General features: G+C 47.6%; 2 protein-coding genes, 1 long non-coding RNA gene and 2 other non-coding genes across 8 annotated transcripts; 3 read left to right on the top strand and 2 right to left on the bottom strand.

Moving 5' to 3' along the window:
• The first annotated feature begins 11,159 nt into the window (after positions 1-11,159).
• TRAF5 (TNF receptor associated factor 5) lies at positions 11,160-55,417 on the top strand. 2 transcript variants are annotated; one of them, XM_061383577.1, is made up of 11 exons: positions 11,160-11,260; positions 38,350-38,568; positions 39,299-39,356; positions 41,115-41,216; positions 43,803-43,967; positions 44,586-44,663; positions 44,993-45,067; positions 47,622-47,714; positions 51,589-51,729; positions 53,106-53,274; positions 53,933-55,417. In XM_061383577.1, the coding sequence occupies exons 2-11, from the start codon at positions 38,351-38,353 to the stop codon at positions 54,508-54,510; spliced, it is 1,677 nt and encodes a 558-aa protein (XP_061239561.1). In that variant the 5' UTR covers positions 11,160-11,260; position 38,350; the 3' UTR covers positions 54,511-55,417. The 2 variants fall into 2 exon arrangements, with proteins under 2 accessions (XP_061239561.1, XP_061239562.1); XM_061383578.1 differs by lacking the exon at positions 41,115-41,216.
• Positions 25,656-25,728, bottom strand: TRNAG-CCC (transfer RNA glycine (anticodon CCC)). Its single transcript has one exon. It is a non-coding gene; the product is annotated as a tRNA-Gly (tRNA).
• A 23,194-nt stretch (positions 55,418-78,611) lies between the features above and the next one.
• RD3 (RD3 regulator of GUCY2D) lies at positions 78,612-95,607 on the bottom strand. Its single transcript, XM_061383576.1, has 3 exons — positions 94,854-95,607; positions 83,187-83,668; positions 78,612-81,565 (listed from the first exon to the last, which is right to left on the bottom strand). Exons 2-3 carry the CDS (start codon positions 83,480-83,482, stop codon positions 81,274-81,276), a joined length of 588 nt encoding a protein of 195 aa, XP_061239560.1. The 5' UTR covers positions 83,483-83,668; positions 94,854-95,607; the 3' UTR covers positions 78,612-81,273.
• LOC133228147 (uncharacterized) lies at positions 88,421-119,113 on the top strand. 3 transcript variants are annotated; one of them, XR_009730092.1, is made up of 4 exons: positions 88,427-91,236; positions 105,812-105,968; positions 110,056-117,377; positions 118,478-119,113. It is a non-coding gene; the product is annotated as an uncharacterized LOC133228147 (long non-coding RNA). The 3 variants fall into 3 exon arrangements; XR_009730093.1 differs by having other exon boundaries at positions 88,428-91,236; positions 110,395-117,377; XR_009730091.1 differs by having other exon boundaries at positions 88,421-91,236; positions 105,812-117,377.
• Positions 91,602-91,674, top strand: TRNAF-GAA (transfer RNA phenylalanine (anticodon GAA)). The gene has a single exon. It is a non-coding gene; the product is annotated as a tRNA-Phe (tRNA).
• Positions 119,114-132,423: the final 13,310 nt, after the last annotated feature.

Genomic DNA, 132,423 nt, shown 5'->3' with positions numbered 1-132,423 from the left:
CTCCAGCGTTGGCAGGCAGGTTTTTTACCACTAGCACCCCTGGGAAGCCACCAGAATGTCTCCAGCCATTACCAAATATCTCTGGGAGCAAACCCCTCAGTTGAGAATCATTGTAATAAATTATAATAATAAAGGGAAAAGGCAAATGATCATAACAATGGACACAGAAAAGACATTTGACAAATCCAACACCCATTCATGATAAAAAAAAAAAAACTCCCAAAGAACTAGAAATACAAGAGAACTTCTCAACCTGATTTAAAAAAGAAAAAAGAAAAATCCACAAGAAGCCTGTAAGTAATAGCACACTTAACTGAATGCTTTACCCTAGGATTGGAATCCGCTAAGGATGACTGCTCTCATCATTTCTAATAAACATTTTACTGTTAAGCCAATTCAATAAGGCAAGAAAAATAAAGGCTTACAGATTGGAAAGGCAGAACAAAAATTGTCTTTATTTGTAGATGACATGATAACATGTAGATGCTGCTGCTGCTGCTGCTAAGTCGCTTCAGTCGTGTCCGACTCTGCGACCCCATAGACAGCAGCCTACCAGGCTCTGCCATCCTTGGGATTCCCCAGGCAAGAACACTGGAGTGGGTTGCCATTTCTTTCTCTAATGCATGAAGTGAAAAGTGAAAATGAAGTTGCTCAGTCGTGTCCAACTCTTCGTGACCCCATGGACTGCAGCCTACCAGGCTCCTCCGTCCATGGGATTCTCCAGGCATGAGTACTGGAGTGGGTTGCCATTGCCTTCTCCGACATGTAGATGACATACTAATAAACCTCTAAAGCACTTAAAGAATAACGAATTCAAGAAGGTCACAAGATACAAGATTAACATAAAATCAGTTATGTTTTTATGTACTAGCAATGAATGATCTGAAAATAGAATTAAGAAAACAATTTTATTTACAATAGTATTAAAAACAGGGAGACCTGGCATGCTGCAGTCCATGGGGTCACAAAGAGTCACACACGACTGAGCAACTGAACTGAACTGATTAAAAAGAATAAAATATCTAAGAATATATTTTACCACAAATGGGAACAACCTGTTCACTAAAGTACATTAAGTAGTCCTGAGTCAAATTAGTGAGGATCTAAATAAATGGGAGGGGGAACCACATACCATATTCATGAATTGGAAGACTTAATATTGTTAAGGTGGCCGTTCTTCTCAAATTGACTTATATCTTCAACCCAATCCCTATCAAAATTGTAGTAGACTTGTGTACAAATTAATAAGCTAATTCCAAAATTTATATAGTAACACAAGGAGCTAAGCCAGGAGCCAGGAGACTTTTTCTCTAAATGGCCAGACAGTAAATAGGCTTTTCACTCCACACTATCCTTGTTGCAACTATTCACCTTTACCAATCTAGTTCAAAAACAGTCATAGAAAATTCACAATGGACAGGTATTGCCATATGTCAATAAAACTTTATTTACAAGACGAAGTGGCAACCTGGAACTTAGACTAGCCAAAAAATTTTTGAAAAAGAAGGAAAAAACGGAGTGACTTAACCCTAAGTGATTTCCATACTTGTTATAAAGTTATAGTAACGAAGACAATGTGAAATTGGTATAATGATGGAAACATAGATCAATGGAACAGAATAGAGTCCAGAAATCACTCACAAATGTTTGATCAGTTGATTTTCAGTGAAAGTGCCAGGGTAATTCAATGGCAGAAAGGGTAGAATATCTGTATGGAAAGAAAAAAAAAGTTGTGCATAAAAATTAACTTGAAACTGATTATATGCCAGAGTGTATAGCCTAAAACTATAAACTTTTAGGAGAAAATATATAACCAAAAGCATGATCTATAATAGAAAAAAAACTGACAAACTGGATTCTTCAAGATTTTAAAAGATCTTTTCAAAGGATGCAACTAAGAAATTAAAAAGGGAAGTCATTTGACCACGAGAAAATACTTACAAAACATAAAGTTTAAAAGATTTGTACCTAGAATACATATGAACTCGGAACTAAACAATAATAACTCTTACAAGTCAATAATAAGAGAACAAAAAATAGAGGCAGAAGATTTGAATAGACATTTGCCAAAGAAGATACGCAAATGGCAAATGAACACCTGCAAAGATGTTGTTCGTCACAAGGGAAATGCAAAGTAAAGCCACCAGGTACGAATAACACCCACGGGAATGGCTCATTAAAAAGACATGATACCAACTGTTGTTACGGATGTGGAGAAACTGGAACCCCTCACATAGCTGGTAGAAATGTAATATGCTGCAGTGATAAGCCACTTTGCAAAACTGTTTGGCAATTTCCCACAGATTAAATGTTCAAGTACAATGCAACCCAGTAATTTTATTCCTAGGTCTGCCTAAAGAGAAAGAAAATTTATGTCCACCCAAAAACTAGTATTCAAATATTCACGGTGGCATTCTTTTTTTCTTCTTTTATTCGTAGCAGCATTATAGCTGAAAATAATCCAAATATCAATCAGTTGGTGAATGGATAAACAAAATGCAGTGTATCTCTACAACGGCATACTATGCAGCAATTAAAATGAAGAAACTACTGATAAATGCAACAAAATGATGAACCTCAGAAACACGATGCCAGCTGGCACAAAGTGCAATCTGTTTATTTGCAGAAAATTTCCGGAAAATACAAACCTATAGAAACAGGAAGCAGATTTCTCTTGCCTTAGTCCAGGGCTGGGAGCAGGGACTGACGGATTTGTTCTAAAATTTCATGATGGTTATGATTGCATAACTGTATACATCTAATGAAATTCATTGACTGGGTGAATGGTATTGAAAATATAACAGTAAAGTTGTTTAAAACTGGGAAAAGTACAAAACAAAAATATGTGCAGGAATCCCAGTGCTTCCATAGTGAGAGGCCCCATCGGGCCCACAGAAGATCGCATGGGATTTCTCAGGACACAGGGGCAGGTCGCAGAATACTGAGGTGTGGCTGGAATCAAAGATATTTGAACTTTGTCAAATTTTCCCAGGATAACCCCCTTCCTCAGCTTCTGCCTTTCCTTATTAATTCTTCTGTCCTATTTTCTATAAAACAGAGGATATGGTCAACAAAGTTTGCACGAGTGTTGTTTAAAATCTCTTCACATAGAGTAGCCACAATTCTCAGAAAGAAGAAATATTTTTTAAAAAAGTCTTCCTTGTTACTAACTTATTACAAAGTCTAACAAAACCAAATCATGCCAATCAAACCCCTGATCTTACTTCATACTTCCTAATTGTTATATAATAACCTTAAAACCTATAGTTTAATGTCTTACAGGGATTAGGCAGAATTAATACATTAAAATGTCTTTCTAAGCACTGATGGGAATTTGTATGTATGAATCTTATTAAAGGAACTGTCAAAATGGACAGAATCCACATTTAGCCAAGCATATGATGAAGACTGGAGAAGGGAATGGCAACCTGCTCCAGTATTCTTGCCTGGGAAATCCCACGGACAGAGAAGCCTGGCGAACTGCAGTCCTGGCGTTGCAAAGAGTCAGACACGACTGAGCAACTAACCAGCAAACAACAACGATGAAGACAGCAGGCCTAATTTTAAAATAATAAAAATCTCATTTCTTCTACAGAACAGAGAGGGGAGTGGGTCAGTGTGTGTACTGAGTGGAGACCCCCTGGAACAAAGACAGAACATACAGGTACAGTATAAGTCTGTTTTCCTTCAGTTGGTAGTGAACCTAGATGAGAACTGAGTGAAGCAAGTAGAACAAAAGAAGTATGGGCCTTTCTTGAGCTACTATGCTAAAAGAGCAGCTGCTGGATACATGTATTTAGGAGATGTGTGTTCATACCAAACCTGCACGTGAATTATTATAGCAGCTTTTATTCATAATTGCCCAAACCTGGGAGCAACCATCAGGACTGGGAAATCAAATCATTTCTGGGGGGATCTTCCCAATCCAGGGATCGAACCCAGGTCTCCTGCATGGTGGGCGGATTCTTTACCAGCTGAGCCAAAAGAAAAGCCCAAGAATACTGTTGTGGGTAGCCTGTCTTCTGCTGTCTTCTCCAGCAGATCTTCCTGACCCAGGAATTGAATTGGGGTCTCCTGCATTGCAGGCAGATACTTTACCAACTGAGATATCAGGGAGCAACCAAGATGTTCTTTCAGTAAGTGAATGAATAAACAAACTGTGATACATCCAGACAACGGATGTACATTTGGGAAAGGAGTTTTTTAAAACAATTACGCTGGTCCTGGTTGAAGCCCCCACCCCCAGCACTCCCTCCCTCTCTCCCTGTGGTGCTCAGCACACTGACAAGCAGAGTCAGTGGTTAAAGGTTATTTGATGAAAGCAACTGCTGCTGCTAGGTCTCTTCAGTCGTGTCCAACTCTGTGCGACCCCAGAGATGGCAGCCCACCAGGCTCCCATGTCCCTGGGATTCTCCAGGCAAGAACACTGGAGTGGGTTGCCATTTCCTTCTCCAATTCATGAAAGTGAAAAAATAAAGTGAAGTCGCTCAGTCGTGTCTGACTCCTAGTGACCCCATGGACTGCAGCCCACCAGGCCGCTCCATCCATGGGATTTTCCAGGCAAGAGTACTGGAGTGGGTTGCCATTGCCTTCTCCAGATGAAAGCAAAGGGACCACGTATCACTGGATCAAGAAATTAAACACAGAAAATCCACAGGCATGCATTCACTTATTGTCTCAAGGCAGGACTTGTTTAAAGAGCAGGGAAGCATTCTATGTGCTTAGGACCCTGCGGTTTTGCTTTTTGCCTGGGAGGTGTTTTGCTGCTGTATCACGCTTTCCACATGTGGTTCAGTTGTGGGTAAGAACTTTCCATTGTAACTTGCAAATGATGTCAGATGTGCAATCTATGGCCCAAGGAGAGGATTTTTCCTCCTTATCTTATCTTACCGATCTCTCCATGATAGAAGATAGGACATTTTACCCTACTCTAACTAACCCAACCCCACGTCCAAGGAGCTGTGGCTGCGCAGGCACCACAGAGGAGGAGCTATCCCACATTGAAGGTCAGGAAGGGCAGCTGTGAGGAGACACCCCTCGTCCAAGGTAAGGAGCAGCGGCTGCGCTTTGCTGGAGCAGCCATGAAGAGATACCCCACACCCAAGGTAAGAGAAATCCAAGTAAGACGGTAGGTGTTGCAAGAGGGCATCAGAGGGCAGACACACTGAAACCATACTCACAGAAAACTAGTCAATCTAATCACACTAGGACCACAGCCTTGTCTAACTCAATGAAACTAAGCCATGCCCGTGGGGCAACCCAAGGTGGGCGGGTCATGGTGGAGAGATTTGACAGAATGTGGTCCACTGGAGAAGGGAATGGCAAACCACTTCAGTATTCTTGCCTTGAGAACCCCATGAACAGTATGAAAAGGCAAAATGATAGGATACTGAAAGAGGAACTCCCCAGGTCAGTAGGTGCCCAATATGCTACTGGAGATCAGTGGAGAAATAACTCCAGAAAGAATGAAGTGATGGAGCCAAAGCAAAAAGAATACCCAGCTGTGGATGTGACTGGTGATAGAAGCAAGGTCCGATGCTGTAAGGAGCAATATTGCATAGGAACCTGGAATGTCAGGTCCATGAATCAAGGCAAATTGGAAGTGGTCAAACAAGAGATGGCAAGAGTGAATGTCAACATTCTAGGAATCAGCGAACTCAAATGGACTGGAATGGGTGAATTTAACTCAGATGACCATTATATCTACTACTGAGGGCAGGAATCCCTCAGAAGAAAAGGAGTAGCCATCATGGTCAACAAGAGAGTCCAAAATGCAATACTTGGATGCAATCTCAAAAACGACAGAATGATCTCTGTTCGTTTCCAAGGCAAACCATTCAATATCACAGCAATCCAAGTCTATGCCCCAACCAGTAATGCTGAAGAAGCTGAAGTTGAATGGTTCTATGAAGACCTACAAGACCTTTTAGAACTAACACCCAAAAAAGATGTCCTTTTCATTATAGGGGACTGGAATGCAAAAGTAGGAAGTCAAGAAACACCTGGAGTAACAGGCAAATTTGGCCTTGGAATACAGAATGAAGCAGGGCAAAGACTAATAGAGTTTTGCCAAGAAAATGCACTGGCCATAACAAACACCCTCTTCCAACAACACAAGAGAAGACTCTATACATGGACATAACCAGATGGTCAACACCGAAATCAGATTGATTATATTCTTTGCAGCCAAAGATGGAGAAGCTCTATACAGTCAGCAAAAAAAGACCAGGAGCTGACTGTGGCTCAGACCATGAACTCCTTATTGCCAAATTCAGACTTAAATTGAAGAAAGTAGGGAAAACCACTAGACTATTCAGGTATGACCTAAATCAAATCCCTTATGATTATACAGTGGAAGTAAGAAATAGATTTAAGGGCCTAGATCTGATAGAGTGCCTGATGAGCTATGGAATGAGGTTCATGACATTGTACAGGAGACAGGGATCAAGACCATCCCTATGGAAAAGAAATGCAAAAAAGCAAAATGGTTGTCTGGGGAGGCCTTACAAATAGCTGTGAAAAGAAGAGAAGCGAAAAGCAAAGGAGAAAAAGCAAGATATAAGCATCTGAATGCAGAGTTCCAAAGAATAGCAAGAAGAGATAAGAAAGCCTTCCTCAGCGATCAATGCAAAGAAATAGAGGAAAACAACAGAATGGGAAAGACTAGAGATCTCTTCAAGAAAATTAGAGATACCAAGGGAACATTTCATGCAAAGATGGGCTCGATAAAGGACAGAAATGGTATGGACCTAACAGAAGCAGAAGATATTAAGAAGAGATGGCAAGAATACACAGAAGAACTGTACAAAAAAGATCTTCATGACCCAGATAATCACGATGGTGTGATCACTCACCTAGAGACAGACATCCTGGAATGTGAAGTCAAGTGGGCCTTAGAAAGCATCACTACGAACAAAGCTAGTGGAGGTCATGAAATTCCAGTTGAGCTATTTCAAATCCTGAAAGATGATGCTGTGAAAGTGCTACACTCAATATGCCAGCAAATTTGGAAAACTCAGCAGTGGCCACAGGACTGGAAAAGGTCAGTTTTCATTCCAATCCCAAAGAAAGGCAATGCCAAAGAATGCTCAAACTACTGCACAATTGCACTCATCTCACACGCTAGTAAATAATGCTCAAAATTCTCCAAGCCAGGCTTCAGCAGTATGTGAACCGTGAACTTCCTGATGTTCAAGCTGGTTTTAGAAAAGGCAGAAGAACCAGAGATCAAATTGCCAACATCCGCTGGATCATCGAAAAAGCAAGAGAGTTCCAGAAAAACATCTATTTCTGCTTTATTGACTAGGCCAAAGCCTTTGACTGTGTGGATCACAATAAACTGTGGAAAATTCTGAAAGAGATGGGAATACCAGACCACCTGATCTGCCTCTTGAGAAATTTGTATGCAGGTCAGGAAGCAACAGTTAGAACTGGACATGGAACAACAGACTGGTTCCAAATAGGAAAAGGAGTACGTCAAGGCTGTATATTGTCACCCTGCTTATTTAACTTCTAGGCAGAGTACATCATGAGAAACGCTGGACTGGAAGAAACACAAGCTGGAATCAAGATTGCCGGGAGAAATATCAATAACCTCAGATATGCAGATGACACCACCCTTATGGCAGAAAGTGGAGAGGAACTAAAAAGCCTCTTGATGAAAGTGAAAGAGGAGAGTGAAAAAGTTGGCTTAAAGCTCAACATTCAGAAAACGAAGATCATGGCATCCGGTCCCATCACTTCATGGAAAATAAATGGGGTAACAGTGGAAACAGTGTCCGACTTTATTTTTGGGGGCTCCAAAATCACTGCAGATGGTGATCAGCCATGAAATTAAAAGACGCTTACTCCTTGGAAGGAAAGTTATGACCAACCTAGATAGCATATTCAGAAGCAGAGACATTACTTTGCCAACAAAGGTTTGTCTAGTCAAGGCTATGGTTTTTCCTGTGGTCATGTATGGATGTGAGAGTTGGACTGTGAAGAAGGCTGAGCGCTGAAGAATTGATGCTTTTGAGCTGTGGTGTTGGAGAAGACTCCTGAGAGTCCCTTGGACTGCAAGGAGATCCAACCAGTCCATTCTGAAGGAGATCAGCCCTGGGATTTCTTTGGAAGGAATGATGCTAAAGCTGAAACTCCAGTACTTTGGCCACCTCATGCGAAGAGTTGACTCATTGGAAAAGACTCTGATGCTGGGAGGGATTGGGGGCAGGAGGAGAAGGGGACGACAGAGGATGAGATGGCTGGATGGCATCACTGACTCGATGGACGTGGGTCTCAGTGAACTCCGGAAGTTGGTGATGGACAGGGAGGCCTGGCGTGCTGCGATTCATGGGGTCGCAAAGAGTCGGACATGACTGAGCGACTGAAATGAACTGAACTAACCCACAATATTGATCCCTCTGCAGAAAGGGGCAGCCTGAGGAAAATAATGCATCCATCCATCATTCCAGCAGGTGGCGCCCTCTCCCCTCCATCCTCATTCCGCTGACAGCCAAGGCTGCCATCCCATATCCTTACCAATTTACCCGGCAAATTAAACAGTTGAAGGCCTGGTCTGAAGTCGGGAAGTAATCTTAGGGTGTTTAGAACCGACCCAGACTAAAAGTTTATCCCTTCTGTGCAAAAATTTAGTGTATAGTCCAATCCTGCCCTTATTTTGGTAGATGAATTTAGCTTGAAAACTGGATTGTGTTTAGAATACTGCAAATATTTTGAGAACACTAAAACCGCTAAAATTCATCTCCTCAGCTGTTTTGTCTGATGTCACATCAACCATTTTTTTGAGGGGCAATGTGGTGTAGTGACTGAAGTGAAGTGAAAGTCACTCAGTCATGTCCGAGGGCAACCCTACCAGGCTTCTCTGTCCATGGAGTTCTCCAGGCCAGAATACTGGAATGGGTAGCCGTTCTCTTTGCCAGGGGATCTTCCCAACCCAGGGATTGAACCCAGGTCTCCTGCATTGCAGACGGATTCTTTACCATCTGTGCCAAAAGCCCACAAGAACCAGACTCCCCATATTCAAATCCCACCTCCCCCAAAACTAAGAATTTTACAATTTGGGGCAAAGTGTTCAAGAGATGAGCTTTTCAAACTGTAAAATAGGGCTGATGATTAAATGGGTAAATATAGATAAAATACTCAGCACAGTACCTGGTGTATAATAAAACTTAATATGAGCTATCATCTTCTAATGTTTAATGTGTGTTTCTACTGTTTAATGTGTATTTATGTCCTCTTCTTCCCATCCATCTTCAAGGTCCTTGAGGAGAGAGATAATGTCTCCTTCATCAGCTATGTCCCAGGATTGGTTTTCTCTCTTCTCCCAGACACCTTGCCCAGGGCTATGTGATCAACAAGGGGAACTGGGAACATGTCCTTGAGTTTTGACTACTACCTATGTGAAATTCCTCTATCTTCACACTGAGACTCCCAGCCCTGGAGTTATGTGGCCTCCCCTTCCCACCACTAAAAGATTCACTTTCTATCCCAGAATCTGATCTCATCATATTTAAAGCTTGGATATCATTCTTGAGACAAATAGGCTGCTTTATTCGATTGATGGGCAAGAGGGATGGAGAGAGACGATTGAATCATATTTAGTAACAGTACCAGGGCCCTGAGCATACCTGCATATATACATTCAAGACATAGTGATTTTAGCCAGTGAAAGGAGATATAAGCTTACAAAAGCATATTGATTTGTAAGCATCCTGGGGAGTGTGGGGGTGAAGGGTGGACCATGAGAAAGGAGGTGAGTGCAGGCAAGCATAAGTGAAGGTGACCACAGGCCCTATCTCTCCATGAAATCGTTAATCTGACTTGCCAACCAAAAGGTTTGAATCTGGATTTCTGGCTCTTGTTGAAAAAGAAGCAATCAGATAAGGACAGGCTGGCGGGGAGCCTGGCTGCTCCTCTGGACTCCACACATGGTCTTCAGTGCAGCGGCGTCCCTCCCCTTCCCCGTGACTGCAACTTTCACCTCTCCTGTGTGTTTCCTGCCTGGCTCCTGTGCATATCTGAATGGTGCACGTTATTATTAACCCTCTTTGATGAGTAATTGAAGCCCAGGCAGTTGAGTAAATTTCCCAAGGTTGCCTAACTGAAAGTGAAGGAACTAGAATTGGAATTTTGGCCCATTATATTCTAAAATCCATGATCTTCATGCTCCATCAACCTTCACAGAGGAGATTTATGTGGCATACAAATATCAGTTAGAACATATACTCATGGACAGAAGTGGTGTAAGAAAGAGTCTGATATTTGGGAGTAGGGAGACCTGGACTCAAGAGGAAGCTCTGGCACTTGCTGGGTGTTACACCTTGGGCACATCATTTCATGTCACCTCTCTGGGCATCAGATGGCTCATATGTAAAATGGGCATGCCCAGGTCTACTTCCCAAGGTTTTTAGGATCACAGGAGATGTCTGGAGAGTCCTAGGTACAATGGCAAGCCCTACAACTCTAAGGGATTGCTAGGCCAGCAAGGAGGGGGCTGGCAAATTGATCCTGCTGTAAAGGAAAGTCAGGAGGGCTTGATTTGAACCAGACTTCTGGTGGCTGAGATGTTAAAGAATCAGCCTGCAATGCAGGAGACCCGGGTTTGATCCCTAGGCTGGGAAGATTCCCTTGCAGAAGGGAATGGCAACCCACACCAATATTCTTGCCTAGAAAATCCCACGGACAGAGGAGCCTGGCAGGCTAAAGTTTGTGGGGTCTCAAAGAGTGGGACACGACTAAGCGACTAACACGCTTTCAGGAAAGGAAAGGAAAGAGAAGTCACTCAGTCGTGTCCGACTCTTTGCGACCCCATGGGCTACAGCCTACAGGGCTCCTCCCTCCATGGAATTTTCCAGGCAAGAGTACTGGAGTGGGTTGCCATTGCGTCAAAATATGAAAGGGCTGGCTGAGCCTAGGTGTCCCTGATTGAAGGGTAAGAAGGGTACAGTTCAAATGCACCCAGGGAAATCAGCGATGATACTCGAGATTCGAGGGAGGGTCGGTTCGGTCTCCAACAGCCCGGTTTTCTACCTGTCTCTCAGCATCCCGCCCAGCACCTGCCGGGGCGTCCGCCCTCTCTGAGGGCCCGGCGCCCCTCCCCGCGCTCGCTCCCTGGCCCCCCAGGCCCCGCCTCTCCGGGGCCGGGCCCGCCCCCCTCCCTCGGCGGGCGGGGCCCCGCGGCTGAGAGCTGAGCCCCTGCTTCGCAGACGCTGCCTCGGAGCAGCCAGGCGCCCTGCGAGCGCCAGCGCGCCGAGCCCAGGTGAGTCCGGGTGGGTCGCCGCGTGGGGCCGGAGGGAGCGCACCGAGCACCGCTTCTCAGCGCGTCGCGTTGACTTTGAAACCGAAAACACGTCGGCAGCAGGAGCCCCGCAGCTGCCTCCCCGCAGCCCGGCCCGGCCGCCTGTCCCCCGCTCGCGGCCGGCGAGTCCCCGACGGCCGGGGGTGGGAGGGTGGGGTGCACGCGAGGAGGCCCCGGGGCCCGGACCCCGGGTCGGGAGAAGCCGGCGGGGCAGGTGTCCCCGGATGCGGGCGAGTGGGTGCGGTGTGTATGGGCGGGGGGCGGTTGGGTTCCGGGCCCCGGAGCGAGTTTTCTGAGCAGAGAAGGGGTACTCCGAGAATGGAGACTGGGGGTCCCGAGCTGGGGAGCGCCTCCAGGGCGAGGGTGTCCACTCCGCGGACCAGAGGCAGGTCGGGGTGTGCGGGCCGGGGAAGGACTTTAGGCGCGTCTGGCACGCGCGCCTGCAAACCCCTGTCTTCCCCCATCGCGCCGTGAGGCATCCCCTCTTTCCACTTTTGCAGGACTTTCCAGCCAGAATATTCTAGAATAAAGCTTAAATACTGGCATGCATGGAACCTCAGGGAAGCCGTTCGATTGGGCGTCCTCATTTAGAACCTCCCTCACCCCCAGCCAAGGAGAGCTCAAAGGGGTCTTGCAGGAACCCAAGACTCAAGTAGGAACGAGCTGCCCAGAGAACACCCAGAGAATTGGTGGAAACTGGGTTCTCCACAGCAGATGGCCTCGCCCTTGTTACTGCTCTGCAGGGTTTTGGCAGTTCTGAGAATTCTCAGTGAATTCTGGGGCCACTGCTCTTGCTACTAACCCCCGGGCGTCTCCTCTGACTTTCTGGGCTGTTTCTGCCCCCTCCTGCAGAGTTTCCATATTTGGCTATTTCAGATTTACTTTCATCAGAAGTCGGTTACCTCGCAGTGACAGGCAGGGCTGCTATGCGCTCGCGGTGGGGTTGGTGAAAGGAGGCGTGGCTCCCGGCGGGGACTGTCCCCTGCGCACCCCACCCTCCACAGCCCCGGGCTCTGACCCGTGTCCCTTCCGGACAGGCCTCTAGTAACCAACTGAATTCAGTAAATATTTATTGGGCACCAGTGCTGGGTGAGAAATGGGGACGGGCCAGTGGAATACTTTCCTTCTTTCAGAGATACTTGCATTTTAAAAGGAGACATAAAATGAAAATTGGTTTAAGTGCTTCTGGGTATAGAACAGTTCTGGCGGAGGTGGGTGAGATAATTTTAGGCAGGGAAAGCCTGGGCTAGAACCTCTCAAATGGAGCATGCAGCTGCCTGCCTTGCCTTCCCCACAGACAGCTGAAGACAGGGGTGTTAGCGCGATTGATGGTTTGGGTGAAAACCTTATCATCTGAACACTCTCACCTCCAACTTCAATTTAAACAAGAGAGACAGACGTTGCTGCAGAAGAGATGAAGGTGCGTTGGAGGCAGAAAATGTCCAACCTTTATTTATCAAGGTTGTTGTTGTTGCTGTTTTGGTTCTTGTTTTGGACTCAGTGGAATGGGCTGACCCTCAGATGCTGGAATCTCTCTCTCCCTGGGTTCTGGACACTGGGAGAAGAAAGCCTTCTGTCTGAGCCAAACTGTGGAAGCCCCGCCAGAGGGGTGGTGGTGGAGTGGGAGACTTTCTCGGGTCCTCTGGGCTGAGGTCTGAGGACAAGCAGGGTTTCCATTGATCCACAAGCATCATCCACCTGCCCTGGGTGGCAGAGTAGTGGAAAAACTATGGAAAGGCGATGGGGTCCCATCCACTGGAAGTACTTGCTGTCGCCACTGGAATAATTGCAGAGAGAGGGGGCTGGATGTCTCTGAGTCAGTCCCATCAGGCTAGCCTGGGAAACAGACCGCCTGTGATTATCTCAGCTTTACTGGAGAGGACCCTGAAGAAGAAAATATTAAAGCCTTGTTCATAAAGCCCTTCCCCTTTCAAAGCATTTTTCCCATTACTCTGGACATTTTGTTCTCATTTTGTCCTCCACGATACCCTTGAGAGTCAGGCCAAAGCAGGATTATTGTCCACATGGCCCAGATGGGGAGGGGGAAGCACTGAGAGTGAAATAACCCTTTGGACACCACTGCTGGGCCAGGCCTGGGTCTCCAAGGACTGTGGTTCCTCTGCCCCAGGCCCCTCACCTTGGTTTCTCAGAGCTACATCCACCCACCTCAAGCTCAGCGAGGGGTGACGAGGGGAGGTGCCTGCATGCCTGCCATGCTTGGTTGCCTCCGACTCTTTGCAATTATAGCCTATGGACTGTAGCCCGCCAGGCTCCTCTGTCCATGGGATTCTCCAGGCAAGAATACTGGAGTGAGTAGCCATTTCCTCCTCCAGAGGATCTTCCCAACCCAGGGATCAAACCCACATCTACCCAAGTCTCCTGCATTGTAGGTGGATTCTTTACTGCTGGGCCACCAGGGCTTTCCTGTTGGCTCAGATGGCAAAGAATCTGCCTGCAGTGTAGGAGGTTCAGGTTCAATCTCTGGTTTCGGAAGATATTCTGGAGAAGGGAATGGCAACCCACTCCAGTATTCTTGCCTGGAGAATCCCAGGGACAGAGGAGCCTGGCAGGCAAGGAGTCAGACATGACCGAGCAACTAACAAGCGGACTCAGACTCTGATCATGCCTGGATGATCTGTTCCCAGTAACACAGAGCAAGTTCTCCTGGATACTCTGGCCACAGCATGAACAGACACCTCCTGTGATAGTTCCACCTCCACTAGCAAACTCAGGGTGAGAATCAGGGTATCTGGTCTTGTTTGTAGCCTGGTGTCTGGCACGGAGGAGGACTAAACAGATGCTGGTGTTGAATTCGCTGGAAGTGTGTCTCCCTTGGGCTTCGAGCTGCCGGGGCCCGATGGTTGGGAAACGCATCCTGGGTGGGGCTCTGGAGACACTGTGCTGCCAGCAGGACTCATCTGCACCCCAAAGTCAGCATAGCACCGTTCAGTTGACAAACAGCTGTCTCATCTGCTGAACGTCTCACCGCCTCCCTGAGAGCCGGGAGAGGCAGCTGCTGTTCTTGCACGTTAGTGGGCTGCAAGCTGGGCCTCAGACATGACTTCAAATATCTCACAGCGCGTGGGGAGTGGCCAGGACCTCAGCGCATGTCTTCTGACTCGAGTTCATGAGCTCTGATAGTTTTGTGGCTAGAGGAAACCAGGATTCTGGGCAGGAGGGTGGGGGGACCCGAAGGGCGTTCATCAAAGGTTGCCTGACACCTCTGTCACCCATCCGGGTTCTTTAATGAGAGTCAGGAGACCAGGGAGAGGAGGGCAGCGGCTGAGGCCTCCTCTGAATAGCGATGCCTGTTCAGATGGTGACTTTTCCCGACATTCCTCTGGGGCAGGAGCTGTCACCCCAGTAGTGTTGTAGGTAGGGTGTGTGTGTGTGTGTGTGAGGGAACAAGCTGCAGGGCAGAAGTCACCCCCAGGGCTGCTGAGGATAGAGCCAGGCTACAGAGTTTGCTGCTTTGCTCAGAGCGAAACTGCATTTGGAGGGCCAGACAGCAGCCGTTCCCCTTGGGTCCCCAGCAGGCCCTGTCTTGTGAGGAAGTGGGCTGGAGGGGCAGGGGGAAAATAAAAGTGAAAACACTCAGCGGTCCTCATAGAAAAATTCAAAGTCCCTTTGCGGTGGCAGTGATAAGTCCTTTCTGCCCATTGGCACCTGGAGGCAGGCAGTGGTACCTACAGGCGGGGACGGGGCTGTAGAGAGAGCAGATGCAGCCAAGTGTTGGCGCAAGTCCTGTGGCCCCGGGGTGACTGAGGGAGCCCGAGGAGCGCCCCGCCCCAGGGTTCGTGTTTGCAGGAAGGAGTTCCCAGCTCACTTCCTTCCAGGAGAGCCTCACACCTTTTTCCTTGACCCGCGCTTCATCATCACCTCTCCTCCAAGCCAGAGCATCCCCGAGGTTTCCTCTGCAGCTTTTCTCTCTCTCGAGGAAAAGGAGCTCTCTTGACCAGCGGGAGAGCACCTTCTCCATCTACACCCCCGATCCCGCCCTCTCCTCTCTTGGAGACAGACCCATTCCCTTCATAATTCCCTGGCCACTGACTCCTTCCCCTCCGCCACATGCTCCGTCTCTGTTAAACAAGACCCCAGCTTCCTCGCCCTTTCACCGACCAGATTCTGGAAAGAGCAGCTGGCACTCGCCCTTGCCCTTGGCGTTCTCTTCCTCGTCGGCTCCATGCACCTGCCCCTCTGCCCGTGTTGCCCTTTGCAGGCTTCCAGGGCTGCTAATCCTCAGTCGCCAGCCTGCTCTGCAGCTGCTGCTCGGCTCCTGGAAGGGGGCCACACCGTCCCCACTGATGTTTCCTTCCTTGACCTGGAGCTCCTCGTCCTCTTCCCGCCCTGAGCGGGGCTAGGGCTGTGTCTTCAGGCTCCCCTGGAGCCCTGCGGTGCAGCCAAGGTTAACCAGCACTCCTAGGCAAAGGCTGATCAAGTCTCTGCCTCTCAACCAGCTCTCTTCTTGGCCAGTTCGATTTGTGATGTTTCAGGAGCCCCTTGGGCTTCCCTTGTGGCTCAGCTGGTAAAGAATCTGCCCGCAATGTGGGAGATCTGGGTTCGATCCCTGGGTTGGGAAGATCCCCTGGAGAAGGGAAAGGCTCCCCACTCCAGTATTCTGGCCTGGAGAATTCCACGGACCGTGTAGTCCATAGGGTCACAAAGAGTCGGACACGACTGAGCCCCTTAGACACTCACCCAAGCCCCCTTCCCCCGAGTTCTCCCTGAGCCTGACAGACATCCCTGCTGCGCCCTCATCTTCTCTGCCCCGTCTCCAGCTGGTCCTGACCTGCTGTCTTTCCCCGGGGCTGCTGCCTGAGTTCCCCCGTCCAGCCCCCTCCTTCCTGTACTCCCTGAGCTGTCTGTTCACTCACTTCCCTGCTCGTCTGTCTTCTCTCCACACTGCTGCAGGGGGGACCTCCTTACTGCAGAGTCTAATCAAGACCTACTCCTTCCACTCATGGCGTGGTAGAAATAGTGTGGACTTCAGATCTGTTATTTATGACTTTCCAGTTGTTGTTGTATGGTTGGGGCAAGTTGCCCAACTTCCATGAGTTTCTGTATTCCCACAGGTAAACAGAGATAGTAATGTCACCCACTTGGGGTTGCTGGAAGGATTAAACGAGCCAATTATATACACAGAGCCTAGTGTCTGGCAAGTATTCAACAAAGCTGGCTTTCTTCTTTTATGTTTTTGACAGCATAGGGATTTGTGGGGTCTCTGGGGAGGTGGAAAATGTTTGTCTAGCCTGAAAGCATTCAAATTTAAATTAAAAACAGACAAGCACAAGACCTGCCACATACCAGGGTAGACCATCATTTAAACTAGCCTATTGCTTCCACTCTGCAATCTCTAGACCAGGCCAACCTCAAGGGCCAGAGTAGGTGAACTGGCACAGTGCAGGGCATGGTGCGGATAAGTTGTGCTGAGCCCACAGCAGGCAGAGGGCAGAGAGGGGGGCTACCAATCCCAGATAAAAGGAGGCCCAGCTCCAGGGGTGGGTGTCAAAGGGAGATTTCCAGTCCTTGAGAAAGACTCGTGGGCAGAGCAGTGCAACCTTGGAGGAATAGTGGTGCTGGGCAGTGAGGCAGCACGGGGACCCAGCAGAAGAGAAAATGGACTTGGGAAGCCAAATACAGGCACTGGCTTGGTCACCAGAAACAGAGCCGTCACTTCGGTGGAATCAACTGTGAGGTCACAGCAGAATGAGGAGTGAGTCGACTTGGGGCCAAACTGCCAGCCAGAGCCCTCTCTGTGCTCCCTTCCTAAGCGGATGGCTCGGGACAGCCCCACCTGTGCCCTGAGCCTCCATTAGAGGAGCCCTTGATGCTGGCGGATGGAGGTGGGGGTGGGCATGGAGTTAAGCTGAACCAGTCATGAAAGTCTGTCTTTTGCCTTCAGGATGTGGGGACTCTGAGGAAGAGACTGGGCAGGTATCCCTGATACAACCTAAGATAACGTCCCATGCTTCCCTGGGTTAAAGGCAAAAAAGTGAAGGCTTGAATGCTAAGTAGATGCAGAGTAAAAGAAATGACCAAGCTGGTGGGATCATTCCAGAAAGCCCCTCCTGAGGAATGGGAGGACGGAGAGTTGGGAGGAGGCTGGGGAATACTGGGCTGTGGGCAAAGGCGTCTCTGCAGGACATAGGAAGGAAGGAATGTGTGTGTGCTCAGTGGGTCTGACTCTTTGCGACCCCATGAACTGTAGCCCTCCAGGCTCCTCTCTCCATGGGATTTCTCAGGCAAGAATACTCGAGTCAGTTGCCATTTCCTCCTCCTGAGGATCTTCCCAACCCAGGGATCAAACCCTTGTCTCCATTTCCTACATCTGCTGCATTGGCAGGCAGATTCTTTACCACCAAGCCACCTGGGGAGCCAGGTGAATAGTTGTTCTTAATGGATGGAAGTAGATTATTCTAGAATGAATTGATATTGAGCTAGTTGTTATAGAAAAACACCCAGTAATTTGGGCTTTGCTTCAACCTCTCCATAGCATTCCCACAGACCTTCCTCTGAAGTGTCCAGTGCCATGTCTTTGCTTTGGATGGGCAGATGGTACATTCTTTCAATTTTTCCTCGATGCTGACAAAAATTCCATATATGTGAGTTCAGTGGTTCACTGACTGACACTGGATCTGTCTAACAAGTGTGACTTCTATAGCCCCTATCTCGTCCACCTTGTGACTATATTGCTGGGTTACATCAACTCTGGTTATGCTGGGTTGAACAGCTGCAAGGCCTTGTCGACTAAAAAAAAGATGCAAAAGCTGAGAGTTGTGACTTCCCTTTTATTTGGGGCAAATTGAGGACTGCAGCCTGGGAGACAGCACCTCAGATAGTTCTGAGAGACTGCTGCAAAGAGGTAGTGGGGGAAGGTCAATATATAAGATTTTGGTGAAGGGGAAGTTCGATGCAATCAAATGTTTGCTTTACAAGAGGCTTTCTGCTAGTCACAAGGAGTTGTCATCATGAAGGGATTTAGTGCTTTTCTAGATATGAAAAGAGGCAAGGATTTGGGATTATGAAATCAGTTCCTGAAAATATCTAACTATCTAAAGACCTGTTCCCAAAACCATCCCAAAGAAAAAGAAATGCAAGAAGGCAAAGTGGTTGTCTGAGGAGGCTTTACAAATAGCTGAGAAAAGAAGAGAAGCAAAAAGCAAGGGAGAAAGGGAAAGATATACCCAACTGAATGCAGAGTTCCAGACAATAGGAAGAAGAGATAAGAAAGCCTTCACAAATGAACAATACAAAGAAATAGAGGAAAACAATAGAATGGGAAAGACTCGAGATGTCTTCAAGAAAATTGGAGATATCAAGGGAACATTTCATGTAAGAACGGGCACAATAAAGGACAGAGATGATAAGAACCTAACATAAGCAGAAGAGATTAAGAAGAGGTGGCAAGAATACACAGAAAAACTATATGAAAAAGGTCTTAATGACCAGAAAAACCACAATGGTGTGATCACTCACTTAGAGCCAGATGTCCTGGAGTGTGAAGTCAAGTGGGCTTTAGGAAGCATTACTACAAACAAAGCTAGTGGAGGTGATGGAATTCCAGCTGAGCTATTTAAACTCCTAAAAGATGAGTCTGTTGAAATACTGCACTCAATATGCCAGCAAATTTGGAATAGTCAGCAGTGGCCACAAGACTGGAAAAGGTCGGTTTTCATCCCAATTCCAAAGAAGGGCAATGCCAAAGAACGTTCAAAGTATCATACAGTTGCTCTCATTTTGCATGCTAGTAAGGTTATGCTCAAAATCCTTCAAGCTAGGTTTCAACAGTATGTGAACAGAGAACTTCTAGATATACAAGCTGGGTTTAGAAAAGGCAGAGGAACCAGAGATCAAATTGCAAACATTTGTTGAATTGTAGATAGCAAGGGATTCCCAGAAAAATATGTACTTCTGCTTCATTGACTACACTAAAGCCTTTGACTGTGTGGATCACAACAAACTGTGGAAAATTCTTAAAGTGATGGGAATACCAAACCACCTTACTTGCCTCCTGAACGTAGGTCAAGAAGCAACAGTTAGATCCGGACATGGGACAAACGGACTGGTTCCAAATTGGGAAAGGAGTACGTCAAGGCTGTATATTGTCACCCTGTTTATTTAATTTATATGCAGAGTACATCACGCGAAATGCCGGGCTGGATGAATCACAAGCTGGCAAGCTGAAGATTGCCAGGAGAGATATCAATAACCTCAGATATGCAGATGATACCACTCTAATGGTAGAAAGAGAACAGGAACTTTAGTTCCTCTTGATGAAGGTGAGAAAGGAGGGTGAAAAAACTGGCTTAAAACTCAATAAAAAAAAAAACTAAGATCATGACATCTGGTCCCATCACTTCATGGCAAATAGAAGGGAAAACAGTGCAAACAGGGACAGACTTTATTTTCGGGCTCCAAAATCACTGCAGACAGAGGCTGCAGCCACAAAATTAAAAGACAGTTGCTCCTTGGAAGGAAAGCTATGACAAACGTAGATAATGTATTAAAAACCAAAGTCATCACTTTGCCAACAAAGGTCCATCTAGTCAAAGGTATGGTTTTTCCAGTTATCATGTACAGATGTGAGAGTTGGACCATAAAGAAGGCTGAGCACCAAAGAATTGATGCTTTCAAATTGTGGTGCTGGTGAAGACACTTGAGAGTCCCTTGGACAACAAAGAGATCAAATCAGTCAATCCTAAAGAAAATCAACCCTGAATATTCATTGGAATGATTGATATTGAAGCTGAAACTCCAATACTGTGGCCACCTGATGTGAAGAACTGACTCATTGGAAAAGACCCTGATGCTGGGAAAGATTGAGTGCAAGAGGAGGGGGTGGCAGAAGATGAGATGGTTAGATAGCATCACCGACTCAAAAGATACAAATTTGAGCCAACTCTGGGAGATAGTGAAGGACAGGGAACCCTGGCATGCGACAGTCCACGGGGTCACAAAGAGTTAGATGGGACTTAGAGACTGAACAGTAACCAAAGATCTGTTCCACCAGTTTCCCTGGAGCACAGAGCGCTTCACTCTCCACCCTGATCTGCCTTCAGGGTGTGGTGAAGGTCAACAGCTGCAGCAGCACAAGGTTCAGACTCCGCAGTAGTAGATGGCAAATGCCCTTGGCAAGCACCTGTTTGTAGTTGATAGCCTTCTATACTTGACTTATCTGTTCCTAACTTTCTTCATATCATTTCTCCTGCCTGGAATGCCTCCTGTTTTAATCTACTATTTCATGCCTCTTTCACTCTTTTCAAAGAAAACTCAAAATTAGTTTCTCATTAGAAAGGCTGGCCCCAAGACCATGCCCAGGTTCAATAATATAATAGGAGGACTCACAGGATTCAGTGAATAGTCATACAGCTAAGGCTTTTCACATTGAAAGGATACAAAACAAAATCAGCAGAGGGAAAAGGCACCTGGGACAAAGTCTGGAGGAGACTAGGTGCGTGCTTCCAAGTGTCCTCCCCCGGTGAAGTCACACAGGACGTGCTTGATTCATCCTGGACTGTGAATTGTGGTAACACCTGTGAAATGTCATCTATTGGGAAAGCTCATTGGAGACTCAGCATCGAGGGTTTTTACTGGAGACTGGTCATATAGGCACCTTCTGCATAGCATACACTGAAAATCCCAGACTTCCAGGAAAAAAAAAACAAAACAAAAAACACAGCAACAAAAACAGCAGATGTTCAACCCAAACCATATTGTTTGCACAGTTTAGGTACCATGAGCAACTCAGGATGGGGACAGCCCACCCCAAATCCACCTTCCCAGACATCATGCAAGGGCTCTCTAGGGGTGGCAGTTGCAGCCCTACTATCTTAACCCTTTCCTGCCCAGCTTCCCTGCATAATCCTACCTCAGTCAGTTCAGTCGCTCAGTTTTGTCCATCTCTTTGTGATACCATGGACTGTAGCATGCCAGGCTTCCCTGTCCATCACCAACTCCCGAAGCTTACTCAAATTCATGTGCATTGAGTAGGTGATGCCATCTGACCATCTCATCCTCCGTTGTCCACTTCTCCTCCTGCCTTCCCAGCATCAGGGTCTCTTCCAAGGAGTCAGGTCTTTGCTTTAGGTGGCCAAAGTTCTGGAGTTTCAGCTTCAGCATCGGTCCCTAACTAATCCCACCTCAGTGCCTAACTATGATTATGCTACAGAGAGAATCCCCCTACGTGAGGGGCCAGAAGACCTGGGTTCGAGCCCAACATGGCCACCTACTGCTAGGTGACCCTTTGGATCCCGCAAACTTCATTTTCCTATTTGGAAAAGGAGAGTCGTAGTTCTTGTTTATAGATTTCCAGGGTGACTGTGAGGATCAAGTGTGATGACTTAGTAGGTATCCACCCTGCTTGGTTGAGCGCCTGCTATGTCCAGGGCTGTGAGTGACCACGGAGGGCATGGAGGGAAGCGTGGTGCAATGGCTTTGATAGGAGACAAGCCTGAGGTCGAGTCCTGGCCCGGCAGTCGGCAGCTGTGTCACCTGATCATGCTCTTCGAGCTCCCTGAGCTTCAAGACCTGATCTGTAAAAGGTGAGCATGAGTCATGAAAGTAGTGCCTATCCTTCACCGGGCTGCTGTGCAGAGTACGTGCAACTAGGAAGCAGCTAGCCACAGTATCTAGCACATTGCAGGCACCCAAAGGGGCAGCTGTTCATTTACTCAGATATTCGAGTGCTTGCTCGAGACACAGTCCCAGCCCTGCTTTCCATGTATGGATACAGACTGATATTGAACAGATAATCACCTTAAAAATGAGTGTACTCAGAAGTGCGATGAAGGAGAAGTACAGTGTGATGATGGGTTTGTGCTGAGGAAGAAGGGGGCCAAGCTGGCTGAAGGGGCCTTTGAGGCTTCGCTGCATAGCGAGGCTTAAGCTGGGCTCGGATGATTTGAGTTCAGTGAGAGGTGGGGGTCGGGGAAGGGATGTTTCCAGAGCAGAGGCAAGAGCGTGAACGAAGGGAGACCAGTCTTAGGATGAGGGCTGGGGGAAAGAAGGGTCTCCACTCCTGTGAGGAATGGCAAAAAAAAAAGCCAGAAAAGCTAGAGAATAAGGGGTGGGGAGGGAGATGCCCTGGAGAAGTGGGCGGGGCCGTGGTTAGCTCCATGAAGGGTTTGGAACCTGAGAGTGATGGGAGTCGGTGGAAAGTCTGTGGGAGTAAGAACACCTTGACTTTTTCAAAGGCCCGTCAGGCTGCTGTGTGGGGGATGCCTGGGGTGGGGGGGGCGGGGAGCAATGAGTGGGGTAGACCCGCTTTACGAGGGGAGGCCCATAGCAGGAGACCGGTGCAGATGGGAGGGTGGTGTGAACTGGGTGTTGGAGGAGGAGAGAAGGCGCTGCCAGGGATGATTCCAGTTGTCTGGCCACTACAGCAGGATAAAAAGTGGCCCTTCATGGAGACGGAGCCCTGCAGAGAGGAGACATCAGTACCGTTTTAGGTGTGTTGGCACTGGGGTGCCTGTGAAACACTGAAAAGGAGACGCCAGGTGGGCAGTAGCCCATGTGGGTCCAGATGCAGTGGGGACACTGGGGAGCGGTTAGTTTGTTTGTGATCTTTGATGGCAGGACACTGTGGTTTCGGGGACGCTAAAGGGAAAGAGTGTTTTAAAGTGTGCATTTGGGGTGAGGGTGGGGGTTGGGGTCACTAATATCTGATGTAGCTGGGAAGCCAGCTGAGATAAAGATGGGAAATTGACTACTGGCTTAAGTGACCCGGAAGTCCCTGGGCTCTGGGTGAGAGCAGCATGGGGTGCTTGGTGGGGGTGTAAGCCAGGCCCGAGTGGGCTGAGGATTGGATGGATCGGTTTGACCAGAGGCCGGTGGGGATGGTCACTCCACTGCATGAGGTGGGTGGGTGGGGGCGGTGTCAGGAGGTTTGGCTGGGAGGAGAAGGCAAGCTCGAGCTTCTTAGGCAAATGTGAGAGTGGGAATTTGGAAGGTGGCTTGCCTCTGAGAAGAGACCTGTGCTTGTGTGAGCGCCAAGGAAGGAGGCAGCTGAACAAGAGAGGCTGAAGGGAGGAGGCTGAAGTCTCGGGCATGAGGAGAGCCTGGTGCAGACGCTGCCTCTGCGAGGGTGTGTGGGCTGTGGAGCAGCCCCCCTCCACCCACACAGGGGGACAGAGTGTGCAGGCTCTGCTCAGTGGCAGGAAGTGGAGGTAGCTTTGGTCGGAAGACGTCTGTTTTCTGTGCAGTAGGAAGAGAAGTTTCCTGGTGAGATGGAGGGAGATGTGATCAAGGTCTGTGGAGAGAAGAGAGGTTTGCAACAGATGTTGGAAACAAGAGAGTGAACTGAAAGGCAAGCTGGCCCAGAGCCCTGTGACCTGTTCTCCTGAAAGAAGTCTCTGGTGAAGGACTTGAGCCAACGTGATTTTGAATCTCTAGAACCTTGTGAGATGCCTCGGTGAGGACCCCATACCTATTTTTTGAATAAACAAAAACAAGAACGTCCTTCTCAGCATTTTCCCTCCTTCCCACGTACCTGTCTGCCCACCCAGGGGCTGCTTCATGCTGGTGGGACCAAGGAGCACCGTTGAGGCTCTAATCTTCCACCCACCTCCTCATGCCCACTACCCCACTGCCCACCAAGTGCCCATCATCGGCCAGCTTTGCCTTCTCCAGCTGTGACCGGTAGACTGCCAGGACTCAGAACGGAGTGTCAGGCCCTGGGAAGCACGCTCAGTGGGAGAGAGCCTGTCCTGCCTCCTCCAGAAACTCTTGAGGCTGTTGTTCAGTCTTCCCGTGAGTTCTTACTGATCACCCAGCATGTGCCCTGTTCTAAGTATTGCTTACCTTCAGAAGCAGAAGAAACATTCCCGGAGGCAGAAGAAACATTCCCGCCCTCACAGAGCTTATATTCTGGCAGGAAGGTAGTAAAGGAGCAAGCGCCTGGCATGCTGCATGGTAATAAGTGCTTTGGGGAGGAATGCAGCAGGCTAGGGGGCTGCTGGGATGTTATGATTCCAGGTGGGTTGCGAAGTCCTCTCCTGTGAGCTCATGTTTGAGCAGGGAAGTGAGGAATGCGCTATTCAGGGGTCGGGGGTGCAAGTGTTCCAGCAGGGGGATAGCACGCAGGAGGCGCATCTGCCACTCAAGAGAGAGCCAGGCTCGTGCGACTGGAGTGTGTCCTGGCAAATGGAGACCAGGTCACAGAACTCTGAGGACACCGGCTCACACCCTGAGTAAGATGGGGTCCTTGGGGCAGAGGAGGGACACATATCTGACTCTGACTGCTGGGTTGTGAACACACTGTGAAGGGACAGAGGCAGAGGAAGAGACCAGCCAGGGGACAAGGGCTGTATCCAGTGAGGATGACGGTGACTTAGACCGGGATGGTTATGCTGACAGTAATGAGACATGGGTAGGTATGTTTGGAGGAACAGCCAATAGGATTTGGTGTTGTGGGATGGAGAGTGGGAGGAGCCAAGGATGACTTCACAGCTCTTGGTCCAAGCTTCAGGGGGATTGGTGGTGCCCGTTTACTGAGCTGGGGGAAGGTAGTGGGAGGAGCCAGCTGGATGGGGACGGAGGAAGGCCAGATGTCTCACGTTTGAGATGCTTAATGAATAAATGTGGAGCTCTGGACTAGGCATTCGGGATGACTCATATTCAGGATGGGGACCCAGCCTGCAGATAGGAACCAGGAAATTGTCGGCCTTAGATGACATCTGAGCCCCGATGAGCTCACAAGAGCACCAGTGTAGATGGAAGGGGGACAGCACCAGGCCAGGTGCCCGAGAGGTGGGGCAGTGAGGCATGGCCAGCGAGGAGAAGGTGATCTGGAAGCCGGCACATGTCACACTGTAATGGGCTAGAATCGAGCCCGGGAACTTGTCAAAAAGGTAGACTTCTGGGTACTACGGAGGGATCCTGATTCTAAAACATGTTAATTAGGGCACTCTAAACTATTGTGGATTTCCTTAGGTGGCGCTAGTGGTAAAGAACCTGCCTGCCGATGCAGGAGACATAAGAGATGATGGTTCAATCCCTGGATTTCCCCTTGGAGAATCCCACTTCAGTATTCTTGGGCTTCCCTGGCTGCTCAGACAGTAAAGAATCTGCCTGCAATGCGGGAGACCTGGGCTTGATCCCTGGGTTGGGAAGATTCCTTGGAGGAGGGCATGGCAACCCTATTCTTGCCTGGAGAATCCCCGTAGACAGGGGAGCCTGGTGGGCTACAGTCCGTGGTATTGCAAAGAGTTGGACATGACTGAGCGATTAAACACAGAACAAATTATTGTAACAAATGGGACCCCAAAACAAAGGTCTGTTTCTGTCAAAGCCAGTATTTTTTTTTAATATTTTATTTATTTGGTTGTGCTGGGTCTTAGTTGTAGCATGTGGGATCTAGTTCCCTGACTGGGGATCGAACCCAGGCCTTCTGCATTGGGAGCACGGAGTCTTAGCCACTGGACCACCAGGGAATTCCCCAAGCCAACATTTTGATCATGCCTCAGGGCACATTCTTAGCAGAGCATCCAGGGACCGAGCCACTCTGGAAACTGTTGCTGTGCTTGGCACCTAGGTATGCTCCCCACTGAATTGAAAACCCCTTGGAAATAGGAACTTGGGGTCCTGTCCCACTGCACCCTTTCCCACAATAGAATGAGAGTCAGACCTCTGCATGCAGCAGGCACTGAATAAATGCTGGCCAGGAGTGAAGAATGGACAGACATGGATATGAAGTGTTTATTTTTGTGCCAGACACTGTGTGCTGGTAATTTATGTGGATCAACACATCTAATCCTAACTCAGGATTAGAGTTAGCCTTAAAGGCAGGTGCCTTTCGTGTCCTATCTTCTGAATGAAGAAAAGGTGACACAGGAAAGTGAATGGCAGAAGAGGTTGGACCCCAGTGGTCTGGTTCCAGAGCTGGTCTCTAACCATCAGGCTGCACTGCCTGTCATTCCACACCTCCTTTTTGGTACCAGTTGGGATGTGATACCTTTTCTTCCAGCCATGACATGAAGTAAACAGCACTGGATTTGGAGGCAGAAAGCCTAGATTCAGATTCTCACTGCATCACATGTTGGCTGTGTAATTTGGGGGCATAGGTACTTCACAACTTGGGGCCTCAAGTACTTCATCAGAAACATGACTGTGATTTCCCCCATGGGGTTCGTATGAGGACTGGGTGTGATCTTGTTTGTGAAAGTACAAACTGCAAAGTCCTTTTGCAGGTAAGGTATTATTAACTTGAAAAAAAGATCAAACTGTGGAACCCCTACGACTGATTACCGTAAGAGCTGCCAGAGGGGTGTAGACTGTAGGAAACCCAACAAGCCTTGTTTAACCAGACCAGTTCCTCTATACCATCCTTTATGTATTGATGTTTCTTCCTGACATTTGGTTTGACAGGTTCGCTGTTTCTGAAAAACTGTGACACTTTTGTTCATCTGATAACCCTTAAGTACCCTCCACAGCTGACTGGCTCAGTTGTGGGAAGCCACTCTTCAGATTCTGTCTTCTTCTCTTGGGTCCCCTTTCCGGGCTCCCCACCCACTTCCCCTCTCTGTCGTCCTGATCAAGCCCATAGGTCCCAATAGCCTGACATCAAGCATTGAACTGAGTGGACTCTAGGCTGCCTGCCCATGTGTGGGCTGGGAACCTGGGGTGGTGGGCCTCGGGAAGCTTCTCTCCCTGGAGCTGGGCCGAGAGGACCACATTTGGTCCCATCTGCTTCCTCCCCAGGCCGCTGGTCAGGGGATTGCCTGTCTGCCTCTCCCAGGCCATTGACTCATGCCCCAGCCACAGACTCTCCCAGAGCTCTGGGCGCTTTTGGCAGATGACAGAATGTCACTGGTCTGTGGTCAGCTTTGGAGATACGAACTGAATACAATGGCAGATGTGCATGAGCTTTGTGGGAAGCTGAGGCCCAGCTCAAATGAGGTTGGCTTTTGGTAGCTAAAAGTCACTGAAAGGTCAGGTCAGGGTTTCTGGATCCTTCTTGGCATGTCTGTTCTGTAGCCTGATGAGCCGTGGTCCCAGTCTCTCCTCTTTCCTTAGAGAACCCTTAGGCCATGGAGGGTAGGACCTGTCCCAGTCCTCACTTCAACATGCTTTGAAGTCCCGCGCTAAAATCTGAACTGCTATTCTTTGGCTTTGTTCCCAAGCTCCCGTGTCACTTCACTTGTGGGGCCGCTGGAAGTCTCCATCACTTTCTGAGAGCGTGTGCTCTGCCTGCCTGTCTTTAGGAGAAAAAGGACCATCAGGAAGGGAGAGAGAGAGCTAAGTCTGAGATGGTAGCCCAGTGACTCGCTGAAGCAGGGACCCTCACCCACACTCGGAAGTACAGTCTGGCTGAGGATGGGGGAGCCTTTCAAATGAGGAGAGGTGGGAGTTGTGGCAGGAACTAAGGGCAGAGGGTGAGCCCTGCAGGGAGCCACCCGGAGGTGTGGTCTGGGGTGGGAGGGGAAGCAAAAATACAGTGTCCCCAGGGGAGTTCTGAGAAGGAAGTGCCAAATGCCACATAAAGGGCAAGAGGGCTCCAGGTTGGGAGAGGCCAGGTGGCAGGTCTGATTCTGTGGTTATGGTTCAGAGTTTAGATCACCAACTGAACACAACGTGCTTTTCCAAACCGCTTACGTAGTAGGGCCCGACACCCGGGTGATTTGGGCCCCCAGCTTGTTCAAGAGCAGAGGGAGGGCAGTGGGTGGATGAGGTCTGAGGAGGGACACAGGTCTGAAGGGATGGCTCTGGAGTTGGGAGGGGAAGGGAGGGGAGAAGGTGGCTGGTGCTGGTGTTGCTGGGCTGGTTGCTGAGTAGCCTGGAGACCGCTCCCTGCCATGAGGTGGTGGTGCTGGTGTGAGGATTCCTCCCCGCCCCATGCTACATTTCTTTTTCCCCATCAGTGTCTGCATGTAGTGGTTTCTCAGCAAAAGCATGATTTACAAGTGACTGATTGACCGTGTTTAGTGGGAGATCTTTCAGTGTAACCAGGAATTCAAAAGGGTGCATTGGGTGAAGCGAGGAGGAAAATGTGTTTGGAGGATGAAATGGAGACATGAGAAAATTGCAACAGAAAGGGTAGAGGAGAAGCAGTGAGCTTAGTCAAGGGTCCCAGGGGAGAAGGGGCAGCACCTTGTGGGGTGGGAGGGGGGGTGTGGTCTCTGGAAAACCCACCTTGGTGCATGCATGGGAAGGTGAGTCAGCAATGAGCTGTGCCCACCCACAAGATTATCAAGGTCTTAGTAAGAGGGCTGACTGAAGCGGGGTGTGGGGGGAGAGTAGAGGACATGGGAGGAGAGGTGGGCTCACAGGACTCTGTCATCAGACTTATACTCATCACTTTCACTTCTGGGTGAGCGCATGGGGGTAGTAATGTGGGTACTTGTGGTGGAATTGCTAAATTGTGTCTGACTCTTGCAAACCCATGAACTGTAGCCTGCCAGGCTCCTCTGTCCATGGGATTCTCCAGGCAAGAATGCTGGAGTGGGTTGCCTTTCCTTCTCCAGGAGATCATCTCGACCCAGGGATCGAACCTGGGTCTCCTGCATTGCAGGCAGACTCTTTACCGACTTGAGCTACAAGGGAAAAAGCCAAGTCCATTCACAGCAAACAGGTGAGTGAGGAAACGTGAGAAGAGGAGAAGAACATAGGAAGGTTTTGGGAATATTTAGGCAAGTCTCCATGGGCTGAGGTAGTTGTCTTCTCACCTGAAGGAAGGAGTGCCTTCAGAAAAGGAACCATTGATGGAGGGCTCTGTGCGCTCTCTTGGCTGACTCTGGGGCCTGGAGACTAATGAGGACAGCCCCCTCTCCCAGCAGCTCATCAAGCGAACCCCAGACCTAGAAGTGGGGACAGCAATGGACATGGAGCTGAAGCTGAGGATCCCTGAGTCAAAGTTTCTTCTAAAGGAAGCTCTTGTGGGAAGATCAGCGGTCCTTTCTCCTCTTGTTCTAACTTCTGAGCAAGCACATCCCAAAGGTCTCCTGCAGCATCACGTGGAGCAGGTAGACTCTGGATGGTTCTGAGCAGGAGAGAGAATTCCCTTCAAGGCTTCCCTGAGAGAGACTTGATATGAAAGCAGCAGCTGCCTTAGAACCAGGAGCCGGGTGGGAGTGCCCTTCAGCCCCTGACCACTGGCTTCTCTCCACCAGCGGTGCTCTGCTGCTCTGCCAGGAAAATAAGGAACCAGAGGTTTCCTGACAACTTGGAGAGAAATCACACTTCTCTTCAAAGGAATTAAAACCATGCCCACATCATCCTTCATCCTGCATCCAAGAAAAGCCTCTTCTGCAAAAGTATAAGGAAAAGAAAAGACACTCTCCTTCTGCCTCTGTGACATCAGAGCTGGCCATCCTGTGGGTGGACGGCTCGGGTTGAGGGCCAGTTGTCATGTGTCATCAGGCAGGAGTCACCTGCTTCCTATGTGGTCTCCTGTGTGGTTTCCCATCCTGTTAGACCTGATGGAAAAAGACCTCGCTTTGCCTGCATTTCTCCAAGGACGTTCTTCTGGGTCTAACCTTCATGGTTCAAGGTTAATAAAAATAAACCCAGTCTGGGCTTCCCTGGTGGTCCAGTGGTTAAGAGTCTTCCTGCCAATGCAGGGAACATGGCTTCCATCCCTGGTCCAGGAAGATCCCCATATGCCTGGGGAGCAACTAAGCTTGTACGTGAGCCACAACTATTGAGCCTGTGCTCTAGAGCCCGGAAGCTACAACTACTGAAGCCCTCAAGCCCTAGAACCTGAGTTCCACAAGAGAAGCCACCACAATAGAAGCCCACACACCACGGCTAGAGAGTAGCCCCCACCCACCGCAACTAGAGAAAAGCTCGCACATAACATTGAAGATGCAGCACACCCATAAATAGATGAATAGATAAATCTTTAAAAACAAAGAAACCCAGTCTGTCCCAGAGGTCACGCGGTGGTGGTGCAGTTGTGTTAGGTTGTGGGAACAGCGGAGAGGCAGAGAAGGTGGCGGGCTGGAGCAGAGACCTGGCGGTAGTCTTGAGGGCTTTTGCCTTCAGAGGAAGCAGATTTCTGGGCCATTGCAGACAGAGGCTTTGGGGACAGCTTGGGGCCCATCTCGGTTCTCTCCCTGTGGAGGCAGCATGCTCCATAAGGGCTTTTCTTTTTCCTCTTTTGCCGCCTCCTCCTCCCTCCTCCTCTTCCTCTTCTTTTTTGTTTGGTTTTTAGTTATTGTTGTTGTTTTAATTTTCCTGCTTGTCACCCTTCTTCCTGGAAGAGCAGTATCTCAGAATTCAAGGGTCAGATGTGACGTTGAGAAAGCGGACCACCTGTCCTCCCACGGGTGGGTGTCTGGCTGTCCCTGCTGTGGCTATATTCTATTAGATCACTGCCAAGGGCACAAGTTCTGGCATGTCCCTGAGTCACCCCATCTTGGGAGTCCACATTTTAACTTTTCCTCAGTACTAACCGCCATCTCCCCTCCCTTAACTTAAGCCCAGGACCCGTCGCTGGGTCTCGGGTGGGTTTGGGGAAATAAGGTATTTGCACCTGCCCCCTGTTGCCAAATGTGCCCCTCAGGGTCTTGGCTTCTCATGGTCACGGGGAGGCCTGAGCAGAGCTGAGAAATGGGCAGTTTGCCGTCCAGCAGCCCATCCTGTGACTGGCAGCTTCATGGGCCAGTGTGGTGCTACCCATCTGCTGCCCACGGTTCAGGGACCACCTGGCACCTGGCCAGCCTTTGTGCCCCCATCTCGTCACCCTGGCCTGCAGGTCTCACCTCCCACAGGAAGCAGTGTCTCAACTCTCAGAACCCTGTCTTACAAAGAGGCCTCAGGAGGGGCTGCAGGCCTCTCCCACCTTCCCCAGACCACCCTGCTTCCCCAGGCACCGAGGTACATTTAACAACCATCCCTGGCCCCTGGGAACTGTTGTCAAATCCAGTCATTGGTTCTAGGGATCTCACAGAGGGGTGGGGGGGGGTCATACCAGCTGAATGGGGGTTACCTTGGGGGGAAGCAGCACCTATTAAATCTCAAACAGGGGGCTTCCCTGCTGGCTCAATGGTGAAGAATCCGCCTGCCAATGCCGGAGACATAGGTTCCATCTTCCATCTGGGAAGATCCCACATGGCGCAAAGCAACTAAGCCCGTGCACCCCAACTACTGAGCCTGTGTTCGAGGGCCCGGGAGCCACAAGGACAGAAGCCTTCATGCCTAGAGCCTATGCTCCGCAACAAGAGGAGCCCTGGCAATGAGAAGCCCGCACATCACAACTGAAGAGTAGCCCCACTTGCTGGCCCTTGTGTTCTGAGATGCTGCTCTTCCAGGAAGAAGAGTGACTAGCAGGGAAATTAAACAAGAACTAAAAACCAAACGAAAAAGAAGAGGAAGAGGAGGAGGAAGGAGGAGGCGGCAAAAGAGGAAGAAGAAGAAAAGCCCTTTATGGAGCAGTTGCCTCCATGGGCAGAGAGACCTCCATGCAGCGACAAAGACCCAGCACAGCCAAGAATAATAAATAAACGGTCCCAAGTAGGGAGCAGGGGCTGTGCTGGGGCAGGACCAGACCGCAGACTCCCGCACTAGCTTCCTGGAGCTCCCCCGCAGCTATTGCTCTGGAATGTCTTATCTCTCCAGATCCTGTGTTCCTGACATAGTTATAAACCTGTTATGTCAAATGTCATCACTAAAATGACAGCCAAGGTAAAAAAAAAAAAAAGGATATATATATATATATATATATATCCTTGTGCAATTATAAAACAATTATCCTTAGCCCAAAGAAAATGTCGCCATTCCTCGGAACCATGTAGTTTATGGTGGAAAGCGGTCGGCTGGTCTGAGTCATCCCCGTTGCCCTGAGGCTGGCCCTGGCTCTGCCTCTCCCCACATTCTCCACTTGCTCTGCTCCCGTCCGGCCTCCTGTCTCATTGCTGCCCTCGTCACTTAGTCCTCCGCACTGGAACCCGCGGGTCCTCCTCCGTGTCCTCTCCCACAGCCCTTCCATCAGACCCATTTCGGAATCTAGCATTTTCTCTCAGAAACGCTTCACGAACATGGCTCCTCTCCGCTCCTGCCTTAGATCAGGCCATCGTCATCCTCCTTTGGCCCGTTGTGGTGCTTCTTCCCCTCAGCTCCCCGCCTGGGCCTGTCTTCTGTGTCTGTCATCCCCCCAAAGTTGAAAACCATGGAGTGAAAACCCGGACTCCTTACCGGCACCCCCTCAGCCTTCACGGCGTGCCCTGCCCCCTCACCACACGCCTCTCACAGGCGCCTCGCGAGGCGCTCCCGGAAGGGGATTCGGTTACACAGGAAACGGCTCCACCACGGGGGACGGCGAATCTGGGAAGCCACACGGAGCCTGGAGTGAGGCCCCTCTAAGAGGACTCACGGCGGGAAGCTGCCCACCCGCTCTAGAACGGACGGGACGAAGAGAGGAGATGGTGTTTCCAGAGCTTAGGAGCTGGGGACCTGCCTGCTGGAGCTCGTCCACAGAGAGGGCGGCCATTGGTGGGGATGAAAGCCGAGGAGGAGCCCAGTCACTGTTGAGATGCTGCCTAGCACCGAGGGATGAGGGGACAACCGTCTACGTCTCCGTTCCTCCCACCCTGCAGTCTCCTGCCAGTGTCTCGCCTTGGCTGAACCGAGCCAGAAGCCAGGGAACCCTGCAAACAGTGTTTTGGGGGGCCAGCTCTCTTCACAGTGCAGACCAGGGCAGAGGGTGGATCTGAGAGCCAACAGGCAGGTGAATGGTGTGTTCCCCTAATTCCAAGTTCAGCTACAGTTAATCATTAAACTGCTCCAGAACTTTGTGATACCCTCTGGGAAATGGTTCTATCTACTTCATTTTAGAAAATGCCTCCTCCTCCTGCAAGACCAGTGGGGATGTTTTCTTCTCTCTGGAATCATCACACACCTCAGAAAGTGGTGTGTGATGCTACACCACTCACATGGGCTACCCCTTACCTGGGCTCCAGCAGCTTGTTTAAATCTCTCTTGATGGGACTTGCCTCCAAAGTGTTGTCATGTATCATTCCCGGGTCTGATTTCCGCTGCTCCTCTTAGAGACCCTCAAGGGCAGACGTGTTGTCACAGGTCTACGTGTTCTCAGGACCTGGCCTGGGGCACGTAGGTGCTGAGTCCATGCAGGCATGTACAAACAAGGAAGCCCTGGGATGTCTCCCCGCGTGTCACAGCAAGTGAGTGGCGGAGCAGGGCTTGAGCCCAGGTCTCTGGTCCAGTGCCCTTTTCACTCTGGGATTTGATCTTGAATTTTCAATGATCAGAAATTGAAAACCCTGAAGACAGTTCCTGGGCTTATGTATTATGAAGTAAAACATGATATATAGAAGCATTCCTCAGTTTTCCAAACCTTCATTAATCTATATGATATGCTGGGAGACTGTGGAGGTAGTGTGGACAGACAGACACAGACCTTCCTATTTTTTTGTTACACCCGAGACTGAATTCTGCTAGACTTGTGCCCTTTTGATTCTAACTAAAAGCCAAATGCTGTTTCAGAATGTTAGTTTATTTATTATGTGTTCCCCAAAAATGAATAAGAAGAAATATCTAAGTGAAGAAGAACAGTGGGGTCAAGTTGAGGCCCGGGATCTACCAGATATTAAAGCGCATGACAAAGTGTCTTAAGAAAGGAAGAAAGAAGGGAAGGGAGGAAGGGGAAGAGGGAGGAAATAATTTAAATAGCGACATCACAGACTTTCTTTGAAATTTCTAGAAAATTCTCAGCTAAAAGATGCATCAGTTTATGAAGCTTAAAAATAACATTTAAAAGGAACTCAATATGAGTTCTTAGGGAGCAGATGGGGTGTCATTTTCTCTTGTCTTTTTTGGTTTGAGTTAATAACTCTAGTAGGAGGACCATTATAATTCCATTGATGGCAGGAATAAGGCACTGTTTACTGCAGTAAGGAGATATACAAGCTCTAAAAGTAATTTTGATGATTTTTTTTTCTTATTTATGAGAACTGAAATCTTTGGCTGTTCCTGTTACATAAGCTATTATACCCTGAGGGGAAAGATTTTAATAAAATGGAGCTCTTACTCATTTCCACTAAATAACCTCCTAGGAATGACAGAGTACCAGCTGGAAATGTTGAAGTGGTTAAAGAAATGTATTTGTTAGACAAAGAAACATCAGCCTTTATAGTTCTATTATTGGGGCTCTCTAACGTCAGCAAGCACAGTGCATCGGTTCCATTTTTGGAGCTGAGTCACAGGCCTGATGGAGCTTCAAAGGAAGGAGACAGACCCTGCTCTGGGAAAATTTACTGCTTGGTTCTGCTTGGCTAAGAACATTGCCCTGAAACATCGCAAGTCCTTATTGTATAGCAGAACACAAGTGCTTATTTTTTTGGGTGTTTAATGAGATGAAAATTTGATTGCTTAAGGACATATATTGGACAAGACAACATCTTGGAGAGTGAACAAGGTCACTGGATGACCTAGGCATACTGACCAGGGCCGGGCCAGACACGCAGTGGTAGGGTGAGTGTGGTCCTCTGTGGGCCATTCAGCAGGTGGAAGGAGACTATCTGTGAGGGTCACATGCTGGGCCTGTCGGAATAAAGACTGACAAGGGGCAGGCCAATGGGCAGCCTGATAGAGCAGTGGTCCCCAAAGTGGACTTGAGGGGCCCTGAGGGTACTGGAGCGGCTGTTCCTAGGATGTGGGCTTCCTACAGCCAGTGGGCTCATATGTCATTCAGGTATGTTTTGGCATAGAATTGACAACTTTCACTTGCAACTTTTCCCCACGGAGAGCAGATGTTTGGCATTTACACCATTGCCTGGAGCTCCCTGAGACCCTTTCAGGTGATCTGCATGGGCAAATTGTCTGCATAATAATACTAAGATGTCATTTTCCATTTTTACTCTCCTTTTATGAGTGTGCAGAAGCTACGTGACATGTGATAATGCAACACTGAATGCAGAGTAGATATGAATATCCAGCTATCTTCTCTTAAGCCCAAACAGAGATGTGCAAAAATATATTTTTTTAAATGCCACTCTTACTAATTTTTTTCTTTTGGAAAATGATTATTTTTCATAAAAATATGATTTATGTTAACATGTAACTGGCTCATTATTATCTTGTGTGCTTGGGTGCTAAGTCACTTCAGTTGTGTCCAACTCTTTGTGACCCTGTGGACTGTAGCCCACCAGGTCTCTCTGTCCATGGGATTCTCAAGGCAAGAATACTGGAGTGGGTTGCCATGCCCTCCTCCAGGGGATCTTCCCAACCCAGGGATCAAACCCACATCTCTTATGTCTCCTGCATTAGCAGGCAAGTTCTTTACCACTGAGCCACCAGGGAAGCCATTCTCTTCTCCAGGGGATTTTCCCGACCCAGGGATTGAACCCAGGTCTCCTGCATTGCAGGCGGATTCTTTACCATCTGAGCCAACAGGGAAATCCCATTGTTATCTTAAAGTGAATTAATTAATAAAGAGTTTTTTTTAGTTTCTCAATTTTAAGCTCAAATATGGTAAATATTAATACATATAACCCACATAAGCAAAATCTCTTTGGTGTCCTCAAATTTCTTAAGGGATTTTATTTTGTGGAGTGGCTTTGGGTTCCTAACAAAATTGAGTGGAAAATAGAGAAAGATGGACAAACACACAGATGAGTGCATTAGATTCTTGTGCTAAGAAAGAGGAGAGAATGTGATGGAGGGGAACCCTAACTGCGTTTTGTACATCCTCCTGCCTTGTTCTGGAGTTAAACAGGCTTGCTGCTCTAGGGTATCTCTGTGAGGGCCCAAATTTAGATGCTTTGTACTCAGACATGAGTCTGGTCTCAAGAGAGTGTCCTCCAAGGGCAGAGAATGCGAGCTGTCCTCCTGCTTGGGACTAGATGACACAGGGCAGGTCAGGGCAGTTGGGATAGGTTCTCCAGTCTTGGTGATCAGGTCATGTGTGTAGATCAAGGTCTGTGCCTCTTTATCTTCATAACTAAAATTTTGTTAAATCTCAAGAGTAAACCACGTTAAAAGGGGAACAACCACATCTTGGTCTGCTCACCTGCCACCCTTGAAGTTCTGTAGGAAACACAGAGAGGAGAAAGGTGGAACTTTGGTCTTAAACCCCAGGGTAAGTGGGGGAAAAAAAAATCCCCTCTGCCAAGCTTGTCCAGAGAGAAAGCTTGATTTGCTGAAAGAGGTCAGTTGCTTTCTCTGCTCCATTCGCCCGGGCCACAGCCCAGCTTCAGACCACGGCAGCAGTGGGACAGGCCCGCAGCTGACCTGGGCAGAGCTGAAGGTTGAGTAGGGCTGCTCCTCTCCCACCGATGTGGTCAGGCCACACACAGCTGCTCCCAGGCCCAGCTGACCTCATCCGCTACAGGAGACTCATGAGGGATCCCGAGAACAGGCCAAAGCAAGCAAGCCTGAAGGCCAGGGCTTCCTGTACCACAACCGCACAGGAGGACGTCACTTCTGTCCTTTCACCAAGGACCACCCGTACTCTCACCGTTTGCGGACACAGAGAGCGTCACTCCTGGCACTGGGCCAAGGGGAGCAGCATGCCGGGCATGCAGAGCTCTTGTCAACCTGGGGGCCACAAGTGGGGGTCCCCAGGGTCCTTAAAGGTCCAGGTGTGAGGTGTCTGTGCTGTTTCATAGGTAGAAGGGTCTAGAGTTTTCATCAGATTTTCAAAGGTGGGGGGAGTCCTTGCTCAGAAAAGGTTAAGAATCACTGTGATATGACTCATTTATTTTTGTAACTGGAAGTTTGTACTTCTTAATTTCCCTCCTCTATTACTCCCCCACCCCACCAAAAAAAAGAATCACTGTGTTAGAGGCCAACACTGCTTATAGCTGCCCTGTTGAGGGTTTTGAAAAAAATTCTATCCAATAATATTAACTCAGCAAATAGCTGAGTTGTTCTCCACGCCTGGCTTGGTGCTATGGGCTGGAAATGCAACAGTGAGCAAGACCAGATGCTATCTGTTTGTCACAGAGGACCACAGATATAAATAAAATAACCACATAAATGCATATCCAGTCTCAAATCAAGCATTGCTCTGAAGGGAAAGAACCTAGTTCTATGATAGATACAACAGTGGGTGAATAGCGTTTTGGTTTTGTATATTTTTAAATTTTTGGATAGGTAATACATTCATGTTCAAAAATTCAGTAGGATTATATAGCAAAAATTCCACCCCTCACAAATACCCTTACTCATACCTCCAGCTACTCCATGGAAGCTTTAAGTGTTTTACAGACTAGTGAATTGGCCTCCTAACAGATTAGGGGAAGAAGAGAAAGCTTACCTGAGAATATGAAACTTGAAATTTGAAACACAAATGTGAGTTAACTAAGTGAAGAGGAATGGAAGGGGATAGGGGGAAGCACAGAGGCAACAGCTTGTGCAAAGGCCCTGGGGCTAGAGACAGCATGATATATTAGAAAGAAAGCCTGTGTGGCTGGAGTCATGAAGCAAGGGGAGGGGACACCCAGGAAGCTACTGAGTGAGGAGTATGCTTTGCATTGTCGGCTTTAACGTAGAAGCCCTGGGAAGCTACGGAATGATGAAGAGAGATAACCTTCCCTCATAGTGTTTTTGGGAAACTATCACCCTGGCTATAGTATGGAGAATAGATTGGAAGGAAAAGCAGTTAATGGGCTTTTATTCAGCTCAGGTGAGAAACGGTATGGCTTGGTGGTGGTGATATATCTATATATTTTGCAAGAAATATATTGGCATGCAAGATTCTTGCTTGTTAACACAACATTTGTTTCAGTTTTCTCAACTGAGTGGAAGCAAAATCCATAATGAGTTTACTCAGAATGTAGTTAACACTTGGCTGTATTTTGTCCAAGCATGTAGCCCCACTGAAGGATAATTTAGCTCTTTGATGGACAAAGAGCTGAAGTCTCATACAACCCTGCTCAAAGTCATCTGGTTTAGACTCTCACCCGAGCACCCCAAAGCCATCTGGCTCCCTTCTGCGGGAGCCCTCCAGTGGCAGGAGGTTGTCACTGTTCCACAGTCACGACAGAAGGACCCTGTGGGTGATGTTTACCAATTAGGGAAAAAATAATTAAAACACCCGATGGCTCTGGCGGTTTTGATGCTCGTACACTGAGTTTTCCTTCTCTTCTGACCCCCAGGATGGCCTATTTTGAGGAGCAAGGAGGAGTGCCCTGTGGTTTCACCCGCCAGAATTCTGGCAACTCCATCTCCTTGGACTTCGAGCCCGACGCGGAGTACCAGTTTGTGGAGCGGTTGGAAGAGCGCTACAAGTGTGCCTTCTGCCACTCAGTGCTTCACAACCCCCACCAGACGGGCTGTGGGCACCGCTTCTGCCACCAGTGCATCCTGGCCCTGAGGTGAGCCGGCGGGGCCTCCGCTCCCGCCAGAAGCGGCCAGCGTGTTCCCGGGAGCAGCCGTCTGTGGCCGCTCAACTAAGATCAGGGTTTCGGGAATTGCTGTGGTTGCCCACAGAACCACAAATTTGGGGACGGGCTTTCCCAGGGCCCTTCTCTGAGAGCCTGAGGAGTATAACCTTCATTTTCTTCCCACTATCCTATTGATCGTCACCTTTTCAGACCACACCTGTTTTGCACGCGAGGGCCAACCTCTGTGCACAGTCTACACGGGGAAGGACCTGTCTCCCAAGAGGGTCTTTCTTGTAGGCGCCCTGACCTTCCCCTGCCTTGAGGCAGGGCACAGAGGTGAAGAGTTAGAGGTTAAGTGTGAAACAGGACCCTCTAGAATCTTCTGTTCTAGTGGAGGAGACAGGTGGTGGTACAGTGTGATAGCATAGGACCGCCAAGGGGAACGTTGGCAGAGAACATTTGACTCTGTCTGCGGGACTCCTTCTTGGACTCACATCCTGGAGGATGAATGGGACTTTCAGGACTTTCACTGAGGAGGTGCTGAAATTGGGGTGCCAGAGGGCCCCTTCTGGAAAGAGGGAACAGCATGAGTAAAGATGGGGCCTGGCCTGCTCAGGGGGGACTTCAAGGGGTCAAGTGTGGCTGGAGTGCTGGGGCTGCTCTTAGAAAGGTTGTTGAGGTCAACCCTTAACTCTGGCTTCATTTTGACTTTTCTTTACAGAGAATTGGACACAGTCCCACTCTGCCCTGTAGATAAGGAGGTGATCAAATCTCAGGAGGTAAGACGATCCCTGGTTTGGGATGGAGCAGCCAGTGTCCTGGGTTGAACTGGACAGAGGAGTTGGAGCAAGAGAGCAGGAGGGGGACCCTTCCTTGGAGTCCAGATTCCTCTGCTGTGTGGTCAGGTTGGACCCCACTCCCACCCCTGTTCGAGAGAGGAGTTTTGGGTCCTTACTGAATCCCCAGGTCTTTTTACCCACATCCTCTTTACCCTCTTTCTATCCGAGCTCCAGTTACTGTGAGTTGCTTGCAGAAATGAAACATCCTATTTCCTGCAATTCACTTTCTCATCTGTTTAGTCTCTCAAACTTTCTTTTATTAAGTGTAATAATAGCTTTATTGAGATACAATGCATATGCCGTAAAATTTCCTTTAAAGTGTGCATGTTTCTGGGGTGTGTGCCTAGGAGTGGAATGACTGGGTCACGTGATAACTCTATGTTTAACATTCTGAGGAACCAGCTAGGTTGTTTTCCAAAGCAGTATTCTTTCCAGCAAGGTGTGAGAGTTCCTAATTTCTCTAAATCCCTGACAAAATTTGTTGTGATCCATCTTTTTTATTATAGCCTTCCTAGTGGTTATAAGGAGAAGGAAATGGCAGCCCACTCCAGTGTTCTTGCCTGGAGAATCCCAGGGACGGGGAAGCCTGGTGAGCTGCCGTAGATGGGGTCGCACAGAGTCGGACACAACTGAAGCGACTTAGCAGCAGCAGCAGCAGTGGTTATGAAGAGATACCTCATGGTTTTGAGGCTCTAGTGTTTGATGACATGGAGCATTATTTCATGTGCTTGGCTGATTGGATATCTTCTTTGTAGAGATTTCTATTCAAATCCTTTGCCCATTTTTTTAAGTGGGTTATTTGTCTTTTTAGTAAAGGTATGTGTGCCTTCTCTTTGCTCTTATAATGCATTTTCCATAAGCCTAGCTGTACTTGTGTCTGCCTCACCCACTAGCCAGGGGTTGGCATACTACAACGTGGGATTTGTTGGGACTGATCCAGCCTGCCACCTGTTTTTGTATGGCCTGTGAGCTAAGAATGGCTTTTATATTTTTAAATCATTGAAAAAAATCAAAAGAAGGGTACACAGGAACTCTGTACTGTTTTTTGCAACTTCTTGTGAGTCTATTTCAAAGTAAAAATTTATAAATCAAAGGAACAATGTTCTGTAACATGTGAAAATCATATGAAATTCACGTTTGTGCCCGTAAATAACATCTTATCGGAACACAGGCATGCCCATTCACTTAAGTATTGTGTATAGCAGGCTGAATAGTGTCAACAGAGGACATTGCAATGTGGCTGACAAAGCTGAAAATAATTTACTCTCTCACCCTTTATGGAGAAAGTTTGCCAGCCCCTGGCTTGTGCTGAAACATAAGTCAGCAGAGCTTCAGTGATACCACCTGATGACTAATACAACGTTTACCCTGGGACAGGAAGTGGAAAGCATCGCCCCCATCCACAGCCCCACCTCCTGACCTTTGAGCATGTGGGGTCAAGTTCACCACCAGATTTCCCCCAGCTTCAGCCTACTGCAGTAAGCATTGAATTAACCTGGCTTGTATGTCTGGTGGCCTGTCAGATGTATCTGAGACGGTCTTTTCTTATATGGTGGCGAATCTGGTATTTCCATTCCAACCACTGACTGGAAGTTTCCACCCAACTTTTGAGATGAACTGAAGACCAAATTAATAATAGATTCCTTCATGTTGCTCTAAAGCTTTGGAGTGTGTGAATCTATTATGTTTATCTTTTAGGTGTTTAAAGACAATTGCTGCAAAAGGGAAGTCCTCAATTTGTATGTGTTTTGCAAAAATGCTCCCAGATGTAATGCCAAGATTATTCTGGGACGATACCAGGTTGGTATTATTCATGAACAGTGTCTGCCATTTTCCAGTGTCATGTACTAAACACATTTTTATGTGTAAGTTCCTGGGCTAAGCATGGTACATGGTTTTGGTGGGTGGCCCTCAGAAAATTTTTGTCTAGCAATACAGTTGGCTACAGTGTAGCATGCCAAGGGCTAAGGTATGAAATGAATCTCACAAGAAGAGATTCATTTTGTATGGAACACATGGAGAACATAACAATGTGTGCTAGACCTTGAATTACAGGTCCGGGTTCATTGATTCAAAAGAGAATGGCACATGCTGGGCAAAAGAAATGGTCGAGCCAAGGACACGTCATTTTGGAAAACTGTGAAGGACTTGGGATTCCAGGGCATGACTGCAGAAAGACATAGTTGTAAGGGGTCCCCTGCCTGGAAGCATTGCAGGTGCTGGGGTGGGTGTTTCCTGGCTGCTATGGGCCCTGCTCTCTTAGAAGTTATGATCTAAAGGAAGATGACGCAGACCAGAACAGAGCTGGGATGCAGTGTGAAGGTGAAACGTGGGTAAGAGATGCGGACAAGCAAGGTATAGGGGAGGTGACGGGTTGTCAGGTTCCTTTCAGATGAAACTGCCCTCCGTTACTCTCCCATCCATCAGCAGAAAGCCGTTAAGCAGGAAGCAGGAAACACGGCTTTGCCAGAGCAGGCCCAGGTCAGGTTCCATCACGCCATGAATGAATGTGAGGCAGACGTCTCTAGCTTCCAGGGAACTGCTTGGAGACTGCTGCAAGTTTCCCCTCTCACCCTCCCGTACCACGCTGTGGAATGTATTTCTAGTGATTCAGTCCTTTTCCCAGCATTCCTCCAAACCCCCAGGCACTGAGCTCAGAAATGCGTAGATGATTTCCCTGTTAACCCAAGAATTTCTTTGGAAGTTCACGAAAGGTTTTTGTGTTTTCCTGAGACAGTCCCTCACCACTTGTTTTGATAGTCAGGTCCTATAGTAGAGTCCTTTGACCAACTTGGTTGTCATTAAGCCTGAGAAGGAAATGAGGCTCAAATGGCCATTGGTCAGCTCTCATGACCAGATCATCACCTTCTGGAGAATAGTGGATGGTTTCTCTTCACCTGTTTCTTTCGTATTAATATTTCCTCTTACTCCCTGTTCTCCGTCACCTGTGTGGTAAGCTGTAGGATTTCACAGGGTGAGAGTCTTGATGAATGTTGACTGTTTTGGTGACAGCTGAGGGGTAGCATCCATGAATTTTGGAGATGTAGATTTCAGCTGTCACTGTCACTACTAGAAGCAAAGGAGAATAGCTATAATGTTTATTTACCTCCTGTAGAAAAACTATGTGCCCTTTTTTTTTTTTTTTCCTTCAGAAGAGGGGTCAGCAAACTATTTCTCTCAGGAGCCAAATAGAAAATATTTTAAACTTTGCCAGCCAGTGTCTGTCCCAGCTGCCTGACTCTGCCATCTCGGAGGGAAAGCAGCCATAGCCAACACAGGAAGAAATACTTGTTGGTGTTCTCAGTTACACCTTATTTACAGAAACAAGTGGTGGGCCAGGTTTGGCCCAAGGGCTGTAGCTTGTCAGCCCTGTTTTAAAGGATCTTGTGGTAGGGAACAAGCCCACTAGGATTTTGACACCTTGTCAGCATCACAGGAACTTGCAGTGTTATCCCCAGGTCTTGTTAAGACTGGCCTGCTTGTAAAAGTCTGTAACATGAACAACACTGGACCGAACGTTGTCTGTGTCATCATTTTCTAAAGTGCTGGTTAAGAATGTCTCCCGACTTGACAGGGCTGACCCAAGCTTCTCCTGGGCCTGGGATTCTGATTCCTGAATTCCTCTCACTGCTCTGCTTTACTGCTTCTGGGACAGCTCCCTCTCCCTCGCTTTCCTTCCTCCAGTCCTTCCCCTTCCTTCACTTACTTAGGAGCTGGCCTTCTCTTCTTCCCTCTCAGCCCTCTGTTTCAGCTTTTACCACCCAGCGCTTCCCTGGTGGCTCAGCAGTAAAGAAAACACCTGCCAATGCTTGGGATGCAGGTTTGATTCCTGGGTAGGGAAGATCCCCTGGAGAAGGGCATGGCAACCCACTCCAGTGTTCTTGCCTAGAGAATCCCCATGGGCAGAGGAGCTTGGTGGGCTACAGGCCACAGGGTCGCAAAGAGTTGGACACAACTGAGTGACTAAACAACAACAGAGTGCAGAGATTTGGACTTGGTGCTGAGGGTGGGCATGGAGGGCGAAAAAAGAAATGACCTTGAGGAGCTGGTAAATTAATTGGCAGCGCTAAGGAGGATGTTCAAGGACTAACCTGAGAACGTGAGCAGGTTAGTAGATGACCTAAGATAAACTCAGCATGCTTCCTTCATCACCCATCTTCGAAGCCCTGTCCTCCAGACCAGGCTGGCTTTCGCAGCCTCCATGCAGACAGCCCTCTCCATGCCCTGTCCTCAGCAGAGGCAGCAGGTGGTTCCCCCACCAGCCCTCCCAGCTGTCCTCCTGCTGGCCCAAGGTCCTCCCCACCTCCGCCCTCCCCAGGCCTTGCAGCCGCTCCCCTTCCCAGTGCCCTGCTCAGTGCCCCACTGGCCTGTGGTTGCCTGTTGCAGGACCACCTTCAGCACTGCCTGTTCCAGCCTGTGCAGTGTTCTAATGAAAACTGTCGGGAGCCAGTCCTTCGCAAAGATCTGAAAGAGCATCTGAGCGCATACTGCCAGTTTCGAGAGGAAAAATGCCTTTATTGCAAAAAGGATGTGGTAGTCATCAATCTACAGGTAAAAAAAAAAAAGGCATCTTTATGGGACTGAATTCTGCCTGAGTGGTCACAGTGAATCAGATGGGGTACCAGAAGCACTTTTCTGAATTTATTTTTGTGCAGAAAGAGGCCTAAAGAATAACTTATCTGAGGGTTCTATAAAAAGCTGAAAGCCTTCTTGGTAGGTCTCTTTTCATGTATCATTGGCAAAAATGCTGTTTGATTACCTGCTGAGTGTGAGTGGGCCAAGTGCACACTAGTAGCTGAGTCACAAGGAGGGGACCACACTCTTTGTCCTCAGGATGCTCTGACAATTGGCGAGGCAGGATGCAGGCGTAAGAAGAAAGTGTGGGTACCTTTTACATGTGCCAAAGAAGCCATGCCAGTGACGTGCATCATCTGTCCTCTGCCAGCCCCATGAACTCTGACCTTCTTTGGAATAATTGGAAAACTGAATTCATTTATACTGAGAAAACAACCATCAGGAACCTTTTTGCTGCTAGGCTGTACCTTCTTGTAGAGGATGAGCCACACTGCATAGGTCTCCAAGGGGTTATATGTGCACACACTCTGAGGGCATACAGGGAGCCTTTGGAAGCCAGGTTGGCTTTATTTCAGCACCCTTTCATTGCTTCAGAATCACGAGGAAAACCTGTGTCCTGACTACCCAGTATCTTGTCCCAACAAGTGTTTGCAGACCATTCCAAGAACTGAGGTAAGTGTAAATAATTCTCTCAGTGATTTTACGTAAGATAAAGTTCAGTAATCATTACAGTGTGTGTTTGATAAAATCCCATAGGCGGGGGCCCGAGGCTTACCTTATCCTCATGATGGCCATGGTTTTGTCTTCCCTCACCTTCTCCCTGAGGATTCTTCTCCCTGAGAATTCTCTGTTTCCATGTTAGGCAGCCTCAGCTTGGCTTTTTTGCCTTCTGTTTCCTGTTTTCTCCTCAAGCTACCCTTGGCTCCCTGCTGACTGCAGTTATACCAGGTAGCTGGAGAGTCAGGATGCATTTCTATAGCCTGAGGCTGTCTGTTTCACAGGTGGATGAACACCTGGCCGTGTGTCCTGAAGCTGAACAAGACTGTCCTTTTAAGAACTATGGCTGTGCTGTAAAGGTATGGAGTGACTGTGTCTGTCTGCCTTCTGCTGTATCATTCATTTTACTCTGATTCCATTCAGGATGCAGGACATTCAGTGTCTGTGAAACTGTAAGACTGGCAATAACTAGTGGTTACCAGTAGGGAGAGGGAAGATGGGAGTAGGGAATTAAGAAATACTATGTATAAAATTAATAAGCTACAAGTATATATATAATGCACACAAGGAATATAGCCCATGTTTTATAATAACTATATATGGAATAGAAAAAAAAGACTGGCAATTGTATTAGGGTTCTCCAGAGAAACACAACAATTAGTTTATATATACATAAAGTTCATAATACCTACTTTTTGAGGTTTGCTTATATCTGTGAAAATAAAAATGTGACCTGACACATTGACCTTGCAATTTTACTGCTAGGAATTTATTTCACAGATATCCTTTCATAAGTATGCAATGATCACACACCTAAACAAACACACATACACAGCAAATATATCTTGTCTATGAAGGATAGATTCCAAGAGCCTCGATGGATGTCTGAAACCATAGTACCAAACCTTATATATACTATGTTTTTTCCCCTATCACATACATATGATAAAGTTACGCATTTATAAATTAGGCACAGCAAGAGGATACCTGAATTGCCAGCATCATTTGGGGCCATTATTGAATAAATACGGATTACTTGACCACAGCACTTTGATATTGCAACAGTTAATCTGATAACCGAGATGACTAAGTGACTAATGGGTGGGTAGTATGTATAGTTTGGATACCTGGACAGTGGGATCACTCACCTCTGGGGCAGGATATAGCAAGAAGAAACAAGAGTGCATCATGCTACTCAGAACAGCTCACAATTTAAAGTATGAATTATTTTCTAAAATTGTCTATTTCTTATTTTTGGACCATGATTAACCATGGGTAACTGAAACCACAGATATCAAAACTGTGGCTAAGCTGGAACTACTGTATTTAGCAAAAAAATCCACAGAAGTGAAAAAAAAAATATATATATATATTCATATTTTGGAATACTATGCATCTGATAAAAAGCATGAGGTATATATTTTTTAAATTACTTACACTATGACCTCACTGTGTTGAAAATGTATGTATATCTTTGCTGACTCTGATGAGTGAGACTAGGGAATTGGATGTGGGGACAGAGAAAAGGGGACTTCTACTTTTCATTCTGCTGCTTGCTGTGTTGTTTGACACAGGCATGCTGCACCATGCTCAGTAGCTTCAGTCCTGTCCAACTCTTTGTGACCCTATGGACTGTAGCTGCCAGGCTCCTCTGTCCATGGGATTCCCCGGGCAAGAATACTGGAGTGGGTTGCCATGCCCTCCTTCCTCCAGGGTATCTTCCCAACCCAGGAAACAAACCCATGACTCCTGTGTCTCCTGCACTACAGGTGGATTCTTTACCACAGAGCCACTGGAGAAGCCCTTGACCCCAGCATATGTTTCTCTTATTTTTTTTAAGCTATTTGAAAAACACCTTTAAAAAATCAGTGAAGAGTCCATAAATGTGTCACATATCAAACCACAATTGTCTCAGCTGCAGAAAGCATAGGGTTTATCTTCCTCACACATGAAACACAGAATTGCTTTCCAGCTCTAAAAGGATTCTTCTCTACAGTTAGGGTCCATCTCCCATTTGGATTCTATTTGAGGACTTACCTTAGTGCCAGAGCTGGGGATGGCTGGGGGAGTTGTGCTCTGGAAGAGGGCCAACCCTCAACTGAAGGGAAATTGATGATAAATGTTTACTTAGACTCTATGGGTCACCTGTACCATTTGCTTTTATTAGTTATAGAGGCAACCTGCAATGAAATTTTAAGGATCAGGGAAAAAGTAACCATTTGTTCTTGCAAACATATACTTTTATTTTGAGGGCAACAAATTTGCATGGGCTGAAACTACAGTTCAGTTCACCTTCTGCCCACAATAGCAAGACAGTGGTAAAAAGTGGTAGAGGAGTTTGCTCGGTAGGCTGATCAGTAGGTAACCCACCACCAGGGAGACAGGTTTTATATGGAATAGTTGAGAGCTGATGATAACTACACTCAGCCCTCAATCATGTGCTCCTAGAGCAAGGAAAGGCTTCCCAGGTGGCACTGGTGTAAGGAATCTGCCTGCCAGCGCAGAAGATACAAGGACTTGGGTTCAATTCCTGGGTTGGGAAGATCCCTGGAGGAGGAAATGGCAACCCACTCCAGTGTTCTCGCCTGGAGAATTCTATGGACAGAGGAGCCAGGCGGGCTACAGTCCCTCGGGTCACAAAGAGTCAGACACGACTGAATGTCTGAACACAGCACAGGGCAAGGAAGGAAAGCAGCACTGAGAATTTTGATAGTGGCCTGACTCTCTGTGTCTTCTGGGTACCAAAGAATCGTAAAGATGTAAAAGGGACCTGGGAGGGATCCTTTTCCCTGAAACCCACCTTGAGACAAGTCAGCAAAGTTGTTAAAGTTCAGCTTTAGCAGAATGTCCTGCCACCACCCTCATGTTGGAAGCCTTTCAACAACCTGACTCACGTTTCTCTTTGTCTTAAAGGATAAACGGGGGAACCTGCAGGAACATGAGCGTTCGGCCTTACGGGACCACATGCTTCTGGTTTTAGAAAAGAACTTCCAATTAGAGGAGCAGGTAATCAAGGGTTCAACTATAAAGGGAGGCAACAGAATTGCTGGGATTTGTACTTGTTGGCATTTTTATAGTCTCCTCTGTTTAAGTGGAAGTCCACTGGAGGTAGATGTTTTTCTACTAAGTGACCAGACAGACTCCTGGGATTCGAGCACATCAAGCTGGAAAGTGCTTTTGAGATCTTTGGGTCCAGCCCCCTCAACCAACAGATGAAATAACTAAATTCAAAGAAATTTTGGTGTGTTTATGACTTTAAGGGGCAGAATTCAATCTCAAACCCATGTCCCCTGATTGTCAGTCCAGTGTTCCCCGGGGTACTCCATACTGCCTCTCTGCAGCCTACCCACACACCTCTTGGTTATTCCCTAGTAGGAGCCTAGTAGGTGTTTGGCGTTTTTAAATGAAATCAGTATTACCCTGAAACAACGTTTGACTATCTGTTCTGGGCACTGTGGGTATTATACATTTTGTAGTAAGTCTTAACTTACTAACTTTGCAACCTAATCAATGCATACGTACATATTTATTTCACTGAATTATGATTATTAAGTGAAATGTATGCAAATGCCAGCCGTAGTCCCTGGTATGTTCATAGTGGACAACATTCAATGCTGATTCTATTGAGTAATTATTCCAACAGTTCATCATTTTGTTAGGGCATCACAGAGGATCAGACTTTTAAAACCCTGGTAGGGGAGGAAACCATCCATCTGCATAGAGGGTGCTGAATTTTATTGCTACAGGTTATTTTATGTTATCTGATTCCATATTAAAGTAGGTATATGAGTTTCAGGGTCAGATGGTGGAGAAAAATAGAAAGCCTGATTACACTGTAACTTTGGTAGAAGGCATGCTGCCTTGAGCCATTCCCAAGTTCTTTCTGTAACAGGTGCCTCCTTCACCTATCCGTTCATTCAACAAACATATGCCATGTGTCAGGCACAAGGCTAGTTGCTGCAGACACTGGGTCAGGGGAGAACCAGCACCTACCCTTGAAGATCTCACCAAAATGTAAATGTATAAGGTGCTGTCCCCATAGCACATGTGATGGGGGTGCCCCGTGCTGGGGTACAGAGGCTGTAGCAGTTTGCCCTGTGGGAGTGTGGAAGGCTTTTCAAGGTAAACATCTGAGCTGTACTGACTTGAAGAAAGAGACGGTCTATCAGTTAAAATGTTGTGGAAAGTGGATAGTCCAGAAAGGGAAAGTTTATGTGAAGACAGAGAGACATGATGGTTCAAGGAAGTGCGGTTCAGGGGGTGGAGAGACATCGGAGTGTAAGAGAGGGAAGGGCTGGAGGCTGGGTGTGCTGGGTCCAGACTGAAATGGCCTTCCATGTAAGCCAAGAAGTTTAGAAAACTATGCATTCAATGATTTTAAAAATTTATTCATATTCTGCCCTATTTCAGAAAGGATTTAAGGGCCAGAGTTGGAACTAATGTTTGCCAGTATAAGGAGTCAACAGGTATTTTTAAATAGGAAGATACTTGGCCAGTTAATTGTTTGGTTAAGAATAAGACAGCTGCTGGTAGCAAGGAAGATGGATAGAAGGAGAGAAGAGAATGAAGACAGAGAAGCAGGCAGAAAGATGTTGCAGAAGAGCCTGGCAATTGCTGAGTGAGGGCCCTGGAGCCAGAATGCCTGGGTTTGAGACCTGCTTCAGCATATATGAGTTTGGGCAAGGTACTTAACCTCTCTCTTCCACAGTGTCCTCATTTGTAAAATGGGGTTGTAGTGAGGGTCAAATTATATATATATATATATATATATATATATATAAATAAAATATATGTTATATATTACATATATATGTTATATGACATGTAACATATATTATATATGTTCTTGGACAAGAACATATATTTATATGCTCTTAGCACAGTGCCTGGCACATAATAAGCAGTTCAGTATTAGGTGGAAGCAAGGTTCTGGAGGTGGTGGTGGGTGGGGGTGAAGGTGAAGGTGAAGGCGTGACCATAGCTCTGTCAGTGGGTAGAGAGAGGGAGGGCTAAGAGACATTCGCAGGTTGGAGTCATGTGCTGTAGCTAAGTCAGGGAACGCAGCAGTGTTATTAACCGAGATGGGCCCTACAAACAGGAGTGGGTTAGAGGTGGGGGAGGAGAGGCGAGGAGAAGACACTGAGCTCGCTTCTGGTCAGGACGGTCTGGTGCGCATGGGATGAGGGCGGAGATTATAAGCAGAAGACTCTGGAGCCAGAGACCAGATGGCTGTTGTGGCCATTTGTGCATTCGTTTATAAAACACGTATCAAATGCCTGCTGTGTGCCAGCCACTGTGAGGGGCTTTAGTGACATGTAGCCTCAACAATTTAGTGGAGAAAAAATGACCAAAATAACCAAAAAGGCAATAGGAATCATGAGGGTAAGTTATATACTGGAATATGGTCAGGATGTCATGTAACTTAAGAGGTGGCCTAGGTAGGTGGTACTAGTGTGGAAATACTTTCTGGGAGGATATCCCCTTGAGTGATGCTTAAAAAGTGGTTGTTTCTAGATGAAGGAGGAAGTGACTGAGCACACGGCCTGAAATAGAAGGTGTGTAGTGTGTGAACGGGCATGAGGCTGAAAGGGTGACCTGGGCAGATTGTACAGGGCCCTGTATGGCTATAAAGAAGTCCACTAGAGATGCTTAAGTAGGAGGGATGACAAGACCAGATTTGTCACTTCGTATTCTTCTGGTCACAGTATGAAGTATGATTTGGAGGCAAACAAGGCTAAAGACAGAGGGGAATGTTCATTCATTCATTTAATAAATATTTACAAGCACCTACTGGTGCCAGGCACCAAACCAGTTGCTGGAGTTCCAGTGGACTATAGGACCCATGCCAGTCCAGCTCCGTAGAGCTTCTCTTCAGGTGTGTGTGTGTGAGGGACAGTGTATGACTGGCTAAGAGGCTATCATAGCAGCCCAGGTGAGAAACAGTCCAGGCTGAAACAGGTACAGTGAGAAGTGGTTGTAAGAGTTGTTTTGTTTTGTGTCAGGAGTTAAAGTTGGCAGGTATTGCTGACTGAATGGATGTAGGGGTAAGAGAAGGCTGTCTAGGATCACTCAGAGGTTTTTAGTTGTTTCCCTCAAAGGGATTACAAATTCGGAGAGGCGGTGTGTTTTGCCTGCCACTTGTCAGCAGTATACTAGGCAGGTTGAACTCTCTGGCTCTGTTTCCTTATCTATGAAATGAGGCTGACCCTTGTATCCAACTCATGGGGTTCTTTGAGGATTAAAAGAGCTAATGAATATAATAACTGGATAGTAAATTGCAGCTATTACCGTTGACACCGTGCAGACAGCATCTAACGTGGCGTGGTGATCCGAACTCTGGTTGTTTAGTAGCAGTAGTTAGTCATGTCCGACTCTGTGCAACCCCATGGACTGTAGCTCACCAGGCTCCCCTGTCCGTGGGATTCTCCAGGCAAGAATACTGGAGTGGGTTGCCATTCCCTTCTCCAGAGGATCTCCCCAACACAGGGATTGAACCCAGGTCTCCTGCATTGCAGGCAGATTCTTTACCATTTGAGCTACAGGAAGTCCTAGGTGTTTAGTAAGTACGTACTAAATGAAAGACAAGAACCAGTTCAGCAAATTTAATCAAGTGATGTCACTAGCATGGGATGATCCCTCAAAGTGGGTTACACACAGCAGAGGCTGGCGAGAAATCTGTGGATCTCTCTTTTTTTGAAGTACCTTCAAACGTTTTCTTAGAATTATATAGTAATCTACCTGTAAATATTTTCTATAAATATGTATATATATTTTTCCTTAACATACTTTCTTACCTGTAGTCTTTTCCTAGAACTATATTCAAATTATTTTAACTTGTCTGCATGCATTTAAATTACTTCATTCATATTCCTGTTATTAGATTTCTGACTTATATAAGAGCCTAGAACAAAAAGAAAGCAAAATCCAGCAGCTAGCAGAAATGGTAAAGAAATTCGAAAAGGAGTTCAAGCAATTTGCACAGTTGTTTGGCAAAAATGGAAGCTTCCTCTCAAATATGCAGGTGAGAAATGGCCTTTCTATTCATAACCCAGATTTAACCTCACAGCCAGTTAGCTTTTTAACTAACTTTTTAAATGGAAAAACTAACTTTTTAAGTGGAGATAATTTCAAAGGTGCAAAGCTAAGACAGTACAAAGAACACCTGTGTGTTCCACACCCAGATTCACTCGTCGACAGTGTTCTGTCCCGTTTGCTTCCTTCATCCTGTCTCCCCTGCCTCATCCCAACCCTGTCCTTAGCCCCCATCCTGTCCCTGTCTCTCTCTCTTTATGGGTGTTCTTTCTGAACCCTTTGAGAGTAAGCCACCTATTATAGCCCTTTACCCCTACACGCTTCGCAATGTATTTCCTAAGAATAGAGATCTTTTACATAACCCAGTGCACCTAGCCATGTCAGTACACGTTTGCACTGGTACGGTACTTTTACACAATTTATGAGGGTTGTCACTATTGACCCAATATTTGTCACTTGACTTCAGATTTATTGAGCACATCTGTAGTTCTGCATTTTGCAGTCAACAAAGTGAAACTATTAATTCCTTTGGGAAGAAAATGCTTTACACATTACTAAAATAGAGCAAAAATTACTTTGTAAATCATGACTGTTAAGTAACCATAAACAGATTTCTAAAGAATAATGTCTTTATTGTGATTTTAAAATTTATAGTGCAAAATATTTCATAATGTGATATGGGCAATCTTTTTGAGGATTATACCAGAAAATGTAGGCCATGTCATTTCCATACTTTGTCCGCATACTGTATGGATGTGTGTGTGTTTGCGTATAGCAAAAAGGAAATCCATCAATTGTTGTTATCTTAATTCTGACCTTTTTCTAACACAAAAACCAGTCAAGAGTGAAGACACTGAGGGCGGGAGAAATATAGTTTTGTTTAATCCCTTCCATCTAAAGAGAGCAACCAAGTGTTCAGGCCTTATCTTGGGGCACTGAGTACCACCTGCCATGCTCAGACCAGAACAGATGGGCCTTCTTCCAGCACATTCTCTGCCGTCTCGCAGAGCGGGAGTGAATCAGAAGCGTTGTGACGGAGAAGGAAGTGATAAGGCAAGAGGACAGACAGGGAGAACATAAATACAAAGATAGGCTAAAGAACCAAGAGGGGAAAATCCAAGGGAGAAGTAAGACTCAGGTGAAGAACAGTTCAAAGATTTGAAACAGGAGCCAAGATACTGTAGAGCGGGGAGGAAGGTATTAGGTGATTCATCTCTCTGACATCCTATCCTCTCTCTTCTGAACCGTGCATTTTTTTCACTGCATTAATTGGTTAATTCAAGGTGAAATGTTTGAGATGAAAAAATGTGATCTCAAAGAATCATTCATGTTTTTTTGACGTGTTGATCTATTTTGTTCTGAAAGGTTCTTGCCAGTCACATTGACAAGTCTGCTTGGCTAGAAGTTCAGGTGCGTCAGTTACTACAAATGGCTAACCAGCAACAGAGTAAATTTGATCTGAAGCCTTTGGTGGAAGCAATTGATACAGTGAAACAGAAAATCACCCTGCTGGAAACCAATGACCAAAGACTAGGTATGTCTAATGTCTTCTGCTTCTCTTCTCGTGCTTCATGACTTCTGCATGTGTTCACGGAAACAAGAAAACGGGCCAGTGGAGAGGCACAGCCATCCAGGGTCCACAGTGCTGAGTCTGGTATTTGTGAAGCAGAACAATATGAGGTTCTGGGCACTCAGACAAAAATGATGAAGGGCCCTGAGTGGGAACTGGAACAAGGACAGGGTGGAAACAGGCCAGGAAATTCCGAGAATAGGGAATGATGGTTTGTTAAGGAGAGCAGACAATGAGAAGGCTAGGGGAAAGATGTGGTAGGGAACATTGTTTCAAGTATAGAAAAGCAGAGACACGTTTGGCTATTTGAAAGCATCCCAGTTAGAATGTAGTGGGGCTTACCATGCCAAAGCCTGCTAGACGCGTGCTGAGTGGGTCTTCTCTACACTTCAGGGAGCTTCAGTTCAAGAGGACGCATTGGGGTTTTCTTGGGGCCAGTCTTTCCAAGACATGAGAATCATGGAGTCGGTATTATTAATATGGATGTCACATTGGTGGACATTGAATTCAGTTCGTTTTGGGAATGTCAGAATTCTATTGATTCTCTTTGGATAACCAAATTTCATTTTGGGCATATTTGAAAGACAGCTTTAAGGCCTTCAGAATCTTTTTTTCTTTGCAGTTGTTTTGGAAGGGGAGACTAACAAACATGATGCCCACATTAATATTCATAAAGCACAGCTGAATAAAAACGAAGAGCGATTTAAACTGCTAGAAAGCGCCTGCTATAACGGAAAGCTCATCTGGAAGGTGACAGACTACAAGCTGAAGAAGAAGGAGGCGCTGGACGGACACACAGTATCCATCTTCAGCCAGCCCTTCTACACCAGCCGGTGTGGCTACCGCCTCTGCGCTAGAGCCTACCTGAACGGGGACGGGTCTGGGAAGGGGACGCACCTGTCTTTGTACTTTGTGGTGATGCGAGGGGAGTTTGACTCACTGTTGCAGTGGCCGTTCAGGCAGAGGGTGACCCTTATGCTTCTGGACCAGAGTGGCAAAAAGAACCACATTATGGAGACCTTCAAGGCGGACCCCAACAGCAGCAGCTTTAAGAGACCCGACGGGGAGATGAACATCGCCTCCGGCTGTCCTCGCTTTGTGGCTCATTCCACTCTGGAGAATGCCAAGAACACCTACATTAAGGATGATACCCTCTTCTTGAAAGTGGCTGTGGACTTAACTGACCTGGAGGATCTCTAATCATTGCTTCTGGAGGGATAAAAGGACTCCTTGAATCCAGAACCTGTGGTTAATGTAGGGACTGAATCTGGGCTCAGTACATATTTGTACTTGGCTTTTTGTCCTTAATGTATGAAGTCATTTTAAGGTTTCTCAAGTGCTGTCTTCTTTTTACATTTTATTGTCCCAGTTTGAAACTTATAATACTCAGACTATCTTCTCATTATTTATATTTTTATGTCTCTTGAAAGACGTTAACTTCCTTAAACGTAAGGACTGAAGCATACCTCTTTAACTGGTGCTTAGTGTGGGGTCTCAGGGTCTCAGTCTTCTATAATATTAAATGTCTTTGAGGACACAGATGTATTAATAGAACTTCCAATCGAAAGTGTTTTGGTATTTTTATATTTGGCCTGTGGATTCTAGAACTGACCTTAAGCCTACAAAAGCTATCTTTTAGGGTAGGCTATTTCAGTTGAGTAGTTAAGTAGGGTGGTTGTTGTTATTTAGTCACTATGTCATGTCCAACTTTTTGCGACCCTGTGGACTACAGCCCACTGGGGTCCTCTGTTTGTGGAATTCTCCAGGCAAGAATACTGGAGTGGGTTGCTATTTCCTCCTCCAAGGGATCTTCCCAACACAGGGATTGAACCTGTGTCTCCTGCTTGGCAAGCAGATTTTTTTACCTGTGCCTCCAGGGAAGCCCAAGTAGATGGGTAGTGTACTTCAAAGTCAGTATACCCAGTTTGGATCAGACTTTTTTGGGTTAAATACTGTATTGTGGAAGCTACTACACTTTTAATACTTTCATGAAATTTACCAGTAGTCAGCAAGCACAGTTTTGCAAGGCTGCATAAGAACTTGTGAATAAAGTAAGTATTTTCATTCTTCCTGCTGAAGTAAAGCAGAAAACACTGCATAGTATGTATGTATGTATGTATATATATATATATATATAAGGAGATACAGCCATCCAGCTAAAGTTATTAGGTCAAACCACATGAAAAAACTATTTACAAACAAAATGATCAAATGTTAGCAATTTCATAAGATTCACCTTAATATATACATACATGTTTAAACATAGTTTACAGATATTTTGGTAATTATAGCAAATTAATATTAGGATGGGCAGAATTTAGTATATGATGGAGAAAGTGTCATATATGGATAAGAGGAATTAAAACCTAGGGAGAACACCATTAAAATTTCCTCTGGAAATCAGAACTCCCATCTGAAATTGATGGCTAAGAAGAGTGTCTTTTTCTTTTTGAGTAGAATTTTGAGTTCATAAATTGGTTTGAAAATTGGCGTTTATGTAAACTTACGATGTTTCTTGTCAGAGTCCTGAGTACTTTGTGAAGAACAGAAAGAACGTGTTCTTCTATGTCTATCCGTATGGGTCTGAGAGTGTAAATACAAGTCTACACAAAGCCCTCCTGACTCTTGACATGGTGGTAGTAGTTTAGTCGTGTCCGACTCTTGCAACTCCATGGACCGGAGTCTGCCAGGCTCCTCTGTCCGTGGGATTTCCCAGGCAAGAATACTGGAGTGGCTTGCCATTTCCTTCTTCAGGGGATCTTCCTGACCCAGGGATCAAATCAGCGTCTCCTGCATTGGCAGGCGGATTCTTTAGTGACCGAGCCACCAGGGAAGCCCTGACTCTTGATAAGCCTGAAGTGAAGTCACTCAGTCATGTCTGACCTTTGCAACCACATGGACCGTAGCCTGCCAGGCTCCCATCCATGGGACTTTCTAGGCAAGCATACTGGAGTGGGTTGCCATTCCTTTTTTCAGGGGCTGTTCCCGAACCAGGGATCGAACCTGGGTCTCCCGCACTGCAGGCAGACTCTTTACTGCCTGAGCAACCAGGGAAGCCTAGACTCTTGATAAGCCTGAGCTTAACCCAAAACTACCCAGTTTTCCTGGGCCCTCACTCTTGTTATGCCATTGAGCACTACCCACACTAGGCTGGCTCCCTTGAGCGTGTACAGGCAAGAACACACGTTACAAATCTTGATCAGTTGACCTCACAGAAGCAGCATGATTGATACCAGTGACTTCTGGAATAGTTGGAACTTTCTTCCTCTCTCCCTGTGAAATTTTCAAGATATCAAAGGCTCATACTACACAAATCTTCCCAAAGGGTTAAATTCAAAGCCCTGAGTTCACAGAAGAAATCTGGTAGAGAACCACCCTGCAGGTGCTGGTAAACTCGGGTGCAGCTGGCGGTCAGCCCATCCTCTCAGGCAAAGTCAGCAAGTCTTTCTGTAGACCACACAGCTGGATGCTGGTGGTTCTGTGTGCTGGTCCGCAGTGTTTCTCATCTGGTCCAAAGTCATCCTTGTGTTCTGAGGAGCAGGAGAGCACACTGTTGTGACTAGTTTTAAGCCTTTGATGTGAAAAACATTTCAAAGTGAATTTATCAAAACACTGATTTTGTGTTTTAACCAACTTCTCTACATGAAAAGTATGACTTATGGCATGGTTTGCTTATAAGCTCAGAGTCCCTTCATCATTCAAACAGTGAACACAGAACAAGGTATTCTATAATAAAAAGCACTTCTCTCTCACAAAATAAGAGTTGTGAATTTTGTTGTAAGAAAATCGATCCACGGAAATTATTTTTCCATTTTTATGATCCAAACAGTTATTTTTATTCTGTATCTGTAAGGTTTAAATTTATTCCACTTTGGCCTGATTCAGTTTCTGATGAAAAGAAAACGACACAGCAGGCATAAATGGGGAGTTAACAACCTTGAGAAAGGTGCGTGCAGGATTCAAGGAGGGTATGGAGGTGGAGTACACACTCACACACCTCAACAGATCTGAATTCTGACGCTTGGTCTCCAAATATGATGATTTCAGAGAAACAAGAAATAGTCACAGGGTCCATTCCCAGCACCTATCTTGAACACACACAAATGGAACAGAGTGCCATGAACCCTTTGTGGAGGCCCTTGGACAATCAGTGCAACAACCTCTTTTCTCTTGAAAGTGGTTGCAGACATGGGCCTTCACCTTACATAAGAATTCTGAGAAAGCTTTGATGGATGCACAAAAGAGGACTTGGGTGGTGAAATTCCCTGGAAACATCACATTTTAGGGAGGAGGAAGAGCAGCCTGCCAAGCACTTGGAGAAGAGGTCAGAGATCAGAGGTTAGATACCAAGGGAGATGGGAAGAGAAGTGAATGTCAGCAGGGCCAAATCCCCGCTGAGAACAGCAGTCGCTTCCAGGGCACTCCACAGCATCCTTGAACTCCTCATCTCCCTGAAGACTCCTCTGTCCAAGTACCTGCTGAATATCTAAGCACAGAGGTCGCGTGAGTACCTTCAAGTACACTTCACCAAAACTGAATGGGAGGTCTCCACACTCTCCACCACCACCAACCCATGACTCCCGTGTGTGTTCTCCCTCGGGGAGTGACGTAAGCATCCATGCCAGAGCTTGGACACTGTGGATTCCCCCCCACTTTCCCCATCCAGTCGCCCAGCCAGTGTGCCAACTGAACCTCCAAACAATGTCTTAAAACTATTTCTACTATTCCATATCCCTCCTGTCTACTACTGCCCTGTTTGCTGGCCTACAGTTTTTGCTTCACAACTGTTCTCGCTATATTTTCTTTTGCCTCTTTCGGATCCAGCCTCACATTGACACCCAATAATCTCTAAAATGAAAATTCAAGGGTGACTCCCCACCTCACCCACCCACTGTGGCTCCATCACCCACAGGACTCCAGCCTCCCTGGCCTGGCAGGCAAGGCCCTGCATACCTGCTTCAGCCTCTCCAGCCTCACCTCCTGACCGTTCTGCCTTGCATTTAGCAACAGCATACTAAGCCATTTTGATGTTTGTCTGTGCTTGTGCTCATTTCTATCTAGAATATTCTTCTCCATCCTCACCTCCTCCATTGCCTGGTGGATTCTTGCTCTTTAAGATTCTGCTTTGGCCTCACCTCTCCAAGATGCCTTCTCAAACTAGCCCTTACTCCCTTGCACTCAACCCCTACCCTCCACTAGGCCAGGAGCCCTTGCTCTGAGCTGTATACCTCCTTGTCTATAACTCACTTCCTGTACTTTTCTTTTTTCCCAGAAAACAAATGTTAACTGACTATATTTTTGTCAGATTTTACTTTAGCTGCAAATAAAACAGATGTCATCCTTGTCCTCATAAAACATAATCTGGAGATCATCACAGCAGTGAACCAAAATGCCCACTGTGTGCATGTTCCCAGTTGTCCGGATAGACTTTGCCTCCTAACTTCCCCCGCCTCCACTCACTGCCAGAAACATGTATCTCTCAGACCATTCTGCATATTTATGATGCTAAATAAGAGAATAGGCAGAAAACACTTGAAGGGAGAGCCCAAAGTGAAATTTATAAAGAAAAGCCAAAGCAGCCCACTTGAGTGGGACTGGGGAGAATTAAAGAACAGTTCAATGGGAACTGATGCTTTTATTCTTCCAAGAGACCCATGTTAAAGACTAGAATACATGTTTATCAAAATGGATTAAAGACCAAAATGTAAGGCTGGATACTAAAAAACTCTCAGAGGAAAATATAGGCAGAACACTCTTTGACATAAATCATAGCAAGACCTTTTCCAATCCACCTTCTACAATAATGAAAATAAAAACAAAACTTAACAAATCGGACTTAATTAAACTTAAAAGCTTTCGCACAGCAAAGGAAACCATAAAACGAAAAGACAACCCTCAGAATGGGAGAAAATATTTGCAAAGGAAGCAACTGACAAGTGATTAATCTCCAAAACATACAAGCAGCTCATGCAGCTCGATATCAAAACAAACAACCCAATCAAAAATGGGTACAAGACCTAAATAGACATTTCACCAAAGAAGACATACAGATGGCCAACAAACACATGAAAAGATGTTCAACATCACTAATTATTAGAGAAATGCAAATCAAAACTACAATGATATATCACCTCATACCAGTCAAAATGGCCATCATCAAAAAATCTACAAACAATAAATGCTGGAGAGGATGTGGAGAAAAGGGAACACTCTTGCACTGTTGGCAGGAATATAAATTGGTTACAACCACTATGGAGAACAGAATGGAGATTCCTGAAAAAAAACAAAAATAGAACTACCATATCCCACTTCTAGGCGTGTATCTGGAGAAAACCATAATTCAAAAGCATGCGTGCACCCCAGAGTCCATCACAGCACTATTTACATAGCAAGGGCATGGAAGCAACCTAAATGTCCATCAGCAGAGGAATGGATAGAGAAGATGTGGTATATATACAGTGGAATATTAGCCATAAAAAGGAATGAAATAGTGCCATTTGCAGACATGTGGATGGACCTAGAGATTGTTATACAGAGTAGAGTAAGTCAGAAAGAGAAAAACAAGTGTTGTGTAATATCGCGTCTATGTGGAATCCAGAAAAATGGTACTGATGAACTTGTTTGCAAAGCAGAAATAGAGTCACAGATGTAGAGAACAAACGTATGGTTACAAAGGGGGACAGGCAGGATGGGACAAATTGGGAAATTGGGACTGACGCATATACACTACCATGTATAAAACAACTGATGAGAACCTGGGCTTCCCTGGTGGGTCAGAGGGTAAAGAATCCGCCTGCAAGACGCCTGGGTTCAATCCCTGGGTTGGGAAAATCCCCTGGAGGAGGGCATGGCATCCCACTCCAGTATTCTTGCCTGGAGAATCCCCATGGACAGAGGAACCTGGCGGGCTACAGTCCACAGGGACACAAAGAGTCAGACACGACTGAGCAACTAAGCACAGCACGATGAGAACCTACTGTAGAGCACGGAGACCCCTACTCAGTGCCCTGTGGTGACCTGAGTAGGAAGGAAATCTGAAAAGAGTGGATATGTGTACACACATAACGGAGTCACTTTACTATAAAGCAGAAACTAACAGCACATTGTAAGCGACTATACTCCAATAAAATTTAACTTTAAAAAAAAGACTAAAATACATGTTAAGACTCTGATGCTGGGAGGGATTGGGGGCAGGAGGAGAAGGGGATGACAGAGGATGAGAAGGCTGGATGGCATCACTGACTCGATGGACATGAGTTTGAGTGAACTCCGGGAGTTGGTGATGGACAGGGAGGCCTGGCATGCTGCAATTCATGGGGTCGCAGAGAGTCGGACATGACTGAGTGACTGAACTGAACTGAACTGAAAATACATGTTTAAGTTATTTTGGCTGTTTGAGTCACACTTGCTTGAATACAACTCCTTAGACCTTAGACTCTGGCTCCAGGATAAGTATAGAACAATACAAGTTGTGATAAATGCCTTCAGGAAAATGACAGTGAAGGAGTAATGGCTTTGGACGGGGAGGATATGTACACACTCTGGGTTGTCAGGGAAGGTAACATGATAGTCAGTGCTCGGGTGACATGTTTCCTGGCTGCTTAGCACTTTGGAACACCCTTATAAAATCTGAGCAATTTCCTGTGAGGAAGCTTGCCTCCTTGACCTCCTTTGCAGCACAGGGAAGTGGCCCAGGTCCCAACCATCAGGCAGTGAGGCAAAACTTCAACTTGAAAGATGAAGTTGGAAAGACTCAACTTCTTTTTTTAAGGTTTGCCAGATTCTGACTTCCCAGTGGTGAGTGGACTGGAGGCAGAGTTTCTGGAAGCCCGTCCTTACTTCTGTAGGTTGTGTTTCTAGAAGCTGTGTTGTTGCTGTCAAATGACGGTGGCCACTGTGATGGATTTTTGCTGTTGCCTCTTGTGTGTCTTGGTGTCACACCTGGCTGTGCTATATTCACAGCCGGCCTCTGTGGTCTTCCTGGAGCTTCTGTGGGCAACATAATGTTAAGGAAGGCCCTGTCACATTCAGAATGGATCCTGTGGTTTGTAACTAACCAAGTTTGTAACTTGATTCAGTTTGTAACTGAATCAAGCCGAGACCTGAAAGATGAGTGAGCCCTGAGGGGAGCAGATGGGATGAGAATTTGGGGCAGAGGGCACCAAGGAATAAATAAAGAATTGTTTTAAGGAGCTGAGATGAGGCCAGTGTGGTGGGAGCCCATTAGAAGAGGGAAGGGTGACACCTGACGAGGTTAGAAGAGGAGGCAGTGCCCAGAATCTAGTGCTGAAGTCATGGTGAGGAGGTTGTGGTTTATGTGAAGTGCAGTGAAAGTTGACCTGATTTGGGCTGGGGAAGGCATGATCTGATTGACGTGTTCTAAAAAAATGCTCTGTGTAGAGCACAGATAAGAAGGGGACACAGAGGTCACAGGGAAAGTATTAAGGTTACACCATACCGCAGTTCTTTTCACAAGTCTGTGCCCTTCCTAGATCACAAACTCCTTGAAGGCAAACACCATGTCTATTTCAAGTGCATGAAAAGTGCTCAGTGTATTACACAGAATTGTGCATAAACACTAATGCACAGAATCTTTGTAACAAATCTGTTAGGCAGGTATAATGCCCATTTCATAGTTGAAAAAAACTGATGATTAGAGAGAGCTATGTGCTATGTACTAAGTACTGTCCTAAGAATTTTACACACCCAATATGTATTAACATGCAAATCCTCTCAGCAATCTTATGGGGTATATGCAATTTTATCCTTGCTTACAGATGAGGCAATGGGCACAGAGAAGTTATGTAATAAACTCTAGTTTACACAGCTAACAAATGGTAAAGCCAGGATCTGAATCCAGGCAGTCTGACTTCAGAGGCTCCACTCTTACTATGCAAGGCTGCCTCATATGGGTACTGATTAACTCTACATGCTGCTAAAAATATATAAAATTAAATGAGTTAAAATATAATAAGAATAACCACTGGGATAAAGACTGAATGTTTAACTTCCAAACCATTAAAGAAAAAAATAAACTGGAAAAAGAAACATCAAACCAAACACAGAAGAGATGAACACAACAGGAAGTATGATACACAGAAAAAACAAGTTAGAATTAAACCCAAACACATAAATAACAACGAGTGAAGTTTTACTATTAAAAGAGGAAATATCTCAAACATGGGGGACACAGGTATATGCTTTTAAATATTCATCTAAAACAAAGCAGAACAACTAGGTATATATTCAGAGATGCTCTTGCACAAGCCCAGAAGCCACATATAAGAGTTTCCTCCAGGATTGTCTATAATAGCAAAGAACAAGGGGGAGGAAAAGCTCCCAGCAAACAAGGGATGCCATGGGCGTGGAGCATCACATGGCTGGTGGAAGGGTAAACTGCTGCTAGTGCTGGAGAACGATATGGCAATTTCAAAGAAAGTTGAATTGTACAATTTCATTTCTAAACATGTACCAAAAAATTCTTGCCATGGGCCCAGTAAGACGTGTACAAGTATGGCCATTAATTCATACCATAATGGCATAAATCAGGAATCATTAAATTACTAGCAACAGGAGAATGGATAAATTGCTTTATAGTCCTATGATGCTCAGCACTTAAGATAAAAAAAACTAGAAACACATGAATCAACATGAATAACTTTCACAAATACAACAAAATTTACACAATGGTATCATTTATGTTAGGTTTAAAAAACATATGAAATAATCAGATCAGATTAGATCAGATCAGTCGCTCAGTCGTGTCCGACTCTTTGTGACCCCATGAATCGCAGCACGCCAGGCCTCTCTGTCCATCACCAACTCCCGGAGTTCACTCAAACTCACGTCCATCAAGTCAGTGATGCCATCCAGCCATCTCATCCTCTGTCGTCCCCTTCTCCTCTTGCCCCCAATCCCTCCCAGCATCAGAGTCTTTTCCAATGAGTCAACTCTTCGCATGAAGTGGCCAAAGTACTGGAGTTTCAGTTTTAGCATCATTCCTTCCAAAGAAATCCCAGGGCTGATCTCCTTCAGAATGGACTGGTTGGATCTCCTTGCAGTCCAAGGGACTCTCAAGAGTCTTCTCCAACACCACAGTTCAAAAGCATCAATTCTTCGGCACTCAGCCTTCTTCACAGTCCAACTCTCACATCCATACATGACCACAGGAAAAACCATAGCCTTGACTAGACGAACCTTTGTTGACAAAGTAATGTCTCTGCTTTTCAATATGCTATCTAGGTTGGTCATAACTTTCCTTCCAAGGAGAAAGCGTCTTTTAACTTCATGGCTGCAGTCACCATCTGTAGTGATTTTGGAGCCCAGAAAAATGAAGTCTGACACTGTTCCCACTGTTTCCCCATCTATTTCCCATGAAGTGGTGGGACCAGATGCTATGATCTTCGTTTTCTGAATGTTGAGCTTTAAGCCAACTTTTTCACTCTCCACTTTCACTTTCATCAAGAGGCTTTTGAGTTCCTCTTCACTTTCTGCCATAAGGGTGGTGTCATCTGCATATCTGAGGTTATTGATATTTCTCCTGGCAATCTTGATTCCAGCTTGTTTCTTCCAGTCCAGCGTTTCTCATGATGTACTCTGCATATAAGTTAAATAAACAGGGTGACAATATACAGCCTTGACGAACTCCTTTTCCTATTTGGAACCAGTCTGTTGTTCCATGTCCAGTTCTAACTGTTGCTTCCTGACCTGCATACAGATTTCTCAAGAGGCAGATCAGGTGGTCTGGTATTCCCATCTCTTTCAAAATTTCCCACAGTTTATTGTGATCCACACAGTCAAAGGCTTTGGCATAGTCAATAAAGCAGAAATAGATGCTTTTCTGGAACTCTCTTGCTTTTCCCATACAATACTATATGTTATATTCATATATATATATATATATATATATATGAAATATATATGAAATATATGAAAGCTTATATTCATATATATATATATGAAATAATACTATATGATATATATATATACATATATATATATGAATATAAGCTTTCATGGGAATGACAGAACATCCTTTGGAGAGGAAGAAAGGGAGAATGAAATTGCAGAAAGGTTCCCAGGAGGCTCTAACTGAATAGGTAAGATAAAATCTGAAGCAAATATGGAAAAGTGCTAAAATGCAGTAGTTAGGTGGCTGGTATATAAGTGTTCATTATATTATTCCCTGTAACTTTATACATGTTTGTAACATTTCATATTAAACATTATAAAGACTGAGCTTTCTACAAAGAACAAAATAAACCAAAGAAATAAGATGGAAAAACGTACACATTAATGAAAGAGGAAAATATTCTACGATAGAGGTTATCAATAAAATAAAGTTGATTCAATAAACCTGATAAAGAAAAAAAGACATCAATATGTAAGAATGAATTAAGAACAATATGAGATCAAAAATTTTAATATCATATACAATTTAATACTGTTTGAAAATGTAGATGAAATGGGTACTTTCCTGAGGGGAAAAACAAACAAACAAACTTATCCCTTAAAAAGTCACCACATCTTGATGACTTTAAACATCAGTTCTTCAAAACCTAAGACTAACAGACTAAGACTAACCAGAACAACAAGGGAAGCCTTGAATTCCCGGAGAAATAACCCCACCTTTCTCAATGGTACGTCTCCATATTATACAAGTACCGTATCTGGGCAAATCTACCGAAAACTTTGCCATCTGGCGACAGTCTATTACAGATTTGAAACGGAATCCCAAGCAAGTTCCGGGGAAACGTTGCCGTCTGGTGACAACCTGTGACAGAACCCGCCCCCGGTTTGAGGTTCCTGACGAGTGGGCAAACAGTCTCCAATCAGCCCGCCAGCAGCCCCCGCGGGGGCCCAGAGGCCGGAAGAGGCCCTTTGGCTCCGCCCCGCTCCGCGTGGTGGGCGGGGCGCTTCCGGCCGACTTACGCGTGCGCGCCCCAGACGCCGCGGGCCGCCCCTGGCTCGGCGCGGCGCCGCCGTCCTGCCTCCTCAGCTTCATTGCGTCGCGGCTGGCCTTCCCGCCCAGAAAGGTCGTTTCCCGCCCCCTGCAGTTTCCAGTACGTGACTGTCCCAGTCGGAGCTGCGGCGGGAAAGAGGCCGCAGGTTCCCCCTCCATCACCTCCTTGTGAAGTCCCTCCCTGGCGTCTGGGCCCCTCCAGGTCTGTCTGCCGCCACTCCCAGCGCTCGAGGTTTCCCCAGAAGCTGTGTCCTTTTCCGTGAGCTCTTCGGTGATCTGAAACGGTCGCCAGCTCTCAGTTGTATTCTGGAGGGTGTGTTCTTTGTGCACACTCGTCTCAGCCCTTCCTCGTCCTGCTTATACACCGTGGGAAGGCTCCCACCATCACTTCTACCCCTTCTTGCCCCGAGGAATGCGATCTTACTTTCTGCTTCAGAATCTTCCCGTTTTCTAACTAAATCGGTTACCAAGGGACCAGCCCTCTCAGCGCAGAGCCCCTCCTCCCCTCTAAAAAACCCCTTCCTTTTTAACTAATCGCAACAATTAACGAAAAGAATATCTTAAGAGCCACTGATCTGTGTGTTTAACAGGCGTTCTTTTTTTAATCATCGCAAATAGGATGCGATGGAAACTGAGGAAGAGGAAACTGAGAAAAGAGGAAACTGAGGAAGAGGAAAGTTAATTTGCTCTAGGTAACAGTTTGCCTGGGGTTGAAATCTGAATCCATTGTGTAGCTGGCTCCAAAGCTGTTGGACTCACCCCTTCCTCTTTCACAAATCCTGATCATTCTCCCTTTAGTTGCTTCTGAGAATTTTTTCTGAATTCTAAAAGGTCCCTGTTTATGGAAATGTGACCTTTAAGAACTTTTTCAGAGCTTCTCCTCAGGCAGACCCTTGAGTGTTCCATTTTATCAGGCATCTAGACTCTGAGCTTAGTAATATTTTGCATCCCCACCATGTGCTTGGAGAATTTTGAGCATTACTTTACTAGCATGTGAGATGAGTGCAATTGTGCCATACTTTGAGCATTCTTTGGCATTGCCTTTCTTTGGCATTGGAATGAAAACTGACCTTTTCCAGTCCTGTGGCCACTGCTGAGTTTTCCAAATTTGCTGGCATATTGAGTGCAGCACTTTCACAGCATCATCTTTCAGGATTTGAAATAGCTCAACTGAAATTCCATCACCTCCACTAGCTTTGTTTGTAGTGATGCTTTCTAAGGCCCACTTGACTTCACATTCCAGGATGTCTGTCTCTAGGTGAGTGATCACACCATCGTGATTAACTGGGTAGTGAAGATCTTTTTTGTACAGTTCTTCTGTGTATTCTTGCCACCTCTTCTTAATATCTTCTTCTTCTGTCAGGGCCATACCATTTCTGTCCTTTATTGTGCCCATCTTTGCATGAAATGTTCCGTTGGTATCTCTAATTTTCTTGAAGAGATCTCTAGTCTTTCCCATTCTGTTGTTTTCCTCTATTTCTTTGCATTGATTGCTGAGAAAGGCTTTCCTATCTCTCCTTGCTGTTCTTTGGAACTCTGCATTCAAATGGGTATATCTTGCCTTTTCTACTTTGCTTTTCACTTCTCTTCTTTTCACAGCTATTTGTAAGGCCTCCTCAGACAGCCAATTTGCCTTTTTGCATTTCTTTTTCTTGGGGATGGTCTTGATCCCTGTCTCCTCTTCATAACAATGTCATGAACCCCTGTCCATAGTTCATCAGGCACTCTGTCTATCAGATCTAGTCCCTTAAATCTATTTGTCACTTCCACTGTATAATCAGAAGGGATTTGATTTAGGTCATACCTGAATGGTTTAGTGGCTTCCCCCACTTCCTTCAATTTAAGTCTGAATTTGGCGATAAGGAGTTCATGATCTGAGCCACAGTCAGCTCCCGGTCTTGTTTTTGCTGACTGTATAGAGCTTCTCCATCTTTGGCTGCAAAGAATACAATCTGATTTTCGTGTTGGCCATCTGGTGATGTCCATGTGTAGAGTCTTCTCTTGTGTTGTTGGAAGAGGGTGTTTGCTATGACCAGTGCATTTTCTTGGCAAAACTGTATTAGCCTTTGCCCTGCTTCATTCTGTACTCCCAAGGCCAAGTTTGCCTGTTACTCCAGGTGTTTCCTGGCTTCCTACTTTTGCATTCCAGTCCCGTATAATGAAAAGGACATCTTTTTTGGGTGTTGGTTCTAAAAGGTCTTGTAGGTTTTCATAGAACCATTCAACTTCAGCTTCTTCAGTGTTACTGGTTGGGGCAAAGGCTTGGATCACCATGATATTGAATGGTTTGCCTTGGAAATGAACAGAAATCATTCTGTCATTTTTGAGATTGCATCCAAGCCAAGGCACCCCACTCCAGTACTCTTGCCTGGAAAATCCCATAGATGGAGGAGCCTGGTAGGCTGCAGTCCGTGGGGTCGCTAAGCGTTGGATATGACTGAGCGACTTTACTTTTACTTTTCACTTTCATGCCTTGGAGAAGGAAATGGCAACCCACTCCAGTGTTCTTGCCTGGAGAATCCCAGGGACGGGGGAGCCTGGTGGGCTGCCATCTATGGGGTCGCACAGAGTTGGACACGACTGAAGTGACTTAGATATTAGACTGCATTTTGGACTCTTTTGTTGACCATGATGGCTACTCCATTTCTTCTAAGGGATTCCTGCCCACAGTAGTACATAAAATGGTCGTCTGAGTTAAATTCACCCATTCTAGTCCATTTTAGTTCACTGATTCCTAGAATGTCGACGTTTACTCTTGCCATCTCCTGTTTGACCACTTCCAATTTGCCTTGATTCATGGACCTAACATTCCAGGTTCCTATGCAATATTGCTCTTTACAGCATTGGACCTTGTTTCTATCACCAGTCACATCCACAACCGGGTGTTGTTTTTGCTTTGGCACCATCCCTTCATTCTTTTTTAAGTTATTTCTCCTTTGATCTGATGCTTTTGAACTGTGGTGTTGGAGAAGACTCTTGAGAGTCCCTTGGACTGCAAGGAGATCCAACCAGTCCATCCTAAAGGAGATCAGTCCTAGGTGTTCATTGGGAGGTCTAATGTTGAAGCTGAAACTCCAATACTTTGGCCACCTGATGCTAAGGGCTGACTCATTTGTAAAGACACTGATGCTGGGTAAGATTGAGGGCAGGAGGAGAAGGGGACGAGAGAGGATGAGATGGTTGGATGGCATCACCAACTCAATGGACATGAGTTTGGGTGGGCTCCGGGATTTGGTGTTGGACAGGGAGGCCTGGCGTGCTGCAGCTCATGGGGTCGCAAAGAGTCGGACACGACTGAGCAACTGAACAGACTGACTGACCATGTGCTCTGTTACTGTAGTTCATTTGCTAAGTCCTGTCCCACTCTCTGTGACCCCATGAGCACTTCCCTGTCCCTCACCATCTCCCAGAGTTTGCTCAAACTCATGTACATTGAGTTGGTGATGCCATCCAACCATCTTGACCTCTGTCGCCCCCTTCTCCTCCTGCCCTCAGTCTTTCCCAGCATCAGGGTCTTTTCCAGTGAGTTGGCTCTTCATATCAGGTAGCCAAAGTATTGGAGCTTCAGCTTCAGCATCAGTTCTTCCAATGAATATTCAGAGTTGATCTCCTTTAGGATGGACTGGTTGTATCTCCTTGCAGTCCAAGGGACTGTCAAGAGTCTTCTCCAACACCACAGTACAAAAGCATCATTTCTTTGATGCTCAGTCTTCTTTATGCTCCAACTCTCACATCTGTACATAAGTACTGGAAAACCCATAGCTTTGACTATACAGAACTTTGTCAGCAAAATGATGTCTCTGCTTTTAATACACTGTCTATATTTGTCATATCTTTTCTTCCAAGGAGTGAGCGTCTTTTAATTTCATGACTACAGTCACTGTCCGTAGTGATTTTGGAGTCCCAAGAAAAGGAAATCGGTCACTGCTTCTTCTTTTTCCCCTTCTGTTTGCCATGAAGTAATGTTACCAAATGCAATCATTTTTGTTTTTTGAATGTTGAGTTTTACTATATGCTTATGCTTCCTTGGGCTTCCCTTGTGGCTCAGATGGTAAAGCGTCTGCCTACAATGTGGGAGACCCAGGTTCGATCCCTGGGTCAGGAAGTTCCCCTGGAGAAGGAAATGGCAACCCACTCCAGTATTCTTGCCTGGAGAATCCCATGGACAGAGGAGCGTGGCAGGCTACAGTCCTTGGGCTTGCAAAGAGTCGGACATGACTGAGAGACTTCGCTTTCACTTTCAGATGCTGTCATAGGCACAGGGACTGTACACCTGGTACAGTGCTATGCTCTGCTATGCTAAGTCACTTCAGTCGACTCTGTGCGACCCCATAGACGGCAGCCCACCAGGCTCCCCCATCCCTGGGATTCTCCAGGCAAGAACACTGGAGTGGGTTGCCATTTCCTTCTCCAATGCAGGAAAGTGAAAAGTGAAAGTAAAGTCACTCAGTCGTGTCCGACTCTTAGCGACCCCATGGATTGCAGCCTAACAGGCTCCTCCGTCCATGGGATTTTCCAAGCAAGAGTACTGGAGTGGGGTGCCATTGGGGCCTCAATAAATGTGTGATGGATTAACCAACTTAAAAACGCATAGAAAATAAAAACCATCTCACTGTCTAATAAAAACCAGTCACTGTTAGCAACTTAGAGCATGGCAGCATTCAATTTTCCTACAGTCTGACATTTCATATGTTATGCAGCCCTAATCACTGTTTGTTTGAAGAATTTGGTCTTTCATACTTGAGCTAAGAGCCAGCAGCAGAGCAAATAGGAAATATGGCCTGCACCCAGCCAAGGCCACAAAGTAGAATGTTTGCAGACAGGTCTATGACATCAAAGAAAACTAGTGGTCAGGTTGAGGTGCCCCCTCAGCTCAGTCCTTTTATTCCTGGGGGACTTGGGATGGGTAACAAGGTAAAGTACCTTTGTGCCCCTCCCATTTCCTCACCCTCTTCTCAATGGACTTTGGCTATGGCCTTTGGAAGCTAGGTCTTCCCATTGGATTCTACTTGGGTATATTTAGGTAGAAAAACATTTTGCATCCTCTGCTCAGATACATATTATCTTTTTTCTTAGTTTATGATTTAATTTTTAATATTTAGAGCAATAATCAGTTTGGACTTATTTTGATATATATGAAAGATAATTTTTTAAAACTTTCCCAAATGTTTACCCAAGTATCCTGTTTACCAAATAATCCAGCCTTTCCTGTTGATTTAAGATGCCCTCTTTATCTTACACTGTTTAGAGGTTTTGAATCATGAGAACAACCAATCTATGTTTTAGAAAGAGTACTCAAGAGTTGGCTTAAAACTCAACATTCAGAAAACTAAGATCATGGCATCCGGTCCAATCACTTCATGGCAAATAGATACGGAAACAATGGAAACAGTGATAGACTTTATTTTGGGGGCCTCCAGAATCACTGTAGATGATGACTGCAGCCATGAAATTAAAATGCTTGCTCCTTGGAAGGAAAGCTATGACCAACCTAGATAGCATATTAAGAAGCAGAGACATTACTTTGCCAACAAAGATCCATCTACATCTAGTCAAAGCTGTGGTTTTTCCAGTAGTCATGTATGGATGTGAGAATTGGACTGTAAAGAAAGCTGAGTGCTGAAGAATTGATGCTTTTGAACTGTGGTGCTGGAGAAGACTCTTGAGAGCCCCTTGGACTGCAAGGAGATCCAACCAGTCCATCCTAAAGGAGATCAGTCCTGAAGGTTTATTGGAAGGACTGATGCTGAAACTAAAACTCCAATACTTTGGCCACCTGATGCGAAGAACTGACTCACTAGAAAAGACCCTGACACTGGGAAAGATTGAAGGCGGGAAGAGAAGGGGATAACAGAGGATGAGATGATTGGATGGCATCACTGACTTGATGGACATAAGTTTGAGTAAGCTCTAGGAGTTGCTGTTGGTGATGGACAGGGAAGCCTGGCATGCTGCAGTCCATGGGGTCGCAAAGAGTCAGTCATGACTGAGCGACTGAACTGAGCTGCAAGAGAAAGTATGGCAAGAGATAGCTAAAGAATATTTGCTGCTAGAGCCCCATCAGAGGTTAATCTGAGAAACGTAATGCATTGGTCCCTTTTTGGAGCACTTCCTCTGGGGATGGGCACTGCCACTGGGGTGGAGGGACAGCTGTGGTTCATGCGAAAAAGCTGAGCTCTATAAAGTGTGGTCTGGACTTCCAGGGCCCAAGGCATCTTCAGGGGGTCTGAGAGATCAAACATGCTTCCATAAAAATACTAAGGTTATTTTACTTTTTCACTGTGTTAACATTTGCAGTGATGGTACAAAAGTAGTGGTGGGTTTTTATTTACCAGCAGTTTTCTGCTGAGACCTTAGCATGAATCAGTGCAGTGGCACCGAACAGTGCTACTGTGTTCTTCTCTGTCATGCACTAAAAGAAAAAGACGGAAGGAAGAAAGGAAGGAAGAAAAGCCAGCCAGTTTCAAAAAGAATGCTCTTGGTGAGGCAGTAAAAGTCATTCATTTTACTAAACTCAACCCTTGAGTATTCATCTCCAGTATTCTGTGTGACAAAATAGGAACTGCGCACAGCGTACTGTGTACTGAAGTACAATAGTTTTTCAGGGAAAAGCCCCATGTGATTGTTGGGAGTTTTGAGCTGAAATAGCTGCTTTTTTTCACAGAACACTACTGTTACTTGAAGAAAGAGGACTGACAAATATGATTATCCAGATGAGTATTTGGCAGATGTTTTCTCTAAAATAAATGAAGTGAGCTTGTCACTTCAAGGATGTAATCTGACTGTAATTGTTGCCAATGACAAAATTTGAGTACTCAGGAAAAAAATGAGGATTTTGGAAAACCTGTATCCGCTACTCATTTTCCTCGTTTTTTTCTTACACTATGAGTTTGACAGTTTCTCCAGACTTAATGACTTTCCTGATGAGATTACTAGTGATATTAACAAATATGAGCTTTTTATATTGTATAATTAACTTTTTGAAGATCTGCCTGATTCAGTAAACTAGTACTTTTCAGATTACCAACGCGTGATGTTACACAGTCACGCACAGGTAAAAGAGCCATTTAAATACTTGTTTATTTGGCTGCTCTGGGTCTTCGTTGCAGCAGGCGGGCTCTCTAGTTGTGGCATGAAGGCTCCAGAGTGCATTGTGCATGGGCTCAATAGTTACAGCACACGGGTTTAATTGCTCCTTGGCACATGGGATCTCTGTTCCCTGACCAGAGGTTTAATCCGAGTCCCCTGCATTGCAAGGCAGATTCTTAACCACTGGACCACTGGGGAAGTCCCAAAAGAGCCATTTAAAGTACAAGATAGACTAATGGATTTTAGCATGACAGAGTATGAAAATGGATATGATTTCAGATTCCACATTGCAACTAACTCTTTTTTGGTCTCTGAATCATGGGCAATTTATTTATATCTTTAACTGTGGTAAAATATGCACAACATGAAATTTGTTAACCATTATTAAGTGCGTAGTTGAGTGGCATGAAGTACATTTACATTAGTTACGCAATTATCACCACTCTGTATCTCCAGAACTTTTTTATCATCTCATACTGAAACTGTTACCATGAAAAAATAATTCTCTAGTCCCCTCTTCTACAGGAGAGGATCTGAAGAAGCTATTAAAATATGGTTCCTTTTTCTATCTAAATGTCTGTGTGAGGATGGATTTTCTTCATATACTTGAATGAAAACAACTTACCACAGCAGAGTGAATGCAGAAGCTGATATAAGAAGTAATCTGTATTAGCTTCCCATTGTGTGTGCACTCTGTTGCAATGTCGCGTCTGACTCTATGCGATCCCATGGGCTGTAGCCTGCCAGGCTCCTCTGTCCATGGGATTTCCCAGGCAAGAATATTGGAGTGTGCTGCCATTTCCCACTCCAGGGGATCTTCCCAACCCAGGGATCAAACTCACATCTTTTGTGTCTCGTGACTGGCAGGTAGGTTCTCTGGTGACCACTGAGCCACCAGAGAAGTCCAACTATACCGTAATTTAAAAAAAAAAGAAGCAGCAGCAAGTAACAGTTTCTCCCTCATTCACCTGATTCATTTGGGTCACCTCAGCGTGTGCCCACCATCCCAGACATTAAGGATATGTACAGACATATAAAATAAAAACAATAGCACTCTTCTTCCTTTTTCTTTTTTTTTTTTTTTAAAAAGGTCCAAGTCGGCCGCTCCTGGTTTAGTTCACAGCCCCAGAGCAGGCTTAGTGTCTCCTTTTCGGAGGTGCTACTAATGGGACTGCGATTCATGATGTGGGCGGGGGCCGAGCAGCTGCGGGGAAGGCGGCTCCGTGCCCGGCCTCAGGTCCACCCTACCGCGGGACCGAGCCCTCTCGCAACCTCTCCTCTCTTCTTCCTTTTTAAAACGTGTAATTAAAAACATGTTATTATGCTAAAATGTAATGGATTTCTAGTTATTATTTTAACGGAATTAGGTTTTTTTTTTCCATTTAGTATCGAATACAGTAAATATTGATAGACATAATCTACATAAACAACAGCTCTTTGGGCTCTTTAATAGATTTTTAACAGTGTAAAGTGTCCTAGGAGAACTGTTAATATAATCAATCCCAATGGCAAACAGATTATGAACACCAAATAGCTAGAATTTTCCAAATGCCTTTTGTGACCCACAGAAATACAGTTTATGTTGTGGGCCAGTAAACATATACATGTGCATATACATATATACACAGATGCATAATCAAGGCAAAAGTTTCATGAAGTAATTCTTATTCGTGTGTGTGTGTGTGTGTACACTCAGTTGTGTCTGCACACTATTTTCTACTTAGTTGTTTTTCTTCTAAAAGTTGCTGGTCACAATCTAACACATTGATTCCATGAACCACTCAATAGGTCAGGACCTATTGATTCCTGAAGTCTGAAAATCCTGGCTGAGCATTAGAACCACTTGAAAAACACTTAAAAATATAGATTTCCAGGGCTGATAACTATACACATGAAGAGGAAAGGTCAAGGGAAGAGGGAGTCTTCTATTTCTCCTCCCTTGAAGCACTCCTTTGAGAACATGGCTGTGTTGCTAGTTTTCTGAAGATTAACTGATGATGACCATCAAAGGACTGAGTCATGGGAGATATACGTTCTGGGTTGTTCAGCATCAGGCAATGCGTTATCTTAGGCAGAAAAATCTCCAAAGAGAAGGCGTTACTGAAATGTCCAGGGCTGTGCTTCTGGCCGCAGCTCTGAGCTTGCTAGGCTGTGCTTGGTGGATAGGACTGTTCTGGGAAGAAAGCAGTTTTCCAGAAATCCAGAGAAGTAGGTTCAAGTCTCTGCCAAAGAGACAGGGTGGCCTCTGCAGCCGATGAGAGAGGGGCTCAAGTTCTGGTGCAACCTGGGGAAAGCCACGAATGATCTAGACCTTTGCCTCCTTATCTCTGAAGTGGGGAGAAAAGTGCCTACTTGGCTGTATCGTTTGTGAGGGTCAGTGAGGTGCCAGGGCCTGGTGCACAGTGTAGGTGTTCCGAGACGGTAGGTGGTTTTCTCGCTGCTCTGGGCAGTGCTTTGCCGTGTGAAGTTGGCCAAGTCACTGAGCTCCTGGATGTACATTGGACACAGCGCTGTTGCCTCATCTACCTCCCACGGTTAGTGTGGAGGTCAAGTGAGAAAACGGGCGGAAGGGAGGAAGTGTGATGTGCTCTTAAAGGAAGGTGCCCAAAACAGAGCCTGGGGCACAGAGCCGATGCCAAGGGGACAGGCCCCTGGCCATCTAGAGGGCAGGTGAGCAGGTGCAGAGCAACACATGTGCCTCTTGCCCCAGCCAGGGGCCTCTGAACACATGGGGAGGGAGGCAGGAAATAAGCCCCTTGGGCTGCAGTGCTTCATTCACATGCCTTCGTCCCAGCTCATCCCTGCCACCCCAGCATCATGAAAATATTACTACTCAAATGAGAAAACAGACTCCACAAGGTTAAATAGCTGGCCAAGGTCACACAGCTTGTAGATGACAGAGCAGATGCCCCACTTGGGTAGCTGGGCTGCAGCAGCTGCTGCCCAGGCCTCCTGTCCTTCCGAGCAGACTTGCTAATGGTGGGGGTTGCTGGCTGCTTGGGGCTGAGGACGACCTTTGCGGGGCTCACCCCTGGGGACCCTGCAGCCAGCTGATGGACTCTTTAGCTGAGCCCCACCGTGACCACCAGGGGGCCTTCTGCAGATGAGGGGCTTGGTTTCCAGCACTGGCTTGTGTGCGAAGATGGCCCTGGGATGAAAGCGTGACCCGGTGACAGCACCTCTCCCTGCTCGCTCACCTTGGCCAGCTGCCTCATGGTCAAGACACTAGGCACAAGAAGGGAAGAAAGGGTGAGTAGTGTCTCTCCCCACCACCCTTCTACACAGTGGATTCTAACTCTTTGTTTCTCTGTCACCCTGTCTCTCTGTGTCTCTCTCATACAACCTCATGAATAGTTTCTACAACAGACACCAGATAATTGTCATCCTACATGATTATATTCTTTCCGGTTGGTAAGAAACAGCACTGATTCCATCATCTTCTGCATCTTTCCAGCTGCAATAAAATGGTGCTTGCAGCACTCTCTACAAGAGACATCTCATCTCACCTCCAAGTATCTCCTGATACTACTAAGCAAAGATGAGAGACATCTATGTGATAAGCAACCTTGCAACCATCCGTCTCAAACATAAGATAACACATGGTCTTAGTAATAACAATTGCTCCAAAGTGCCTCCATCTCCTGTTAAGATGAAACCATTCAGGCATGTGGTAGATTCAGATAGATTCAAGATGTGACAACAGAAAATGTCCTGAGACCCCCAGAAAGAGTAACCTAACAACAGTCAGGGTTCACAGCCCTGGCTGCGTGATGGAATCACCTGGAGAGCTTTAGATGGACGCCTGGGTCTCACCCCGAATTCCTGATTTACTTGCCTTGGAGGGCAGCTGCTGCCAGAATATTTAAAAGCTTTTGCAGTGGGCTAACGTGCAGCCAAGCTTGAGAACCAGAGATCTAGATGAATAGGGAAATAGGGCTCAGGAACAATGATTAAAGGGCCGGGTCTGGTTATTTCAGAGGAAGGACGATGACAACTGCTCCTTGGTGTGTGTTCCATCAACTGTCTGGAATCTGTGCTCACTGAAGGGAGGACTGTCATGAGCAACTGGCAGATCTTACATTTGAAAGTTCTTTTATAGTTGGCAAAGTATTTGATCTTATTTTAACCTCGTCACAATTCTGGGAAGCAGACAGGACAACATTCTTAGATGAGAAACAAGAGCCTCAGAGAGCTGAGGGATTTGCAAAGACATAAATGGGAGAATCACTTTGGGAGAAACATCATCCAGTTTCCAGCAGCCCAAAAGTCCCAACGAGTTCATTTGCACTATCAAATGCCTTTGTCCTCTCTGAGGCAGAGCAAAATCTGTTCATGGGTAAAAGGTAGGAAATCTTATTTTAAGAAGAGATGAAGTGACGGAGAGAAAACCAACCGAAATGGAAAGTTCCTCAGAAGGCAGATTAACAAGGAGCTATCTTCCTACTAGGGACAAAGAGCAGTGGTTATTGTTTTATTTTCTCCTGTGTATATAGGGCAAAAGATTGATATGGCAACAGAAGGTTAGATAATTGAAGGAACATTCTAGTTTTCTCATCCATAATACCATCAGCTGGAGCTAGGCGCACATAGGATCTGTAATCCTGAGAACTCTGGCTTCCATTCCAGGCGGGCCACTTGCCTGTAACCTGCGACAAAATATAACGCTCTTCCTCTCAGGGTCACAGACAAATGAGATAAGGTGGGTGAATGGTAAAGGTAAACCATTCAAAGCTTAGTAGTAGTAGTGGTGTTAGTCGCTCAGTCGTGTCTGTTTGCGATACCATGGACTGTACCCACCAGGCTCCTCTGTTCATGGGATTCTCCAGGCAAGAATACTGGATAGGTTGCCATTCCCTTCTCCAGGGGATCTTCCCGACCCTGGGATGAACGTGGGTCTCCTGTGTTTCAGGCAGATTCTTTACCATCTGAGCTACAGGGAAGCCCTGGATTACCTTTGGAATTTTCTTGATGAAGAAGCCATTTCTACTCATAGCGATATTGTTGGACTGGCTCATTTGGGTGAAGATGTATTTCTCACATCCATGAAGCCACATGTTGGAACAGCTTCTTTGCCTGCTGGCTTGATTTCTTTTCTACCCAGGAAAGGCTGACCTCAATCCACGCTGCCCTGTGTTCCAGATCCTGGATACTTTATGAGAGCCTCTCAGAGGCCCCCAGCTCCCTACCAGCAAGCCCAAGCCGAAAGCAGTTCTAAGCTGTTAGCCTCAGGATTCTGGCGAGGTGGAGAGGAATGGCTTGTTCCTGGAGTGGAATCCTCCCCGCACCGAATGCTAGCTGGGAGGGGAGACGGCTGGAGGACTGCCAACTACTGAGCTCTGGGAATGCTGCATTTGTTCCAGCAAGGGAACTGGAACTGGAATGCAACACAATCAGATGTGCTAGAGAACACTGCCCAACTTTGGTCAGCTCGTGAATGCCTTTCTTTGTAAAAAAAAAAAACGCTTGGACATTTTTTAGAAACTTTAAAAAATAATCTTGCTATTTCTGCCTTGATTATGATAAAGTCATGGTTTTTATTTTTAGATTAGCATCTTAATATAATAAGGCAAACTTAATATAATATGTAATAATACTCATAAGGAAACAGATGCCAGTTTCTCTATTTAACAAATGATGCAAGGTGTTAAACTGATTTTAAATAACTGTCTAAAAATGATTTGTCATTTAGGTTGAATGAATTTTCAAATAACATACTGTGTTTTGTTAGAGAAACACATGAATATAAGACAGACTGACAATATTTAGCTATACAAGAATTTATTAAATAAATATACAAATAGTTCTTTATCCTGAAAAAAAAATGACAGACTGAATTTCACTATGTGTTGATGGCATCAAAAGATAGTTTTTTCATTACCTACTATTAGAATTCTTGAGATTTCCCTCAAGTTATTTTGACAAATTTTAGTGTTTTGTTTCTAAATGGCAAAAAAAGAGGATAAGGTTTACGGTTGCCATTTGCATGAATGTCTCAAAAAATAAGATACATAAATGTGAAGAGTATTTTCACCAAATGAAAGTCAAATTACTTTTGACAAATAATTGTCATTATTATTTTTGATGTTATTTTTCAAGATATTAGAAAATCTTGGTTGCTCTGGAAGAACTTTAATCAGAAGAATAAAACAGTATCTGAGTAAAGAGCATCCGTAGGCTAATTTGCAGAATTGTTATCATTTATGTGCCGTCATTAACTTACCACACACTAACACTCATGTTTCATAAGCACTCTTTTTAACCAACACTTTATTGTGGAATTAAATAAACACTATATGACCAAGAATAAAACAAATCAGATCCTCATTCAAAGAAATAAACTGCAAAGATCATTGGTTGGGAAAAGCTAGAGAAATTTCAATGTGGTTTGGGCATTAGATAATACTAAAGAATTACTGTTAATCTGGGGAAGGGTGATAGTATTCTACTGTAGTTACACAGGAAATTTTCTTATTCCTTTGCAGTGCATCCTGAAGTATTCAGGGGTAAAATATTATGATGTCTAGGATTTACTTTTAAATACTTCACCAAAAAGTAGAAAAGCAAATATGGCAACATGTTATTAACTTTTAAGCCTTGGTGATGGGCATATGGAAACTCCATACACTTTCCTCTCTACATTTCTGTATCTGAAAATGTTCATAAGGCGAAACAAGTGAAAAACAGAAACAAACAGCTCAGCAAAAGAAAATGTTATCAGGAAGTGGTTCCCACACCCACTTGACTCCCTCTAGTGGCCAGTGGTGTTGAGCTGAATGCAAAGAAACTACCCAGTCTGGAGCAGACTCAACCCATCTCCTCCGGATACAACACTCAAAAGGAGATTCTCAAACTATTTTGTTCTTTCATTTGTTGTCACTGGGTTTATAAAACCAGAAATTTAGGTCTCACTACTCCATTTAATGACCTGAATCCAGAGGAGTAACTTATGGGTCTGAGTGCTGCCAGCTGGGACTTCCTCCAGTAGGTGACTGGGGTCTGAAGCTGGTGGGGGTCAGTCTGTCTTGATTGAGGTGGGCAGGAAGGGTTTTCATGAGAGGCCAAAATCTGTTTATACCAGTTGTTCTTGTTGTTATGATTAAAGTACACACAAAAAATAAAACGTAAGTGCAGAACTCCCATCAGACAACCCACACATGTCACCAAAAAGTGAACGCAGCTTCAGTCTACATTAAAAGTTTAGCAACTGAACGAACATCTTTATGTCTTAGAATATGTAAGATATTTTAGATGTGTATGTTTATTTAAGTGATTCTCAACTTTCACCAATCGTGTTCACAAGTCAATTAACTCTTTCATCCTATTAGCGTTGGATGAGAGGTTTTCCACCATCCTATAATTCTCGTCCAGATCTGAGTGAAAATATCCAAAACCAGATCATAAAAAGAACTTTTTTCCCACTAAGTTTGGTCAGGGAATATACAGATTTCCCCCCGCTGTTGAACTGTCTCCTTCTGGCATTTTATTTAGACCTGGGCTTCCCAGTTGGCACTAGTGGTAAAGAACCTGCCTACCATTACAGGAGACAAAAGAGACACAGGTTCAATCCCTGAGTCAGGCAGATCCCCTGTAGAAGTACATGGCAACGCACTCCAGTATTCTTGCCTGGAGAATCCCTTGGTCAGAGGAGCCTGGCAGGCTGCAGTCCATAAGGTGGCAGAGAGTCAGACACGACTGCAGTGACTTAGTGCACACAATATTAAAACCCACTTGGATTTTCTGAGCACACACTGGTAATTGGGGCCAGACATGTTCCCACCCATCCCCCACCCACCCAACTTCAGCCCAGAGTATGTGGGGAGGCTGCCTGGACTTCCACGTCTGCCACTGTTGATCCACACGCTGGATAATCATATGCCCATCACCAAGATCTAACTGGGATAGAAATGGAAGGACAGTGAAGCCTGTGGGGAGGTTCTGGAATATTTCACTTGGGTACCTTGAGGTCAGTTACAAGTCTGGACATCACTTCTCTGAAGAAAGTCAAAGAGCAGGCACAACCAGGTAGAGAAGGGACCCTGGAGTCAAACACCTGACTTTCTGGAGCAGCAAGTCCAAAGGCCCTGAAGCTTAGCTTCTGGAAGTTTCTGCTGGGGACTGGCCCCTCCCACATGATGACACTGTGGGGTGGGGTAATAGCAACCCACCTCTGCCCCCAGCTACTTCAGACCCCCATACCAGTGCCAAGGTAAAAGATGGGTCAGACCACAGGCAGGTGGAGATCAGCCCTTGGGCTTGTCGCATTATAGTCCAGGACTCACAGATTCAGGGGCAGAGATACCTGTGTAAGGGAACAAGCTCACGGCCCAAGGGGATCAGGCTGCAGTTAACGGTGGCAGAATCCCGCCCGCTTCTGAGCCTGTTTCCTCACTCACTAGCTGAGGAGAGTGGACCGGTGGTCCCTTCAAGCTCTGCCCACCCACCAGGCTGGGACCCACTGGCTGTGGTGGGGTGCACGACAGTCACCAGCAGAGAATAACCACCAGCCAACGGGTCATCCCTCATCACTATCCAGGGAGTGGGGGTGATGGGACATCCTTAAATTGGAGTGAGAACTCATGACTTGGCAAAAGGCAGGGCCACTCTTCCGTTCTAGACAGAAGCAGGAGATGGGGAAGAGGTGGTGGTCTGTCTGCTGAGACCCTCAAAAATCTCTGCGGGGCAGGGAAAGGGCTGCTCCAGCCGACTTGCGATCCCTGACTCTAGGCCTGGCGGTCAGTGGGAGAGGCCGGGCGGGGAGGGGTTGCTCTGTCTTACAGGCATATCTTGGGATGGGCAGTCATTTTGGCCCCACATCGGGGTCGGGGCAGAGTGGGGAGGCTCCAGGACGCGGGATGGTCCAAGTCTATCATATCCTCCCAGAGGGGGCCCCGCCCCGGGCAGGGGAGGCAGGATCAGTCCTCCTTCCGTGCCCGGAACTCGGGCAAGCTCCAGGCCCGCGGCGGCGGCGTGTCCCGCTCCACGTCCTCGGAGATGGTGTGGATGTCGCTGGCAAAGGGGGCGATGCGCGCACGGCTCCTGAAGGCGGTCAGGGTGCTTCGGGGGGCCCGCAGGCTCCACTGGCGCGTCAGCCGTTGCGCCTCCTCCTCCTCCTCCATCCTCTCCAGGACCTCCTGCAGCACCGAGCGGAAGAGCCGGGACACCCCCTGCACCTCCGGCTCCTGCTCCGCCACCAGCTGCCGGAACCTGGGTGCGGGGGGCCGGAAGACAAGGCAGGGCTGCGGTGGGTGTGGCAGCATGCGACCCCAAGGGCGTCCATGCGCGCCCCCCTCCACCTCCACAGTGGGAAATTCCCAGCTTCTCCACTTGTCCACTTCTTCTGAGTCAGAAATCCACCCCACCTCCTAACGCTCCAGCCCATACTGAGGTCCACCTCTGCTACTCCTGGCCTCCATGAGACTCAGCTTCCACATCTGTAAACTGGGGTCACAGCTACTTTTTATTTTTTGGTGAGATTAATGCACTAACATAGGGAAAGATACTGGTAGCTGCTTCGGTTATCGATGTAGTGAGGGGAACCCACTGGGGTTTTTCTGGCCTCACTGGCCCGAGTGATCTCCCTGAAATGTACATCCGATGGTTTCACCGCCCTGTGATGGTCCTTCCATAGCTCGCGGCCACCTCCTGGCTGAGGGTGCGAGCTGTTTGGTTCTGCTCATCAGTCTCCTGGTTACTTCCTGTCTGCGCTGCAGCCAGGAGTGCGGTTCCCCAGGGCCCCAGGTTCTCCGAGATTCCTGCGTGTGTTCCCAAGCTGTTTCCTCTGTCTCCAAGGTCTCTGGCTTGGAGCTCCAGAAAGAACCACCGCTAGCAACTTCATGTAATACCTGGTTTCTTGGTGTGACCCCAAACAGAACACAGATTCTACATTTGCTAATAGTTTTTTGTTTTTTTTTTTTCAGACCGTGGTTTCTATTGCAAATAAACGTGGGTTCTTTTCTGAAAAACACCTCAAAAGCTCACGTGTCTCTGGGAGCTGCCTCCTGCCTCCCTCAGCCTCTAGCACTGACCTGGCAACCATGGCCTCTTTCTTCCTCCTGCCTTGCTCCTTCTAACGGATCCCTGCTCATCCAGGCCCCGGGCTCCATTTCCGTGAGATTATTAGTTCCTGGGGCTCCAGGCCGCGCACCTCCGGAGCCTGGGAGTGTCCCTGCCCGGTGCCTTGAGGGGAGTTACCTGAGGATGTCTGGAGTTACCTGAGGATGGTGGGAGTTACCTGAGTTACCTGAGGATGTCTGGAGTTGCCTGAGGAGGGTGGGGAGTTACTGAGTTACCTGAGGATGTCTGGAGTTGCCTAAGGATGGTGGGAGTTACCTGAGGATGATGGGAGTTACCTGAGTTACCTGAGGATGTCTGGAGTTACCTGAGGATGTCTGGAGTTACCTGAGGATGGTGGGAGTTACCTGAGTTACCTGAGGATGTCTGGAGTTGCCTGAGGAGGGTGGGGAGTTACCTGAGTTACCTGAGGATGTCTGGAGTTGCCTAAGGATGGTGGGAGTTACCTGAGGATGATGGGAGTTACCTGAGTTACCTGAGGATGTCTGGAGTTACCTGAGGATGGTGGGGAGTTACCTGAGTTACCCGAGGGTGTCTGGAGTTACCTGAGGGTGGTGGGAGTTACCCGAGTTACCTGAGGATGTCTGGAGTTACCCGAGGATGGTGGGGAGTTACCTGAGTTACCTGAGGATGTCTGGAGTTGCCTGAGGGTGGTGGGAGTTCCCTGAGGACGGCGGGGAGTTACCTGAGTTACCTGAGGATGTCTGGAGTTGTCTGAGGATATCTGGAGTTACCCGAGGACGGTGGGAGTTACCTGAGGATGGCGGGCCCACAGTAGGCCGGGTGGATCTTGGCGCAGACGTCCTCCAGCTGCAGCCTCTCGCCGGGGCTGAGGTCGTAGGCGGGCCGCGGCGCGCTGGCCAGCCAGCTGTAGTCCACGCGGGTGCAGACCTTCCTCACCGCGTGGCTGCGCTCCCGCTGCTGCCGCTCAGCCTCGCGCATCTGCCCCGCCAGCTCCACCATGAGCGTCTCCAGCACCATCTCCGCCGGGCTCCGCGGCGACGGCCGTGGCGGCGCCTCGTTCCCCCGGAGCCACGGGAGCAGGGACATGGCCTCCAGGCCCTGCCGGGGCGGGGCAGGAGTGCGTCTTCCTCAGCCCCTCTGTCAGCCAAGGTGGGGAGAACGGGGTGAGGCGGGGAGAGCTGAGGCCCGAGTGAGAAGACCTCCCCCTTCACAGCTGGGCGGCCTCGGGTAGGACGTAAGACGCTTAACCTCTCTGAGCAATCGTTTCTAAGTCTGTAAGACAAAGTCGTGGTGTTGTGAGAAGCAGTTGTGAATTAACTTGGGAAGCTCCAAGCACCGCATAAAAGTAAGATAATCTCATGGCCATAAAAGTCTCTAAAGCATCCAGATGATTGAGCTTCCAGATCCTTGGTCACTCCAAACAAAGATGGAAACGTACTGTTAAAAATAAGGCAACAGGCCCCAAATGGAGTCCTTATGCTAACCCCCACGTCACCAAACCTAGACTTAGTTTCGCCTCTCACAGGAATCACTTGATCAGCACTAGTTAAGTAATCTGCCTGATAGCCCTCTGCCAGTGCCTAAAGGATAATAACTTTGCAGCAACCAATTTGCTCTTTTTGCTTTAACATCCTTGTTCCCGCTCCCTTCTGACTATAAAAGTGTTTCATTTGGTACAGCTCCTCAGAGCTCCTTGATATTTGCTAGATTTCAACAGACTTTTTTTTGCTCAAATAAACTTTTAAAAAATTTTAATATGCCTCAGTTTACCTTTTAACAATGCTGTATGGCTGAGGATAATCTTATCCCTGTGGTTTAAAGGGAAATAAACACACACATTCAGAACAGATGTTTTCATAACAGGAAATGCCCCCAATCTGTTGCTGAAAAAAGCTGAAGATTGTATGGGACTGATATTGTCCTGTAAATGATACAACTTACCCACCATTCATTCATTTATTCATCATTCATCAGGCAGAAGCATTAATCAAGCACAGTGTACACATCTGCGGAGGAACACAAGCATGATAGCATGTCTGGACCCTGCTCTCCAGCAGATACAAGACTTGATGAGTAAAAGCCATAATTTAAGTGGAAAGAGGTAAATGTGACTGGTGAAGCATGGAGTCAGTACTGCTGGGGTAGGGATGGGGAAGGAGTGACTCTGGATGATGAAAGGGGTTTTGAAAAGCCTTGTGGATGAGAGAAGGCTGAATGGTGAGTGCAGCCTTAAGACACATGGACTGATGGAGCAGATATCCCAGATAGAAGATCCTGCCATGGTACAAGGTGAGATGTGTGCAAGAAGCATCAGGTGTGACAGGGGATCCTAATTCATCATATTCCCACAGGGTCTTGCTCAGTATAGGTTTGGTGAATGACTGAATGACTAGATGGATGGATAAGTGAATGATGGATGAACACGTGAATGAGTGAATGGACTGCCATCTCAGGCATGCCCTGCTGCCTGCTGGAAGTGGGTTCATGCCTCTGACAACAGTGAAGGTGAGCTCCATTCCTGGGCTAAAACCTGAACTGGGTCTTTGAGGAGGCTCGCTTCCCCTTCCTATGCCCTTCTCCCCTCCAAGGAGCTCCCCCTTGCATGCAGCAGTGGTCTTATTCTTGCCTAGACCCTCTAGATGCAGACAAAAGAGGTTCAATGAACTCACAAGAACATGGGGATGAGGCACGCGTCACCTCCTGAAGACTCACATCTTTTTTTTTAGGCAGCCTTCCTGCCACCCTGCACCAGAGAGGGTTGGCCCAAAGAAATGAATTGTTGACGTTGGGGAATCAAACACAAATGGGAAAATGATTGTGGGGTATCAGTAGCTTCTGGGAGTGGCACAAATCAAGCTTCCTATTTGCCCATGCAGAAAACAACGACTTCTCTTAGCAACCATCGTAATTAGGAAATATAGTAGTGTTCATCCTCCACTTAGTCTGAGTGTATCACCATCATGGAGGCCTCAGATTACATATCCTGATGCCTTTCTGGGAGCCTGGGAAGGAAGAAGAGACCATCAGACTGTGCTATTGGGATCAGAGGCAGTTAGCACTTTTTCTTCTTGGTCTTCACTGCTTTATATGTCCAGAATCATGTAGTTGGGCAATAGTGTTGGGAAGGGGCTGAGAGATGGGGGTGGGTTCTGCTCTGTCCTGAGAGCCCTGAGGCCCCAGGAATCTCTCTGCGAGGGGATCTGATCAGTCAGGCAGAGATGTTGTAACTGAATGTGTAATTTTTTCCTGGAGTGCTTGTGTTTTTTTAAAAGAACACAAGACTTCCCTGATGGTCCAGTGATTAAGAGGCTGCGCCTTCACTGCAGGGGGCATAGCTTTGATCCCTGGTTGGGAGGATCCTGAGATATACTAAATATGGACTCTGAACCAGGCAAACCAAAATGACTGGCCAAAGGAAACTTGAAAGAAATGCCCCATAAAAAGTAGTTGAAACTACCACAAGGGTGCGCCTCAGTGACTCTCTCTGAGTCTGTCCCTGTGTCTATACATATGTACTATACTCTTTTCCTCCTAATAAATACTTATTTCACTACTTTCCATCTTGGAGGGAGTTCTTTTCTGCAAAGCTGAAGAACCATGGCCTTGTCACTGACCACTAGTCTAGTGGCTAGAATTCGGTGCTTTCATGTCTGTGGCCTGACTTCAGTCTCTGGCCAGGAGCCGAAGGCTTGCTTCAAGTCACTGCAGGCCGAGGCCACCTGAGATCAATTAGATACCATAACACCGTGCATGGGGTCTCTGAGCTGTATAAGGACCTGTCTTCCCCCATCCCCCCAAAATGTCACTGGCCTCAAAATATAAGTAGAGATCTACAAAATTGAAATTAATAAAAATTTCAAATTTAAGTAATGAAACTCCTTTCTACATTTTTATTAAAAAATAATTATAATGTGAATTCATTTGATGATATTTGAGGTGATGTGGAGCGAGGCCTTCAATAGCAAAGGGGTCTAGATTGAAGATCTTTGCATCATCCTAGATTTAAACCCTGGGGTGCTTAAAGGCTTTCAACAATTCCTGATTATCCTCCAGATTAGATTCAGACCCCTTAAGTGGCTTCAAGGCCCTTTATCATGTGGCTCCTGTTTACATCTTCAGCTTCATGATTCACCAAACCTCTCCTTACCCCTATGCTCCCCTAACACCCTCCCCAACCCCACCCTCCATTCCCTGAATGCACCCTGCTGCCTCTTGCTTTTAGGGCTTTGCACATCCTCAATTCCTGAATGAGCCCCACCTCAGCTCTTAGCTCATACTCTGTTTCCTTTAGGAGCCTTCCCCATCCTCCCTGACCAGGCTCCCAGGTATTCTGTGCTTACCCCATCATGGCATAGTCCAACATGGCACAGCGAACCATGATGGCCTGTGTGTCCCTCTCCAGCCAGAGCGAGGACCCAGGTCTTGAGCATCATCCTACCCAGGCCCCAGAGCCAGGCACAAGGTCTGGCCTGTAGCAAGTGTTCAGTGTGTGCTCAGTCGCTTCGGTCCTTTTCTACTCTTTGCAGCTCCATGGACTGGAGCCTGCCGGGCTCCTCTGTCCTTGGAATTCTCCAGGCAGGAATACTGGAGTGGGTTGCCATGTCCTCCTCCAGGGGATCTTCTTGACCCAGGGATCGAACCCACGTCTCCTGCATTAGCAGGTGGGTTCTTTGCCACTAGCAGCACCTGGGAAGCCCAGTGTTCAGCAGACATCCATAATAAATGGAGTGACACTTGCTTTCTAACTTGTTTGAATAAATACCAGAGTAATGGATAGAGTTGCCCTGTGGGGCTTTAGTCCTTGCTGTGTGTGTGTGTGGGTGTTTGTGTGGGTGTGGGGGTGTGTGTGTGTGTGTAGCTGGGCTAGAAATCTACCTAGACAATCCCTTCCCATTCCAAAATTTCTCCCCCTTCCTAAGGCCCATTTTGAAGGATTCATTTTTGGGTCAAGCCCTGCCCTCCTTAAGGGCATTTTTTTTTCTTCTTAGTCTGGAATTACATTTAAGTTGAAAGGAGAATGGTTTGGTCTTGGAAGGTCTTCCTGCAGCAGAGAGAAACATACAGAAAGAGGAGGTGAGAAAACCCTGGAGATAACTTATGTCTCCAGGAAAACTGACCTCTTAACATCTACTCCAGGCCTGGTAAGGGCACCAGGCTTGAGCAGTAGGCCCATGGCTCCCATGTGCCAGGGCCTTGGGGCAGTGCTGCAGATAGAGGCTTGCATACCATATGTTTAAATATTCGCAAATTACAAATTAAGCTAATGAACTATTCAATAAAATACGTTCTCTTTCTTCCTTGTCAAATAAACCTTCATAACAACTGGGAGGGTCTGATTCAAGCTGAGAATTCTTGGACTCTGTGGAGTTCTTTGCTGGTACATGGAGATGTGGGTTGAGCCAGTTCTTGGCCCTTAGCCGGTCCCCTCTTTCTAGTCTCAGCCCAAGGGGCCTTGCAGACATGCAGGGAGATGCCAAGCTTCATGTCCAGGCCCACCCACATCCCTGCCAACAGGGCCTCTTAGCCTCCCTCAGACCTAAGGTTGCTCCCACGATGATGTTGCTCCCACCAGGGAGGGGTCCTGCTCCAGCTCTGGAAGTGGGCGGGTGACTGTCCAGGCAAGGATTTCTGGATCTCAGCACCCAAGGCCTGACCTGGAGGGGATGTGACCTCAGGGTGGGCACATCTCTGGACTCCCCCAGACTCCTTGCCCTGGGTTGGGGAAGCCAGAGTGCAGACCAGGATGGGGCGGGTGCCCTCTTCCCGGGTGGAAGCCTGACTCGAGTTGGCTGCCAGAGATGGGGTGCTCAGCCCACGGCAGATGGCAGAGCCTGGGCGGGGATCCCGCCTGAGTCCCAGGCTCGGTGGGCTCTCAGGTTCTCTGGCCCAGGGGCTGGGCTCTCAGAGGGTGGAGAGGGGTGGGGTGTTTTGAATTTTCTCCTCCCCCCAATCCCTGCCTCCCAGCCCAGGCTGGAGGCTGTAACAGAGACAAGACTTCTGCCGGAGCTATATCTGTCACTGGTGCCAGCTGTTCTCCTGGAGGCTCTCCAACAGGTCTGATTAAGCTCTTAAGGGCAGAGGAGAGAGGGAGGGGGAGATGGAGGGAAGGAGGGAAGACATAAGGGAGAGGTGGAGAGGTAGAGGGAAGGAGGGAATGCAGAAACAGAGAGGCAGGCAGACTAGACAATGCCAGAGGTGGCTGGTTGGCTTATCCCCGGGCCTCCCCGGGACCTGAGTCTGTGTTGGGAAGCACATGACGGCAGGTTGTGGTCTGATTAAGACTAAAGACACCCAGAAGGTTCATCAGAACTGCTGTTAGGTGGTCTTGCCCAGTTGGATTCTGCCCCTCCCTTGCTTTGGATTAACCCACATGGCAGAGCCAAACTCCCAGCTAAAGCCCTCGCTCCTGCTCAAATCCTGCCAAGTGACTCCAGAACCTTCCCATGAGGAATATCTGCTTGCTGTTCAGGGAACAGCACCTGCAATCTGCATCCAACACACAAGCATTGTTTGAATCTGTGTTTTTAAAACATTAGGACATCTGGGAAAATCTGAGTGTAAGCTGTATGTTAGGGAATGGGTGTTGCTTTTCTAGGGTATAAAAATGATAATTAGCCCCTCAGCTTCCCAGACTCTCATGCAGTTGGTTGTAAATTCTTCCAGGAGCTGTTTTACTGTCTACTTTTCAGAATTAAAAAAAAAAAAATCAAAAACTTAAAAAAGCAAAAGTTTCAAAAAGCAAAATGCAGATGGAGGAAGCAGTGACAGATATTTTTTTGGTAATTATGCTTTTTTTTTTAAATTTTTAGAACTTATCCGTTTTTACTGTGGGTCAGCTGTTGATATTTCATCAGGATAACCATTTCTTTGCTGAGTTCAGGTGACAGAGGAAGAGACACACCCTCAAAACACACACAAAACAAAACCACAGAATCATCATTAACCTAACTTTCTATACAGTGTCTCAGTTTCCCGTAACTTTGCACACAAGCTTCTGTGTTGAGTTGAATTGTACCTGCTTTTTGTATTTGGAGAGAGTGTGACTATTGAACTTGAAACCTTTTATTCCGGGCACCTTGATAGTTTCTGGTGGGATTAAGCGGGTGAGAGGGAAAAAGGGAGTTGAGGGGCTCCTACCCTTCAGAACATGAAGTTTCTCCCACTGCTCCTCTCTAGAGGTCTCCCAGTGCCAGACCTAAAGGTTTTTCCTACAGTGATCCTCTGATTATTTTTACTTCCCCTTGACCCATATGTTTTAACAGAACTTTTAACAAACTGCACTTATTAAGAAATGTGTTTGCCCTGTTTTGTTTTTGTTTTTGTTTTGTTTTCAATAAATGACATGGCACCTCCTAGCAGGAAGGGAACTGCTGCTGCTAAGTCGCCTCAGTCGTGTCCGACTCTGTGCGACCCCATAGACGGCAGCCCACCAGGCTCCCCCGTCCCTAGGATTCTCCAGGCAAGAACAATGGAGTGGGTTGCCATTTCCTTCTCCAATGCATGAAACTGAAAAGTGAAAGTGAAGTCGCTCAGTCGTGTCTGACTCTTAGCGACCCCATGGACTGCAGCCTACCAGGCTCCTCTGCCCATGGGATTTTCCAGGCAAGAGTACTGGAGCGGGGTGCCATTGCCTTCTCCGGCAGGAAGGGGAAAAAAATGGTAATTATGGTTCTAGGGGAATCTTGACAAATAGTGCAATCTTGGGAAGCAATGCTGGAGTGTTCCTGGCTGAGTGTCAACGATTGTCTACAAGGTCTCACATTCCAGTCGTTCAGATGATGCCACATGTCCAGGTACACACATGTATTCAGGTAGGGTAAAATACTAACAATCACTTTGTCCAGGGGGAATTTATGACTGTTTTTTTTGCACTATTATTCCAATTTTATTGCATGTTTGAGCGATTTATAATTTACAAGTTGGAATACATCTGGCTCAAAGCTCACTTCTTGCAGGAAGCCTTCTCAGTCTATTCTATCTAGCGGCTGACTTGCCCCTCAGCACCTCTGCCCACAGTTTAGACCTGACTCGTGAGTAGTGCTGTGGTGTTTCTCCACAGTTGGGGGTGGTGGTGAGGTAGTGAATGGTGGCGTGTGCTGGGAGGCTCTGGGTGGGCGGGACCAAAGCCCGGGCCTGAATTCTGACTCATGACGAGCTCGAGACTCAGTAAACACGGGTGGGGGTGTGTGCAGTGTACCTGTCCCGGTGCAGGTCTGGGGCTCCCTCCAGGAGCGTGCATTCAAGGCAGGAGTGAGCCCAAGGAGACAAGCCATCTCTGTGCTGTCTGGAAGGGTGCTGCCATCCAGTAGGGGGCAGGCCACTGCCCTTTGGTTCCTCACCAGCTCAGGTGAGGCAGGCTGGTGGAGTGAGGAGAGCCAAGGTTTTAGCAGAGAAATCCTAAATTCAACTCCTATGCCCTTCCGCTCCCACTCTGTACTGCCTTCCCAAGTTGCCTTCATTGCTCCAAGTTTCCCCATCTGTAAGATGGGGTAATAAGGTACCTACTTCAAGTTACTATGAAGACTAAATAAGGTAATGTGGACTTCCCTGGTGATACAGTGGATAAGAACCTGCCTGCCAAGACAGGGGACGTGTGTTCCATCCCTGGTCCAGGAAGATTCCACATGCCTTGGAGCAACTAAGCCCGTGTGCTACAACTGCTGAGGCTCACACACCTAGAACTCAGGCTCAGCGACAAGAGAAGCCACTGCAGTGAGAAGCCCCCACCGTGAAGGTAGCCCCCGCTCGGCACAACTGGAGAAAGCCTGCGTGCAACAATAAAGGCCCAGTGCCGTCGAAAATAAATGTAAAAGTTCTCACAACCAATCAAAAAAGGCAAGGTAATGTCCCTTTAAGTGCTTTGTAAACTAACAAGAAGTTGGTTGGTCTGCGTCTATGACTGTCTCTTGGTGCAAGGGCTTCAGGAGAATTCAGAGTTTTAAAACTTGGATAGAAAAAAAAATATCTTTATCTCCTCTATCTTTAACTGAAATGTGATATTTTTGTCAGTTATGAATACTGGCCCCCGAGTACGGCAGTGTCAGTACACCTGTGGCGGTTTTATCTCCCTCAGAGGTCAGATTCTTTTTTCATAATACTTTAAAGTTGTTATTCTTGAAATATGGTTTGTGCTCGTCAGGGCTGTGAAATCATACTCATTAGCCCTGCCACTAGAGTTTACTATTTTACGTGTGGCTACAGGGCTTCCCTGATAGCTCAGTTGGTAAAGAATCTGCCTGAAATGCAGGAGACCCAGGTTTGATTCCTGGGTCAGGAAGATCTGTGGGAGAAGGGATAGGCTACCCACTCCAGTTATCTGTGGGCTTCCCTGGTGGCTCAGCTGGTAAAGAATCCACCCACAATGCAGGAGACCTGGGTTCAATCCCTGGGTTGGGAAGATGCCCTGGAGAAAGGAAAGGCTACCTACTCCAGTATTCTGGCCTGAAGAATTCCATGGACTGTACAGATCATGGAGTTGCAAAGAGTCAGACATGACTGAGTGACTTTCACAGAGGCACATATATTACTGTATCTCAAATTGCTTAAAAATATTTCAATAGGAGTCCGGTTTCAGGGAAAAAATGTTCAATAGCTGCATTTCAATACAGTGGTTTCTTTTGTAATTGCAAGAATTTAATTGTATGCATTGAGGAACATTTCACTGAGAATGTATCCACAGGCTTCACACACTTCCAAAGGGTCAAGGACCCTTGGCTTGGGGCAAACCTGACCCCAGTCCAGCTCCTGACTTGCTGGGCCTTGGCACTGGGAGAGCTGTTGAAGGGAGAACTCAGGGGTGGAGTCTCGTGTCCCAGCAACCTCTCACCTGTTCTGGGGCTGTGCTCCCCAAGTCCTTTGTCTTCCATTCTCTGCTCTTCCTTTCCCTTCCTTTCTGCTTCATTATCCTCCCACCTCACAAGCTCTGAGCCTTCCCTTCAGCCTATTTTTGAACATCCCTGAGGATAATGTCTTTTCCGTGGCTCCCCTGGGTGACACTGGCACCAGCTGTAGCTTGTTGATACGCTGGAGAAAGGAGCCCCATCCCTCGAGGGCAGGAGGAGTCTGGTTCCTGGCAGTTAGCACAGGAGGGGACCAGGGGTTTCTCTGAGGTGGGAACAATGCAGGGTGTGCCTGTGGAACAGGGAACAAGGCTCTGACCCACCCTCGCCCCCCACCAGAGGTGTAGAGACCATCTGCCTCTGGTGGGGACCGAGGCCTCCAGGCTCTCACCATCCAGGGAAGGGCCGTGCACTTTCTGCCGGGAAGCTGTTTTCTCTGGACAAAACTGCCCACCCAGGCCCCGTCTCTAAAGCTGGGCCCTAACAGCTGAGCCAGGCGTCTGCAGGCTGGGGCAGGGGCTGCCCTGTGCGCCCCTCAAAACCCATGAGCCCAGAGCAGCAGCTCTAGAGTGTAGGCCGCGAGGATCTGTGGAAGCTGGCCCCGAGGGCGGGGCAGAGGCCTCCAAGAAGCACGTGCAGAGAGTCTGTGTTCCCTCTGCCGACCCACCTTCCTCCCAGCCTTATTTTTGCCAAGACCAACTTCACAGAGTACAAATTACCTTATTTCTCTTTGGCGTCATAGAAAAATAGCCTGTAATCCACCAAGCCAGGTGGGACTTAGCCAGTCCTGTGGGCCTCTGCCCACCCGAGAAACATCTGCTCATCTTTTAAGATGCTGCAGCCTGCCTCTCACTGCCCTGCAGAGGCTAGCAGATCTCTCATCGCAGCATCTCTAACAAATATACATCTCTCTTCTTTGGTTGTATTTCTCGTTCCCTGACTCGGCTATGAGCTCTATGAGGAGAAGAGCTGTGTCTGTTGAATCTTCTGGGAGGCAGTAGGCCCTAATGAGTGGTTTCTGAGTGAATGAATGAACGAATGAAGGAATGAGGCAGTCAGTCCTCCTCAGACTGAGGCAGGAGTGGAAACAGGAGAGGGATGAGTGCTCAGGTCCAGCTCGCCCCTTGGAGGTCTTTGTCAGAGGGCAAACACCCTGGTCTCTTTCTGAGAGAAACTGCCCTGGTCTCTATCTGAGAGGATATGCCATCCGTGGTCCTCATCTGAGGGGAGGAGCTCTGGTCTGCGTCTGAAGGGAGGGCTCTGGTCTCCATCTGAGGGGAGAAGACTTGGTCCCTTTCTGAGGAGAGACGCCATGCTCTCTCGGTCTTAGGGGAGGTTCCTGGACTCTGTCTGAGGGGAAAGCCCTGGTCTTTATATGATAGTAGCACCCTGGTCTTTGTCTGAGAGGAGATACCTTAGTCTTCTTCTGAGACAAGCTGTTGTGGTCTCTGTCTGAGAGGAGAATTCACAGTCCTTATCTGAGGGGAGACACTCTGGTCTCCATCTGAAGGGACAGTCCGGGCCTTTTTCTAAGAGAAGTCACTGTGGTCCCTTTCTGAGAGGAGATGCCCTGGTCTTTCTCTGAGACAAGTTGCCCTGATCTCTATCTGAAGGAAGAACCCAGGTCTTTTTCTGAGAGAAGTAACTCTGCTCCCTGGCTGAAGGGAGACGCCCTGGTCCCTGTCTTAGGAGAGAAGCCCTTTGCTTTTTCTGTGAAGAGTCACCCTGGTGACTGTCCCAGGGGAGACGCCCTGGGCACTGTCGTGGGGGACTCTCTGCTCCCCAGACTCTGCCTGAGGGGAGAGCCCTGCTCTTTATATGATAGAAATCTTCCTCCAACTGATTCGTAGGAGAGGGCTGGTCCCATAGCGGATGCTCCTTCCCAAGCCTGATCCTGTCCCTGAAGCCCCATCCAGGCCTGTTCTCCCAAACATATCTTGGGGACTCACGGGCAGCTCTGCAGTCAAAGGAACTGAGGCCCACACATCGCCCACATCACCTTGGTCACTGTCGTGTCCTGAGAGTCTGCTCCGAGCCTCACACTTTGTGGTTCTCAAGTCGCAGGCTCAAATCAAGGACAGAAACTCTAATTTGCATTTCCCCTCGCTTCCCTCTTGAGCTTCTCTGGTGGCTCAAATAGTAAAGACTCTTCCTGCAATGCAGGAGACCCATTTGACCCCCTGAGTTGGGAAGATCCCACTCCAGCATTCTTGGCTGGAGAGTCCCATGGACAGAGGAGCCTGGTGGGCTACAGTCCAGGGGTTGCAAAGAGTCGGACACGACTGAGCAGCTGACACACTTGCTTCCCCCTAGGTGGATCCTCTCCGTAAAGGCAGAAGGGAGAAGCCTTGGGCTGGGTCCTCCCTGACAGGCTTGCTGCCTCCAGAGTAGACAGAAGCCATGACTTCCTGTGAGTCTGTGAAGCAGGGACCAGGCCATGGCAAGGAGGATGCTGCAGAGTCTGCCGCCTCTTGTGGGACAGACGAAGAGAGTCGGGGCCTCCCTGTGGCCATCGGGGTCCTACGCTCAGACAGCGCGGTGGACTGTCCCCATCTACCCAGCTCAGCTCAGCTGGCCACTGCTGTAACTTCTGTCCCCTGGGAAGGTGACCCTCTTACCTGGCTTTCTGAGGTCAGGCTCTGTGGAGGTGAAGGTCTCAGGGGGTCCTGATTCTGCTTCCCTGTCTGGGAGACGAGAGTGTCTGGATCCTTTCAGGGAAAGACAGAAAGTTCATCGGCCACGGGAGGACAGGGTCAAGGGAAACTACATCCAAACACCTCCCTCCTCTTCCTCTTGTGCTGCGGGCTGCCGCCTCGTGCTTCCTCCTCCTCTATCTCTCAGAAGTTGTGCTGAGAGAAAACAATGCTGATCAGAGGAGGGATCCACCCTGGGCTGGTGTTTGCAATATGTGTGTGTGTGTGTCTCCAGAGGCTGGAACCACACAGCTCCTCGGATGAACCCCAAGGCAACCCAGCTCCTGATTGGTGGTTGCCGTGGAGACCCACCTAAGCCTCTTCCACCTGAGCTGTATTATCTGAAGAGGGAGTCTATCTGACCTGACAGTCACCTGAGAAGACCCAGGGGGTGAGAGCGGCCCGTGTCCAGATGGCCTTCTCCGCCCCGGCCTCCTCCAGCTGGCGCTCAGGATGGCACAAGCTGGGGAGCCAGGGCATGCTCGCTGCACCCTCTGTAGAGCCCTAGGAGGACCTGCTCAGAGCAGATGTCTCCAGCTACCAGCTGGATGGTTCCTGGCCAGAGCACACTCTTTCCACCCACTCCCTCTGAGGAGTGATTCAGGTGCCGAGGGCAGGAACTCTCACCTTTAATCACCACCCCCTCACCTGCCCCACTCTTGGCTCATGAAAATTCTCTCCTTCCCTCAAGGCAAGCTCAAGTATGCAGAGTTCTTCTTCTGATGCTCTGGAGGAGGGGCAAGGCTGAGGAAATAATCCCAGCAGAGGAGGGAGGGTAGACTGTGATTATTGACTTTGAGATAAGATGGGGGCTGGCAGGAGTGGGCCCGTTGCTATTCCTCCTGTTGCTATTCTCCCGAGTCCCACACTCACCCCTGGGCCTCCTGCCTGTTTCTGTGCCCTGCACACTGTCACATGCAGACTTTCAAGCTATGGGCCCGTGTGGGCCAGCCTGCCCCCATCAGAATTAGAAACCCATGCTGGCCCCTGTCCGGGGTGCCCTAGTGGGCACTAAGCTGCCTTGTAATAGATCTCAAGTGATGCCGTACCAGGTAGTACCAGGTGCCAGGCAGTAGAGTGACTTCTGGATATGTCTAGTCCTGAGTGTATTGAAAACAAAGCAGAAAGTGTCACCAAGAAGAAACCAAGCCATGCCGGATGAACCACCTCTCTCCACTCACCTGCCTGCCTGCGTGTTTTGTCTTTGTCCCTGAGTGCTAGGCCGCTTTGCTCTTCCTTTGTGGCTGGATCCATTAGATAGATCTGCCTTCCCCTCTCTCCAGTTGCTCAAGCAGGGCTCTGGAGTCAGGAGCTGGGTCATACACCTCTCTTGACCAGTTCACAGCACAACAGTCCCAGTGATGGGGAAGGTCCCTTGGGGATAGGACACTCCCACACTTTGAGGAGCTTAAGTTGACCTCCTCACACTCACAGATCCATGGTGGCCTCCACACCCAGGATAAGCCACAGCCAGAGCAACCTGGGGCAGGTAACCAGGAGTCCCCACCTCTGAACATACCACCACTATGCTGACACAAGGGCAAAAATTCCAAGGCGTTTCCATGCTGGTGGGGAGGGGACCAGCAGGATGAGAAGGCTCTGCTTTCTCTTTGGAAAAGTTGCTAGAAGCGGTAAGAAGAGGCCAGTGACTAAGTCACAAATTCGTTCATGCAGCACGGATGTCCAGAGCACTCTTCTGTGCAGCCAGGATACCAGATGCCGGCTGAGGGTTCACAATTCCCTTCCTCACCCCTCTCACTCCACACTTCCCAGCCAAGGCCCCTTGAGGCTGGGTCAGATGAAATTCTTGGTTAGGACTCTCCACGTCCACTGCTGAGGGCATGTGTTTAATCCCTAGTTGGGGAACTAAGATTCTTCAAGCCTTGAGGCACAGCCAAAAAAAAAAGAATTATTTAAAAGAAGAACATAGAATTCTTACAGGAGAGTGCAGAGCAGGGACAGAATTAGAGTTCGGCGCTAAATGCCTTTTTCTTCCTGCTGTGTAATCTTGGGTCAACTAAAGACCATTCTATTTGAATGAAAAAATTCATCCCATGGATTAGGCTTAAAACCTCACCCTCACACACACACACACATATACACATGCACACAATTAATGTAATTGAGATCATGCCAGCTCTGAGCCATTAAAGGAAGATCCGTCTGCAGCATTGTGCTAAGGACTCCTGACCTGTGACGCTGGGGAACGCACACACAGATGACTAGTTTCTCAGCGTCCTCCCCTCCCGACACAGCTGGCCCCTTCCCTCTACTTTTCAGTGACATAGGCACAGGCCCAGAGGAGGGGGGTTATGCTTTCCTAGTTCTGTCCCTCGCCTGCCGCCCTGACACCGTAACTCAAAGACAGCGTGGTGTTTGTGCCGACTGCTCATCTCTTTTCACCTGTTAGCCTGTGGAGGCTTTGTGATTATCCACACTGAGTGTGAGTTTGACTGGGGAGAGAAAGTGGTGGTGGTTTTTTTTCTCATTTGGCATCCCTCGAAGTCGCTGAAGTGTAGTTAAATATTCAGCAACCATTCAAATGGAGAAACACCAGCAGGGCTGTGACATTGCCTCACAGATGGCATTTGATTAATAAATTGGAGATGTGGAATTACAAAGCCATTGGGTGCAGGACTGGATTAAAACCTGCAAGGAGATTGGAGGAGAGCGCTGATCCCAGATGTCAGGCTGTGCCGTGGGCTGCTCTTCCCGTTCCCTCCTCCCTGGCTTCCTTCCAGGCAGTGGGCGCCAGTCCAAACCATTTCTATGCGCTCTGTCATGCATTGGGTTTTCAGAGCCAACAGAGGGATAAAAGTGACATAGTAGTCACAGGCACAGACCAGATGCACATTTACCTGTGCCTCCCTGGGAATGGCTACCCACTCCAGTATTCCTGCCTGGAGAATCCCATGGACAGAGGAGCCTGGCGGGCTACAGTCCATGGGGTCGCAGAGTTGGACACAACTGAACGGCTAACACTTTGTCTTTCCTCCCTCTGGGCAGCCCTCTTTCCACTCCTGTGGCCACATTTCCTTCTCCAGCCAGAGGAAGCATTGCGGATGACTGCAGGAAAATGAGAACCTCGCCTTCTCCCAGCTGGCTTGCTTAAGTCCCTGCTTCCTTACTCTCTCCTGCTTGCCCCTTTTCTCCATCTTGCCTCACACTGTTGTTGTTGTTTTTTTTTCCCTTAATCTGTATCATCTAACTATTTATCTAAAATAATGAAAGGGAACTAAGGAGAGAGACATAATACATCTCTCATTCATTTATTCACTAGGTGTCTATTGACCATCTACACTGTGCTAGACAGTACCTTGACGCCCGATTTCTATGGAATTCACTCACCACTGACTTCTTTTAGGTTCTGCCCTATGGTTTGACTGATCTTGAGAGCCTGGGCAAAACTGGCTGTCCATCAAAGATTCATGCCCCTCTTCCAGAGTGAGACATGCTTTGGGGAAGCTGCTGTCCAACCAGGGACCCCATTACCCAGCCTCCCTCACATCCATACAGGACCATGTGACAATGAAATGTGGATGGAAGGCCTGACTTATGAAACACTCTGTGCAGTTTTCCACCGCCCCTCTTTCTCCCACTTGCTGATGGTCCGTAAGGACTCTGAGGCCCCGGAGGGTGGTAGAGCCCCAATTTTGAAAGAGCCCAGGTCCCTAAATTACTATGTGGCAGGCCACCCATCAGTCATCCATGTTGAGCTCTACTATGTGCAAGCAGTGTATCAGGTCAAACACTAAGACTTTGGGTTTCTCTCTCACAGTGATTGGCACTCTCATGATTAGTGCAAACCCTGTAGGAAGAGATGGATGTGGAAACTCTCTGCCTTCCTTGGTTCCTGGACATCAGAGATCTTCTTGATGGGTCCCCTCTGGTTACTCCATCTTCATCCCAAAGAAACAATTACTCTACCCCATCTTGTCTCATGCCTTTGTGCGCAGTGCACACTCTGTTCCAAACACTGGGGGTCCGGGGGGCTGTCTTACTCATCCCTGAAAATCTACCCAGTGGTGAGCCTCAGTGAATCTCCTGTCTGCCCAGCTTCCCCCTCCTCTCCAGTCTCCAAAGTTTCATTCTTCTCTCTGTGTATACAATCAATCCTCATTACTCACAGTTGCAAAGCTGTTTACTCACTAAAATGTATTTGTAATCCCCAAATCAATACTCGAGGCACTTTTGCGGCCATTCTGGACATGTGCAAAGTGTTAAAAATTCGACATTCCCAACTGAAGTGAAATGAGGCCATCTCCTGTCTTCCTGTTTTAGCTCTCAGACGGTCAATAAATATCCTTCCCCTGGCCTATTTAGTGTCCACTTTGTGCCTTTTGCTGGTGATTTCACTGTCTAAAACGGTCCCCAGGTGCAGTGCTGAAGTGCTGTCTGCCATTACCAAGTACAAGAAGGAGAGAATGCATGGCTTAGATGCACTTCATTTAGGCATTAAGTTGCAAGTTATATTGCTGTTGGCTGTGAGTTCAATGTTAATGAATCAACAATGCACAAAAATAAGGAGTCTTTGAACAGAAATACACAGAAGACAAGGTTGTGTACTGACTGGCTGATGAAAATGTCCTGACCAGAGGCTCACAGGAACCTAACCGTGTGTTTCCCCTAGAAGCAATGGTTCAGGGCTGGCAGTGACATTCAGAACATGACTACTGCAAATAATGAGAATCAGTGGAGCATCACATTGTTGGCTGAACTTCCCTGCAGAATAAGGACTGCTCGAGGGCTAGGAGCCCAAGCCCCAGCGTGTGGTGAGAGGTCAATGCATTTAGAGAAGGTGGCAGCCAGAGCACCCTGAGCCTGCTGTCTGCACCCAGCAAACGCCCTGGACCTGCCTCTGTCCTCCTGAGCCTGAGATGAGCTGTCACAGGCTCGAGGACCCACAGACCACAGACATAAGTAGACAGGAGTGGACTGTGAGGGGCTGAGGTCACCCACAGGTGGGAATGTGCAGAGGCCAGCGGAAGCAGGTGATGTGGGGGCTGTGGGAGGGTGGTCTGGGAGCCTGGGCACTCGACAGTGTGGGAAGCCAGTCCAGGTCCAGGGGTAAGAAAGCAGGAAAGCCACTTCTGCTCAACCCGGAAATGCTTCTGGGAGGAGGCTGAGTACCAGCAAATCAACAGGAGAGGGGAGCCAGGGTGTGTCCTGCGTTAGAGAGATAAAACCTGAAATGACACGAGCTGGTGCGGGCCCTCTGGGTGGGTACTGACGTGGGGCCTGAAGGGATGCCTCGGGCCCAGGAAGGAAAAGAGGTGGTGTTAGTGAAAGACAAGGAGCCGCTGTGATGCACAGGGTGAAACGAATTGTCACATGCGGATCTGAATGTAGATTCTGAAATCAGTTTCCAAAGAAGAATGCTGGTGAGTCCAGACCAATAGTAGCAGCTTGGTAGTTAGTACACTGCCTGGCTCCCGCAATAGTGCCCTGACTGGCATGGAGGATGATGGAGAGGGTGGAATTGTCTGGGAATCCTGACTTGATGGTGGGGAGTCACAATACCCTAGGGGAGGAGCAGAAAGGAGGGGAAACTAACTCGGGGTCCCCTGGCCATGTGGATGGGGAGGGCAAGGTGTCTTCATGACTCCCGGGAAGACAGACCCAGTGACCAGCCCCACACATGGAGGATGGGTTTAGTGAAAAAGTGAAAATTGCTCAGTCGTGTCCGACTCTTTGAGACCCCTTGGACTATACAATCCATGGAATTTTCCAGGCCAGAATACTGGAATGGGTAGCCTTTCCCTTCTCCAGAGGAAGTTCCCAACCCAGGGATCGAACCCAAGTCTCCTGCATTGCAGGCGGATTCTTTACCAACTGAGCCACAAGGGAGGATGGGTTTGGCTGAAGATAAAGATCTGGGGGTCATCTGCGTCAAGGGAGACGCTCGATGTTGGACACAGGGGACTGACTCAGCTCACATGGGACTGGAAGAGAGCCTGGGATTGACTTACAGGCCCAGCAGAGGGGCGGGCTGAGAAGGGCTTGGGAACCTAACCCTGTGCACTTGTTTCTGCTGCATTCCCACCGCAGCGCTCTAAGGAACCACGGAGAGCTAAGTGGGCATTGTTTGGTAATGTGTCTCCCTGCTGCTGCTGCTGCTGCTGCTAAGTCGCTTCAGTCGTGTCCCATAGATGGCATAGACGTCGTGTCCCTGTTCGACCCCATAGACGGCAGCTCACCAGGCTCCCCCGTCCCTGGGATTCTCCAGGCAAGAACACTAGAGTGGCTTGCCATTTCCTTCTCCAGTGCATGAAAGTAAAAAGTGAAAGTGAAGACGCTCAGTTGTATCCGACTCTTAGCGACCCCATGGACTGCAGCCCACCAGTCTCCTCCATCCATGGGATTTTACAGGCAAGAGTACTGGAGTGGGGTGCCATTGCCTTCTCCCATGTGTCTCCCTAGTGTCCAGTCATGATCCTGTGATGGCCCAAGTGATAGGAAGTCTGTGAACTTTTAGAAGTGTGGGGACTTCCCTAGTGATCCAGCGACTAAGACTCTGCGCTCCCAAGGCAGGGGCCCTGGGTTCAATCCCTAGTCAAGGAATTAGATCCCACACGCCACAACTAAAGATCACACATGCTTCGAGGAATATCAAAGATCTCGCATGTCACAACCAAGACCCAATATAGCCAAATAAATAAATAATTTTAAAAAATAAATAAAAGGAGAAGAAGAAGAAGGAAAGAAAGAAAGTGCTGATCATGCAGAGTTAGCAGGTGCCTACTGACAGGAGGTCAGGGGAAACACCCCAGAGAGGTTGAGGATGGGAGGTCGAGGTAGGTGTCGGTCCTCTGCAGCCCACATCCACACTGCGTCCCCCTGGGCCCCATCCACTCAGAGGGCAGTTCTGGCAGGCAGTTCTGTTTGAACTCAGAGGTTCCTTTAATTGACAAGGCCCCAGCCCAGGCTCACAAGCCCCTGAGGCCTGGGAAGCACACTGAGCCCACCGACAAGTGTTGTTCCCAAGTGTGAGGCGCTCAGTATCACTGGGGATGATTTTCAACCAGTGGGGGATGCGAGCGGGCAAAGAAACATTCCACATCCCCACCCACCAGGGGGACGGTCCTTGGAAGGCAGGCCGTCCCAAGTCCCGGGGCTTCCTGGGGCTCACACCCTGTTGTCCTCAGGATTGGCCCTGAAAACACACTCTTAGGTGGTTTCTCCGCCTTCCTGTCTCACTCTCCTTGTGCCCTCCTCACTCCTGTTTCCCAAGTCACCTCCCAAATCCTGGGCTCTGCACCCAGATCTCAGGCTCTGCTTCCGGGATAGCTCCAGAGGAAAAGCCAAGAATGGAGGCGTGGTTTGTGATGTTAAATGCCACCAAGACTTCAAGCAGAATGATGCCAAAGAAGAAGCATTAGCAGCAGGGAGGTGGCGCAGGTCACTGGGGGATGCTGCCGTTGGAGCACTGGGCTGGGAGCAGTACCCCCAGAGCTGCCACCCCAGGGTGCAGAGGCTGTTCTCGCTCCGTGAGAGCTTCAACCCAGGGCTCAGTGCCTCCCTCAGTCTCCAGGAAGAAGCTAAACTTCTAAACCAGAGTTTACTGAAGATTCTATCATTTCCTTCAGTGGCTCAGTCATGTTCAACTCTTTGCAACCCCATGGACTGCAGCACTCCGGGCCTCCCTGTCCATCACCAACTCCCAGAGTTTACTCAAACTCATGTCCATCGAGTCAGTGATGCCATCCAACCATCTCATCCTCTGTCGTCCCCTTCTCTTCCCACCTTCGATTTTTCCCAGCATTAGGGTCTTTTCAAATGAGTCAGTGCTTTGCATCAGGTGGCCAAAGTATTTTGGCCATTGGAGTTTCAGCTTCAGCATCAGTCCTTCCAATGAATATTCAGGACTGATTTCCTTTAGGATGGACTGGTTGGATCTCCTTGCAGTCCAAGGGACTCTCAAGAGTCTTCTCCAACACCACAGTTCAAAAGCATCAATTCTTTGGCATTCAGCTTTCTTTATAGTCTTCTTCATAGAAGATTCTGTAGACAAGATGAATCAGGGAGTTTTCATTGTGTCTTGCACTGCAAACTCTGTCAGTTTCCTTTGGACACTGACTCTGCTCAGCCTGTCTTTCCAGCCACCACCAGTGCACCCCTTTCTGCTGGATCCTGTCTCTGAATCCTGCACACCCCACCTCCACATGGCCAGGCTGCCTCTCTCAGGAGCCGCTTCTGGGAGGGCTGGGCTCACATACCCAGGGATGCTGGGAGGTAAGCCCAGCGTGAGGCTTGAGGCACTGAGTGACCCTGTCCTCCTGGGGTTCCCACATCAGTGATACGTCTCCTCCCACAGCAGCTTTTTATAGAGAAGACATGCCAAGGACAAGATTAAGGCTGATCTAATACAATCTTCCCTGCCCATCAGAGTGGACGCCTTGCCGTTGCTCTTGAAGGGCTGAGAACAGTTCTCTCTGGAAGACTTTCCCCCGAGATGTTCTCCGATAGACTCATAAATGGCTAGAATTCCCTCTAGGAACTCCAAGCACTCGGTTTCTGCTTCACCACCTCTGCCCCTCCCTGCACATCCCAGCCCTCATCCACTTCCCCAACAAAGGATGACTTGGCACCAGGGCTGTGTGCCAAGGGTGGACGTGCAGTAGGCAGGCTCATCTGTGTCCTCAGGGGCCCCCAGCAGGAGGAGGGAGCCAGGCCATGTGCTGCTGCGCTGGGGGTGCTGCAGAGACTCAGAGATATACCTCCCGCCCCTAGAGCAACCCCTGGCTTCCTGGCTCCCATGCCTCTCCCATATCATCCACACCTCACTCTTGACCCTGGGCTGTTCTCCTGAGAATCCCAGAGCAGCAGGGGGCTTGGCTGCCCTCCCACACCTACTGAGTTCAGAAAGGGCAAGCGACTAGCTCAGACAGCACAGCAAGTGAGTAACAAAGCAAATCCCACAAACAACCAGGCTCTTCTCTTCCAAACTATTGCCCTGCCCGCTGCCGCCTTGGTGTATCCACAAATCAGGCAGAAGCCTGTGGGCATGTAGACCTTAAGCCTCAGCCATGGCCACCAGACGCATCTCATTTTCTGCGTGTAACAAGTGTGTTTATCTAGAGAGGGTGAGGTGGTATGTGTGTGGACTAGAATTCCATATTATGTGAAAGTGTTCTTTGCTCAGTCGTGTCTGACTCTTTGTGACCCCCTGAACTGTAGCCCACCAGGCTCCTCTTTCCAGGGAGCTCTCTAGGCAAGAATACTGGAGAGGGTTGCCATGCCCTCCTCCAGGGGATCTTCCCGACTCAGGGATCGAACCTGGGTCTACGGCATTGCAGGCAGTTCCCTTACTGTCTGAGCCACCAGGGAAATCCATGTTACTTACTCTTCTCATAATCCTGGAAGCCTGCTTAGAAGAGGAAATATTTCAGCCATCTCCCAGTTATAGATTTACTTGTTGGGCTGATGAAGGAGGGCCCCTAGAGACAGGAGGGGTGGGATAGAACCTGAAATCTGGGGCTGATGAAGGAGCCAGGACATGTGGTATCACTGTGAACTGAGGCTGAGCACCCGTCTTGTAGCAGACCCGGTGCTGGCTGCTGGAAGTTGCCAGAAGGCAGCAGCAGGCTCTCCAGTGCTCAGGGATCTTTTCCCAGAAGATAAGCCAAAGGTACTTTAACCTCCTGCTGCCAAAGCAGTCAGGAAAGCAGAAAGACCAGAGCTATCCAATCCACCCCAAGAGAAGCAAAGCGAGCGGCAACTGTGTGTTGAGGCACCAGCATGCTCCTCGCTGGGCTGAGAGGCTGCTTTCTCTTCTGGGTGGAGGCCAAGGGCCTTGTTGAAGCTGCCAGATGCCTAGAGTCTCTGGACACTTCATGGAGAGGAAACCGGAAACAAGGATTGGAAAAGTTAAGATTTAGACTCTTGCATTGACCACAGCGGAAGCAATCTAGCTGTCCAGCAATTGTGGGGGCAGGGGCTACGTACAAATTAAGGTACCTCGGTATCCCAGGCTTGATCCAGTCATGATAGTCATGATGACAAAACACGCTTCTAGGTTCCCACCCTGTGAGAAACAGCAGACCCGATCACGGTGGGCGTGCCCAGGGATGGAGAAAGGAGGTAAAGAGCGTGGAAGAGACACCCGTGTCAAGGTGGAATTACATTATTAGCCTGGGTGAGGATAGGGACTGCGCATGTGCTAGAGTTCTTTTCAGAAGATGCAAATTGCAGGCCCAGAGTATTACATAAAAAAGGACTCTTGAAGCAAAAAAGAACTTTATCCATTTATTTCCTAGCTGGTAGCTTCTCTGTTTCCACTGAGTTCACATATTTTATTGACATACATGAAGCTCAGAGAAAACTGAAGAGCTTCTTTTGAGCCTGCTCATTTCTTCAAAGGGTAATTGTATTCAGACTGCCTGCCTTACTTGGTTTTCTCAGCAGGCTGAAAAGGGACATGCACATAATCATTCAACTGGTAGGAACTGAAGCCTCTTCCTGTATTTAAACTCAGGAAACCTCTCTTGGGTAATGTGTACTGCCAACTATCTGGACTACACTATACAGGGTGAAAACAAATTGCACAAGACCACGATTACGGGACTTTTTGTTTTGTGACTTCACCAAAGAAGGACTAAACATAGACATTCAACTTCAGGGACTTCCCTGGTAGTCCACTGGTCGGGAATCCACCTCCCAACACAGGAGACGTGGGTTTGATCCCTGGTCGGGAGGCAGCCAAGTAAATAAATAAGTATTTTAAAAAAAGAAATCCAATCTCATAATTCATTGTTAGAGTAATTATGCCCATGAGGGAAAATAAGCTGCAATCATCTTGCAATTTGCATTGCACCTGGAAATTTACAAAACACTTCACCGTCCTCGGTCTCATTTTACTAACAAATACTGCTCCTCTCTCACAGAGCCTGATGAGGAGGGCAGACAGAGTCCTGCGTGCTGGAGCCGTCAGGAACTCTCAGGGCTCACCCTCTGAGTTCAAGAAGTTTCAGTAACCATTTTCTCCCTGGTGTCTGGGATGAATCACCCAGAACCATTCTCATTCTCCTGGGATATCCTCCGGTGAGCCATGGGGGCCTGTTCAAAGTCTCTTTCTCTCTAGGTTCAAACCAAGGCTGAGCACTTGTTGGCTGTGTGAGCCTAGCTTTGTGTCTCAACTTCTCTGAGCCTCAACTAGAATTGGGAATCATTGATACTTTCCCTGTAGAGCTGCTGTGAGGATTAAAAGGAAATGTGTATGAAAAGCATCTTCTGCATTGCTCTGCTTAGAATAGCTCCTAAGTAAACAGCAGCTAGATCGTCCCTGGTGGTCCAGAGATTAAAACTCCACACTTGCAGTTCAGGGGCATGAGTTCAATCCCTGGTTGGGGAGGTTCTGCCTGCCACAGATCAGTTTCTGCGTCACTGCACTGGCGTGTTCAGGAGCAGTCCTCAGCCCGTCTCCTTAACTCTAACAACATACACCCCAACAGTACAGACCTTAGTTCTGGGGGGAGCAGCAGGGCAGTGAACTGGCTCCCTCGTTCCCAGCCCCCTCCCCAGACTCTGCCGGAGCCCTCGGGACAACGAGGTGCCACTGGAGAGAACTCAGACCTGTCCCCAGGGGCAGCTTCTGGCTGTGGAGGACTCAGCTGGGGTCCTGTTTTCTCCCACTAAACTCCTAGGCCAACCCCTGAGGTCCCAGACTATATACAGAAAGAGGCTTTGCTCCCTGGGCTGTTTTCAGGGCCTGACCTAAGGTCTCTGTGAGACTTGGGGTGGGGAGGCTCAGAATCCTCCCTGAATCTTGGGAACCATCACTCTCAGTTCAGTTCAGTTCAGTCACTCAGTCATATCCGACTCTTTGCAACCCCATGGACTGCAGCACACCAGGCTTCCCTGTTCATCACCAACTCCTGGAGCTTACTCAAACTCATCTCTGGCCCATGTTTATTTGGGAAAGTGAAAGTGTTAGTCAGTCATGTCCAACTCTTTGAGACCCCATGGACTGTAGCCCACCAGGCTCCTCCGTCCATGGAATTCTCCAGCCAATAAGTACTGAAATGGGTTGCCATTTCCTTCTCCAGGGGATCTTCCCAACCCAGGGATTGAACCTGGGTCTCCTGCAATGCAGGCAGATTCTTTATCATCTGAGCCACCAGGGAAGCCCAGGGGCTCTGTGAGACTCGGGGGAGGGGGAGGCTCAGTGTCCTCCTTGAATCTTGGGGAACCATCACTCTGGACGGTGTTTATTTGTGCAAACCCAGATGTTACAATGAAGTGCAACTGGCAGCCATGTCCTGGATGCCCCTAGTGAGGCTCCCACCACTCCGTCCCCCCACCTTCTTGTGGCTGCTGCATCACACACATGGGGTATTTGCCTGCTCCCAGAGCTGTCTGACTTTACAATTCCTGCAGAGACCCAAGGCTGCTCACATGGTGCTCAGTCTCTTTAACACTGTAACAGGAGGAAGGGCCGGGCCCTTTTTGAGACCCTAGTGAAACCAACTGGTGTCATTTCAGAGGGGCTCCGAAGACTTCCAGTACCATGGTCCTTTATGTCTCAGAGCAGAGGAGATTCAACAAGAGCAAAGAGGTAGATAAGTGATTTATTAGAGTAGGACGCTTGTGAGGTTTATAAGCGGACGGGTAAGAAATGCCACGCCCTGAGAACTTAGTGGGCTAGTTTTATAATCGAACGAAAAGTAGGGGGTGCAGAGGGGGAAGACATTCCTTGTCTTTCTTGAGGAGACGTCATGTTTCCACCATCAGTTCCTCCACCAGGAAGGGCAGGGAAGCTTACTTACCCCTCCCTAGATGGTCCAGCCAAGACTGTCATAGCACTTGGGGAAAATACTTTTGGGTCTCAGTATAATGAAGGACTTTCATTTTGAAAAGTCATTTTTCATAAGTGACTGCTTTTTGTGTGCACAGAGCCTGTTTTGGGGGGTCACTTAGTTGATGACACCATGGGCAGGTTGTAGGCCTTGTTTTCTACTACTGTTTTATTGTTTGGGGGCATGTCCCGTGCTTCTGTTGCATGGTTTTGTTGCTACACAAGACTGCTTTTCCAAGTAATCATTAACTTACAGGGGTCTCCCGTATTTTTCTACTTACAATCCCCAGGTGGGATGAACTATTTAATCACCTATTTTGTTGCTTCATTCTGTCCTTATCACTATCACGACTGGCCTCTGCAAGGCCATGGAATTTCAGGCAACCTCATTCTCACAGTGGCCCCACGATGGTATTCTTTGTTCCCCATTTTGCCAGTGAGAAAACGAAAGCTCAGGGGATGGCTGTTGAAAGGTTCAGAGCTGAAACTGGCCAGCTCTGAAGGCCAGAGCCTTTGTGTTACACCAGGGGCTGGAGCTGTGACCCGTGGTTCCGGCAGTGGCTGCACTGAGCCACAGGCCTGCTCGAGGTGATGGATCAGGGATGGAGCCTGGTCCCTAAGGGGGCTGGACCTGTGGCCAGGGCTTCATTCCCATGACTTGTGAGACAAGGAGCCAACACTAGACATGACCACCATCCTGCCCACCTCCATGCAACCTGACCCAGAGCCCCAGGTCCACAGAACTGTCCAGTGAGCTGCCCCCAGTCACCCTCCTTGCCTCCTCCTTCTCAACCCTTATTCATGGGGGCAAACTCAACCACCCCCAGATCTCTCGTCTGAGGGAAAAGACAAGGGACGCCCTGAACTGCAACGCTCAGAATTCCCCGCTGAACCCTGAGGCACCTACCTGTTAACACAGAAGTCAGGTGCCACACCTGAGAGGCTGCTCAGAGAGCTCAGCGGAGCTCCTCCAGCCCGCCTTAGTCCCCAGGACACCTGAGCCAGTGCATGTGGCAACCAGAGCCACCTGCCCCCGTTAACTGGCATCATCCTGCTCTCGGACTGCCCTCCCCCACAGCCGAGCAGACACAGAGGCACTCAAGCCCAGGCTCCAGCTGGGAGACCAGGCTATTGTACTCATCACACGCAGGGCCACTCTGTCCCCAGAGGTTCACTGAGGCCCCAGTCCCCCAGGGTCCTAGGGCAGCTTCCCACTTTGGGATCTTGAAATTTGGTGCTATCAAACGATGCTTGTTGGTGATGCATCTTCTGCCAGAGACTGTCTCATACACAGTAGGCACCACACACATTGGTTAATACATGTGTATTTATATACAATTACGGCTTCCCTGATATTCTCAGTGAAGAATCAGCCTGCAACGCAAGAGACCCTGGCTCGATTCCTGGATCAGGAAGATTCATTGGAGAAGGGATAGGCTACCCACTCCGGTATTCTTGGGCTTCCCTTGTGGCTCAGCTAGTAAAGAATCCGCCTGCCATGGGGGAGACCTGGGCTGGATCCCTGGGTTGGGAAGATCCACTGGAGAAGGGAAAGGCTCCCCACTCCAGTATTCTGGCCTGGAGAATTCCATGGACTGTATAGTCCATGGGGTAGCAAACAGTCAGACATGATTGAGCAACTTTCACTTTCTTTTTCATAATTATATGCAATAGAAGATCAAACTAAATAAAAAAAACAGATACTAAGACCCAGACTAGAGACTTCCCTAGTGGTCCAGTGGTTGACTCTGGGCTTCCATTGTAGGGGGCACGGGTTTAACCCCTGTTGGGGAACTAAGATACTGAAACCTGTGTGGTGTGGCAAAAAAAAAAAAAAAAAAGGACAGTTCTTAGACCCAGACCATGGTCTTAAAATTACATTTATCCCTGAAACGAATGGTTTCTTGGAAAGAAGCTGATTCCAGGTCTGGGCAAAGTGAAAGTGAAGTCACTCAGTCGTGTCTGGCTCTTTGCAACCCCGTGGACTGTAGCACACCAGGCTCCTCCATCCATGGGATTCTCCAGGCAAGAATACTGGAGTTGGTTGCCATATCTTTCTCCAGGGGATTTTCCTGACCCAGGGATCGAACCCAGGTCTCCTGCATTGCAGGTAGACACTTTAACCTCTGAGCCACCAAACGAGAGGTCTGGACAGGAAACATACAAATGAACCCGGAACTTTGTAGAGTATGTAGCAAGGAAACAATCAAAGGTGGCTAGGGTCTACAGACTGGATGGTAATGTTGGATCTAAGTGGGTTTATGAAGTACCCAGCCATGTTAGGGAGAGGCACATGGCAAGGATCTGTGGGCAGACTCTCATAAATGTTGGCAGCCTCTAGGAGCTGATGGGGGCCTCCAGCCAGCAAGAAACCAGGGCCCTCAGTTTCAGAACCTCAAAGAAATGCTTCTGTCAGCAACTTGATTGAGCCTGGAAGCAGAGTCTTCCCCAGTCACATTTTCAGATGAGAACACATCCCAGCTGACACCTGGATGGTAGCCTGGAGATTCTAAGCTGAGGACCCAGCTAAGTTTGTGGTACTACTGTTACACAGCAAAAGAACACTAGTACAGTTTTCCATTTCAGTCCCAGGCCACAGGTAGGGACTTCCTACCCTTCCTACCCTCCCTTCCCTTCTCCCACCTACCCTTGTCCCAGTACACGTATTCCCAGCTAGGTGAACACTGAGGACCATGGTGGCTTGGACCCAGGAACTGCGGAGGAGATGAGACGATGCTCATGTCTCCTCAAGCCCCCTCCCTGCAGGAGGCTGGCCGACCTGCCACAGCTTCTCTAGACAGACAGACAGCAGAATCGTTCTTCAAAGGAACACAGGAAGAAGCCAGGGGCTGCCTGGAGATGAGCAGTTGGACCAGACCAGGATAGACCATGCGCCTGTGACATGGGTCAGCGCCTCCCCCTTCTCCAAGGCAAGACTGCCAAGGCCACTCGTAGCTTTTCTGGACAAACTGGGGAAAGATGGGGAAAGAGTCATGAAATGTAGAGAATCCCAAAATCCGCAGGAGGGGGTGGGGGATGAGGAAGCTGAACGAGGCTCCCCCCAGCCTCCTCCTCCAGCCCCTGGGGTTTGCCTCCACCCTTTCTCTTCCTGTAGCCTGGGGCATCCTTCCACCAGACGTTCACAGCTGTTCTTGTTTCTCTGCTCCAAAAAGAAAAACAAGGCCATTTCCTCCCTGACACTCTTTAATGCACGTACCCAATTGCAGCCCCCTCCAAGATAGCTCTACGACCATGTTTTATTTTCGTCACAACACTACCATCTGAAGTGGCTATGTATTCTTTTTGCTATTATCTGTCCCTACTTGTACCACTAGAATGCAAACTCAAGCCTTATCTGTCTCCTTCATGGTTATTTCCCTGAGCATGCATCACAGTGCAAGCCTCCAAGAATTATTTGTGAATGAATGAGCTCTTCATCAATGTAGTACCATTCTAGTGCTTCTGATGTCATGGTATCTCAATGGAAGCTCACTAATGCTGGCAGGGCCACCTCTCAGCCCTGCACACTTGGCCTAGGGGTAATTTCATAGGCTCTTAGCCCAACTGTTTGAAACCCAGGTCTGTCTTCCTACCTTTGTGATCTTTCATCCCCCACCCCCCCCAGCACCTCCCCCCCCCCCCCACCCCCCGGCAGGGAGAGGGGTGTGTGGCAGCTGGGGAGCAGGGACGGGGCAGTGTTTCCATGCCCCAGGGCATTCAGGATCTTAGTTCCCTGACCAGGAGGGAAGTGTGGTGCCCTAACCACTGGGATGGTAGGGAATTCCCTAAACCTTAATTTCTTCATCTGTAAAACAAAATCATAATAAAACTACCTACCTTGTAGGTTACTATGAGAATTAAAAGAGATTAGAACAAAGAGCCTGGCACAGAACAAACAATAAATATAACTTTTTCAGCCTCAAACCAACAGCTCACCAACTTTTAACAACAAACGCTTTCTTGCTCTGCTAGCTATCCTCTCTCTTGGCTTTATCTTTTATTTTCCCCCTACTTTTGTTTCTCCTTTGGTCCTGCTGTTCTGTCCTCAGTTCAGTTCAGTCGCTCAGTGTCCGACTGTTTGTAACACCATGGATTGCATCATGCCAGGCCTCCCTGTCCATCACCAACTCATGGAGCTTACTCAAATTCATGTCCATCGAGTCGGTGATGCCATCCAACCATCTCACCCCCTGTCATCCCCTTCTCCTCCTGCCTTCCATCTTTCCCAGCATCAGGGTGTTTTCAAATGAGTCAGTTTTGGCATCAGGTAGCCAAAGTATTGGAATTTCAGCTTCAGCATCAGTCCTTCCAATGAATATTCAGGACTGATTTCCTTTAGAATGGACTGGTTGGATCTCCTTGCAGTCCAAGGGACTCTCAAGAGTCTTCTCCCACACCACAGTTCAAAAGCATCAATTCTTTGGTGCTCAGCTTTCTTTATAGTTCAACTCTCACATCCATACATGGCTACTGGAAAAACCAGAGCTTTGACAAGATGGACCTTTGTTGGCAAAGTAATGTCTTTGTTTTTTAATACGCTGTCTAGATTGGTCATAACGTTTCTTCCAAGGAGTGAGTATCTTTTAATTGCATGGCTGCAGTCACCATCTGCAGTGATTTTGGAGCCCCCCAAAATAAAGTCTCTCACTGTTTTCATTGATTCCCCATCTATTTGCCATGAAGTGATAGAATCGGATGCCATGATCTTTGCTTTCTGAATGTTGAGTTTTAAGCCAGCTTTTTCACTCTCCTCTTTCACCTTCATCAAGAGTCTCTTTAGTTCCTCTTCACTTTCTGCCATAAGGGTGGTGTCATCTGCATATCTGAGGTTATTGATATTTCTCCTGGCAATCTTGATTCCAGCTTGTGCTTCATCCAGCCCAGCATTTCTCATGATGTACTTTGCATATAAGTTAGGTGAGCAGGGTGACAATATGCAGCCTTGACATACTCATTTCCTGATTTGGAACCAGTCTGTTGTTCCATGTTCAGTTCTAACTGTTGCTTCTTGGCCTGCATACAGATTTCTCAGAAGGCAGGTGAGGTGGTCTGGTATTCCCATCTCTTGAAGAATTTTCCACAGTTTATTGTGATCAAAGGCTTTGGCATAGTCAATAAAGCAGAAAATGTTTTTCTGGACCTCTCTTGCTTTTTCAGTGATCCACCAGATGTTGGCAATTTGATCTCTGGTTCCTCTGCCTTTTCTAAATCCAGCTTGAACATCTGGAAGTTCATAGTTCACATACTATTGAAGCCTGGCTTGGAGAATTTTGAGCTTTACTTTGCTAGCATGTGAGATGAGTGCAATCGTGCAGCAGTTTGAACATTCTTTGGCATTGCCTTTCTTTGGGATTGGAATGAAAACTGACCTTTTCCAGTCCTGTGGCCACTGCTGAGTTGTCCAAATTTGTTGGCATATTGAGTGCAGCACTTTTTTACAGCATCATCTTTTAGGACTTGAAATGGCTCAACTGGAATTTCATCACCTCCATTAGCTTTGTTTGTAGTGATGCTTCCTAAGGCCCACTTGACTTTGCATTCCAGGATATCTGGCTCTAGGGGAGTGATCATACCATTATGGTTATCTGGGTCATGAAGATCTTTTTGGTATAGTTTTTCTGTGTATTCTTGCCACCTCTTCTTAATATCTTCTGCTTCTGTTAGGTGCATACCATTTCTGTCCTTTATTGTGCCCATCTTTGCATGAAATGTTCCCTTGGTATCTCTAATTTTCTTGAAGAGATCGCTAGTCTTTCCCATTCTATTGTTTTCCTATATTTCTTTGCATTGATCACCAAGGAAGGCTTTCTTATCTTTCCTTGCTAATCTTTTGAACTCTGCCTTCAAGTGGGTATATCTTTCCTTTTCTCCTTTGCCTTTAGCTTCCCTTCTTTTGTCACCTGTTTGTAAAGCCTCCTCAGACAACCAATTTGCCTTTTTGCATTTCTTTTTCTTGGGGATGGTCTTGATCACTGCCTCCTGTAAAGTGTCATGAACCTCTGTCCATAGTTCTTCAGGCACTCCATCTATCAGATCTAATCCCTTGAATCTATTTCTCACTTCCACTGTATAATATAAGGGATTTGATTTAGGTGATACCTAAGTGGTTTTCCCTACTTTCTTCAATTTAAGTCGAATTTTGCAATAAGGAGTTCATGATCTGAGCCACAGTCAGTACCCAGTATTGTTTTTGCTGATTGTATAGAGCTTCTCCATCTTTGGCTGCAAAGCATATAATCAACCTGATTTCGGTGTTGGCCATCTGGTGATGTCCATGTGTAGTGTCTTCACTTGTGTTGTTGGAAGAGGGTGTTTACTATGACCAGTGTGCTCTCTTGGCAAAACTCTGTTAGCCTTTGCTCTGCTTCATTTTGTACTCCAAGGCCAAATTTGCCTATTACTCCAGGTATCTCTTGACTTCCTACTTTTGCATTCCAGTCCCCTATAATGAAAATCTATAATAACATTATGTGCCCTATAATGACATCTTTTTTTGGGTGTTAGTTCTAGAAGGTCTTGTAGGTCTTCATAGAACCATTCAACTTCAGCTTCTTCAGCATTACTTTTTGGGACATAGACTTGGATTACTGAATTATTGAATGGTTTGCCTTGGAAATGAACAGAGGTCATTCTGTCATTTTTCAGATTGCATCCCAAGTACTGCATTTCAGACTCTTTTGTTGACTATGAGGGTTACTGCATTTCTTCTAAGGGATTCTTGCCCACAGTAGTAGATATAATGGTCATCTGAGTTAAATTCACCCATTCCAGTCCATTTTAGTTCACTGATGCCTAGAATGTCGACGTTCACTCTTGCCATCTCTTGTTTGACCACTTCCAATTTGCCTTGATTCATGGACCTAACATTCCAGGTTCCTATGCAATATTGCTCTTTACAGCATCAGACCTTGCTTCTATCACCAGTCATGTCCACAACTGGGTGTTGTTTTTGCTTTGAACAACTGTCAACAGGAGAATGTTGGATCCCAACAAAAAATGATACCCCATGTCCAGGGACAAAGGAGAAGACCAGCAAGAAGGTAGGAGAGGCAAAATCACGTTTGGAATCAAACCCCATTCCTGCCAGAGACACTCGGAGGGCTCAAGCAAAACCTTGTGCTCACCAGGGGATGCCACAGAGTCTGAGCCAGACCTGCCTTTGAGTGTGAGCGTCTCCTGCAGAGGTACGGGGCAGCAGTGGCCTGCCCCAATGGCAGGGGTTCTGGGTGCAGTAGACCTGGGTATGGCACAAGCCCTCTTGGAGGAGGTCGCCACAGAGCCACCAGAACTTACACAGGACTGGGGAAACAGACTCTTGGAGGGCACAAACAAAACCTTGTGTGCACCAGGACCCAGGAGAAAGGTGCAGTGACCCTGCAAGAGAGTGACCCAGACTTGCCCGTGAGTGTCCAGGAGTCTCTGGGGAGGCGTGGGTTGGTAGTGGCCTGCTGCAGGGCTGGAGGCACTGAGTGCAGCAGTGCGTGCCTGAGACCTTTGGAAAGAGATGGCCATTATCCTCATTACCTCTACCATAGTTGGCCTCAGGTCAAACAACAGGTGGGGAATACAACCCCACCCATCAACAGAAATTTGGATTAAAGATTTACTGAGCATGGCCCTGCCCATCAGAACAAGACCCAGTTTCCCCCACAGCCAGTCTCTCCCATCAGGAAGCTTCCATAAGCCTCTCATCCACCAAAGGGCAGACAGAATGACTACCACAATCACTGAAAACTAACCAAACTGATCACACGGACCACAGCCTTGTCTAACTCAATGAAACTATGAGCCATGCCGTGTAGGGCCACCCAAGATGGACGGGTCATGGTGGAGAGTTCTGACAAAACATGGTCCATTGGAAAAGGGAATGGCAAGCCACTTTAGCATTCTTCCCTTGAAAACCCCATGAACAGTATGAAAAGGCAAAAAGATAGGACACCAAAAGATAAACACCCCAAGTCAGTAGGTACCCAATACGTTACTGGAGAAGGGTAGAGAAATAATTCCAGAAAGAATGAAGAGACAGGACCAAAGCAAAAACATCACCCAGTTGATTTCCTTTAGGATTAACTGGTTGGATCGCCTTGCAGTTCAAGGGACTCTTAAGAGTCTTCTCCAACACCACAGTTCAAAAGCATCAATTCTTCGGCACTCAGCTTTCTTTATAGTCCAACTCTCACATCCATACATGACTATTGGAAAAACCATAGCTTTGACTGGATGGACCTTTGTTGGTAAAGTAATGTCTCTGCTTTTTAAATTTATTTATTTATTTATTTTGTCTTTGCTTTTTAATATGCTGTCTAGATTTGTCATGGCTTTTCTTCCAAGGAGCAAGCATCTTTTAATTTCATGGCTGCAGTCACCATTTTCAGTGATTTTGGAGCCCAAGAAAATAAAGTCTCTCACTGTTTCTATTGTTTCCCCATCTATTTGCCATGAAGTGATGGGACCGGATGCCATGATCTTAGTTTTCTGAATGTTGAATTTTAAGCCAAATTTTTCACTCTCTTCTTTCACTTTCATCAAGAGACTCTCTTTAGTTCTTCTTCACTTTCTGCCGTAAGTGTGGTATCATCTGCGTATCTGAGGTTAGCTTTATCTGTAAGAATGCTCCTTTTCATTCTTGATATTGGCTGTCAGTTTGAGGTTGGACTTATTTACCTTAATCAGCATCAACAGAAGTTTGTCATTTTTACTGGTTTTTTCAAGGACCAATTTCTAGATTTGTTTGTCCTCTCATGTATGTATTTTCCCTGCATCCTTTTTAATCAAAGCATAATTTATACATAATAAAGTGCACAAACTTTAAGTGTACCATTCTCTGAGTTTTAATAGTTGTATTTACACTGTATGCCCAACATTCTGAGTCAATATATAGAAACATTTATCACCCCAGAAAGTTCCCTCTTGCCTCTTCTAGTTAACTCCCCACCCTCCCCAGAGGCAACAACCGTTTGGATTTCTATCACCATAGATTAGTCGTGCCTCTTCTAGAAACTGATACAAATGAAATCATACAGTGTGCTCTCTTTTGCATATGGTTTCTTTTGCTCATAATTTTTTAAAATAATTTCAAATCTAAAGAAAAGTTGCAAGAGTGGTAAAAGAACTCCATATCCTTCTTTCTCACCCAGATTTCCACAACTGCTAACATTTCATTTGCTCACTTCCTCCATTTTTCTAGTTTTCCATATAATCCATTGTCATTGGTCTTTTGCCTATGTCATTTGAGAACAACCTTCAGACAAAAATGCGCCGTTACCCTTAAGTACTTCAGGGTGGGCATCCCCCAAAACAAACAGCCCTCCCCTCGGGGCTCCAGGTGTGAACACAGGAGGTGGGGACAAGGCAGGGGTCCACCTGGAGTCTTGTCTGCCACAACCAGAGCTTAGAGTTCATAAATAAGTATAAATGCTCCTCCTTCCATGATGTACTTTAAAAAAAAATCAATTGGGATTTATCTTCTGTTGGACAATGACCTCTTTCCCCTGTGAATACAGTCATTATTGACAAGAGTCAATGTGGTATCCTGCTCTTCTCCAGCCAAGGCTGTCCGCAAAACCACAGCTGGACAATTGGACATATGCTTTCCAAGGACTTTGAATCTGGACAGATTCATGCGAAGGATGGAAAGCTGCATCGCTGGTGCAGGGGTGTCTCTCTGGGGGGAGTCAGGGCATGTCAGGAATTCACACATCTCTATAGGAGTTGCAAGGAAAGGCATGGGGGGCACTCTCTAGGTAAACAAAAGCTTCAGGTCAGAGCTGAATTAGAACTAAAGAAAGAGGGCTTCCCTGGTGGCTTAGCAGTAAAGAATCTGCCTGCCAGTGTAAGAGATGCAGATTTGATCCCTGGGTCGAGAAGATCCCCAGAATCGCCTGGGAAATCTCATGGACAGAGGAGCCTGGTGGGCTGCATGGGGTTGTAAAAAAAAACAAAAAACTAAAGGAAGAGCACCGTTTGTTGGGCTGGTAGGGGGCGCAGGGTGGGGAGCCCTGCTGGCTGGCAGAGGGTCAGAACCTATATCGACAGTTCTCAAACTTAGCTTGCCTCAGAATCCAGAGGGCTTGTCAAAAACCCAGATTGCTGGGCCCACACCCAGAACTTCTGTCTTTGGGACCAAAAGTTGGTCCAGTCCAGTTCAGTTCAGTTCAGTCGCTCAGTCGTGTCCGACTCTTTGTGACCCCATGAACCGCAGCAGGCCAGGCCTCCCTGTCCATCACCAACTCCCGGAGTCTACCCAAACTCATGTCCATCAAGTCACTGATGCCATCCAGCCATCTCATCCTCTGTCGTCCCCTTCTCCTCCTGCCCTCAATCTTTCCCAGAATCAGGGTTTTTTCAAAGGAGTCAGCTCTCCACATCAGGTGGCCAAAGTATTGGAGTTTCAGCTTCAACATCAGTCCCTCCAACGAACACCCAGGACTGATGTCCTTTAGGATGGACTGGTCCCAGTCCAGTGCTCTCTAATTTGAGCGGCAGCGACATCTTGTGGTGAGGATGGGAAACGAACCTTGCCTGCCCTGAACCTCAGCCCCGGCGGTGCCCTTGGGTCCAGGATGGTGAGGCCCGCCCCATAGACGCCGGTAGGCCCACTCCTTGCTCCAGAGCGGGCTGGACACTGAATGCCTCATTTTACCCTAGAGACGGGGAGGCCTAATCTTGTTTCTTGGAACTTTCAACTTCATTTCAAATACTTCCATCTTGATTTTTTGTCAATAAATTTTTCCCTTGGTCTTTCTACTCCCCAAAGGCCAAAGCCCACGAACCCACATACTGAAGTCTCGGCCACACATGGGATGGCTCCGCTGTTGGGAGACTGACTTCTGAAACGAAATGCCTCACCGAACAATCGCTTTCAGCCCAAAGGAGCATTTTATGACACGAGCTATAAATATCCCTGGAAGCTTGGCATGGGTCTTTGGCAGGATCTCCTAACTGATTAAGGCTGCAGTAATGACTGGAGTGGGTGGAGAAGAGAGCCTGTAGGCCTGGGCAGTGCGCACCGTATTTCCTCTGCTCTGGTAGCTGCTAACCCGGTAGACTGGGGTGTAAGGATTTCCGGAGCTGGGCAGTTGTTGGGAAGTAAATTGTCACTGGGCTTATGTCTGAAAGTTCTGGGTTTCATTCCTGGCCCTGCGTCTGTACTGCGAGCCTGGGGCACCTCACCTCCGATAGACTGAGGTTGTTCATCCGGAAAATGGGGGTGGGGGTGAAACCAGTCACTTACATGAAAGTGTCCTGCAGAGTCTGGCATAGGGAGGCGGCCCTGGATGAGCCCCAGATCAGAGGAGGCCAGTGTGTGGCATCCGGATGCCAGGCTGGGAGGGCGCCCAGGAGGGAGGCGCTGTGAGGTGTCCAGCAGTGAACGGTTCCCTCCCCACCCCCATCCCTCCCCATCCTCCCAATCCCCCCACCTCCCATTCCACACACCCACCCCTACCCAAGCGGGCACCCCTGACCTTCCCTGCCCTGTCCTCACCTACCCTGGCAGAAGGAGCAGCTGGACGCACCTCCCAGCTGCCTCCCTGTCTGCGTCCTGTGTGACAGGAGGAGAAATTAATTATTAACCACCAGGTTAATGGAGCAGGTGGGTGCAGAGGCAGTGGGGCGCTGCCCCCAGTCCTGGTGACCCTGGGGTGTGGGGGGAGAGGGGCACAGGCCACCCCCTGCAGCTCCCCACTCTGCACTGTGCTGGCAGGGTGCTGGTGCTGGGTGTTAAGTCACTGCGGCCTCTGAAGTCCCCCCTACTGTGACCTCTCCCCAGCCACCAGCTCACTGCCCTGGGCCCCCAGCATCCTCTAGGCCTCTGCAGTCTCCCCTACTGTGACCTCCCCCCAGCCACCGGCTCACTGCCCTGGGCCCCCAGCATCCTCTACACCCCTCACCCCCAGATGCTTCCCATGTGTCTGTGGCTCCTTGGGCCCTGGGTGCAGGGCCTGTGATGCTGTGAGATGTGAGTGAGTGAGAAGGTGACAACTTCCCCCAAACCATAACCCTCCCCACTGAGAAGACTGGGCCACCTCAGACTCACCCTCCCACACACACACACAGCCCATTTCCTGTCCTGAACCTCCCAGTTTCACCGAGGTCAGGAGGTAGAGAAGGTCAGCCTCTTGCCTTCCAGAAAGTGGAACTCTCTGTGATGATGGAAATGTCCCATATCTGTGAGGCCCCATGCAGTAGCTAGGGAGCACTCCAAACATTCAACTTGTAAGGAATTTTTAAATTTCATCTTATTTTTATAAACCTAAATTTATTTATTTGGCCACGCCAGTGACTTGCGGGAACTTAGCTCTCCAACCAGGGATTGAACTTGGGGCCCCAGCCGTGGAAGTGAGGGATCCTAACCACTGGACCTCCAGGGAATTCTCTGAACTGAAATTTAAATAACCACAGGTGGCTAATAGCTCTAGGCATGCCCCCATCACTCCTCCATTAGCCCCTCCCCAAAAACAAATTGTTCTGGGAAAGATCAGTTAAATTAAGGATAATAAGAGGTGTGTAACTAACATGTGGTTACAAGCCTCTTTTTGGTGGGCTCCAAAATCACCGCAGATGGTGACTGTAGCCACAAAATTAAAAGATGCTTGCTCCTTGAGAGAGAAGCTATGACAAACCTAGACAGCATATTAAAAAGCTGAGACATTACTTTACCGACAAAGGTCTGTATTGTCAAAGCTATGGTTTTTCCAGTAGTCATGCACAAATGTGAGAGTTGGACCATAAAGAAGGCTGAGCACTGAAGAATTAATGCTTTTGAACTGTGGTGTTGGAGAAGACTCTGGAGAGTCCCTGGGACTGCAAGTAGATCAAGCCAGTCCATCCTAAAGGAAATCAACCCTGAATATTCATTAGAAGGACTGACGCTGAAGCTGAAACTCCAATACTTTGGCCACCTGATTCGAAGAGCCAACTCATTTGAAAAGACTGATGCTGGGAAAGACTGAAGGCAGAAGGAGAAGGGGATGACAGAGGATTAGATGGTTGGATGGCATCACCGACTCAAAGGACATGAATTTGAGCAAGCTCCCAGAGATGGTGAAGGACAGGGTAGCCTGGCGTGCTGCAGTCCCTGGGGTTGCAAAGTCAGATGTGACTGAGCGACTGAACAACTAATATACGACAAAACAGCACTGCCCTTCCTCCTCGGGGTCAGGACTTCACCCTAAAGCAACAGCTGCACAGAGACTGGTAGTAGGGTTCAGGGGGCAGGGCGCTCTCCCAGTATCTCAAGGCCTTGAAACCACTCCTGAGGTTAAAGCCTTCATGGGTGTCAGGAGAGCTCCCCCAATTCTGATCATCAGACCATCAGTGGAGATGCTCCAGAATTTTGGTGTATCCGATCTCCAAATCCCAGGGAATTCTCCTTTCTCGAATTCCCCAGTCATGAGGTCAAGGAGGGCACTTAACATTTAACATGGGCCCTACCTGCCAGCCCGTTCCCCCAGCTCCCCGACTCCAGTGCTCCACCAACGCCACTGCCTGTCCCTTTCACTCACCTGCACCCTCTCAGCTGCCCCTTAGGGTTCAACGGGTCAGACCGGGGGAACGCTCAGGGATCACGTGGGCAGATTTGCCCCCACAGTCCACGTCCTTTGGACAGCAAGGAGATCCAACCAGTCCATCCTAAAGGAAATCAGTCCTGAATATTCACTGGAAGGATGGATGCTGAAGCTGAAACTCCAATACTTTGGCCACCTGATACCAAGAACTGTCTCAATGGAAAAGACCCTGATGCTGGGAAGTATTAAAGACAGGAGGAGAAGGGGACGACAGAAGATGAGATGGTTGGATGGCATCACCGACTCAGTGGATTTGAGTTTGAGCAAGCTTCAGGAGTTGGTGATGGACAGGGAAGCCTGGCATGCTACAGTCCATGGGGTCACAAACATTCGGGCACGACTGAGCGACCGAACTGAACTGAACTGAACCTACCGCAGGTGAAAGGTCACTGTGCATGTCCCACAGGTCTTACCTTACCTGCAGTGGAGGCTCTGATGTGACTTCTGACCCCTGGTGCTGTCCCTGCACTGCGTGGAGTGGAGTGAAATGGGAGAGGCCCCGCAGAAGGCTGTGATCCCAGGGACGAGGCCACAGCAGCAACCAGACAGACCAGCCCATGACTGTCCCCACACTCCTGAGCCTGTGGGGGGCAAATCTGCCCATGTGATCCCTGTGCTTTCCCCTGGTCTGACCCGCTGAACCCCAAGGGGTAGCTGAGAGGGTGCAGGTGGGTGAAAGGGGCAAGCAGTGGGTGTCGGTGCAGCACTGGGTCGGGGGGATGGGGGAACGGGGCTCTGACCCTGGTTGGTCGCTGCAAACTTGTGTGATGACATGTAGTTTCTGTGCCTCAGTTTCCCCAGTTGTAAATGCCGTTAATGATAACCGTCTGGTCTGCCTCCAAGGGTTGCTATAGGGTGCAAATCAGATAACTGCTGTCATTCATTAATCTGTTCATTTATTGTTTGTTAAGAAAATGCCTTGCACTTCCCTGGTGGTCCAGTGGTTAAGAATCTGTGCTTCCAGTGCAGGGCGTGTGGGTTTGATCCCTGGTCAGGGAACAAAGATCCTACATGTTTCACAGTAAAGCGAAAAAAAAAAAAAAGAACTTGTTGGGAACATGAAAATCAGTCTTTCTAGTGGCAGCAGAAAGATTTAGAAGAACCCCCTGCCTGTGGCAGCTTAAACACCAAACCCTGGAAGGGGAGTTTGGGAGAGAATGGATACATGTACATGTATGTCTGAGTTCCTTTGCTGTCTACTTGAAACTGTCACAACATTGTCAATCAGCTATTGTTGCTCAGCCACTAAGTTGTGTCCAACTGTCTGTGACCCTGTGGACTGCAGCATGCCAGGCTTCCCTGTCCTTCACCATCTCCTGAAGCTTGCTCAAATTCATATCCATTGAGTCTGTGATGCTACCTAACCATCTCATCCTCTGTTGCCCCCTTCTCCTCCTGACCTCAATCTTTCCCAGCATCAGGGTCTTTTCCAATGAATCGACTCTTTGTATCAGGTGGCCAAGGTATTGGAGCTACTGCTTCAGCATCAGCCTCTCCAATAAATATTTAGGGTTGATTTCTTTTATGATTGACTGGTTTGCTCTCCTTGCTGTCTAAGGGACTCTCAAGACTCTTCTCTAGCCCCACAGTTCAAAAGCATCAATTCTTCAGTGCTCAGCCTTCTTTATGGTCCAACTCTCACATCTGTACATGACTACTGGAAAAACCATTGCTTTGATTATACGGACTTTTGTTGGCAAAATAGCGTCTCTGCTTTTTAATACTCTGTCTAGGTTTGTCATAGCTTTTCTTCCAAGGAGCAAGCATCTTTTAATTTCATGGCTGCAGTCACCATCTGATGTGATTTTGCAGCCCAAGAAAATAAAATCTGTTACTGTTTCCATTGTTTCCCCATCTCTTTGCCATGAAGTGATGGGACTGGATGCTACAATCTTAGTTTTTCGAATGTTGAGTTTTGAGCCAGCTTTTCCACTCTCAGTTATATTCCAATATAAAACAAAAAGTTAAAAAAAAAAAATCAAACCCTGGCATGTGTGCATACAGACTCAGCACCAGCCTTCCTCAAACCCTGTGGAGGCCTTCTCAGGGAGGAGGAGGAGGAGGGAGCAGGGAGGAGTGTCTGCAAGGCTGGAGGAAGAAGGAGGCGGGTGATGGGGAGGAAGCTGTGAGCTCACCAATCCCGGTAGAGCTGCTGGTTCCAGCAAGGCCCACCCAGTTGCCCCAAGCAGGTTGTGGGAATTGTCTAGCTGGGTGTGACATGACTGCCCATGTCTGCTCAACCTGCTCTCAGACCTCTCAGCACCATCTTCTCTGTCCCCGCCTCCACTTGCTCTCACTTTCTCACCCCCAGCCTCATCATCACTTTCTCCTTTACCTGAATCCTCCCAGCCTCAGCAACGTGGGTTTGGAAATGGAGAAGCCTGCCGAGAACCCTCAAGAAGCCCCAGGGGGAACCAGCTTACTCCTTACTTTCGGCCCAAGCTCCTCACTTCCAGCCAGGCTCCTCACTTCTGGTCCACTCTCCTGGGGCCTCTCCCTGTGGCAGAGACTCCATCAAGAGCGCCTGGACCAGCCTGGCCTGATGGTTGGTCCTTCCAGGCAGATGAGGGGCTGGGCTGGGGCCAGAGGGTGGGGTCCAGTCATCCGTGCAGGTTCTGGGCTGGGACCCTGGGCACAGTGGGTGGTGGACCAGGCCATGTGGTCAAAACGGGCTGGGACCAGGACAGCCAAGGTAAGGGAACAGTCAGGGGAGGCCGGCCTCATCTGCACTTCCGGGTGGCCAGCAGGCTTCCTCTGACAGAGGCTGGCGCATCAGTCTGATGCCCCGGAGCACAGACTTGACCTTGTCTTGTTAGGTTTCTCCCAACAGGCTGGGAATTTCCCAAAGTGAGGCCATCTTCCCTCTTCATCTCACATCCTCCGCCCTTGGAGTTCGATCAGTGCTCACTGAGCACCTGCCGGTCCGTGGGCCAGGCCTGCTGGAGAGCAGGCAGGGTGCCAGGTGCTCCCGAACATCCTGAATGGCTCACCGAGCCAGTCTGGGCCCCCCTTGTGCCAGTTATCAAGCTCAGCCTCCTGGGCCCACAGTGCTGGGTGAAGCGCATGGCCATCTTCCGTGCAGCTGGTCAAACATCCCTGTCCACCTCCTCATCACCTTCTGGGATGTGTGTGGACCAGAATCGCTCCCTCAGGATGTTCAGGTGAGCCTGTTGGCATAGACAGAAGTAGGTGGAGGTCCCGCAGCTGATGGGGGACCCAGCAAGGTCCTGCTGCCTTGCTCTTCCCACCCCTTGCTCCCCAGATAGTTCCAGCCAGCGGTCAGCCAGTCAGCTCAGGGGCTTGGGCACCTACTGTGTGCAGAGCTGGGTGCTCAGTGTGTGGAAATCACTTTTCCTGCTGCTGCCCATCATCCCTTCCCCTTAATTCTGGCAAAAGCATTCCAGTTCTGACTCACTCCCTGTAGTCTCTTAGGGTTCCTGTAAGTCTCATTGCTGGGAGGAAGCACATGGCCCAGGCCCGGCCAGTACCAGACGTAACACCCCCCACCCCCCTCCCCACCGGCTGTAGCAATCAGCACGGAGATCAGCATCAAAGTTTTTGCTGAAACTAGTAGGGGGAAAACTCTATCTGCTGGTAGGACTTATGAAACCGGGATCGCTGGTGGGCATCTTGCCACCATGGGAGGAGAGCCAAGGCAGGGAATCAAGAGAGACTAATTCCCTTGAGGTCCTAAAGCAACCGAGCCTAGAACTGTCCAGCATCTACGTTTCCTTTTGGTTAATTCAAGATGAATTTTCTGTCACTTGGAGCTGAAAGAGAGGAGGGTGTAAGGAGAAATAAAGAAAGGAAGTAAAGTGGTTTCTACCTTCAGAAAGGTCCCAGGCTGCAAGAAAATATGGTTTCCTTCCTGGGGTCTCTGAGCACATGATCTTTCATTTTTAAACCTTTGTGTGCGTGAAGTATACACTCAGAAGAATTCTTATACTTTTGATTTCTCTACCAAGCAACATATATTCATAAAGAAAAATTTAACAACAGCAAAAAAAAAAAAAAAGGATGGTCCATTGCAGGCCATTGTTATTATTTTTTTCCAAGTGTTTAAAAACGATAGTAGGGTCATACTGCACCTATCACTTTAGTCTATTCGGTACATCACTCCTCACCTAACAGAACATGGGGACCTTCAGGAACACAAAGAGAAACCACCAGGATACAATTTCATGGCACCACTGAACCCACAAACACCTTATCCCCTAGCCTCCCATTTTGTTGCAGGAAGGGACACAGGAGGCCCTCTGTGGACAAAAAGTGGTGATTTTTTTGCACCATGTCACCTTCAAGGAGGTCTAAAAACCACAAAATTCAAATCCAAATATTATCGCTCAGCTGTGTCTGACTGTTTGCAACCCATGTAGCTCACCAGGCTCCTCTGTCCATAGGATTCTCCAGGAAAGAAACTTGGAGTGGGTTGCCATTCCCTCCTTCAGGGGATCTTTTCGACCCAGGGATCAAACCCGTGTCTCCTGCCTTGCAGGTGGAATAGTATTCATTAATTCACTCATCCAAAGTGTAAATGCCAAAGAATGCTCAAACTACCACACAATTGCACTCATCTCACACGCTAGTAAAGTAATGCTCAAAATTCTCCAAGCCAGGCTTCAACAGTATGTGAACCATGAACTTCCAGATGTTCAAGCTGGTTTTAGGAAAGGCAGAGGAACCAGAGATCAGATTACCAACATCCATTGGATCATTGAAAAGGCAAGAGAGGTCCAGAAAAACATCTACTTCTGCTTTATTGACTATGCCAAAGCCTTTTACTATGTGGATCACTACAAACTGTGGAAAATTCTGAAAGATGGGAATACGTGACCACCTGACCTGCCTCTTGAGAAACCCGTATGCAGGTCAGGAAGCAACAGTTAGAACTGGACATGGAGCAACAGACTGGTTCCAAATAGGGAAAGGAGTACATCAAGGCTGTACATTGTCACCCTGCTTATTTAACTTATATGCAGAGTATATCAGAGAAGGCAATGGCACCCCACTCCAGTACTCTTGCCTGGAAAATCCCATGGGTGGAGGAGCCTGGTAGGCTGCAGTCCATGGGGTCTCGAAGAGTTGGACACGACTGAGCGACTTCACTTTCCCTTTTCACTTTCATGCATTGGAGAAGGAAATGGCAACCCACTCCAGTGTTCTTGCCTGGAGAATCCCAGGGATGGTGGAGCCTGGTGGGCTGCCGTCTATGGGGTCGCACAGAGTCGGACACAACTGAAGTGACTTAGCAGCAGCAGCAGCAGCATCGTACATCATGAGAAACGTTGGGCTGGATGAAGCACAAGCTGGAATCAAGTTTGCTGGGAGAAATATCAATAACCTCAGATATGCAGATGACACCACCCTTATGGCAGAAAGCAAAGAACTAAAGAGCCTCTTGATGAAAGTGAAAGAGGAGAGTGGAAAAAGTTGGCTTAAAGTTCAACATTTAGAAAACTAAGATCATGGCATCTGGTCCCATCACTTCATGGCACCTAGATGGGGAAAGAGTGGAAACAGTGAGAGACTATATTCTTGGGCTCCAAAATTACTGCAGACGGTGACTGCAGCCATGAAATTAAAAGACACTTACTCTTTGGAAGAAAAGTTATGACCAATCTAGATGGCATATTAAAAAGCAGAGACATTACTTTGCCAACAAAGGTCGTCTAGTCAAAGCTCTGGTTTTTCCAGTAGTCATGTATGGATGTGAGAGTTGGACCATAAAGAAAGCTGAGTACCGAAGAATTGATGCTTTTGAACTGTGGTTTTGGAGAAGACTCTTGAGAGTCCCTTGGACTGCAAGGAGATCCACCTGGTCCATCCTAAAGGAAATCAGTCCTGAAGGACGGATACTGAAGCTGAAACTCCAATACTTTGGCCACCTGATGCTAAGAACTGACTCATTGGAAAAGACTCTGATTCTGGGAAAGATCGAAGGCAGGAGGAGAAGGTGACGACAGAGGATGAGATGGTTGGATGGCATCATTGACTCAGTAGACATGACTTTGCGCAAATTCTGGGAGACAGTGAAGGACAGGGAAGCCTGGTGTGCTGCAGTCTATAGGGTCACAAAGAGTTGGACATGACTGAGCGGCTGAACTAAACTCAACTGAAATTGTAAATATTTCAGTGCCTCCTGTGTGCCAGGCACTGAAATATTTACATGCTCAGGGTGTGATGAGCAAAACCAGACATAGTCTCTCCTCTTGTGGAGCTTATCAGAGAGTGAGGGAAAGCCATTCATCAAATACTTGCCAAACAAGTGCCACACTTGGGCTGTGACCGCTGCTCTAAGCACATACCTTGAGAGGATTGAACCTCCTCAGGGAGGCTTTCCCGAGGAAGCAGGCTTTGGGCTAGAAGGTGTTGACAGGCCAAGGGAGGGAGGCGAGAGTTTCACAAGGAGGAACAGCACAGGATGGGTGTCGTAGCTGGAGAGAGTGCGGGGAGTGTGTGTGAAGGTCAGTGTGGCTGGACTGGAGGGAGCAAGAGGGTGTGTCACGTGACACAGAATAGGTAGCAGAGAGAAGTCAGAGCCAGGTGGTGTGGGACCCTGAAAATCACATCAATAAGCTTTATCTTTAAGAACCAACGGAAGTTGCTGGACTTTTCCCGAGCAGGTGTGTGTGACATGAGAAGGTCTGTCTGTGTTCTGTGAAAGGCCATGTGACGGCCTGGTGAGGATGAGATTGGGCAGGGCCAAAATGGGCTTAGGTGTAGCAGATAGACGGCTGTTGCAATCATCAAGTAGCGAAAGGTCAGGGTGCTAGGGTAATGCCAAAGGAAATGGGTAAGGAGGGGTGACTGGAGCAGTATTTCTTTAATATTTATTAATAAATATTTTTGAATATTTATTAATTAATTAATATTCACGTGGCCACGTTGGGTCTTAGTTGCAGCACGTAGGAGCTTCCTTGCATCCCGCAGGATCTTTCGTTGACTTCTAGCACAGACTCTAGCTGGGGCACTCGAGCTCAGTAGTTACGGCATGTGGGTTTAGTTTTTCTGCACAGCATGTGGGATCTTAGTTCTCCGACTGGGTGTCAAACCCACGTACCCTGCAATAGAAGGTGGATTCTCAATCACTGGACCTCCAGAGAAGTCCCTGGAGAAGGATTTAGGAAGTAACATCAGCAGAACTTGATAACAAAATACAGAGGTCCAGAGAGAGAGAGAGAGAGAGAGAGAGAGAGAGAGTGTGTGTGTGTGTGTGTGTGTGTGTGTGTGTGTGTGTCCCAAGGGAGATTCCTGGGTTTCGTCCTGGCTGGCTCAGCTAGGCAGATAGAGCTACCAGTTAGCGAGCCAGGAAGCGCTGTAAGAAAAGCTGGCTGGGAAGAAACTTAAGTGCTCAGTCTTAGACACCTTGAGCTGAAGGAACATTTGACATGTCCCGAAAGAGATGTCAAGTAGGCAGCTGGATGTCTCAGTCAGGAACTCGGAGATAGCGTTGTGTCATTTGCAGGCTGCGTGCACTGGCCCGTCATAACAACCAGCTGGGGTGGCTTCTGATCTTACTCATGGTGCTTCAGGGATCAAACCGCTGACCCCTCTGGGACCCAGCGTCAAGTGTTTGATGAGGGTGGACCAAAGCTCTGTGCTTGGGGATGAAGTATTTCCCAAATATCTCAGAATCCTCCTCACCTCACCCACCCCCCTCACCCCCACCAAAGCCAAAGAAAGAAGTTTCCCAGTTTGGGGAATGTTCTTGGTTCTGTTAGGTTGGCCATTGGGATGTTCTCGTTGTGACCCTGGCTGTCGCCTCCCTGGTCAGATCATAGACCATCCTAAGTATTCCAGATTCATATTCTTCAGTGAAAAACCCCAGCTCCCCATCCCTGTTAGAGTGGAAGCGTGATGAGCTGCCTTGGCCCACGGTGAGGCAGATTCAATGAGGAACGTTAAGGTCAAAGGTGTGAACTGGAAACAAAGGTACTTCTTGCCACTGACCCTCCAGGGCACTTTCCCCAAGATTTCCTTTATCTTCCTTGTCCCTGGCTTGCCCTCCTGAACTCTTTTCTCTCTGAACTCTTACCAAAAATGTGTTGCTGGACATCCATGCTGTTTGCTTATTTCACAAACCACCCAGTTCTTGGGGATGTCCCAGGTTCTACTGACCTTGCTTGACCAGAGTAGCCCATGGAATCATGCCTTCCTGGAACGCTTTGATACCCAGCTCCCTCTCCTGGGTCCTGGCTAAGGGCTAAGAACCACTCAGGGCTCATTCTTAATGTCTACTACCTAGACACTGGAGAGGTAAAATGAAAGAAACCCAACCCTGGCCCTGGAGAAACTTCCTGTCGGTGGTTTTGAAGTGTGATCTGGACTATTTTCCCCTAAATTCATTACCAACATTTTCACCATATTGAAATCTCTTTTCCATTCACTCACTTAAGTTTTGAGTTTGTCCCCCCAAATCATAGATACAGTGGTTATCATTGATGAAGTTTTATTATGTACCAGTGTTAGTGCCAAGCTCTTCATATCCCTTTATTTCATTTAATCTTCAAAACAGTGGATGTGTGGACACAGGGGGAAGGGGAGGGTAGGGAGACTGGGAGATTGGGACTGACATATACCCACTACCATGTGTAAAATAGGTAGCTAGTGGGAAGCTCCCACAGGGAGCTCAGCTCTTATTACTGGGTAATTCGGTTAGAAATCAATATCTGAAGATATTTTAAAATAACCCATATGTTTTCAAGTGCAGTGTGACATTTACCAAGACAAACCCAGCTTTGGCAACTATCAACTACAGTATAAGTACATTAATAACATAATGAACGTGAATCTCTAGCTGGGGGCTCTGGTACCCTTCAAGTTAAAGCCTAAACAGAAGTCAATGAAGCCATCAGTAAATAGATAGATACTTAGATTTTTCGCATATGTTTGAGTATCTTCCTTTAGACCAGAGAGCCTAGACCTGTGCCAACACTTGCATTTGTCAGTGACCTTTATTAAAGGTAAAAGGTTTTTTAGCAAACAGTGAAGCAACACTTTTGAGAGGACAAGAGTCAACTGAAGCAAAGTTCATTATTTTCTAAATTTGCTTTCCTGCTGAGAACTTTGGGTGTTGGCAGGGCTGTATTCAAAGGATCCATCCCAGCCCTTCAGGTCCAAGCAAACCCTCCTTTCTACACACCTGTCTCATCCCAGGCTCCCCTCCTGTCATCCTTAGCAACCATGCATAGCAACCATGTCAGACTTTCCCTCACCTCGGGGTCTTTATCCTTGCTCTTCTCTCAGCTTGAATCTCCTTTACCCTTCCTCTTCACCTGGTTAAGTTTTATTCATCCTTCAAATTCTAGACAGTCTTCCCTAGTGCCCCCAGCACACCCCCCACCCCCACCTCCCTGCACGCACCACCTGGGGTCAGTGACTCTGTGTCCCTGTGACACCAGACACGTGACACAGCAGGACTGCCCTTATCCCACCCTCCACCTCCCCAGACTCCCTGTCTGTCCTAGTCTCCCCAGCAATAAGCACAGAGCATGGCCCCGGGTAGGTATTAGCAAATAACACGGTGGTCCATTGCTTAAACACCTTAGCAGATAGTTATATGTTGAAAAAGAATCAATCAGTCGACCTAAGAGAGAAATGGAAATTTTTATGTGAGCCAAACTTGAGGATTATAACCTGGGAAGAGCATCTCAGAAAGCTCTGAGAGATATTCCATCCATTAGAAGTCAAGACATCATTGCTGCTGCTGCTGCTAAGTCGCTTCAGTCATGTCCGACTCTGTGCGACCCCATAGACGGCAGCCCACCAGGCTCCCCCGTCCCTGGGATTCTCCAGGCAAGAACACTGGAGTGGGTTGCCATTTCCTTCTCCAATGCATGAAAGTGAAAAGGGAAAGTGAAGTCACTCAGTCGTGTCTGACTCTTCGAGACCCCATGGACTGCAGCCTACCAGGCTCCTCCTCTCATGAGATTTTCCAGGCAAGAGTACTGGAGTGGGGTGCCATCGCCTTCTCCGCAAGGCATCATTAGGTAAGTTTTTTGAGACAGACGGCTGTACATCCAATGATGTGTTGATGACAGTTTACAGAATCTGGATCTAAGCAGCATCGTGGTGGGTCACGTGAGCCCTTATAAGCGCAGGCTGAAACGCTGTCTTGTTGATGCTGGGAGAATCTTGCTGAGCAATACGGTTGAGCAATATTTCTGACAATAGGGTGGTTTGGTCCGTGAGTGATGCAGATAACACAGTGCACATTGTGGGTGGGAGCGCAAAGAGCAGAGAAGTTTTCTTTGTTTAAATTTTTCTTGTCTTTGCCATAAAATATGAGTTTTATCTCACATGTAGAGCCACTTGGTAAGTACCTAGACTGCGTGCCAGGCCTCTAACGTGTGTCATTCCTAAGCCTTACAACCTTGCAGAGTGGTTTTAATCACTCCTCCCTGAAGCAGAAGGCAGCTGGAGCTCAGAGAGGCTCAGCAACTTGTCGAAGGACACACGCTCAAGAAAGAGGCGTGGTTTGGGCAGGAGCTCACTGCTTCCTTGAGGGCTCAGCTGGTAAAGAATCCATCTGCAATGCAGGAGACCCCGGTTCGATTCCTGGGTGGGGAGGATTCCCTGGAGAAGGGAGAGGCTACCCACTCCAGTATTCTTGGGCTTCCCTTGTGGCTCAGCTGGTAAAGAATCTGCCTGCAATACAGGAGACCCTGGTTCAATTCCTGGGTCAGGAGGATCCACTGGCGAAGGGAGAGGCTACCTACTCCAGTATCCTGGCCTGGAGAATTTCATGGACTGTAGAGTCTATGGGGTCACAGAGTTGGACACAACTGAGCGACTTTCACTTTCACGCCTTTAGGACATTCTCCCATTTGTGCCAGCTCCAAGCTTCAAGTCGCCCACTTCTCTGTCATTTCAAATTTCAAACTCTGCACACAAAAGATGAGATTGTGATCCTAGACAAGACATTTGACCCCACTGGGTCTCAGTTTGGTCAAGTGCAAAGCAGGGGTCGGGGAGTGGGGAGGTGGATCATATGAACCCCAGGTGGGCTGTGGCGTGGTGGTGGGGTAATTATACAGATTAGGAGAAAGTGGAGCTTACAACCCTGAAGGCGAACAGCCCTGGGATGTAAACCTATCTAGGGTCTTGGGGAGTGTGCACAGGGCCTCCGAGCTTT

Source organism: Bos javanicus, chromosome 16 (assembly GCF_032452875.1).
Source record: "Bos javanicus breed banteng chromosome 16, ARS-OSU_banteng_1.0, whole genome shotgun sequence".
Lineage (NCBI taxonomy): Eukaryota > Metazoa > Chordata > Mammalia > Artiodactyla > Bovidae > Bos > Bos javanicus.
This window is presented reverse-complemented; position numbering and strand designations above follow the sequence as displayed.

What these genes read in the sequence shown, in the direction of transcription:
- TRAF5 (XM_061383577.1), top strand. Translation starts at nt 38,351, where the DNA reads ATGGCCTATTTTGAGGAGCAAGGAGGAGTGCCCTGTGGTTTCACCCGC. An exon ending in AGGTGATCAAATCTCAGGAG is followed by an intron (nt 39,357 to 41,114) that starts GTAAGACGATCC and finishes TTTATCTTTTAG; the next exon opens with GTGTTTAAAGACAATTGCTG. An exon ending in TTATTCTGGGACGATACCAG is followed by an intron (nt 41,217 to 43,802) that starts GTTGGTATTATT and finishes TGCCTGTTGCAG; the next exon opens with GACCACCTTCAGCACTGCCT.
- RD3 (XM_061383576.1), bottom strand. Translation starts at nt 83,482, where the DNA reads ATGTCCCTGCTCCCGTGGCTCCGGGGGAACGAGGCGCCGCCACGGCCG. An exon ending in TGTGGGCCCGCCATCCTCAG is followed by an intron (nt 81,566 to 83,186) that starts GTAACTCCCACC and finishes CCCCGCACCCAG; the next exon opens with GTTCCGGCAGCTGGTGGCGG.